The sequence below is a fragment of the Lemur catta genome, chromosome X (assembly GCF_020740605.2).
Source record: "Lemur catta isolate mLemCat1 chromosome X, mLemCat1.pri, whole genome shotgun sequence".
Taxonomy (NCBI): Eukaryota; Metazoa; Chordata; class Mammalia; order Primates; family Lemuridae; genus Lemur; species Lemur catta.
In genome coordinates this window covers 59,791,557-59,935,735 of record NC_059155.1, presented here as the reverse complement: position 1 = coordinate 59,935,735, position 144,179 = coordinate 59,791,557, and the positions used below count along the sequence as shown (strand labels likewise).

General features: G+C 38.7%; 3 protein-coding genes across 8 annotated transcripts in view; all 3 read left to right on the top strand.

The window, feature by feature from the left end:
* The first annotated feature begins 47,306 nt into the window (after positions 1-47,306).
* On the top strand, positions 47,307-119,407 carry JADE3 (jade family PHD finger 3). Of its 4 annotated transcripts, XM_045538531.1 has the most exons (11): positions 47,312-47,363; positions 48,159-48,238; positions 66,106-66,263; positions 89,008-89,198; positions 92,152-92,363; positions 97,933-98,100; positions 100,310-100,426; positions 112,300-112,770; positions 114,257-114,374; positions 114,854-114,927; positions 116,329-116,367. In XM_045538531.1, the coding sequence occupies exons 1-10, from the start codon at positions 47,318-47,320 to the stop codon at positions 114,916-114,918; spliced, it is 1,626 nt and encodes a 541-aa protein (XP_045394487.1). In that variant the 5' UTR covers positions 47,312-47,317; the 3' UTR covers positions 114,919-114,927; positions 116,329-116,367. The 4 variants fall into 4 exon arrangements, with proteins under 4 accessions (XP_045394485.1, XP_045394487.1, XP_045394486.1 ...); XM_045538529.1 differs by lacking the exon at positions 114,854-114,927 and having other exon boundaries at positions 47,307-47,363; positions 116,329-119,407; XM_045538530.1 differs by having other exon boundaries at positions 114,854-116,390.
* A 14,283-nt stretch (positions 119,408-133,690) lies between these two features.
* LOC123628651 (60S ribosomal protein L19) lies at positions 133,691-134,390 on the top strand. The gene has a single exon (XM_045538528.1). It carries the CDS (start codon positions 133,721-133,723, stop codon positions 134,309-134,311), a length of 591 nt encoding a protein of 196 aa, XP_045394484.1. The 5' UTR covers positions 133,691-133,720; the 3' UTR covers positions 134,312-134,390.
* Positions 134,391-139,733: 5,343 nt separating this feature from the next.
* RGN (regucalcin) overlaps positions 139,734-144,179 on the top strand; it is a 14,442-nt gene continuing 9,996 nt past the window's right edge. For 2 of the 3 annotated variants that reach the window (XM_045538527.1, XM_045538525.1), the window contains exons 1-3: positions 141,479-141,590; positions 141,821-142,001; positions 144,028-144,179. The exon at positions 144,028-144,179 is cut by the window's right edge and continues 31 nt beyond it. In XM_045538527.1, the coding sequence (XP_045394483.1) occupies positions 141,839-142,001; positions 144,028-144,179 (315 nt within the window). In that variant the 5' untranslated portion in view covers positions 141,479-141,590; positions 141,821-141,838. Of the gene's footprint in view, positions 139,815-141,478; positions 141,591-141,820; positions 142,002-144,027 lie in introns of those variants that run through there. The other variant, XM_045538526.1, reaches the window with a different exon arrangement.

Below are 144,179 nucleotides of genomic sequence, written 5' to 3'. Positions count from 1 at the left end.
ATATAAATTTTTTAAAACTAAGGTATAATTCAAAGCAATCCATCTATTTGATAAATGTGGCTAAATGTGTACGTAACATGTCACTGTTTGAAAAGAAATTTGGCCCTTTTAAAATAAACTTGCACATAATAGGCACTCAGTAATGTTACTTTCCTTCTTCCTTGCATGCAAATGCTTCATGATCACTCGTCAAGGCTGCTAAAGAAAGCATTCTTGTCCTAAGAGATAGTTCGATCTCCATCTCAGATGACTTCTAAGATCCTATGATTGGTTTAAAAGGTAAACAAATGACTGTCTTGGAATGCTTGTGTTAAGTACAAATATATAAGCACTACCGCAGTATTCTAAAAGGTGTCCCCCTAGGACCTTAATTTGACTTTCAAAGACTTAGACTCAGGTGCAAAATAAACCATTAGCCCTGTTAATAAAAATTACTTAAAAATAAGGAAAAGAGTATGACTGAATGTACTTAAATGTCATACTGGAGCATTAGCTGAGAAGCCCACCCAAGAATTATTTAGTTCTCTGGGGGATTGTATCTTTGGCTAATTGTTCACTAATGATTGGAACTAGACTTTTTCAAGTAACATGTTAACTTACAGATTTTTGTATGGTAGAGATGTAAAAATTTCTGTTTGGTGGAAGCAATAGTCCCAAAGATTACAGATTAACTTTCCTATAGGGCATAACCACTTTTCTATCTAATTTAGCAGTCTTATTCTATCATTCTTACTTTTAGTGCCTATATATACCAAGTCTCTCAGATATTCCTTGAATTAGCTTTACATCCTGCTGGTTCCCTCACTAATAAGTTAAATAAGTCTTTGACATGTGTTCAGTCTGTATTTGTATCAGTCATGCTTTTAATTTTGAAAATTGTATTTTCATACCCAAACATCCTACAACATTTCCTGTGGGTCATGCCCTATCCTGTACAAAGTCTCTGAAATCTTCTGATTGCTGGTTTTGATGCTGTATCAGCACCTTAAAATACCTTTGTGATCATGCTAGTACCTGAAGAGACCTTCACAGCATAAGATTGGATACTTCTGCAGGTACTCAAGAACACTACAGAAAGACATTCTGGAACTATTATCACAAAATGAGAAACTAATGTTCCTTTCTATCATGTTCTATAAGCCAAGAGGATGACATTAAAAACCTTTGTTTTACGAGATCCAGGGCAAACAGACTCACACAGGATCCTTTTTTCTTGTTAAACACTATTCCTATAATCTACTTTTGCTAGTAATGGCCATAAAATAACTATATTTGTAGCAATACAAATTGAAAAACTACGAGCTGCCTCAAAAATCTAATAACTTTGGCAAAATATACTGTAGCTTGTGATACAGCCTTTTCCCTAACAGGTTTTATCACTTTCCTTTTTATACTACTGAACAGCATAATCAAATCAACAAATTCAGCAAATGCCCAATGTGTTACAGGCACTATGTTTGGCCCTGTGCACCCCCACTATCCCTCACCCCAAGCAGGCTCCACTAGTACTCAATGTCAATCACTGATCATCCAGAACGAAAATGGAGAGCAGAGCTGAAATGGAGGGTTGCAGTCTGCCCTGTCAGCACCCAAAGGACTCAAAATGGAGTCAAGCTAAAAGAGTAGAAACAGGAAGAACAGATTAAAACATGGTTCACTTACTCTGGCATTTATAAATATTCTGAGTCAGCTTGACAACTTTATTGAAAGAAGCATAAAACAAATCTCTTACAATAAAATTTCAAACTCAGAAACAGTCCAGGTATGGTACCCATTCATACAAAAAGATCAAAGTGCCAACTTTCTATGCACCATAGGGAAGCCTCTGCAGAGGAAGTCTGAACCAAAGTTCTGAAATATTAGGGAGGGAGGAAAGGAGTGGGTTGAGAATATGGAACAGGAGGAGTGAAGGAAAAAAATTCGACCCACTTTTTTCCGGGTGATTATTTAAAAACAAAACAAAAAACCCTGTTCTTTAATGTTTCTCAATAAAGTGTTTTTGACAAAATAATCAGTTGGGCCACCTTCTGCCCTAGGATGTAGAGAGCTAGAAGGAGTGATGCTCCCATCCTTAAAATTAAAAAAAATAAGCCAGACTAATTTCAAATTCATGACTTTTATTGAACCCATCAGAGTAAGTATTTTGCCCAAGTATTTAGAGAAGTATTTTTTTAAGTATTTGCCCCATTTTTTAAATTGGGTTGTTTGTTTTCTTCCTGTTGAGTTCCTGAGAGTTTTTTTTTAATATTCTGGATAAAATTATTTGTTGGTTATGTGACTTATTAGCAAGTATTTTCTGTCTGTAGCTTGACTTTTCATTGTCTTAATGGTGCCATTCACCAAGCAAGGTTTTAATTTTAATAAAGTCCAATTTATCATTTTTAAAAAATGATTTTGCATCTGGACTCACATCTGAGAACACTTTGATTAACCCTAGGTCATGAAGATATTCTCATTTTCTTTTAAAAGTTCTGTGATTTTACATTTACATTTAGGTCTATTTTGAGTTAATCTTAGTAAATGGAATGAGATTTAGGTGGAGGTCTATTTTTGTGCATGTGGATGTCTTTAAATTGCTTTTTCACCTTTGTTGAAAATCAGTTGCTTATATTTATGTGGATCAGTTTCTGAACTCTCTTGTTCCATTGGTCTGTGTTTTTAATCACTTTGCCAGTACCATTGTCTTGATTACTGTAGCTTTATAATCTTAAATTTAGTGTGATTCCTCCAATTTCATTCATCTTTTTTTAAAAATTGTTTTTAGCTATTCTAGTTCTTTTGCTGTTCTTTATAAATTTTACAATTGGCTTGTCTATATCTACAAAAAACTCCAAAAAATTCGGATTTTTATTGGAATTAGGTTAAGTCTGATGATGAATATAATGAATTTTGGGAGAATCGACATCTTTAGTATGTTGAGTCTTCCATCACATGAATATATGTTTCTCCATTTATTTATATTTTCTTTGATTTCTTCCATCAGTGTTTTATAATTTTTGGCATACAGAGCCTATACATATTTTGTTAGATTTATACCTAAGTATTTCATTTCTTTGGAGCTATTGTAAATGACTTTTTAAATTTAGCTTCCAATTGTTCATTGCTGGTGTATGGAAATATGATTGATTTTTGCATTGACCTTATATCCTGCCACATTGCTAAACTAACTATTAGTTGTAGGAGTTTTGGGTTTTTTTTAATAGATTCCCTGAGATTTTCTAAATAAACAATCACGGTCTAGGAATAGGGATAATTTCATTTTTTAATTTGTATACCTTGTGTTTACTTTTTTTTTTTTACCCCTATACAGGCAGATACTTCTAGTATGATGTTGAATAGGAGACATGAGAAAGAACATTTCTTGTTTCACCTTTAAGTTCTTTATCAGGTTGAGTACGTTCCCTTCTATTCCTACTTTGCTGAGAGTTTCTATCATGAATGCATGCTGAATTTTGGCAAATGTTTTTTGTCTACATCAGTTGATGTCATGTGGTTTTTCTTTTCTTATACTTAATATAGTTGAGTACATTGATTAATTTTAGAACACTGAACCTGCCTTGCATTCCTAGCATAAACCCCAGTTGGTTGTATGATTTTTGTATATTGCTGTTAGATTTACTAATATTTTGTTAGGGATGTTTGCTTCTATGTTCATGAGGGAGATTGGTCTATAGTTTTCTTTTTATGCAACATATTTGTCTGGGTTTGGTATTAGAGCTTCATAAAGTGAGTTGGGAAGGATTCTTTCCAGCTTTCTGGAACAGATCTTGCAAAATTATTTTTTTAAAAGTTTGTTGAAATTTGTCAGTGAAACCATCTGAGCCTGGGCATTTGTTTTTAAAAAGGTTTTCATCTCTGCTTCTTAAAGGTGTTTTTTTTTTAAAAAAAAAAAAAAAGAGGTTTTAAAACTGTGAATTCAGTTTTTTCAGTAGTTATAGGAGTTTTCAGGTTATGTATTATTTCATCTTCAATTAGTTTTGGTAGTTTGTGGTTTTCAAGGAATTGATCCATTTTATTTAAGATGTCTAATTTATGTGTGTAGAGTTATTCATAGTATCTACTTATCCATTTAATATCTGAAGAACCTCTTTTATTCCTGATATTGGTAATTTGAGTATTCTCTGTATTTTTCTCAGTTGTGTTGGACATTTTTCAATTTTGTTGATCTTTTCAAAGAACCAACTTTTGGTTTTATTGATTTTTCTCTGTTTTTCTGTTTTCAGTTTCATTGATTTCTGCTTTAACTCCGTTATTTCCTAATTTGCTTGCTTTGGATTTATTTTGCTCTTCTTTTTCTAGTTCCCTGAGGTGGAAGTATAGATTATTGATTTGAGACCTTTATTTCCCCCTAAAGGAGCACTTAATCCTATAAATTTCCTTCTAAGTACTGTTTTAGCTGTAGCCCACAGATTGGGCTATGTTACATTTTTGTTTTACTTCAGTTCAGAATATTTTCTAATTTCACTTGAAAGTTTTTCTTTGATTCATGGATTATTTAAATGTGTGCTATCTAATATCCAAATGTTAGGAGATTTTTCTCTTATCTCTCTGTTGTTGATTTCGATTTTAATTCCTTTATGATCAAGGAACATACTCTTCATGATTTCAATTCTTTTATATTTGGGAAGGTTTGTTTTATGACCAGGATATGGTCTATCTTGTTGAAAGAATACATACAATCTGCTGTTTTGGGGTGGAATGTTCCATACATGTCAGCTAATTCTACTTGGTTGATGATGCTATTTAGTTCTTATACATTTTTCCTGATTTTCTGTCTACTAGTTAGTTCTATATATTAATTAGAGAGGAGTGTTGAAACCTCCAAGTGTAATTGGATTTTTCTATTTCTCATTTTAGGTCTTACAGTGTTTCCTTCACATATTTTTAAGTACTGTTGTTAGATGTTTGTTTACATATTTAGTACTGTTAAGTCTTTTGGGTGAGTTAACTCTTTTAGCATTATGTCACATCCCCCTGTATCCCTCTTTATCTTTATAATTTTCTTTGCTCTGAATTTTTTCTTTTGATCAGTGTTTGCACCATATATCTTTTTCATCCTTTCACTTTTCACCTACTTATATCATTATATTTGAAGTGATTTTCTCATAGATATCAATAGTATGTAGTTGGGTCATGTTTTTAAAGTCTATTCTGACAAACTCTGTCTTTTAATTGGCATGTTTAGACTATTACATTTAACGTAAAGTTATTGATATGCTTGTTTTAGGTCTATTGTTTTATTATTTCTTTTCTTTGTGCTGTTTTTACTTTTTTCCACTTTCCTGCCGCCTTTGGGATGATATAAACATTTTTAGTGCTATGTTTTAATTTGCCTCCTGTAATTTTTGAGTTTATCTTTTAGAATGGTTTTGTAGTTGTTCTAGGGCTTATAATATACATACTTAGCTTTGCGCAGTCTGCTTAGAATCAATATATTACCATTTCAAGAGGAATGCAGAAACCTTACCACCTTATATAACTCTTTACCTTCCTTTATGTTATAGTTGTCTTATATATTATATCTCTACCTATTGAAAATCCATCACATAGTTATCATTTTTGCTATCAGCCACCAAACATAAAGAACTCAAAGGCAGAATAGTCCATTATATTTACCCAAATATTTATCATTTATATTGCTGTTCTTTCATTCCTAATTAATGTCCTGAGCTTCCTTCCTGTGCCATCTACCAATTGTCTGAAGAACTTCCTCTTTTAGAGCAGGTCTGCTGGTTATAAATTCTCATTCCTGAAGGACATTTTTTGCTGGACATAGAATTCTATGTTGACACTTTTTGTTTCCAGCACTTCAAGCATGTTGTGCCACTTCCTTCTGACCTCCATGGTTTATGATAAAAAAAAAAAAACCACTGTCATTCTAATTGTCATAATTCCCATAAGGTAATGTTTTAGCTGCTGCTTTCAAGATTTCTTCCATTGTGTTATTTTTAGCAGTTTGATTTAGATATGTCTGGACATGGATTTCTTTGCGTTTTTTCTGTTTGGGGTTATTCACTGCTCAGGCTGTTGAAAGTATAAGTAGGCTAGATTCTATAATAGACTGGAATAATAATGATAAAAGATTACTTTTGAAAGAGGCTTTGCATCATAGGGACCTACACACAGAAATATAAATATTTGCTATATATCACAGGCAGAATTTAACATTAGTTTAGTAAATTATAGTTCTAACTCCCACTCTCTTTCAGTGATGTAGAAGATTGTTAGAAATGGATTAGAATAGAGGGAATCAAGCCCCAGAGAGGCTAAGTAAGTTTTGTAGCTTTACACACCTAGTCAGTTGCAGATCTAGTTTTCAAGTGTGATTTCCACTATAATAAATTGCTTTGTACTTATAGAATTTGGCCCTCCCACAAGCTGAAAATTTAACATGAGTTTATGGTGAGATGCTGGTTTGAAATGTCTACTTTTTATAAGGGAATGTTTGAAATTTTATTTATTTTTCTTTTGTAGCAGCCATTTCATCCCAATGAACTGAAATTTTCCATTCCTTCCTTGAGGCATCAAGTCTTAGTTAACAGGAGGAATTGGCAGACAGTGGCCTGCCAGCCAAATCTGGCCCTGTCTTCATACAGCCCACAAGCTAAGAATGGGTTTTTTCATTTTTAAATGGTTGGGGTAAAAAAGAATATTTCATGGCATGTAAAAATTATATGAAATTAAAACTGCATTGTCAACATCAAGAAAGACAGAGTCGTCCCCAACACATTTTATGAAGCCAACATAACTCTGATACCAAAATCAGGAAAGGACACAACAAAAAAAGAAAACTACAGACCAGTATCCCTTATGAATATAGATGCAGAAATTCTCAATAAAATCCTAGCAAATCGAATCCAGGTGCTTATCAAGAAAATAATCCATAAGGACCAAGTGGGCTTCATCCCAGAGATGCAGGGATGGTTCAACATACGCAAATCTATAAATGTAATACACCGCATAAATAGAAGCAAAAACAAAGACCATATGATCTTCTCAATAGACGCAGAAAAAGCATTTGATAAAATTCAACACCCTTTTATGATAAGAATGCTTAACAAAATGGGCATAGACAGGGCCTACCTAAAAATGATACAAGCCATATATGACAAACCCACAGCCAACATCATACTGAATGGGGAAAAATTGAAAGCATTCCCACTTAGAACTGGAACCAGACAAGGTTGCCTACTATCTCCACTTCTATTCAACATAGTACTGGAAGCCCTTGTGAGAGCAATCAGGCAAGGTAGCAGAATCAAGAGTGTCCAAATGGGGACAGAAGAGATCAAACCCTCACGCTTTGCTGATGATATGATATTATATCTAGAAAACCCCAAGGATTCAACCAAGAGACTCCTGGAACTGATAAATGAATTCAGTAAACTCTCAATATACAAAATCAATACACACAAATCAGAGGCATTCATATATGCCCATAATAGTCAAACTGAGAACCAAATCAAAGACTCAATACCCTTCACAATAGCAACAAAGAAAATAAAGTACCTAGGAATATATTTAACTAAGGAGGTAAAAGACCTCTACAGGGAGAACTATGAAACACTGAGGAAGGAAATCGCAGAGCACGTAAACAGGTGGAAAACCATACCATGCTCGTGGATTGGAAGAATCAATATTGTTAAAATGTCTATACTACCCAAAGTGATCTACAGATTCAATGCAGTCCCTATTAAATTACCAATGTCATTTTTCACAGATATAGAAAAAATAATTTTACGCTTTGTATGGAACCAGAGAAGACCCCATTTAGCAAAAGCAGTTTTAGGCAACAATAACAAAATGGGAGGTATTAATTTACCAGACTTCAAACTATGCTACAAGGCTGTGGTTATTAAATCAGCTGGTATTGGCACAAGAACAGGGACACAGACCCGTGGAACAGAACTGAGAATCCATATATAAAGCCATCCTCATATAGCCATCTAATCTTTGACAAAGCAGACAAAAACATACACTGGGGTAAAGAATCCTTATTCAATAAATGGTTCTGGGAAAACTGGATAGCCACATGTAGAAGACTGAAACAGGACCCACACCTTTCTCCTCTCACAAAAATCAAATCACGGTGGATAACAGACTTAAACTTAAGGTGCGAAACTATTAGAATTATAGAAGAAAATGTGGGAAAGACTCTTATAGACATTGGCCTAGGCAAAGAATTTATGAGGAAGACCCCAAAGGCAATCACAGCAACAACAAAAATAAATGGGACCTGATTAAATTAAAAAGCTTCTGCACAGCCAAAGAAACTCATGAGAGCAAACAGACAACCTACAGAATGGGAAAAAATTTTCACAGGCTACACATCCGATAAAGGACTGATAACTATAATCTATTTAGAACTCAGGAAAATCAGCAAGAAAAAACAAACAACCCTATCAAAAAGCGGGCAAAGAACATGAATAGAAATTTTTCAAAAGAAGACAGAAGAATGGCCAACAAACATATGAAAAAATGCTCAACATCTCTAATCATCAGGGAAATGCAAATCAAAACCACAATGAGATATCACTTAACTCCGGTGAGAATGGCCTTTATCAAAAAGTCCCAAAACAATAAATGTTGGCTTGGATGTGGAGAGACAGGAACACTCATACACTGCTGCTGGGACTGCAAACTAGTGCAACCTCTGTGGAAAGCAATATGGAGATACCTTAAAGAGATACAAGTAGACCTACCATTTGATCCAGCAATCCCATTATTGGGCATCTACCCAAAAGAACAAAAGACATTCTATAGCAGATACATCTGCACCCAAATATTTATAGCAGTACAATTCACAATTGCAAAGATGTGGAAACAACCCAAGAGCCCATCAATACATGAGTGAAGTAACAAAATGTGGTGTATGTATACCATGGAGTACTACTCAGCTATAAGAAATAATGGTGATATAGCACCTCTTATATTTTCCTGGATAGAGCTGGAACCCATTCTACTAAGTGAAGTATCCCAAGAATGGAAAAATAAGCACCACATGTACTCACCATCAAATTGGTTTCACTGATCATCACCTAGAAGCACATTTAGGGATAACATTGATCAGGTGTTGGGCAGATGGGTAGGGGGAGGGGATGGGTGTATACATACATAATGAGTGTGATGCACACTGTCTAGGGGATGGACACGCTTGAAGCTCTGACTCGGGGGTGGGGGACAAGGGAAATACACATAACCTAAACGTTTGTACCCCCATAATATGCTGAAATAAAAAAGAATAATAATAATAAAAACTGCAGTGTCCATAGTTTGCATATTATCCATGATTTCTTTTATGCTACAATGAAAGAGTTGAATATTTAGGACAGAGACCAAATGGCCTGCAAAACAAAAAATATTTACTGTCTAGCCCTTTACAGAAAAAGTTTTCTAACCCTTGGTTTAGAATAGTGTCCAGTGAATTGGATTAGAGTGTCAGTGATCTAAACTGTGTCAAAAGGGTAGCTAGGATTCAAACTTTGCTCTTGGAATAAGTATCCTAGATGTTAAAAAAAAAAGTAGAAAATAAGAGTTAACTGATTATAGTCCTAGTCTGATAATATGTATTAAATATTTTCAGTCCTGTAGCAATATTCCACATTATCTGTACTTTTAAAATTAGCCCTTCAGATCTGGAGAACTTGATTAGAGGAAAAGCCAGAACTATTTCTACCTAGTCATTTGAAAAAGATTGTCTTTTGGAGGCACTTGAGGCCCTAGTGTAAGGGATTTAAGAAGGCTTTCTTGGCTGGAGGAGATATAGGGCCTTATTTAAAATTCTGTGTTTTCCTAGTTATAAGTTGGGCTTTTTACAGGTCTAATTACCTAGTTGCCCTTCTATAGGCTTCTTTTGTGAGGGTGTTTCTCTGGCTAATGGACGGAAATGGCTGGTCACTTTTATTTATTTATTTAAGAGACAGGGTCTTGCTCTGTTGCCCAGGCTGGAGTACAGTGGTGCGATCATAGCTCACTGTAACCTTGAATTCCTGGGCTCAGGTGATGTCCCTGCCTCAGCCTCCCAAGTAGCTGGAACTACAGGTGTGTGCCACTACACTTGGCTAATTTTTTTTATTTTTTTGTAGAGATGGGGTCTTGCTATGTTGCCCAGGCTGGTCTTAAACTCCCAGCCTCAAGCAAACCTCCCATCTTGGCCTCCCAAAATGTTGGGATTACAGGTGTAAGCCACCATGCCTGGCCACCTGGTCACTTTTAAATGAAGAGGAAAGCCCAACTCTGACTAGGAGCCCAGCCTGCCATTGTCCCTCACCCTTAGAGAGGTCTTTCCTCTGGACCTGCAGACCTTCCTTGCCAGCTGGCATCAGAAGTCTGTTGAGATGTCCATAGCCTGTTGTTCCCAATCTCTTCCCTTTTTCTCCCCTTGGTCTCAAGGACCAAATGAGCAACATCTGTACTATCCATGAATTTAAAGATTTTTTTAGGCATGAGTAATTATCTGTTATTCATTGAAATTTAAGCGTCTTAAGTGAGTCACCTGAAAAACAACCTAGAAACAACCAATTGTAAATGCACAGTACACATGAATTTTTAGGGTAAAAATATCGTTCTCTTGATTTGGAAACTTACCTTTTAGGTGACAGAAAAACAAATTTCTCTTTATACTATGCATGCATATGTATGTTGTATAATACCCAGCTAAGGTTACTGGTGTCTATGCAAAGTGTCTTGGCTCTCTCATCCTCCTGCTGCAGCTGGGGCTCCTGGGGTGGTGGGAGCTGCTCATCAGCTTGTCTAGGTTTCTGTGAAGAGCCTCTCTCTTACTGGGATTCTGAGTTGAGATCTTGCAAGCTAGCTTAGCTGAGGGATGAACCTGAGTAATGCACTTCACATAATTTTCTGCATTACTCCTCCCTCACACCTTGGGCTATTGCCACTAGATCCAGTTGGTGAGCTGCCATCTTCTCTTGGGGAGATCTTCTTTGCCAGGAGACTCCTTGGTCCCTCAAGAATAGGGATTCCTGGTAGGATAGGCTGCTCCTAGGCACCCTGGCAGGTGAGAATCCCACTGGTGTGTTAATTTCCTTATGCTCAAGTGAGGCATATATGTGAGTTTATGTGCATATATTGATAATGTATGCCTCATGGTACACGTATTCCTGTTCCTCTGTCTCCATGAGGAGATTTCTAGAGCTGGTCAGCTGCTGTAGGAAGCTCAGAGCTTAATTTCTACCTTTACCTAGACTAGGCTATCTCCTGCATTTATCTGAGATGTTGGCATTAGTTTGGTCTTTATCCCTTTATCCCCCAAACATTCTGCCATGTACCACCTGTGCCCACTTCAGGGCCAAGTGGTTGTCCTACCTATCAATTGTTGTCACTTTGTAGAAATTGACTTTCATTCTTCTCAAACCTTTATTTACTTTTGTATCCTACTCCAAGAATTGTTATCCTCCTTTTTCTAGTTTCCTGAGTTAGAACTTAGATCATTCATTTGGGATTTCCGCTTTTTTTTTTTTTTTAAGAGATGGAGTCTCACTATGTTGCCCAGGCTGGTCTTGAACTCCTGAACTCAAGGTATCCTACTGCCCCAGCCTCCCAAATAGCTAGGATGACAGTTGCAAACCACTACACCCAGTTTCCTCTTTTCTAATGTAAGCATTACTGCTATATATTCCCTTCTCAGCTCTGCTTTAGCCGTGTTCCACAAATTTTGATAAGTTGTATTTTCATTTCAGTTCAGTGTATGTTTTTAGAGATGTGGTTTTACTGTATTGCCCAGGCTGGTCTCAAACTCCTGGCCTCATGTGATCCTCCTAACTTAGCCTCCCAAAGTGCTGGGATTATAGGCGTGAGCCACTGTGCCTGGCCAGGATCATGTTTCTTAACCCACTCTACCAATCTCTGTCTTTTCATTGGTTTATTTAGACGATTTACATTTGCTGACCCTTTGGATATTAATAAAACATCTATCCATAGAGTATATTTTCTAGACTCTTGTCTGTCTTCTTCATGACTGACTCTTTAAATGCGTGATATAATGGAAACCTTACTAGATGAAGAGTTAAAACTCCTAGGCCCTAGTCCTTCTTTTGCCATACAGTAAGTAGTTCTGTGACCTTGAGCAAATGATATCAACTAGTTCCATTAAAAAATGCTCACTGTGCTCCTGTTGGGTGCCAAGTATTGGGCCAGGTAATAGAGACATGAAGATAAGACATGACACACTCCTTGCCTTCCAGGAATTTAGAGTCCACTGGGAGACATGTGCATGTAATCAGATAATCAAAAGGGATAAGTATTGTGGTAGAGGTTAGTATTTTACCCACCTTGGCAGTGGTAGGGGAGGTTAACCAAAGCTTTTAATAAGAGGTGATGACTACACTTTTTAAACAACCAGTAGGGATTAACCAGGTAAAGAAGAAGGCAGGGGAAGAAAACTGATCATTTCTGAATTTTTGTTTCTTGTGATTAAGGAGAGGTTGACAGTCCAATCAAGAAAAAGTCCAGCTCTCCCACCCTACCTCCTACTGACATAAGCATTGTATAATCTAGATGTCCTCAGGTCTTGGTATCATGTGGATCCATTTATACTGAAATTTTGTGGTTCTTGGTTCTGCTGGCTCCTGCTGAACTTTCAGCCTCCAACAAAATTTTCATGGTTAAGTTTATAAATTATCATGGATATCTCACATGTCTTCATAAGTCGATATCAATTTTAGCCACCCTTCTGCTCCTGTGCAAATCATATATGCTTAAGGTAGGCAGTAAGGAAGGAGCCTGAATCATAGGCTTCAAAAGACTACCAAATTTACACTTGATTTTTGTCACATTTCTAATTCCTTTATTTACCCTGATAGTGTCTTTTGCATATTGGTAAGTTTTATAGTATTTATTTCCCTTTTCCTTACACCATGTTTGTATTTATTAATAATAATTAAAATCATTTTTTTTAAATTCTTCAACCACCTTAATCATTCTTACTCTTTTTTTGAGAATTTCTTCTCCATTGTCTATAGTTTTTCTATAACTGGATGAATACATGGTGGTACAGAGTACAGCAGCTACTGGGTAACCTCTTCTTGGTATTCACCTGTGACGATGCCCTTTAGAACAGGGCTGGCTTTGGAAAACATAGAGAATGATAAACAGTTGGAAAGCAGGACTTCAGAGTAGCAGGTAAAGGATTATGATCACTAACCTTGCAAAAGAGAAGATTAAAAGGGTGCTCCTTCAGTACTTGGGACATCCTAAACAAAAATTGGTAGTAGCCAGTTATAGTTATGAGTACCTAGAATAATATAAGGATTTTCTTGCTATGATGGGTTTAAGAAAACAAGGAATCATTCCTGAAAACTATTGAAGTGTTTAAATGGATCCCAAAGGGATATAGTAGAATTTCCTGGCTGGGCCTGAGAAAAAAAGTTCCATATTCTCCCTTTCGAGGGTTAAGGTAAATATAGAGGACTTAAGAGGCAGTAGACAGGATGGAGGGGATGTTCTTACATTATCACTCAGCCTTCCCATATAAGTAGTATGATGTAGTGGGTAGGTATAGCTTTGGGAGTCAGTCCATGAGTTCAAATCTCAGCTCCCTGAGGCTCTTCTGTATAAATGGATAATATCATGTGGCAGGTGTGAGTAAATGAACTAAAGTGTGTGAAGCATCTACCGAAACAAAATGTGCCCCCATGAATATAGTCCCCCTAGCTCTTCTTTATAGCCTGTCCCTATTTGCCTCCCCCAAACTCACTGCTTTTCACTTTCTCATACCACCCTGTAGTCTAATCATTCAGAATTACTTGCATTGTTTATTCATTTTATTTTGTTTTATCCATATTGTGCCTTTCCATACCATCATGTGTGTTATGCCATTCACCTTGGAGAATTCACCTTGGTCCAGGGTTTGTCTTCAACTTGGTAGGCTCTGAAACCCAATCTTGCTCATACTGAGTATGGACCCCTACTTGGGGATGGACTTGAGGTTACCTAGTTCTTGAGATCTAATCTATATAAGCCAGGATGACAATTTATTGATGTATAGTGAAAATTCAACAGTGATTGCATTTTTGTGTGGTGGAGCTACCTCAAACCAGATTGTAAGAGCCATTTGTGTGCATGGTTTTCAAACTCTATGATGAGTGACATCATCTTAGTAGTTTGAAATTGACCATGGTGGGAGCATTTACATCACACAAATCAGTGCTTTTTTCTCCCTCAGACAGTCTGATGGTAAACGTTTATCAGCACACCACTGATACTATCTTTTTGGGTGAGTTGTGTGGGAGACCAAGCCATCTTCACAAGATTACATTGCAAGTGTGGACTTGGAACAAGGAACTTTAGTGATGTGATTCTACTGTTTGATGTAATCAGCATGAGAGCTGCTTTTGGCCCTTTTCTGAAACTGCAGTATTCTTGTCCCTGAGCCCAGAGGGGTGAGAACTTGGGCAAGACTCTATCTCCTCTGGGCCATGCTTAGATAGAAACTTCTGACTGTGTGACTTTCCTTTTTTTTCTCCTTCAGACTGATCCACCTTTTATTTTCACAGTATTTTTCCTTCCTAAGTAGAATATAAAATATAATTATTTGTTTGTTTTTACTAAGTTATAGTCATATTCCAATCCTGCCTCCCTAAAATGAAATCAAACTCACTTCTGTATCCATGCCATTCTTAGATTACTTTGGTTGGAGTTTTGTGTATTGATGAGCTTTTTATTTCCCTATACAGGCAGTATCAGGGTTTGCCCCCTTAGATGTCTAGTCACATCTGAATGTGGATTTTACTACTTTATCCTTCAAAATAGACACCTGCACTCTGCTCGTCTCCAAGTCCTTGAGAGGTGCCATGCTGTTTGGTCCATGTCCTGATAACATGTCACTTCCAACATGGAGCCTACATGCCCTCTCTGGACATATTTAGTCACTATCTTTCCATGCTCCCAGGAAATTTAGAGCCTTCCTTTCTTCCTCTGTTACCTGGGGTTGTGGTAATTTGTTTTCCTCTCCTCTTTATCCCTCCACCAGAGTCCTGAGTGCCTGGAAATTACAGACCTTGCAGTTATATGTCCTTTTATCTGCAGTACTGACCATGGTGTCAGGCCTCTAAATTTGGAGTATGGATAAATTAATGAATAAGATTCTGTGAAATTAAAGTGATAGACAGGGGCCAACTTCTTTGATGCTAACTCAAGAAATTCTGCCTGTGGAAAGGATTCCTGTGTTGTCCTTGCAGTCGTTTTGTCCGCTCACTTTATTTGCAGCAGTTTTGACTTTTAAGAGTTCCTAGTCAAAGGAACTGACAACAAAGATGCAGGTTAAGTACTAAACATTATTGATAGTTCAGCAGACAAGAATGCAGAGAAGGATAAGGGGGTGGTGGTGGTACTAGTGAGCAAAGAGAGAAAAGCCTTAAATATATGTACATATAGCATAAAGAACAGAATTAAAAATATAAGTGGAAATATAATGTAGCTAAAGAAAAAGTGAACAAGGCATAAGTAAACAACTCTGTTAATAATCTCAAAGTGAACAAACCCATTTAACCAATGCCCAGGTCAAAAAAAAAAAAAAAAAACATTACAAGCACCTCAGAGTCCTTCTTCCTGAGTGCCCCTTCCTTCTAAGCCAGAGATGATCAAATCACCACTATCTTGAATTCTATTACTATACATTAATCTTGTTTTCACATTTTGTATAGATGAAGAATACCACACATACACACATCACAGTTTTTAAAAAATCTGCTATTAATGAACATTTCAAGGTTGTTTCCATTTTGGGGTTATTACATATAGTGTTTATCTGAACATTCTCATACATGTCTTTTGAGGAATACATGTGTACATTTCTGTTGACTATATAACTATGAGTGGAGTAGTTGGGTCATAGGGTATGCATATGTTAAGTTTTAGTAGATATTGCCAAACAGCTTTCCAAAGCCTTTATCCTAATTTACATTCTTAACCAGTATGCAAGAGGTACTTTGTCAACACTTTTATTATTGATGTTTTAAATTTTGGCCATTCTGATGGATAGTAGTGGTATGTCATTGTGGCTTTCTTATTTCTTTTCTTTTTAAAAAACAAGCTCTAGCAAATTTTATTAAAGAAAAAATTTGCGTGGTTTACTTTTCACCAGTTTGTTTTAGCATGCTTCTTGTAATGATATCAGAATCACCTGAATCAATGATAGCCCGTGTCCATAGTCTGTATTGTCATCTTTGTGGCCACTATCTTCCTGCCTTAGGTGCAAGATGGCTCTGAACCAAGAGCACCTGCCAACATGGCCAGGGAGTGAGAAAGAAAGTCTCTTATTTCTTTTTTATTGTGGTATAATTTACATACAGTAAAATGCAGACATTTTAAGAACACAGTTTGAGTTTTGACAAATATGTATACCCAATCAAGATATAAAACATTGCCCTACCCCTGAAAATACCGTCATGTCTCTTTTCAGTTGATCCCCTCCAATCTGAGGCAACCACTATTCTGATTTCTGTCACCAGAGAGTATAGTTTTTCCTGTTATTAAGCTTCGTGTAAATGAAGTCATACAGTATATCTTCTTGTGTCTGGCTTAGTTTTGGCTTATTTTGTTCAATATAGTGTTTTTGAGATTCATCCATGATGTCTTATATATCAGTAGTCTGTCCTATTTTATACTTACTATTTCATTGTGTGAATGTACCAAAATTTATATTGTTGATGGACACTTTAGGTTTTTGAAGTTATATTGTGGTTTTAATTTGTAGTTCTCTGATGACTAATACTATTAAAAATCTTTTCATAAGTCTATTGACATTTGAGTGCCCTCTTGTGAAGAGTCTGTTCAAGACTTTTATCATTTTTCTATTGGGTTGTCTGTCATCTTATTAATTGTTGGAGTTCTTTATTATAGCCTGTATTTGAGTCCATTCCAATCTGAGGCCTGAATTTTCATTCTCTTAAGAGTATCCTTTTCACACAAAAAACCTGTATAGGAATGTTCATTGCAACTTCATAATAACCAAAAACTGGAAATAACCCAAATGCCCTCCTGTGGGTAAATGGTTAAACTGTGGTACATGCATACAGTGTAATAAATGGAATGAACTATTGATACATGGAACAAGTTGGATGGATCTCAAGAGCATTATGCTAAATGAAAAAAAGCCAATCTCAAAAGTTTATATACTGTATGATTTCGTTTATATAACATTCTTAAAATGACAACTTTATTGGGGTGTAATTTACATACCACAGAATTAGCTTCAGTATATAATTCAGTGCTTTTTAATAAATTTACCAAGTTGTGCAACCATCTTCATAACCCAGTTTTAGAATATTTCCATTACTAATAAAATCCCTTGTGCCCATTTGCACTCTAAGTCACTCTACTTTCCTGTCACCAACCCTAAACAACTACTAATATACTCTCTGGCTCTGTAGATTAGCCTTTTGTGGCTATTACATATAGATAAAATAATATAATATATGGTTTTGTGTGTTTCCCTTTCATATAGCACGATGTTTTTGAGGTTTCTCAGTGATTGTAATATATATCAATAATTCATTCCTTTTTGTTCCTGAATGATATTCCATTATATGGATATACTACATTGTGATTATCCATTTTTCGGTGGATGGACATTTGGGATGTTTCCAGTTTTTGGTTCACATGAACAATGCTACGATGAGCATTCATGTACATATCCTTGTGTGGACATAAATTTTCATTTCTTTTGGGTAGATTTTTAGAAGTAGAATTTCTGGGTTATATGGTAAATTTTGTGTTTAACTTTTTAAATGAATTGCCAAATTGTTTTCCAAGGTGGCTGAACCATTTTATAGTCCCATCAGCAATTCCTGAAGAATGTAGCTTGTGTACTTGAAAATCATGTATATTTTGCTTGTCTTGGAAGGAATTTTTTGTAGATACCAGCTAAGTCAATTTTTCAATAGTCTTGTTTAAGTTTTCTATATTCTTGCTGATATTTCTAGTTCTATCTGTTATCAAAAGTGGGATGTTATGCATAAAATAACATATGACTGGACGTGGTGGCTCACACCTGTAATCCTAGCACTCTGGGAGGCTGAGATGGGAGGATTGAGCTCAGGAGCTCGAGACCAGCCTGAATAAGAGCAAGACCCTGTCTCTACTAAAAATAGAAAAATTAGCCAGGCGTCTTGGTGTGCACCTGTAGTCCCAGCTACTCAGGAGGCTGAGGCAGGAGGATCGCTTGAGCCCAGGAGTTTGAGGTTGCTGTGAGCTAGGCTGACACCATGGCACTCTACTCAGGGAAACAGAGTGAGACTCTGTCTCAAAATTAAAAAGAAAAAGAGTGGGATGTTAAACTCTATTAGTGTTGAATTGTCTATTTCTTCATTTCTTTTAGTGTTCAGCAATTTGATCATGATGTGTCTGGGTGTGGATTTCTTTGTATTTATTCTATTTGGTGTTCTCTTAGTGTCTTGGTAGTTTTCAACTATGTTTTCTTTAAAAAATTTTCAGCATCATATTTTTTCTTCTCTGTGTTAGATTCTAAGTACACAAATGATAGGTCCTTTATTGTTATCCTATAGATCCCTGAGCTTTGTTCTTTTTTTCCAATCCTTTTTTCTTTTTGTTAATTAAATTGGCTAGTTTATCTATCTTCAAGTTCACTGCTTCCTCTATTCTGCCATTGTGTTCTTTTAGTTAATTTTGGTTATTTTCCAGTTCTAAAATTTCCATTTGGTTATTATTTATATCTTCGCTTTACTTTGCTGATACTGTGTATTTTAACTTTCTTTCAAGAATGTTCAAGTTTAGTGATTGTTCATTTGAGCATTGTTTTAGAGGCAGAGTCTTGCTGTGTTGCCCAGGCTGGGCCCAAATGATCCTGCCAGCTCAGCATCCCAAGTAGCTGGAACTACAGGTGTATGCCACTGCTCCTGGCCATTGAAGCATTTTTATTAATAGCTGCTTAAAATCCTTGTTGGGTAATTTCAACATTTGTGCCATCTCATTGTTGGCATCTATTGTCTTTTCCCATGTGAGTTCACACCTTCATCGTTCTTTGTATACCAAGTAATTTTGAATTTTATGTTGGACATTTTGAATATTATGTGATGAGACTCTGGATCTTGTTTTAATCCAATAGAAAATGTTGATATATTTGTTTTAGCAGCAGTTGACCTGGTTAGGTTCAAACTGTAAGTTCCAGTTCACTTTCTGTGGGCTGTAGTTTGAGTATCAGTTCAGTATTCAATGGCATTGCAGTGCTATTCAGATCTGTCCTGTGTGGGCCACCCACTGGTCAGTCAGGGACCCAGGTGTTAACTCATTTCTCAAAGTCTTTGATATGCTTATTAGGATCAAATCCACATGTAAGCAGGTAGAAGTGATCCCAGGAGTTCATAAGCAACTTTATAGGTTTGCTTTCCTGAGTTCTTACCTCTTCTATATTTTCCTGGTACTTTCCAGTTCCCTAGGGCTTTCCTTTTTTGTCCTCTAGCAAGAGACCACCCGCTTTCACAATCCACTGCTTTCTGAGGCACAAGGAACAGGTGGACAGAGAGAGAGAGAGAAAGTAAGAAAAAACAATAAGATTTGGCTTTGACCTTTTGGAGCCATAGTTCCACCAAATGGAATGGAGCATTCCTCTCCCTTAGAGTTTTAGCTCCTATAGTCTTCCTATGCCAGTCACTTTTTCATTGCTGCTGCCACAGCCTCCACCATGGGATTTTTCTAGGCATGATAGAGGGGAGAAAAAGGAGAGAAAAACCCAGGGGATTTCCCTCCAGTTTCTCTGAGCTTTAGTAGTTCCCTTTTCCAAAAAAGCACCTTGAGCCAGAACATGTGCTCTAACCACAGTACTCACTTTCAAATTTCACTGTATTGAGTTTAGGCCAGTGAATACCAGAGGGAAAAAGATTGGTAAAGTCATTGCCAGTTCAGTTGTACCCTGCATTCTGGCATTATTTCTTGATTGCCTGCTGTTACATACTTTTAAGAGTTCTCTAATGGCTGACCATATATTCTTTAGAGATTTTATAGTTGCATTCAGTGGACAGAAAGTTGGGTATGTGTTTATTCTATCTTACCTGGAACCACAAGTCTTAAATGATATTTTAATGCTGCGGTACCCAACCCCCAGTCTGTGGCCCAGCCGGTACCGGTCCACGGCCTGATAGGAACCAGGCGGCTCAACACTTCCTGAGCTCTGTGCCCCCAGCCCCGTGGAAAAATTGTCTTCCATGAAAGTGGTCCTTGGTGCCAAAAAGGTTGGGGATTGCTGTTTTAATGGATGTTTTGGGTTGATTTCTCCCCCCAAAGTATTTACATCTCTGAAAATAATAGTTTCAGAGATGTACTGTTTGGTGTAGTTAGGTGGACAAAAGTTGCTAAGGGTAAGCAGAGGAGCTGCGCTATTGACTGAATACATAATGACCCCCTGAAAAACAGAGCCACTTTTCTGAAGGCATACGTGGTAATCTCATCCAGAAGCACAGTTCTTTGTCTTTGTGTAGCATATCATTGACCTTTTGTTTTCCTTGGCCCTGCCTCTGTGTCATAGTCTCTTGCTTCTGTCTTGCTGTTTTCCAGTAACCTTTGCCCCCCAGAACTTTATTCACCAACCCCTTTCTCCTCCCTCTCTTATTTGTCTCTGGTTTTCTCCACACACTCTCTCTCCTTCCTAACATTACAGTCTTGCATTTTATCACCAAACTCTATCTTCCAAGGATAAATGTACTGCTCTGTGACATTTTAGGATTTAAGTGCTTGCATTTGAAGGGTGGAGAAGTTGAGTAGGGGGTAGGGGGGATGAGAGGATCAGGTTTTGCTCATAGATTAGGGCCAGACCTGTGCCTCTGTAAGGCATTGTGGCGGTCTAGCCAGCTGCTTTTCCAACATGAGAACTTTTTCTCTGTCACAGTATTTCTGATGGGTAATGCAGCCAGGCCACATGAAGCCCCAGCACAGTCAGGAATGTGTCTAGAAAGAAGGTAATATTTAAACCACACTAACCTTATTAACTTGAGAATATATAAGAGCCTCATGGACTGTTTTTGGGTTGGTTTTGTTTGGTTTTAGTCTTAAAATTTAATAGAAGAAGCTACTGAATAATAGTTACTTTTATGCAAGTATTTCCTATTGTTATTGTGGTACAGAATCGCTGTAGGAAGGAAATCCTAAATGGGTGAAAACACATGGACAAAGCATGCTTTCAGTGTTTTGTTTTGAAAAGACAGGGTCTCACTCTGTTGCCCAGGCTAAAGTGCAGTGTTATCATCATAGCTCACTGCAGCCTCCAACTCCTGGACTCAAGCGATCCTCCTGCCTCAGCCTCCCGAGTAGCTGGGACTACAGGAGGGTACCACCACGCCTGGCTAATTTTTTCATTTTTTTGTGGCGATGAGATCTCGCTATTACCAGGCTGGTCTTGAACTCCTGGGCTCAAGTGATCCTTCTGCCTCAGGCTTTCAGTATTTTTATGGTAGAAACATGTATTCTTTAAAAGCCACAATGGGCTTCCCAGGTATCTGTTAAGATCTGTCATGTTCCAGGCATGCAAAGCTGCCTGAGTTCTTACCCCACTATCTTTATGCCAGACTGGCCCTCCTCATAGAAAGACATGTCAGTGATACTTGTTTTCTATTGCTAAGACTATTATTTTTTCTTTTGGCAGCAGCCAAAGCAACTAGTTTAAAAGAAAACACACTCATTATTCTTACTCTTCCATTTTACAAAGGAATGTTCATTTCAGTGGGATGTTTCTGTGGAGATCCCTTTAGCTGTGGAAGCAATTTGGCTTTGGTACTGGGAGAACAAATAATAAGTCACAGAAACAGTGATTAAATAGACAATAGTCCTCTGCTGATTTAATTATGTACATAAGGTTGAGCGAAGTGTGAGAATTAAAGCTAGCTTTATTCAAGGCCAGTGTAACTCTTGTGACCCCCTGCCTATAATAATTTTTAGGCCCAATTAAGAGAATTATTCCTTATTGATTTTGAAATATTCCTAGGCAACACAATTCAGGGCTGTATTGAATTCATCTTGTTGCATTATTTTTTTAAAGTTTGCCCTGGGATAACTGTGCTGTATTTCCCAGAGCCTATGAGCTCTAAACTGTGAAGTTCCAGTCCAAGGTTGATGGAACCTGAGAGTTGGAAGGACCTTGGAGATCACCAATCCAGATGCCTTCCCAGTGCAGAAATCTTCTCCACAGTATTTTGGCGGACAGGTGGTTGTCTGGCTCTTGACTGCTTTTTTCCCCAAAAGAATACATATTTTTCCTCCATACGTTTTTGAGGCTAGTCAAAAAACTTTGATAGGTGGTTCTTTATTCCCAATCCAAAATCTGCCTTCTAGGAACTCTCACCATTGTTCCTAGCTCTCCCCTCCGTAGCCAGAGAAAATTTCCTTTGTCCAAAATATTTAAAGCCATCCATCTATTTTCCTACTTCCCATTCCCCTTTCTCCTACCCATGGTCTTTTAGGCCAAAAAATTCCTGGTTCATTTAACAACTTCTTATTTCAAGGATTTTAATATAATGGAAAACTTCAAAGAATAATATAATGAACACTCCTATTCTCCACCAGCCAGAATTATCAACAATTAAGATTTTATCATATTTTACTTTTTCTTGAATAAAGGAATTAAAACGTTACAAAAATGATTATTTCCCCTCTGGTCATCTCTTCTAGTGTCATCCTTCTCTCTCCTCAGTTTCATACATATGTAAATATGTATAAACAATATATAGATTTGTTTTGTATCTATATTTTAATTTACATAAATGGTGGTATTATGAATGTGTCTATATGTTTTTCCACACAGCAAAATGTCTTAGATCTTTTCGTATGTTTTCTATTAATCTTTCCATACTATTAATATATATTTTATTAATCATTATATATAACATAATGATATTTTTGGCTGTCTGCCATTTGAGCATGTGGTAGGATTGTCATTCCTATCCTTTTTGAAGTTAGGTGTGGCTATGTGGCTTGCTTTGGTCAATGAAATGTCAGTAAAAGTAATGGGTACACTTCCAAATGGAAGCTTTAAAGGCCGGTATGAGATTTGCCACATTCTATTCCCCTTGCTGAGGGAGATGGAGCCTCTGACAGGTTGGGTTGAGAATAACAACCATAAGCTCTCCTGCCAACTCACTTTAAACATGTAGCATCAGGAATAAATAGACTTTGGTTGTGTTAAGCCACTCAGATTTTTTAGGTTCCTTTTGTTACCTTGGCAAACTTAGCCCATCTTGATTGTTATGTAGATCTACTTCATTGTTTTTAACTGTTGCAAAATATCCCAGAGTATGAATGAACCTTATTCTGTCTAGCCGTTCTATTGATGGAAGCCTAAGTACTTCCTGAATTTTACTTTTATAAACAATTCTGTATTGATCACTGTGCAAATTTGTGAGAGTTTCTCCAGGATATTTATCTGGAAATAGGATTGCTGGGTCATAGAATATGGACATTTTCAGTTTTACAAGATTTTTTCTTTGTTCTCTTAAGTGGCCATACCAATTAAATTCTCACCCTTTCAACTGTCATTTGTGTGACATGATCTCTAAACCTTTTTCTAATCTTGGTTCCCCTCTGGATTTTGGTCATCATTTATGATACTCAGATTGGAACATGGTTGTCCAGTTGTTGTCCAACTGAGGTAGACATTATGTTTCTGAATTCAGCCCAAGTTTAGTACCTGCATCACCCTCTGGTATTTGCTGACATCAAAAACTGAACTATCATCCTGTGTTTAGGAAGCAGTTTTTTTTTTTTTAATTGCAGTGACTTTACATATGTTCTAGTTAAATTTCATCCTGTTTTTATCATGTTAGCTTTTGAATTGTCCTCTTTCCTTTGATGAATGTTATCCCTCTTAGGGTCAATAACCCTAGGTTCATCTGTGTCAGTTATCAAAATTTTGATCAAGACAGGGCCAAAGGCATAGCTCTGTGTCCCACGACAAGACACCTTCCTTTAGGTTTATCTGTTTGCAGCCTGCATTCTTTATCTAAGCATCAGGAAAATCCTGTCAGTTGCCTCCACATATACTGTACCTATAAATAATTTTCTCAATATAGGAGTGAGTGGAACAGAAAGGAATCTGGAGTAAGTTGGGTATGTCATGTTTTCAGAGAGCCTGTGCTGGCTGCTAGTGACTACTTTCTTCTTTTTCTAGTGTATATCCAACCAATGCTTTATTAATCTGGTCTAGAATTTAGTTTGAAGTAAGATTCAAGCTTTTTATTGTAATGATTACATCTATATCTATACGCAGATATATAGATATCTCCTCCTTTGAACATAAGGGAGATTTTTGCCATTCTCCAGCCTTTTGGGAGGTCTGAGGTTTGGTTTCTGTGAGTTTCCATGAATAAGGTAGTTTTTAGGATAATGACCAGCCAGGATGCTTGTGCTCTACTCTTCAGTCAGGGCATCTTTTCTTCCTGCACCAGAACCAAACCTGTTCATAATTTAAAGAACTGTAAGGACTCCCTAGGCCACTAGCTTGGCTCATCACAAATTAGGCTTGCTGATGGTCTTTCTTTTATTCTTTGGGACCAACCACATGTCTAATTCCAGTTACTATTTTTATAAGGACTCTCAGGTACACATGTCAGAATCCCAACTTAAATTAGCCTAAAGAACAGAAACAAAGTTTACCAGTAAATGAAGCCCATGGGCTGCTGCCCTTAGGAATGGCAACATTCAGGCACTCTTTGGCAGACTATCTGCAACAGACATAGTGCCTCTTTCCCAATATTTCTGTCAAAACCCTTGGATGACTTGTTGATCTAGTCTGGGTCATGTGCATGAGACCCAGGAGGTGTTTATGTGTTAGGAAATGGGAGTGAGCCCTCATTTATTCTTCATTCATATATTTGATGAGTGCCCTCTATGTGCTGGGTACCGTGTTTTAGGCTCTGGGGTTATCACAGTGAACAACACAGGCATGGTCTCTGCCTTCTTAAAGTATAGAAGTGTAAAAATGGACAATGTGCTGACAGTGATAAAGGAGAAGTTACTGGTTCTAGAACGCAAATGACAGGGGTCCTCACCTATTCTGGGACAGATAAGAGAAGGCTACCCTGAGGAAGTTTTGTTTGTATTGAAATATGACATGAGCAGGAGTTAGCTATGTGAAGAATAGGGTAATGATGAACAGTACAGAGTAGGGGAGTTCTTTTCAAAGGAACATACTCCAGTCACTGAAAAGAGGCCAGCATGTTTGGACCCCAGAGACTGAAGGGGCAGAGAGGCACAGGTGGGGCTGGAAAAGTAAGTTGGCACCACCTCTGACAGAGCTGCATGGTTTGCAAGAGGTTTGGAAATCATACAAAGTTTAAACAGGGAATCAATCTGATTAATACCCTTGGTCCATGTGGGTAACTCACACTCACTTCCTGAGATACAGCTTAGTCTAGCTAATTAACTGATCAAGCTCACCTACCTGGTTGGGATTTAAATCTAGGCACACCACAATATCTGTCATGTGTCCAAACCTGGCTCAGGCATTGCCTCTCCCAGGAAGTGGTCCTCATTGCCCCTTCTTTCTTGCCACTGGTAGAGGGTGGATGTTCCTCCATTCCTGTTCCCTTAGTACCCTGCTCAGAACAGTTACAGTTTTGTTTATCCCATCCAGGTCTGGGCAGGACATGTAAATGCCCAGCCAAGCTAATGATTGGCGTCTATGCAACAAAAGTGTTATCATAGGAGGCCTAACTTTGAAAGGCCTGCTTACAAGGTTGGCCCTGGGCTGGCGTCTGGGAACTTGATTTTCAGGAGGGTTCCTGCCATTCCCAGAACTGATAAGGGTGGCCTATTGTGCCAGAACTTTATACGAGCAATGTGATGTATGCTGAATAACTGCTTTCTTTCTTGGAGTCTGACATTTTGGTATGTGCCAGTCAGAGTATGCCTGTGTGACCAGCCCCCAGTAAAAACCCAGGCACTGAATCTCTAATGGCCTTCCCCAGTAGACAACGTTTCACATGTGTTGTCACAACTTGTTGTTAGGGAAATTTAAGTGTATCCTGTGTATAGACTGAGAGGATTCTTGGAAGCTTGTGTCTTTGTGCCTTGTCTCCCCAGGACTGCATTTCATGAGCCTTTTCCTTTTGCTAGTTTTACTTTGTATGCTTTCACTGTAATAAATCATAGCCATGAGTATGACTGTATGCTGAATCCTGAGTCCTCCTAGTGAATCACAGAACCTGGGAGTAGTCTGGGGGACCCCTTACACAGCATTCTTGCAAAAACCATTGTTAAATATTAATATTTGTTCAATACTTATTTAAAGGAGAAAGTGAGCCTGGTGAGGAACCAGGGAAAAAAGAGGGACTCTCTGTTCATGGCACGGACTCTGAGCATTCAGATTTGGCCCTAAATTTGCACCTTCTGCTCTATTAAACCACAGTCCTTCTGGGTCCTAGAAGGGAGTCTGTGAGCGCTGGGGAGCAATGGAAGGGTTTTACACTGAGTATTATGATCAGATTTGTATTTTGGAAAGAATAAATGCCCAAGAATTGGAAAAATTTTTGAGGGGAGTTTGCTTTATCAGATTAAAACTTACTACAAAGCCACTGTAATAAAAGTAGTATGGTAATGGACTAGAAATTTGGTCTAACATCCAGATTTTTCAAATTCTGGCCCAAGCTCATTCATCAAATCTTTACTGAGTTCTTTGATGAGCCCTTTGAGACTGAATATGTGAGACTCAGTTCCTCCTTGGCTTTACTTCTGAGACAGGTCATGCAAAAACAAGCATCATTTATACTGTCCACAACAGAATGCCCAGAACTTTTTTTTAGATGTTTGTGATGCTATCAGCTGTTAAAGTAAGAATGTAGGGTTCTGAATTCGGAACCTGAGAAAAACAGTAAGTGAACAAAGAACTTTTTACCAGTCTCCTGTGAATTACTGATATTTCAAGTCACTGCATATTAATAGCTTAGGGGTAGTTTGGGCATTTTTAATTTTTACAGTTTTTCAGTTGGTAAAAAATGAAATATTCCTATTTCCATAATCTGCCACCATTGTTTTGCCTTTCTTTGTGTGTCAGGGATGGTATTTCCTAAGGGAAAACTTAATTAGACTGTGCAGTAATCTTGGGGAAATAGAGAAAGCTGGTTATGTAAACTACACTGGATGAAAGATCTTATAAAAAAACCTTTGAAGGAGGAAAACATCCTGTACTGAGGGAACTGAGGTGGGATGATGGAGTTTTGCTGTTCCTGTTTTGCATTTCTAACAGTAAGCTTGAAAGTACAGGATCTTCTGACCATTGAAGCTGAAATTATGTATGCAGTGTTTCTCATAAAATAACATTTACCATAAAAAAGACTGCATTTATACTTGAGTAATTCTAAAAATTTCTATGCAGAAAATTCTAAAAAAATGTTAATGCAAAAAACTTCACCAGCTAAAGACCCACACAAGCACACAAAAGCATTACATTGATTACATGTCTGTGTATTAGCCAATCCCTGAAATGTTGTCTCCGAAGGATTAAAATTGAGCCTCTGTTCTGAGCATGTGGTGTTGGCTGTGGCCTGGGAGAGTGCCAGTTAGTTGAAGCACCTGCGCCTCCTCACAGGATCCTGTTCTGGCTGCCCAGGAAGATGGAGGGGAACTGCCTCACCACTCCAGCCACACATGCAGGGCTAGGATTCCTGCCTGTGAGGCGTCTCCTGCTCTGACTGACAAGAGGCCCAGAGATGCAGCCAGATGGCTGCAAATCGAGGGCAGGGAAAGCAGAAGAAAATAGAATAAAATCAAGTACCTCCCCCCAAACAATGTCACCAAGCCCGTGCTGATAGTAATGATCAGAACACCTTTTTGTTAACAGTTTCCTCTTGCATTAAACAAAACTCTGGAATCCTAGGTATGGTGGCCTATTTGCAGTGTACAAATGGCACATGGGAAGAGGGTGCTCAGATCTGACCTAGAAATTTGAGATGTAGGTGGAGAGACCTAATAATACCCCACTGGGGACCCACAGGCCAATTACTTTGAATCTGGTAAGTGGAATAAAACTCCTAAAGGAAACTAGGTGTTTTGAACTAAGAAAAAAATGTATTTATAAGAGAGACTCTCATGTATTCCTTTCTTTAAGTCCTCAAAAGTTCATTGGAATTAAAGTTCTCTAGAGTATAAGAGGACTTTGGAGAAAAGAGAAGCAAAGGAGGGAGGCTTTTTTTTAATTTTTGTTCGTGAACAAAATCATGCAGTATATTAGATTGAACCATATGAAATTGCTAATATTCAAAACATCTTGACCTAAAACAATGGCAATTTCATATGGTTCAACCTATTATAAACTCATTTCAGCACACAGATGCTTTAAAAATATTCTCAGCTTATTGGGCTTAGCTTCATCAGAGGGGAAAAGTTCTCATGAATTCCTAGAGTCTTTATTCTTTATAATAATTTATGCCATATCCATCTTTTATCAAAATAGCATTTGTTTTTAACTGGGATGTTCTTGGGGGCAGAGAGAGAATCCCAAAGAAATCCAAAATCCCTAAAGTGTCTGTCTAAAATATAATGGCATTGTGATCCATGGTCTGTGTAGGCTGGAGTAGCCTGGAATTTTTAGTTCATTTCCAGCTTAGTATAATACCTGATTCAGTAGGTCTTCTTAGGCAGTCATTAGGCATGACTGCAAAGCAATTGCTTTTCCAACATTTTATAACTTCATCCTTGAAATACATGTTGGAAGTTAGCTACTTATTCCCTAGCTCAGAATGTTTTTGGAACTCTTCTTTTTGGAATTACCTTCAGAGCCATTTTATAAGCCACTTGTGGAATTAATTATTCACTTCATTCATTCAGTATTTACTTGAGTCATGTACAGTGTTGGGTACTTTATGGGGTACAGAGACAGATGACATAAGCATAGAGGGTGGTCCAGGGGAGGGGTGTGAACAGATGCATTTCTTAGACTGCAGCAGTCCCCAACCTTTTTGGCACCAGGGGCCATTTTCATGGAAGATAATTTTTCCACAGGCTGGGGAGGCGGGGATGGTTTCAGGATGATTCAAGCACATTACATTTATTGTGCACTTTGCTTTTATTATTTATTATTTTATTATCTATTATTATTACATTGTAATATATAATGAAATAATTACACAACTCACCATAGGTTGGGAACCCTTGCATTAGAGAAAGCACCAGGACATGTGAGTGGGGAGCAGTGAGAGGCTCAGTTTCATAGGAGAAGAGACTGTGCAAGGACAATAAAACTAGAAAGGTGAGCCATGGCCATATTGTAGAGTGCCTCAGATGCTGCTTTGCAAGCAGTAGGGAGCTATTGAAGTTTTTTGTGCATCTGGAGTTTTGACCTGCCAGCTAACAACAGTAGAACTGGAATTATAAATCAGCCTTTCAATTTGTTTTCCCAGCTTGTTTCTCACTAAAACTGGTTTCACACACCTCAATTGCATGTACACTTGAATGAACTTCGAATGACATTTGATTGTTTCCAAATATTAAATTCACTCTCTAAGGAAAAAATTGCCTCCATTGACCTTATTCAGAGAAATGTGATATATCAAGGAACAGAAGGCAAATCCAAATAAAAAATGTCCTAAGTATTTTGAAAGATTGCATTGGAATAAACATTTGCTGCTGCAGAGGGTCTCTTGGAAATCAGCCTATAACTGGATGTGAGTTCTGGTATATTTGTTTTTTAAAAATTACTTCATAGTTACATGTGTATAATTAATATTTTGAGTTGGTATCTGCCCTGCCTTTATTGGAGTACATTGAAGGGTAACACTGGTGCAAATAAAGAGGATTGGGATTATAACTAAAAAGAGTAGGGATTCTAATAGCAATGCTAAATTCTCATTAAAGAACTTAAAACTATTCAGGTGAGGTATTAAGGGTGCTGTGATATATTACTCTGACATTCTGGTTAACTAGTTAACTGCTAGTTGTAAATGCCCTTATCTGTCGTATGGGGAGGTACCTTATAGCTGTCTTGGCATCAGATAGGGTGAAAGACTTGCAGATAGAATGACATTTGCTATTTGTATGCCTTCTATTATAGCTTTCTTCCCTTGGGTCAGGTGCTTGAATGCTCTGTGATCTTGGCATTAGCTGGAGTGTCCTCAGTGGAGCCCAGCGGTAGTGCCTACTTTGGAGAATTAGGCAGTGTCTAAAGCGATTAAGTGTCGTAGGACTGAGATGTGTGATGAAATTTCCATTCTACAGTTAATCATTAAAAACTGCCTTCCAAATTCTATCAGTTAACTATTGCTACATAACTAGCCACTTCAAAAGTAGTGACTTAAAATAGTGATTCTTTACTTGGTTCATTCTGTGGGTTCATAATTTGGGCTAGGTTCATCTGAGCAGTTCTGCTGTTCTCAGCTGATCTCCCTTATGCCTATGGTCAACTGCAGGTCAGCAGGGATCCCTGCTTCTGAGGTTGGCTGGCTGTCAACTGGGGCAATGATAGAGGATAGGAGCACTGAGCTACCCATCTCATCCTACAGCAGGCTAGCCCAGACTTGTTCTCATGGTAGCTGGGCAGGTTTCTAAGAATGAGTAGAAACAGCATTGCCTCTTAAGGACTAGGCTTGGAACTGGCACACCATCACCCCTTACTCTATTCTATTGCTCTAAGCAAGTAACAAAGCCAGTTGAGATTCCAGGAGCTGCAAAGCCACTTTGAAAGGGCGTGAATAAAGAATTGAGAATTGGGGCCATTTTTACTGTCTGTCACACAAATACAGATTACTACTCTTTAAAGGCTACAGTTTACTCCTGTAACATTGAAAACACATGTGTTCTGCATGTTCAGAGTTAAAGACTGATCAGAAACAAATACGGAAGTATTAAAATTGTTCACATCAGGACCCTGATGACAGTCCTTTTGCAAAGCTGAATTTTTTTTAAACGTGGATGCTCTAATACCTGAATGTGTCTCACATGTGAAGTCAAAGTCATTAATTCTGGATCTTTGCTACAAAATATGAAGTTCATAAATGGAGGTTTAAAACGTGGCTGCAAATTTTTTGATACTCCTCCTATCAGGGGTGGTGCCTGTGTCTCCTTCCACTTAAATCTGGGTGAGCTTGTGACTACTTCAGTACAATATAGAATGTGACTTCTGAGGCTAAGTCATAAAAGGCAACTCAGCTTCTGCCTTGTTCATTGGAGTGTTCATACTAGGACCACTGAGCTGCCATCTAAGAAGTCTAACTACTTGAGGCTGCACATGCTGTAGAGGCCTTATGTAGGCACTCTGGAAATAGTCTCTGCTAAGACCAGCCATCCCAGTCAAAGGTGCCAGGTGAGTGAAGAATTTAAGAAGCTTCCAGATGATTCTAGCTGTTTGAGTCTTCTGAACTGAGGTCCTATACATTATAGAGTAGAAAAAAGCCATCCCTGCTGTGCCTTATCTGAATTCCTGGTCCACAGAATTCATGAGGTGATAAAGTGTGGTGATTTTATGCCACTAAATTTTGCAGCAGTTTGTTACACAACAATCAATTACTGGAACAGCATAAGTGAATGGGCATGGATGTATTCCAATAAAACTTTATTTATGGACACTGAAATGTGAATTTCACATAATTTTTACATGTCACAAAATACTCCTCTGATTTTTTCAATCATTTAAAAATATAAAAACCATTCTTAGCTTCCAGGCCATACCAAAAATAAGCAACATGCTAGATTTGGCCTATGGGCTGTAGTTTGTTGACCCTGATCTAAAAGATTGCATAGTACCTGTAAAATTTTAACCTAAGGGTTTCTGGTCAAGATGGCTCTTTAAACTCATATCTCCTTTCTAAACAAAGTGATAATATATAAAATAAAAAATTAGACATAACTGTGACCAAGAAAAGATAAATCTCTGGAACAGAAACAGATCAGACAATAAGTGGAGATTGTTAGTCATGGACCTCCAGTTACTGTTGTGCTGGACTCTTAGGTCCAGAAAAAGGTAGAGATGGCTGGGAATTGTATTTCTGTAGATAATGGGATTAAAACAGTCAGTGAATGGAGGAAATGATCCCTGACGGTGTGAAGTCAGGGATTGCCCATGAGCAGAGGCAGAAAAAGATGTTCCTTCTATTTATTCAGAGTGGCAGGCAGGAAAGCAGAGAGAGGCTTAAGGCCAGGGACAAATGTATTTCTGGCTCACTGTCTAAATCTATATTTTTGTCCATATTGGTGGGATGGGACTGAGAATCCTGGGATGAAGTGACTGTCGATGGAGAGGGTGAGTGAAGAGGGAGAGAGAGAAACTTTTTCCAAGCCTGCAAACTAAAATTTCAAAGTAGTGAGGAAACTCATCCACATTAGCAGCCAGGAAATAAAGTCACTCCCAATGAGAAGCATTTTAGAATGACTTTAAGATCTTCAAAGAGATAAAGGAAGAATAACATTCATTATAAGTTTTAAAAATCTAGCCCATACATGCTAAGAACTCATATTCTAGTTGAAGATTTTATAAGATATATATTAGTGGTTTAAAAATACTTTAAGGGCCAGGTATGGTGGCTCACACCTGTAATCCCAGCATTTTGGGAGGCTGAGGTGGGGGATGGGTGGGATCACTTGAGGCCAGGCATTCTAGACCAGCCTGAGTAAGAGTGAGACCCTGCCTCTATAAAAAAAAAAAGGTAGAAAAATTAGCTGGGCATGGTGACACACACCTGTAGTCCCAGCTACTTGGGAAGCTGAGACAGGAGGATCGCTTGAGCCTAGGAGTTTGAGGTTGCTGTGAGCTATGATGCCACTGCACTCTAGCCTGGGAGACAGAGCAAGACCTTGTCTCAAAAACAAAACAAAACAAAAAGACTTAGTGATGGTGCTATATACCAGCCACTTTGAGAGCATACTGCTGTTGGGATTGTCAAGGTATGGGTGACTCAGACAAGGGAGGCTTCCTAGAAGAGGTTTGCTGAGCCTTATAAGGTTGAGTTTTTATGTTTTAAAAATAAGGAAGCAAGACAAGGGCCTTCCTGGGAGAAGGGATGGTATGAATATATAAAGCCTAGGAGTGGGAACTACAGAGGTTTAGTGTTGTTTGAGCATAAAACTGGGACAGAGTGTGGTGAGGGATAAAGCTTCAGAAGTAGGTGTAGCTTGATTATGGAGGGCCATGTTGGTCTTGGTGAGAACCTTAATAAAGACCCTAGGAGCAAAGGGCAGCCACTGAAGTCATTCAGCAGTGAAGGTCCAATTTGTGTTTTATAGGTCTCTGGCAGTTGGGTGGAGGGTGAATTTGAGGACAAGATCAGGAGTCCTAAAGCCAGTTAGGAAACTGCTGTTTGGTTCTAGGTTTGAAGAAATGTAATAGATATGTCCTAAACTAAGAACTGAGATGGGAAAGGAACATTGATTTAGAAGATTATTTCAGAAGTTAACTTGCCGGGATTTACTGATTGATTGGATTTTCCGGGATGAAATAAAGGAAAGTTAAGAGAATTTTCTAAATTTTGTGACTGCATAGAGGAAGGTGCCAAGTGAGACCACTAGAAGGGAGGAAGAGCTAGTAGAGAAGAGAAAATAGTTGCCTCAATGTTGATCATCTTCCAGACTGATGTGTCTGGTTGGCAGGACTTTTCTTCTCCTTTTCTGTTCTCATTCTTCCTTCTTCCCTTCCCTTCTCTTCCTTTCCCCTTTTCCCTTTTCCCTTCCCTCCCTTTTCTCCTCTCTTTCTCTCTCAAGATCTGGACTGGGGGACCCTGTTCTGGGAGCCATAAGCTTGTGAGTAGGGCACTTCAGGGAATGACCCTCATCTACAAGATGGTTACAGGAAGAAAAATATGTTAGAGAGCAACACAGGGAACTTGAAAAAAGCTTTGAAAACCAAGCGAGTAGTTTCAAAAGGGAGGGAAAGAGTGATCAGCATGTCTAATGCAGCATACAGGTACTTAGAGATAAGGGTTGGGAAATATGCACAGGCTTTTCCAAGAACTCTGGTATGGTAGAAGCTGGTTGAGGAGAAACTGAGAGTAAGGAAGGCGACAAACAGACTACTTTTTGAGGAGTTTGCAAGAGAAGAGAAAGAAATTGAATATTATCAAGAGAAAAGTGACATAGAGTCAAGAGATGGTTTGGGGATAAAGGTAGAGATTTGAACCTGTTAACAGGTACAAATCCAGTATAAAGGCTGGATTCAGAAGTTAGAAAGGCCGATTTTTTTTTTTCTGTTCATAGAAAATCATTTGTTTAGATCTGTCTAGACATTAGAATGGATTGCTTTGTTAGTGAGCTCCTGGTCACTGGAGAAGTCAAGTAGATATTAGATGTTTTCTGGTCAACTGTGTAGAAAGATATATTGGTGAGTGCCTTCAGGAGTTTTAGCCTATGTTCAATTCCCAACAGTTTTCCCAAAGTTGCTTTAAGCATTATAAACTAATGAGTTATTCTGTGGACCTGCCTTGCCTGGCAGCTCTCCAGAGATTTGGGGAATCACTGGGCCAAGTTAATTTATTTGTCTTTGATCTTGAAGGATGAAATTAAACTGCAGATTCTCAGATAAGAAAATACTGAAGTTTAGGGTCCAGGAAAGTTTCATCACGATGAACAATCAACCATGCTGTGGGCTCACAGGTATTTTTGATGAGGTAGTCACTTTCCATATACTTACAGCAAAGATGAGTCTTTGTTTCAAAATTTTGAATTTTATTTTTTATCTGTCCATTTTTGTAAAACATTCTTACTCAGGATAATTAAAATAGCACTGGGGCCGGGCGCGGTGGCTCACGCCTGTAATCCTAGCACTCTGGGAGGCCGAGGCGGGTGGATCGCTCGAGGTCAGGAGTTCGAGACCAGCCTGAGCAAGAGCAAGACCTCGTCTCTACTAAAAATAGAAAGAAGTTATCTGGCCAACTAAAATATATATATAGAAAAAAATTAGCCGGGCATGGTGGCGCATGCCTGTAGTCCCAGCTACTCGGGAGGCGGAGGCAGTAGGATCTGCTTAAGCTAGGAGTTTCAGGTTGCTGTGAGCTAGGCTGATGCCATGGTACTCACTCTAGCCCGGGCAACAAAGTGAGACTCTGTCTCAAAAAAAAAAAAAAATAGCACTGGGATGATAGGAGAAATGGATAGAAAGGGGAAATGTGCTTCCTCTTCTCTGTGTTTCACATTCCTATCTGGATGTTTTTTAATTTACATGGAATTTTGGTTTTCTAGGGCCAAGAGGAGGTGCTTAGTTTCTGTCTACCCTCTCTAGTCCTCATCTTAGATCTTTTAGCAATCTCTTTGGTTAGCATTTAAAATGATTCAGGGGTAACTCTTGCTATTTTGTCTCAAATGACTCAAGCACTTATCTGTACCCAAATCTGGTTTCCTGGGGGTGCTGGAGCATGAACAGCATAAATGACTGAACTCAACTAATTCTCAGAAAGCCACATTTTAGTCAGTACTTTCCAGCTTTCTCACTCATTTCTTTTACAGAACAAGTGGTATAACTAATTGATTAGAGTTTTATTCCTTCTCAAGTTATACATTTTAAATTCTCTTAACCTTTTGGAATGCTAATAAGCAGTAAAATGACTAAAATACAGGCAGGGAAATTAGAAAATGCAAGTAGCAGGGAAATAGCTCCCCACTCCCAAAGAAAAACAAGGAACACTTTTGAGGAAAAATAGATACATCCTTGTTACCAACTGACTTGCCTTCTTATGGGCTCACAGATAGGCGGTCGGCCTCCCAATTACTCCCAGGCCTATAAGGTTTACCTATTTCTTAGCCTGTTTGTTTCCTTACTCTGGGACAGTGCAATAAGTGAAAATCTCAAGACAGCCATAGGTTGATTCTTTTTCTTTCTCAAATCAGTACTTTCCAGATATGTTAGGAACATTAATAAACTTCCCTTTTTATCATTTGCTTGTTTTTAACAGCCAATTTTTTAATTTAGATATAACTTTTTATTTTGAGATAAGAGATTTGGGGATAATAAATTTAGACCGGTGTTGCAAAAATAGTACTGAGAGCAAACTTCTCTATTCCAATTAAAAGTAATGATATAGGGAGTTTAAAAGTAAATGGATGGGAGAAGATACATCATACAAACACTAATCAAAAAAAAAACTGGAGTGGCTATACTAGCATCAGATAAATTAGACATCACAGAAGGGAAGATTACCAGGGACAAAAAGAAACACTACATGATACAAAAGGTCAATCAACCAAGAAGACACAACCTTAAATGTGTATGCACCAAATAACAGACCTTCAAAGTACGTAAAGCAAAATGCAACAGAACTGAATTGAGAAATAGACACATCCACAATTATAGTTGGGAACATCAATACCCTTCTTTCATTAATTGATAAAATCAGTAAATAGAAAATTAGTAAGGATATGTGTAGAAAAAATAATACCACCAGTCAACCACATTTAATTGACATTTGTAGAATGCTCCACCCAACAACAGAATAATAGAATTTTTCTCAAGTATACATGCAACATTCACCAAGATAGACTATATCCCAGGTCATAAAATAAACCTCAACAAATACAAAAGAATTTAAATCAGATAGAGTATATTCTCTGAAAATGGAATCAAAGTAGAAATCAGAAACAGAAAGACTACAGAAAAGTCTCCAAACACTTGGAAACTAAACAACACACTTCTCATTAATCTGAGTGAAGGAGGGAGTCTTAAGGGAAATTTTTAAAAATGCAGTGACGTGAATGCCTGAGTATAGATGAAAATACAGCATATCAAAATTTTGAGGATATAACTTAAATCGGTGCTAAGAGGGAAATTTATAGTGTGAAATGCTTATATGAGGAGAAGATGAAAGGTCTCAAATGAATAATCTAAGCTCCCACCTTAAGAAACTAGAAAAAGAAGAGCAAAATAAACCCAAAGCAAGCAGAAAAAGGGAAATAATAAAGAAAACGACAGAAGTCAATGTAATTGAAAACAAAAACAATAAAGGTAGACAATGAATCTAAAAGTTGGTTCCTTGAAAAGAGATTCTGACTTAATTGGTAATGGGTGCAGTTTGGGCACTGGGATTTTATAAATTCCCCATGTGATTCCCCTGTGTAATGGGGGTTGAGAAGCTCTTCTGGGGTGGCCAAATATATTTTCTTGGGATTTAACCTGCTGTTGGCATCTATCTGCCAGACCCTCTACCGAGGGAAATCTGTAGCCATTTCATTTTGCCTCATTTTTTGTTGCCCTCAAAGTCAGTACTGACTTTTATGTTAACTTCCATGTCTGATTGCTCCCTTGCCATGGGCATTGATATGACCGGTGAGCTTTAACAGCAACCCTCCTTCACTTCACACCCACACCTGTCTTGATTTTGAGATTAACTCTGAAACCCCCCCCCCATTGGTTTGTCACATATCATTGGTTACCAGTTTTAGGCTGTGATCACCCAAGCCACAGTGACAATGTGTCTGGTGCACCTGGTCCTGTGACCCTGGTTCTGAGGGAGCCAAAGGACTTGCTTGGTTTTTCAGTTTTTTCATTGTCTGTTCCCTTTCTGGTGGCCAGTACAATGCCTGCCCTCTATTAGCACAGTATTAACAGTTGGTGTGCAGTGGATTGGAACTTGCTCAGTAAGTTTGGGATTGTTTCTGTGTGTTTGACCTTATATGTGAGGCTTACATGCCTGTTATTGTTACTAAAACTTCATAAAGGTTATTTTTCTAATAAATTCTGATTACTTTAAATCACATAGGTGTTATTGTAAATGTATTAGGGGTACATGTGGGTAAATATTTCAATGTAGAAACAACTCACAACAACAGATAAGACATAATGGAAATCATTATTTTAAAAATTTGTTTGAGTCTATCTGGAAAAAGAATTATATATTTCATAGTAAAAGCAATTGTTGCTGATTTACTTTATTAAGGGGTCTTATCTGCAAATGGTATTTTATCTTAAAGGGATTTATGTTTTGTACATATATATCTTTTTATTCTTAAGATGCCAAGCCTACTTACTTATCTGGGTAGTTAGTTGAAATTTTTGAATATATGCACATAAATTAAAAAGAAAATACACTGCTAATTTTTTTAAATGCTATTGGAACTGAGGCTTTTTCTCCTGAAAAGGCATAAAGCAGATCTTAATTTGGAAAGGGCCAGAACCATTCATATTTGTTGAGTTAACATTACAGAATTGGCTACCCAGGCTAAAACCTTATTCTAATGAAATCTGTATCAACCAGACAGTAGGCTGAGAGATTGGGGACTGAGGTGGGTAGTGTTAGGAGAGTGATAATTCAATTGTATGCTTCCAATTTTCGATATTCTTTTTTTCATTAAAAGAAAGATTTCTTGTAATTTAGACCAAAAGTTAACAAACTGGCCTGGGAGCCAAATCTAGCTTGTCACTTGTATTGGTATGGCCTACAAGCCATGCAGTAACGGTTTTTATGTTTTTAAATGGTTGAAAAATAATTAAATGAAGAATAATATTTTGTGACATGAAAAGTATATGAAATTCAAATAATATGAAGTTTTATTGGAACAGAGCCATGCTCATTTGTTTAGGTACTGTCTATGGCTGCTTTCATGCTACAGTGGCAGATTTGAGTAATTACGACAGAGACCATATGGCCACAAAACCAAAAATATTTCCTATCTGGTCCTTTACAGAAAAAGTTTGCTGTCCCCAGGTTTAGACTCACTTCCCAACCTGGCCTTCTCATGCAAGGTGATTTCTACTCAAGGGGTTAGAAATTCTCGAATAATTTGTTAACAAGTCTGTATATTAAAGAGGGTAAGCCTGCTTCCTGGTGACAGGGATAATTGTGGCTGACATAGAAATACTTGTCTCAGTGGCAAGACCCTACCTAGGTAAATCTGTATTTTCTAATTTTCCTTTTCTTTTTTCTTGAATGCTTTTTGAGGGCTTTGGAAAAGAATTGACCTCTAGACTCCTCATCTGGTCACAAGGACTCCTGAGTTATATGATGTATTTTAATTTTTAAAAACAAGCTTTAGCTTCATTTAGAAAGTACAGAAACATTCATCTGCTACAACTTCTGATGTCTCTTATTTCAAAGATTTGTTGGGGGTGAGATAAAATAATAGGATATGTTCTTTTTCTTCTGATTATTTTTTTATTTACTCAGACTCTAGATAGAATTTTATGGCTTTAATTGCTGAACTGAGATGTGGTAGAAATAAAAGATATGCAAGGTGAACAGACTTGAAAGGGAGAGTTTTGTTTTGATGACATTGAAGCAGTAATAGACTGAATTATTTTGTAGAGGGGGGCAAATCCTGAATTAAGGCATAGGCACTTAAATGGTCTCACTGTGGAGAGAGTTAGTATTGTTTATCCTAAAGCAGAGGTAATCAGCTGAAGAAACATATTTTAGCATTCATGCCTTCTGTTTAAGTAAGTTTGGGAGGTTCTTTGCCCACATGGGTAGGAATTGACCCATAAGGATATAAGAAGTGTGCTGCTCCAGTCTGACCAGTGGACTAACTTGTATGTCTGTCTCTGATAATGGCTCTGAATGATATTTTCCAGAAAGCCTAAGGAAGCTGGATTTTCAGATATTTCTTTACTTGAGAATTACTTCCAAACACCGTCATGGATTTATCCTCTCTGATTTTATCTCAGTCCTTCTTGAACCTGTTTACATTTTCATTTTGTTCCACTTCTTGAACTGATGAGTTTTCTAAGTTCCCTAAGCATTGCTGAAAGTCCTGTTTTCTTTTTGATAAAATTGCCTTTAGATTTCAGGGAGTACCCCTTCGTTACTTAATTCTGTATGTAACTGGGTGAATAAGCTCAAGTTGATCATTTCTACACTTTTGATGCTTATCGATTTCTGCTTCATCCCTTTAGAGCGAGATTTCACAACCTTGGCACTGTTGACATTTTGGACCAGATAAGCCTGTACATTGATTGTAAGGGACTGTCCTGTACCTTGTAGGATGTTTAGCATCATCCCTCCTGGCCTCTACCCCCTAGATGCCAGTAACATCAATTACTGTGACAACCAATAAATATCTCTAGATATTACCAAATGTCCTCAGGGGAGGCAAAATTGCCTTCGGTTGAGAGCCACTGCTTAGACCTTTGGCTTTTCCAAAATGCAAAATTTGTGCTTTCTGGACTATCTTTATGATATGGAGAACGTCTCTATCCAGTTGATTATATTGTGCTTTTCTGGATTTCTTCCAGCTCTGTTTAATGTCCATCTTGAATGGCAATAACAGCAACTTTTATAGTTTCAGTGTTTCAGGTCAACTGCATCATTTGGGGGTCATGTGGGGCAGATACCTTGAAGATTTGCAGTACAACTGAGGTACTTTTTGCATGTATAGAGATGGATAGAAAGCAAAGGAGTGAATAATTGTAGGGGAGGATATCTGAGGAGTTTCATTGAGGCGATCCAATGAATGAGTAGGACCAGGTTAGGGAAAAATGGGCCGGTCAAGGTAAACAGGGGGAGGAATTATAGGCAGAAGGAAGAGCCCCGTGCAAAGGCCAACAAGATGAATGTGTTCACAGAATCACATGGGGCATACAATGTGCAGAACAACTGGGGGAGGTAGGGGAGCAACAGCTGGTGAGGCCTGACAGACTAGAGCCAAAAGAACACTGTGGGCCTTGCAGGCCATGCTCAGGAGGCTGGGCTTAGAAGGGGGCCGCATTCTTGACCTCTGGCTTTGGGGTCAACTTGGAGTGCTCATTGCCAATGTAACTTCCAGCTCTGCCCTCTGGTGGCCATGTGGCTCCAAGCATGTTTCTGAGGCCCAATTTCCTCATCTGTGAAATGGCTGCTGATGATATATGTATAAGACTGTTGTTATGATTAGAAATCATAAAGATCTAAAGATTTACCATCATGGAATTATTCTGCTGATATTTATTGGTCTCTGTCATTTTCCTACAGTAATCAAAACATCAGTGCTGTCACAGAAATGGGCAGATGGATCAATGGACTTTAACAGCCCAGACCCAGCAAGTAGCTTATTTTCTTTTCTAAAAATCATTGATGACTTATTTTCATATTTCCCAAGACTGGTGTTACTGATATTAGGTAATCTATTTCCTAGGCTCTTTACTGATAATACAATATTTTTTGTTTCCATCTATAATAAAAAATGGTTGTTAGTAATAGTTTAAAGAACATCAAATTTTGCAGAGTCTTAAAAAATTTCCCTCTGTCATGAATGGTTTGGTAACTCTAAAGAACAGACTATTATAGAAAATGGAGAAACTATTTTATCCAAACTACATAAGCCCAGAACTTCAGCTGAGAGGAAGACCCATCTCACAAGTCATCTTAGGTCCTCTGAACCTCTCAGGTGAGGGGAGAGGGTCCATGCTCAGTTGGCTTTCTTCACTGAGAGTTTTAGAGAATAAAAGTATTTCTTCTATGGTAAATGTTGCCCTTGATCCCATCATGAGTCATCAATATGGAGGCTGTATTCAGTAGATACAGAAGTTTTCTATTGCTACTCTTCTAGATACCACCTAAACAGTTCTCATTGGTAAAATGTTACAGTAATTTTTAAAAGTTGTTTTAGCTTTATCAAGGTATAATTTACACACTATAAAATTCATTCGTTTTAAAGTATACAGTTCTGTGGGTTTTGGTATATTTACAAAGTTGTACAACCATCACCACCATCCAATTTTAGAACATTTCCGTCACCCCAAAAAGAAAGTGCTATCCCCGTTTGCTGTCAGTCCTCATTCTCACCCCAAATCCTAGTTGACCACCAATAGATTATAGATTTGTCTATTATGGACATTTTGTGTAAATGCAATCATACAATAAGCGGTCTTGTATGTGTGACTTCTTTCACGGAGCATATGTTTTTGCTAAGTGTTTTTTAACCTGTTTTATATTTGCTTTACATGTTGTAGCATGTATCAGTGATTTGTTCCTTTTTATTGCTGAGTGGCATTCTATAGTATGAATGTACCACAGATTGATTGACCATTGATCTGTTGAAGGACATCTTGGTTGTTTCCAGTTTGCGCTATTGTGAATAAAGCTGCTATAAACGTTTGTATAAACGTAAATTTTTATCTCTCTGGGATAAATGCCCAGGAGTGCAATTGCTGGGTCTTAGTCGCATGTTTAATGTTTTAAGAAATGAACAAATTATTTTGTAGAGTAGCTGTACCATTTTACATTCCCTCCAGCAATGTGAGTGATATAGCTTCTCCACATCTTCTCCAGCGTTTGGTATTTTCACCATCTTTTATTTTAGCCATTCTAATAAATACGTAGTGATATCTTATTGTGGTTTTAATTTGAATTTCCCTAATGGCTAATGATGTTGAATATCTTTTCACAGCTTATTTGCCATTTGTGTTCCTTTTTGGTGAAATGTCTGTTCATTATTAATTAGGTCATTTGTTTCCTTACTATTGAGTTTTGAGAGTTCTTTACACATTCTGAATATAAATTCATTGTCAGATAAGTGTTTTATAATAAATATTACGTGTGTGATATGTGTAAATATTTTGTCCCATTCTGTAGCTTTTTTCTTTTTCTTTTTTTTTTTTTTTTTTGCATCTTCTTAACAGGGGCTTTCTTACAGCAAAAGTTTTTGTTTGTTTGGTTTTTGGTTTTTTAAAAAATATAAATAGAGAGTTTATTTGGGCCAACCTGGGACTACAACCTGGGAACGTAGATTTAAGTTGCCCTGAATATATACTGCCCAGAGCAAACATTTTTAATTTTGATGAAGTCACATTTTTCTTTGCCAAACCATGCTTTGGGTATCAATTCTAAGAACTCTTTGCCTAGCCCTAGATCTTGAAGATTTTCTCTTGTGATTTTTCTAACTGTTTTATAGTTTTACATTTTACATTTAAGCCTGTAGTCCATTTTGAGTTAAATTTTGTGTAAGGTGGGAGACTTATGTTGAGGTTTATTTTCTATTTTTGCTTATTTCTCTAGCACCATTTGTTGACAAGGCTATCTTTCCTTCATTTAATTTTTTACTTTTGTCAAAAAATATGCTGGGCATATTTGTGTGGGAGTATATTTACTTTTAATGAGGCAAAAATATATTAGGTTGTGGTAGGCAGAATAATGAGCCTCCAAAGATGTCCATGTCCTAATCCCTCCCTAGAAGCTATGGATATGCTAGGTTACATGGCAAAGGGGACTTACGGCTGCTAATCAACTGACTTTAAAATAGGGATATTATCCTGGGTTATACAGGTAGGCCCTGTGTAATCACAGGTGTCCTTAAAAGTGGAAAAGGGAAGCAGAAGAGAAGGGACAGAGAATGATATGTGATGACAGAAGCAGGATCAGATCAGAGAGATGCATTGTTGCTAGCGTTGAAGATGGAGGAAGATGGCCAAGATCCAGGAAGTGTGAATATCCTCTAGCAGCTGTAATAGGCAAGGAAATGGATTCTCCCCTAGAGCCTCCAAAAAGGAATGCAGCCCTGCTGACATCTTGATTTTATCTCAGTGAGACCTATGTCAGACTTCTGACCCGCTAAACTGTAAGGTAATAAATTTGTATGATTTTAAGCCATTGCAACTCTGGTAATTTGTTGCTTCAATTTTAGAAAAGCTCCCAATAATGATAGTTAGGATTTTAAATGTTTGGGCATCCCATTTATCTGGAAAGTTTATATATATGGAACATCCCTATGATATCAGACAAAAGAAGTGCTGCTCTAGGTAGATTTGTGCATTCAATAGGGAATAGTTAGAAAATATTACTTTTATTTCTGTTTAAGTTTCTACATTCATTGTGACTTTAAATTACACATTAGTTTTTCATAGGAAGTATTTTGTTGTTGCTGCTATTATTGTTGTTTTTGTTTGCATTTCAGAAGGGTATTTTAATGTCTTAAGTTTTGCACCAAGATGCCAAATGTAGCCGCAACACACGTTTATGTAATGGGAGGCTAACATTCTATTTAAAGAAATATTCAATTGACTTTGACAATAGAACAAATAGAAGCTTAGTTAATGATCCTGATACTTGTACTCTTATTAGTTTTACTGCTTTATTAGTTTTAAATGACAGCTTTATTGAAATATAATTCATATACCATACAGTTCACCCACTTAAGTATATAATTCAATTATAATATATTCACAAATATATATAATCACCAGAGAGCACTTTGAATATGTTGTCCCACTGTCTTCTAACTTCCATTGTTTCCAATGAGAAGTTAGCTCTCAATCTTATTTGGGCTCTCTTGTAAGTGATGAGTTGTTTTTTTCCCCTGCTGCTTTCAAGATTTTCTCTTTGTCTTTGGCTTTCAGCAATTTTACTATGATGTATCTGTTTGTGGATTTCTTTGCATTTATCCTGCATGGAGTTCATTGACATATAAATTAATGTTTTTTGGTAAATTTGGGAATTTTTTCTATTTTTTTTTCTGCTCCTTTTCTCTCTTCTCCTTCCCATACTCCCATTATGTATATGTTGGTGGACTTAATGGTGTCCTACATTGCTCTGAGGCTCTGTTCATTTTTCTTCATCTTTTTTCTATTCTTTGGCTTCTATTGACCTATTTCAAGTTCACTAGTTCTTTTTTCTGCCAGTTCAGACCTACTGTCCAGGCCCTTTAGTGAATTTTTCATTTCAATTATTATAGTTTTCAACACCAGAATTTCCATTTGTTCTTTTTTATAGTTTCTATTTCTTTATTGATATTCTCTATTTGACAAGATATTGTCATCATACCATTTTTCTTTAATTGTGGTTTTCTTTAGTTCTTTAAACATATTTATATGGCTAATTTGAAGACTTTGCCTATTAAATCTGATATCTGGCTGCTCTCATAGGCAATTTCTGTTGCTTGTTTTTTTGCTAGTGTATGAGTTATAATTTCCTGTTTCTTTGCATATCTCATAATTTTTTGTTGGAAACTGGGCACCTTAGATGAATATATTGTAGCAACTCTGGGTACTCTTCCATCCCCCAGGGCTCTTTATTGTTATTTGCTTGTTTACTTCTTTAGTGACTGGCTGGATTATTTTATTGAAGTCTATTTACTCAACCAGCCTTCCCCCATCCTGCAATATGAAGCCTCTGATGTTTCTCCTCAGGGGCACAACCTTGGATATGCCCACAGTCACCCTGGAATGGCAGTAGTTGTGGCAGGGCTCTCTTTGGCTGTCTCTTTCCCTGACCACACCCAACTGTTAAGGTCCACTAATTGCTGGCTGATTGCTCTGTATTTTATAACATCCTAGGGCATAAATTGCTCCACAAACTGATCCAGTCAAATTAAGGCTCCTCTAAAAGGATAGTTCCTGAGATCAGTGTTTGAGATTTCTTTTGACCCTGGGAGACTCCTCCCTGCTCTTTTTCTCTGGTTCTCTCTGGCATATTAGCCAGCGTAGGCTTGAACTTCTCTATACTCAGTTGCAAGTGAAGTCACTTCCATTGGGAGAGAGAATTGGAGCCCTCTATTCTATGCCCTGCCTCTCTCCCTGGGAAATCTCTGAGCCACAGTTCTGGTGTAGAGGATGGGGACAATAGTGAGCTTCCTTCTGTGTGGCAGCCTCAGGTCTCCCTGCTTTGCCTCTACTGGTGTAGAACCCCCACTTATGAGCTGGGGCCAGCACAGTCAAGGCCTCAGTATTCTTGGTGGTACCAAGCCCAGGGTATAGCCTCCATCCCATTGAGTGGGGACTGGGTAGAAGAAGGGAGGAGCCCCTACCTCCTAGCCACACTTGCCTGGAACTTAGCCTCAGTACCAGGTAGCTGGGGGCAGGAGTTGCTGATGTCCTGCTCCTCCTTGGAAGAAAGACTTGCAACTGGGGGCTCAGGGAGAGGGAGCTCTGTGTTCTTGGCTGTACCAGTCTGGCATGAGATCTGTATTGGGAGGGGAGATGGAGGGAATGGGTCTAGGTCCAAATACCATAGACTCCCACTCTACTTACTATATTTTAGTAAATTTTCTTGAATAAATGCTTCTTCATTTGCTGTATACCTTTAGGACTATTTCCAGATACTATAAATGGTGAGCTGTTTTTTAATTGAAATAATTTTCACCTTTTTACTGGGTAGTAGATCTATGGAGCTCCTGACACTATCATGCCAAAAGTGGAACTCTGGGCTGGGCGTGGTGGCTCATGCCTGTAATCCTAGCACTCTGGGAGGCCGAGGCGGGAGGATCGCTTGAGGTCAGGAGTTCGAGACCAGCCTCAGCAAGAGTGAGACCCCGTCTCTACTAAAAATAGAAAGAAATTATCTGGCCAACTAAAAATATATATAGAAAAGAATTAGCTGGGCATGGTGGCGCATGCCTGTAGTCCCAGCTACTCGGGAGGCTGAGGCAGTGGGATCGCTTAAGCCCAGGAGTTTGAGATTGCTGTGAGCTAGGCTGATGCCACGGCATTCACTCTAGCCCAGGCAACAAAGCGAGACTTTGTCTCAAAAAAAAAAAAAAGTGGCACTCTGTAAGCTTTTTAACATATAATTTTGTTGTTATTCATAATTGCTCAGAGTGGCCCTGTACTTGGATTTCTACCTCCTCAGTAGATTGCAAGTGGCTTAAAGGCAGTACCCTTGACCTTTATTCCTTATGAAATCATGATAGCCCCTAGTAGCATTTTTGTATTTTGTGGCACATAAAAGAATGTCAGTCACTATGTTACTGTCATTTCTAGTTTGCATTTTTAGTACTTCCTTTATAACTTGAAGTGTGTTTAACTGTGTCTTCCTTTTTTCTTACACTCTAGTGGCTATTGTGTTCCCAGAAGGGTGATGCCTCCTTTTTATCTGTCATTGGCCACACTCAGTGAATAACACTTCAGCCATTAGAAGTTTTAGTCCAAAGCATTATTCACTTTTCACAATACAGGAGCTTTCTATAACATTTCTTACAGTGTATATATAGTTAGCATTTTAGATTAGGCTGCTTATTTGGGATATGGGGACAAGGAGGGAGTGAAAGGGAAAAAGGGCAGGCAGAAAAGCAGTGTAGTTCTGCTCAAAGGTGGGACATGCCTCACTTGTTCTTTTTTCAGCCAACCATGTCCCATGCCTTTCAACCTTGGTCATTGACGGTGCTGCCCTCACAATTGATTTTTTTCCTTTCCTGCTCCTTCCTTATTGGGGATCCCTGGCTGGTGATGGCCCTGTGGCTGCCTCTCTTTTTTGGTGGACAGTGGACACGTGGCCACACCTGAGGCTCCAGTCAGTGTTGTACCACTCGTCCTCTGTGGCTTGGGCTTCCTCCTAAGGCTATATAGACTCGCCCAATCTTTGACACGATTTGTATTGCAGGATTTGGTTACTGTAGGTCATTTGAGAATATTCTTGAAAGAAATCATTTGATTTGAGTGATTTGCCTACTGCTACTTCTGGGATCTGTGGGACAGTGTTGACTGCCTTCTGAGATGGGTGCATGCTGACTGTTTTATTCAGTGTTGTTCTATTTCCCAGGATGCTCCAGGATGAAACGCCACAGGCACCTCAGCACCAGTGACAGTTCAGATGAGAGTGAGTAGAACCAGCTGGCAGCTGGTAACCTTTGTATCTATACCCCTTGAAGATTTCTTCTTTGACTTGAGGATAAGCCATTTCATGCTTCCTTCGATGGTTAAAAAATAATGTTTCTGGGAAGGAAAGCTCAGGGTATCATTTTTCTTACTCATTTAAATTTCATTAGAGATAGATAAATTAGGTGGAAGAATTGGTTTTGTGGGGCATATAACATTTTGTTTTTCACCTTTCATTTACCTAAACAACAAAATCTAAATCTAGTAATGCTTTAACAGACCTTCTCTAGAAAGGAAGAAAAGTATGACAGCATAAATTATAGGCCCTGATTCTAATTGTAGCTCAAGTACTAAATGTTTGACCATGGGTCAATTATCATTTATAAAAGTCAGTAACCTTATTAACAATAGCCTTTGGGGAAGTGCTGAAGCATACACAGATTACTTGCTCCACATTTTTAGTTTTTCCAGTTGTTTTTGCAGATATTTTTTCTCCAGGTGGAAGATGAATTGTGTTATTCCAAAACATTATGAGGCGTGATTACACCAAATCGGATCTTCTCAGCCTTAGCATTGTTGAACCTTTTGCATTCTGGGACATCACCTATAAATGTCATTAAACTCCATTATGAGGCTCTCTTGGGTGCAGTTTGACTGTTTTCTTCAGTGGTATGAGATCTCTGTGGTCTTCTCCATCATATCTTTCATATTATCTTGGATGACATTTAGTTTTATGACATTTAATTATATTAGTGGGTAATATATCTCAATATTTTTTTCTAATTATCTTTTGCAGATCCTTCTACTTCTTTTACTTCTGGCCCAACATATAGGGTCAAGTCAAAAATTCGACATGAACACAAGAAACCTGCTGAGGTGAGATTAGATATTCAATTATTAGACTTATGCTATAGTTTGGATGTTTATTGCCCCAAACTTCATGTTGAAATTTGATCTCAATGTTGGAGGTGGGGACCTAAGGATCATGGGGATGTATCCCTCATGAATAGATTAATGCCCTCCTGGGGGGTGGTTAGTGAGTTCTCACTCTATTAGTTCCCAGGAGCGCTGGTTGTTAAAAAGAACCTGGCACATTCCCTCCCTGAACACACACACACAGACTTTCTCTTTCTCACTCTCTCTCTCTCTCTCTCTCTCTTTCTCTCTCTCTCTCTCTCTCTCTCTCTCTCTCTCTCTCTCTCTCTCTCTCTCTCTCTCTCTCTCTCTCTCAGTTTCTCTGTTGCCACGTGATCTCTGCACACATCAGTTCCCTTTTGCCTTCCACTATGAGTGGAAGCAGCTTGAGGTCCTTAACAGAAGCCCAATCTTGAATCTTCCAGCAAGCAGAGGCATGAGGTAAATAAACCTCTTCTCTTTAAAAATTACCCAGCCTCAAGTATTCCTTTATAGCAACACTAACTGGACTAAGACAACTGTAAAAAAATAGATAACTGCCTCCTGCCTACATACCAACAATACCCAGAATTTAAAGAAGATATGAAGAGTAAATATGTGCCAATGGATAGGCTTGTTTTCTGATGAATTTGTTTTCCAAAAAAGATGCCATTTTCTTTTCCCTTTAGGAGAACAACAATCTTCACACTGTGATTTCATTTTGGTAATGACACTTAAGTGACTGGCTTTAGAATATTCTTCCCTTAACCAGGAAGTCAAACAGAGCCTGACATAGGGGATTGGGAAGGACCCAGAGATTTCCTGGGCTATGATTGGAAGTAGCTAAGTTGGCAGGTGGGAGATAGTCCAGGAAGAGATAGGTGAGGAGGTTGTAGATGGAGAAGAGAAGGACTAGGTTAGAGATCATCTGAGCTGTGGGCTGTGATGGGTCCTCACAGCCTTTGGAGTACTGCTGGCCCAAGAAGAATGGATCTCTCCTTGTGAAGCTGGTTGCCTTCTGCCCCAAGGGCAGCAAAGTGCCAGAGTTGCACTTGGACTTGGTAATGGTTTAGTGGATCCTACAGACTTTCCTCTGTGATAATTCAATGATGGGATACTAACTTTATGCATCTTCACTTCTATGAGTAGACTTCCTTAGCTGTAAAGGAAAAGAGAATGTATTGGTTATCTATTGCTGCATTACAAATTCTTACAAAATTAATGGTTTAAAGCAGCACACATTTATTATCTCAATTTCTGTGGGTCAGGAGTCTGGGCAGGGCATGACATGACATGACGAGGTTCTCTGTTCAGGGTCTTTTAAGGCTGCAATCACTGTACTGACTGGGGATGTCTTCTCATTTGGAGGTTCAACTAGGGAAGAATTTGCTTTCAAGCTCATTCAGATTGATGGCAGAATTCATCTCCTTGGAGTTAAAGGACTGAGTTCCTGTGTTCTTGCTGACTTTTGGTAGAGAGCCACTCTTAAATTCCTTGCCACATGGCCTTCTCCATAGGTCCTTTCACAACATAGTAGCTTACTTTTTTAGAGCCAGGAGAGGGGGAGTCTTTCCCTGCAGCTTGCTAAAGTGGAGTCTTATATGACAAAATATAGTCAACCCCATTATGTTTGCCATATAACATGACCTAATCAAGGGAGTGACATCCCATCATATTTGCCATATTATATTGTTCAGAACCAAGTCACAGGTTCCACCTGCCCTTGTAGAAAGGGAGTGACTCATTGGGGATTACCAGAGAGCATTTCTCCCTTTATCAGAAAGTCACTTTTCATTTCCTTCTTTTGCCATGGCTCTTTCTGGGCACAGTAGAATATCAGAGTGTATTTATGTGTTTTTCATACAGAAAAAGTTAGGGAATATAAATGCACATAAAGAGGAATGGAAAGAATTTTCCATCTATCCAAAGGAGACTTTGACTATGAAATGGTGAGAATGAAACCTTGGTACCTACCCCTTTAGGAGGACGACTGGTCCTAGGATATAAAGCGATTTGAGGGCTTTGGGTCTTGAGGCCTATTGCCTCCGGTCAGTGGGAATAGTAGTCTTTTGATGCAAGGGATAGGGACCTGGGCTACTGGAAGCAAACTTTTTTTCATATATACTTCACATTCTGTTATAAAAGGGAGAACCTGGTGATACTGTAGGACAGAACTAGCCTTGGCATTAGAAGAGCTTCATTCTATGTTCTGCTTTGCTGGCCTGTTTCATCTCTCTGAAATAATTTGTTTTGTTACCATAATATGGACATTATCATACTTACCTCTCATAACTACCATTTATTGAAGTTTTATGCACCAAAGCTTTACATTAGATATTAATAATTTGTTTCCCAAACTTTAGCAATTACAAAACTATCTGTGGAAGCTTATCAAAAATACTAATTAAGACTCACCCCACCCTGTGACATTAGTAAATTAATATTTCCAAGGAAGGTTCCTGGGCTCTGTTTTTAAAAAGTGACTCAGGTGATTTTTATTATCAAGCACATTGGGGAAATAATATACTCTCGTTTCATTCCCCCAATAGCACTATAAAATAGATACTTTTATGTTCTGTTTGCAGGTGATGAGGTTCAGAGAAGTTAAGTTACTTGCCCAGGGTCATAAAAATAAGAGCAAAGTTGAAATTCAAGTTTTTATTCACCCAGAATCCTGTTTTATTAACCAGTATGTTAATAGATCACACAATCTGGGTTTGTGTGATACATGTCTTATGATTAGATGGAATTTATAGTTTGGGGGAAGAGTAAAACAGAGATGAAATGCCCTTTTCATCACATTTTTATTTTAGTTTTTTAGAGAAAGGGTCATCCAGACTAGAGTGTGGCGGCACGATTTAGCTCACTGCAGCTTTGAAATTCTGGGCTCGAGCGATCCTCCCACCTCAGCTTCCCAAGTAGCTGGGACTACAGGCATGCACTACCACACCAGCTAATTTTTTTTTTTCAGTTTTTAGGGACAGAATCTCACTGTGTTGCTCAGGCTGGTCTCGAACTCCTGGCCACAAGCGATCCTCCAACCTCAGCCTCTCAAATCTCTGGGATCACAGGCATGAGCCACTGTGTCCGACTCCTTCTCATCACATTATATTATGGGGCTTATCATTTGGCTAAGATAATATTTATGAGGTTTCTCCGTTGTAAAGTTACTATTTTTCCCTTTTCCTATTCTTTTCTTTTGAAAACAAGTCACTAAGCCTGGCCTACCATTAAAGGTGTGATGTTGGTCAGGGATTAAGCTTCCACCTCCTAAAAGAAAGCATTAGTTGTTAACATATTATTTCATAATATTCTGTAAGGAAAATTGTCTCTTTGCCTCCATTTTAAAAGTTATTTATGTCAATATGGACTCATGTTTATTTGATACTTTGGATTATAATCTAATACTGCATAATTTATTGTATTCAAATTGTTCTGTAAATCAGTGAAATCATCTCTATTAGTTTTCTCTTTTCAATTCCATTGATTTATGCTCTTATTTTTATTATTCTCTTCCTTCTTCTTGCTTTGGGTTATTTTATGCTTTTTCTAGATTCTTGAGGTGGGTGCTTAAGCTGTTAATTTGAGATTTTTCTTTTTTCTAATGTAAGAATTTTAATGCTATAAATTTCCCTTTAAACACTGTTTTAGCTACATCCCATTAATTTTGATATGTTTATTTTCATTTATTTTTGTGTATTTTTTTATTTCCCTTAAGACAACTTCTTTGACCCATGGGTTATTTAGAAGTGTGTTGTTTCATTCCCAAGTGTTTGGAGACTTTCCTGCTATCTTTCCATTATTGATTTCTAGTTTGTGTCCACTTTTGTCAGAGAACATAGTCTATATGATTTCAGTTCTTTTGCATTTGTCAAGATTGGTTTCATGGCCCAGGATATGGTTTATCTTGGTGAATGTTCCATGAGCACTTGAAAAAACATCTGTACAGTTGTCTTGGTATCTGTGGGGATTGGTTTAAGAATGCCCCCAGGGATACCAAAATCCATAGATACTCAAGTCCCTTATATAAAATGGTGTGGTATTTGCATATGACCTATGTACATCCTCCCATATATTTTAAATCATCTTTAGGTTACTTATAATACCTAATACAATGTAAATGCTATGTAAATAGTTGTAATATTGTATTTTTTCCCTAATATTTTATATCCATGGTTCCTTGAACGAGTGGATATGGAGAGCTTACTGTATTCTGCTATTATGGAATTGGATTTGTTGATCAGGTTCTTCTGTTTCCTCACTGATTTTGTACCTAGTAGTTTTAGCAATTGTTCAGAGAGGACAGTAGAAGGCTCCAACTGTAGTTGTGGATTTGTCTATTTCTCTTCCCAGTTCTGTCAGTTTTGCTTTAAGTATTTTGAAGCTCTTTTGTTAGGTGCATACATATTAGGATTGCTATGTCTGCTTGGCAAATTGACCCTTTTATCATAATATAGTGTCCCTCTTTGTCTTTGATAATTTTATTTGCTCTCAAATCTATACTATTTAATATTAATATAGTTTCTCAGTTCCTTTTGATTCATGTTTGTATGGTTTACTTTTTCCATCTTTCTACCTTCAATCTATATATATGATTATATTTGAAGTGAGTTTCTCATCAATGATATATAGTTAGGTCATTTTTCAAAATTTACTCTGTCAATCTCTATATTCTAATTGGTGTAGTTAAACCATTTATTGAATATAACTTTTGGTATGATTTGGCTTGGGTCTGCCATTTTATGGTTTGTTTTCTATTTGTTCCCTCTGGGGTTTTGTTGTTGTTTCTCTGTTTTATTTTCTATTTTTCTGTGGGTTACTTGAACAGTTTTTTGAATTCTATGTTGATTTATCTGTACTAATTTTGAGTGTATATCTTTGTATAGATTTTTAGTGGTTGTTCTTGGTATTATCTTTTACATACATAACTTAGTCTACTGATCTCTACATTTTACCACTTAGAGTGAAGCATAGAATCCTTACCACCACTTCTGTATTTTTATTCCTTGCCACCTTTATAATTGTCTTAAATATTTTCTCTATATATGTTGAGAACCACAGTAGACAATGTTATAATAGTTGCCTCAACCATCAAACTTTATTTAGAAAACTCAAGAGAAGGATAGTCTATTTACTCATATTTGTTCTCTTCTTTCTTTTTTCCTGATGTTCCAATTTTTCTTTTTTGTTCATTTTTTTCTGTTTGAAGAACTTCTTTTAGGCATTCTTATAGGGTAGATCTGCTGATGATAACGTCTTCGTTTTCCTTCATCTGCAAATGTCTTGATTTCACCTTCATTCCTGAAGGATATTTTCACTTGATAGAGAATTCTGGTTTGCTAGCACTTTTCTTTCAGCACTTGAAAAATGTTGTACTACTTCCTGCTGGTCTCCATGGTTTCTAATAAAAATTCTTCTCTCCTTCAGGTAGTTGTTACCCTCTAATCAGTTGTTTCTTTCCCAGTTGCTTTCAAGATTTTTCTTTGTTTTTACTTTTTAAAAGTTAGATTATGATGTACCTGGGCATAGATTTCTTTTGGTTTATCCTGTCTGGGGTCTGGTCAGCGTCTTTAATCTGTAGATTTATATCTTCCATCAAGTTTGGGAAATTTTCAGCCATTATTTCTTCAAATATTTTTTCAGCTCTTCCTTTTTCCTCTCCTTTTGGGACTTCAGGTACATGAATGTTACATCTTTTGTTATTTTCCCACAGGTGTCTCAGGCTTCTTTTTTTTTCAGTCTGTATTCTTTTTGTCAGTCAGATTGAGAAATTTCTCTTGTTCACTGGTTCTTTTCTTCTACTGGTTAATTCCATTCTTCTCTTGAGCCTATCATATATGAGTTATTGTAGTAATTGTATAATTCCATTCTAAAATTTCCATTTGGTTATTCTTTATGGCCTCTCTTTCTTTGATCAGACTATTTTTTTGTTTTAAAAGTGTTTGTAATTTCTTGTTGAAACGTTTTTATTGTAGATGCTTTAAAATCCTTGTCAGATAATTCTAACATCTTTGTGATCTCAGTGTTGGTGCCTGTTGATTGTCTCTTCTCATTCCCGGTTCTTAGTATGATGAGTGATTTTCTATCGTATCTTGAACATTTTTGGTATTGTGAAACACTGAGTCTTATTTAAATCTTCTGTTTTAGCAGTCCTCTGCTATAACTGGGCCAGTGTGGAAGAGAGTGCTGCCTCTTTACCACTGGTTGCAGAATTCCTAGGCTCTATCCTAGCTCTCTTATCTCTTTGGGAAGTGAGGGTAGGGAGTTTCATTACTATTTGGTAGAGGTAGAAATCCCCACCTTGTTGCCTCCACTCATAGTAGGGAATGTGGTGGCGGTAAGGGGTACCACATTACTGATGGGCAATGGTAACAGCCCAGACTTCTACCCAGTCTCGGCTAACACCATGTAGAGGAGGAGGGGTGCCTCATTGCTGGGTGGGAGTGGACATCAAGGACTCTCAAGTGGTGTCTATGGATACAATAATCACCCTTTTAAAAAAAACATTTTTAACATCTTTTATGAAATATAATTCTCATAGCATATAATTCACCCCTTTAGAGTGTATAATTCATTGGGATTTAGTATATTCAGAGTTGTGTAACCATTACCACAATCTAAATTTAGAACATTTTCATCACCCCAGAAGGAAACCCCCTACCCATTAGCAGTTAGTTACTCCCCAGTCTCCCTACCCCTAACCCCTGGCAACCACTAATCTGTTTTCCATCTCTGTGGGTTTGCCTATTCTGAACATTTCATATAAATGGAATCACACAATATGTGGCCTTTTGTGTCTGGCATCTTTCTCTAAGCATAATGTTTTCAAGGTTCATCCATGTTGTAGCACATATCAGTACTTTGTTTTTATGACTGAATGATAATGCATTGTATGAATATACCACATTTTGTTTATCCATTCATCAGTTGATGGACTTCTGGAGTGTTTTCACTTTGGGGATATTTATGAGTAATTTTATGAACATTCATATACAACTTTTTATATGGACATATGTTTTCATTTGTCTCAAGTATACACTCAGGAGTGAAATTGTTGGGTCAGATTAACTCTATTTAACTATTTAAGGGACTGCCAGGCTGTTTTCCAAAGTGGCTTTGTCATTTTTCTGTCCCACCAGCAATATATTAGGGTGTTTGAAACTTGTTATTGCTGTAGGCACCAGAGACTTGAAATCCCTCTAGTGACCTTGTTTTTATCTCCTCTCTTGGCTTAGGGTCTTTTTGTGGTTGTCCTCAGAGAAATTCTGAGTCTTGTAGCTCTCCCAGCTATTAGCCACTGTTATTATCACTGAAGCTTTAGCATGGTTGTAGGATATAAGGAAGGGGCAGCATTCTCTAATCCTCTAATTAATTCTTAGTCTTTTGAGTGCATAGTGGTCCTGTGTGTGGGGATGGGGGAGGTGGTCTTCACAGCTAGAACCTTTTTGCCTCTGCCCTCTATTCCCTTATCTTCCTGCAGCAGGTATCGTGTGATGTTCTCAGCCTTTGTCATTGAATTTCTGCCTCCTATAGATTAAGGCTTTTTGTCCCTTAGGTAACACACAGAGGCTGAGGTTGAGTGCTTTTCCCTTCCCTAGCAATAGTGAAATTACACCATTGCCCTCACTTGATATTAGTCCCCTGCAGATGAAGCCTTTTGTTCAGTAAGGAAACCAGGGCCCTAAGCACCAGGGACCTAGAGAGCACCACTCGGGGAGCTTTCTACAGGTTCCCTGCCCCGCTTCTTCCCTGTGTGAGCCTAGTTGGGTTCCTGAAGAAAAGGATGGGAACCCCTGTGACTGTAGCCCCCAGGAACTTCATACTCTCATAATAGTCCCCACTTGGCTTCCCAATGATTCATCGAAATTTCTAGTTTAATGTTCCTACTGTGGCTTCTGCCCCAGGTAAGCAAATGCTCTGTCCTGTGTCTCCCTGCAGGTGCCTCTCTCTCTTTGAGTTGGCCATTTGTCCTGTGACTCATTTCTCTGACGGGTTCATGAAAAATTGTTAATTTGCTGCCTGTCCTGCCTTTTTCTTCTTGTAAAGATGGGAATTTCTTTTTTCTGACTCTCTGCAGGTCTGAGATGAAACCAGAAGTCTTGAGCCTTATGTTTTTACTGGGAGTTAGTCATTGATGTGCAATTTAAATTATCCTTTTTACAGGGTCTTAATTGGCTGTATTAATAAATAGATATTTTCTTTGATATTTAGTACATCAGTGAGATTCCTGTGCATGTCTCCCTCTGATTTATCTTCTGGAGAAAAATTTCCTAGGGGTATATGAATCACATGTAAGGTTCAGAGGCTTTGTGTTCAGTTAGAGTGTATTAAAAAGTGTTCCATTCTTTCTCAAAAGCCAGGATATTTTCACCTAATATTAGTCTGGTCTGTAAAACATATCAACCTATCTTAAAGGATTGACTGCATATCATCTGTAGGCCTGGCATCTCATTTATTATCATCCAAGACTTTCATAGCAACAGAGTGAAAGCTCATGTATTTTAATTCAGTGAAGAATACTACATATCCTCAAGTGGAGCCTGTTTATATCATCTTACCTATATTTCTCTCTCACTTTTTTTTTTGTAGAGACAGGGTCTTACCCTGTCACTGAGGCTGGAATGCAGTGGCATTGATCATAGCTCACTACAGCCTCGAACACCTGGAAGCAAGCGATCCTCCCACCTCAGCCTCCTAAGTAGCTGGAAATACAGGCATATATCACCATGCCCAGCTAAATTTTTATAATTTTTTTTGTAGAGATGGGGTCTTGCTATGTTACTCAGGCTGGTTTTAAACTCCTGGCCTCAAACAATTTTCCCACCTCAGCCTCCCAAAGTGTTGGATTACAGGCATGAGCCACCGCACCTGGCCAATGTACCTATATTTCTAACAAGCTTAGTTATTTGGTTTTCTGACTCACAACAGATAAAAAACACTAAGCTGTAAATGCACAGTTATTGCACAAAAAGGGACTTTGAGGGAAGGGAGAATAACTTGCAAAGCAAACCTCAAATGTCATTTCTTGAGTGAAAATTGCCCAGATCTCCATGTGAGACTCAATTGCTCCGCCTCCTCTATCACCAGGTTACATAAATCTCTGTTTGGTATAGGGTAAGGGGCATAATACAGCTTACCTAAGCAACTCAAAAGTACATTGTTTTATGGTAATTGATGTTCCAATTGGTGTCAGCCTATCACCATCAAAAATGTTCTGTTTATTCTGTATAAGAAACATGAGAATTATTTTAAATTATTTGAAAAATATTTCCATAGGTTTCAAAGTTTTAAATTTAGAAACTGAATAACCTTCGATTTGTTGGAAAAATCAACATAGAATACAATGTCTTAACAATATGGGGTACCTTTGTTATCATATAAGAACAGACTTTACTCTTTGCTAGGTTTTCTCTGCTTTAAGTGGTTGATAACCTGAAAATCTTTTTTTGCCTTAAGATTGTACAATTATACTTAATCCCTTTTGATTAAATATAGTTATCAGTTTGCAGCTGTTTTGTGCTTTTAGGGTGACATATCAGTTTGTGGTCAGTTTTGTATAGTTTCAGATTTCAGTGAATATGAGTGAAAATTGATCAATCTCTGCTTTATTCACGTGGACCAGACAGTGTTTCCCTTTGTGTCATACAGGAAGTAAATGTTTTGGCTTTTCATATGAAAAATGTCACACAAATGTTCAGACTAGCCGTGCTTTAAGAAACTGCCAACTGAGAAATGGTAATGAGAATAATAAAAGCCAGAGTTGTCCATGAAGGGCATTGTCATTTTGTGGCTCTGGCAGGTTAAGCATTGATGTTCTAATTGAATTCATAGTGAGGCCTCCTTTGTTTCTGCAAGCATCTAAGAGGCCAGATGTACACACAGTGTTGGACTTGGCATAGCTTCTGGACTGTATGTTAGCCTGTGAATCTCCTCTTTGACCATAAATGAGCAGTTATCTGGTAAGTACAAAGCCTTTTTGTTTCAGGAATTTGGGGAGAAACTACCAGTGCATATAAAATAGGCTCACTATTAAGAATTTGTAAAACTTCTCAACTTCATTACCTAGAAAGATCAGTGTCAACATCCAAATCCTTCATTCATGATTTTTAATTTAGCAGCAAATGACCATGGTTTATTTTGTGATGTTTCTGCATTACCTTTTGGCCTCTGGAATGTTGGGTTAAAGTTCTTGATGGAGCTCTCCCTTGGGAACTCTGTTTTTGGGAGCCAAAGCATGTACATTTTAACTGAGCCATGAACTCACATCTCTCCTACCTCATCAATAATTACTTTATGGATTAGATAGAAGATCTTAGCTATATACTTCTTTCTGCTTTTAGAAGGAAAGCCACGACTGTGATGATGATAAAATAACTACATCTAGCATTTATTTAACAGTTACTATGAGACCAATACCATGCTAAGCCCTTTACACACGTTCACCCATTTAATGCTTACTTACAACCACCCCTATGAGGTGAGTGTTATCCCCACTTTACACATGATTGGGTACCTTGCCAAAAGCTACTAAGGGGTGAAACCATTACTCCAATCTAGGTATTCTGTCCCAGAACTCATAGTCCTTTCTTTAACAATTTTTAATTATATAAATTATTTGCTTAGTTCAAACTTTAAACTGTAAAACAAAATACATTCAGAGAGATCCAGCTTTTGTCTCTCTTCCCTCTCTGTTTTCTCCCCCTTCTGCGGAGTTAACCATTATTTTAAGTTTTTGGTTTATCCTTTTGTTTCTTTATGAAAATATATACAAATGTGTGTGTATGTGTGTGCCACTGTATGTGCATAAAATTCACATCACTAATCAGGATATGCTGTAGCTATCTTGTTTGTATTCAGTTTAAAAACCTTAAAAATTCTTTTTCTTATCAGGAGCAGGTTCGTGAGACTAGTTTAGTAAATATATTTTATATCACTTTGCAGATATTTGCTTGAGTGCTAAACTTACATTCCCATCCCCTCTTCAACATTTTATATTCTGCCTCATGCTTGAGATGTTTGACTTCTGTAGCAAGATAAGGCAGACACTCACACTCTGCCTTGAGTAAAAATGCTTCTCCAGAAAACTTGGATCTGATGCTGTTTAATTTGGCTAGTTTGTAAAATTGAAATCAGGCTTGTCATATGTCTGCTGTTTTTCTCTAAAGGGGAAGGGAAAATTATAATAGTCACTGGATTTAGCTTTCATTTGCTTAATAAAAACAGGTATAAGTTGGTTGGTGTTCAGTTCAAGTTTCCCAGACTTCACAGAGTGCCTCTTTTTTGGAGGTTTCAGTATTTCTGAAGCCATAGACAAGGACCACATTTCATTGGCCTCTGCTTTTATACCGCTTTGTTTTGTCTAGAGACTTCAAGTTACTCTTCTGTTTGGTAAACATGTATATTAGTTTCCTAGGGCTGCTGTAACAAATTACCACAAAGTAGGTAGCTTAAAACAATAGGAATTTATTCCCTCACAGTTCTGGAGGCCAGAAGTCCAAAATCAGCCAGTCTGTACTCCCTCCAGAAGTTTTAGGGAAGATTCTGTTCTTTGCCTCTTCCAGCCTTTGATATGTGGACATATCTAATCTCTGCTTCCATGGTCACACTGCCTCCTTCTCTTCTGTTTCAAATCTTCCTCTGCCTTTCTCTTGTAAGGACACTTGTCATTGGATTTAGGGCTCAACTGGATGTTCCAGAATGATCTCCTCATCTGAATGTCCTTAACTTAATTACATCTGCAAAGACTCTTTTTCCAAATAAGGTAATATCCACAGTTTCTGGGAATTAGGATATGGACATTATCTTTGGGGGGGGTCACCATTTAACCCACTATAATATGTTTCTAGGCTTAGATAGACCAGATTGTCTGTTCTTATATAGAACAGATTTCATAAGCAGTTATAGCTTGTGCTATGTGATTAGATGGTATGGCATTATTAAGCTCAAAGCATGATTTTGCAATCTATTTTGTAAAGATTTCCCATAGTATAGTGGTTACCATGTTCGCCTCACAGAAAAGAGTATCACTTGGAAAATAATGAAATACTTCAGGATACTGATAAATCCTTAGCTCTAGCATTCTTTCCAGATCTAAGGTAGGATTTCCCACAGCACTTCCCTTCCCAAAGACAGTAGTTTGGCACAATTGTAAATTGCCACCACTGCTTAACCGCTGGCTCATTAAAGGCACTCTAGTAATTTATAGAAATGGATCAGCATGTTAAGCAAAATGGTAATTCAGTGTCTCCCACTAGTCACTCAGAACACTGAGCTCTGTGCAAAACACATTAAACGGATATGTCTATGATCCCTTCTTACCCACTTACACAAAGTATTGTGTAATAAACCACCAGTTTTTGTTTTCTGTGGACTTAGCTTTTTCCCTGTGCAGCACCCAATTAACTTTAATTGGCCAGGATTCTTGGTAGGAAGGTCATTTTGTTGCTACCTGGCCAACCAGCATGTTTAAGGTAGATTTCTTTTCCTAATTTGCTCAGGTCATATTATTAACTCTAAATCTTCTGTAAGTGAAACCAACAAGCATTTATAGAGTTGTCCCTGCAAAGTAGCAAATGGAATGAGCCCTTATTCATTTAAATGGCATCATTTGATTATATGATTATTTAGTCCTACACTCTGAAAAGTGATGTCAGTTTAAACACAACTGCACCCACTGAGAATTAATTGCTTTATTAGATCATGCTTTGTGCCTTTACTTTCATGTTATATAGAACTTGGACAGTGTTTCTCGTCAGAGAACCTTTATGAGCATTAAAGGCTAAAATGTTTGCTTGATAGCATCTGCCTCTGATCTTCTGGAAATGTGGACACATTTATCTTCCACCTGCAATTGGTTGTTTGATTTTTTTTCAGGTCTATATCTTGGTGAGATATAGACCAAGGTATGTACGCTTTTATGTGAAAGTGTTCCCTCATTGGTTATATTACTAGACCTTCATTGCTGATATCATTGCCAGATTAGCTTAAGAACTCATGATATACTTTTATGTTTTTGAAAAGGCAGAATCACAAAGCTCAGGCTGCCACAACCATTTAAGTCATGTTTCCAGGCTGCTGAACACATTTCTGTGCCTCTTTTTACTCAGGGGCCTGTTGAACCAGAGGATAATATAAGTCCAAGTTGTAGCTGTACCCGTAGCATCATCCCTTACCTCTGACATTTGAACTTTCCACACAGCTAGGGATGGGGTTTGAGACCTCACTGAGTTCCACAGTATTCATATCATTCTTATCCCCCTCTCCCTTAAGGGAGTTCACTGATAGTGATAAAAACTGATAAACCAAATAGTAAAAGGTTAATAGAATGAGATTAAGGGCATTTTTAAAAGTTGTAAGTACAAAGGATAACAACTGGAATAAAACCACAAACCTTCCTAAATTAAAAAGTATATATATAAATAGGCCCAGTGTGGAGGCTCATCCCTCTAATCCCAGCACTTTGGGAAGCCAAGGCAAGAGGATCACTTGAGGCCAGGAGTTCAAGACCAGCCTGTGCAACATAGTGAGACCCCATCTATACAAAAAATTTTAAAAATAGCTGGGCATGGTGGCATGCGCCTGTAGTCCCAGCTACTCCAGAGGCTGAGGTGGCAGGATCACTTGAGCCCAGGAGTTCAAGGCTGCGGTGAGCAGTGATTGTACAACTGCACTCCAGCATAGGCAACAGAGCAAAACCCATCTAAAAAAAAAGTATATGTATAAATAAAAGAGTAAAGAATACACATCTGGTAGAGAAAGAAACATAGAAAATATAGCATAATACATATAATTATAAAATATGACAGAGTTGAGACCAAGCATATGAATCTTACCAGTAAATATGAATGGCATTTGAATTTTCCACATAGCTAAGGCTTATTACAGAAAAAGATTGTCATTTTGGCTCACAAAACAAGATTCAACTATATTCTGTATATAAGAGCATACCTAAAGCACCTATTCAGAAAGGCTAAAAATAAGGAAATGGACAAAGGTAGACCAGGAAAATGGAAATTAAAACAGCTCAGGGGTAGTGATCCTGATATCAGATGAGGTAGAATTAAAGCCCCAAAGACAAAGGAGGAGACTTTTTAATGCTAAAATCTATAATTCACCATGAAGATATACTTACAAATATTTATGCACTGAATAACACAGCAACCATGTTTATAAAGCAAAAGCTATAGGAGATGCGAGGAGATACAGATAGAAACACACTAATCATAGGAGACTTTAAAATACCTCTCACAGTCTTAGATTAAGTGAACAAAAAATATGAGATCGATCTAAACAGTAAAGTACATCTGATGAATAGCTATCAAAATCTATACCTTGACATTACAGATAATAGACAATAGGCCAGGCGTGGTGACTCACGCCTGTAATCCTAGCACTTTGGGAGGCCAACATGGGAGCATTGCTTGAGGCGAGGAGTTTGAGACCAGCCTGGGCAACATAGCGAGACCTGATCTCTCCAAAAAAATTTTTAAAAATTAGTTGAGCGTGGTGGTACATGCCTGTAATCCTAGCTACTCAAGAAGCTGAGGCAAGAGGATCACTTGAGCCCAAGAGTTGGAGGCTACAGTGAGCTATGATCAGGCTGCCGCACTCCAGTCTGGGCAACTGAGTGAGACCCTGTCTCTTAAAAAAAACAAAATAGACAATGCACCTTCTTCTTCGAATTACTTGGTACATACACAAAATATGATCAAATACTAAATCACAAAGAAAACATAAGTAGTTTCCATTAAGTAGAAATAAACAATACTCTGATCACAATGCAGTAAAATCAGAAATTACTAACAAAAACAAAGATTCTTCCACATCTAAATTTAAAAACTTTCTGTTAAACAATTCTTGGGTAAAAAGGGGAAATACAAACTGAATTGTAGATTTTTAAAAATAATGAAAATGAAAGCATCACATCTCAGACACTTGTTCAATATTGTAAGTTGTGTGATAAAAAGGAGACAAGCATTGTTCAACCTACTTTTCTTTTTTAAGAGATAGAATCTCGCTATGTTGCCCAGGCTGGTATTGAACTCCTGGGCTCAAGTGATCCTCTTGCGTAGCTGGGACTACAGGCATGCACTACCATGCCCAACTGACTTTTTTTTATTTTCTGTAGAGAAAGAGTCACACTGTGGTGCCCAGGCTAGTCTCGAACTCCTGTCCTCAAGCAATCCTCCTGCCTCGGCCTCCCAGAGTGCTGGGAGTATAGGAATGAGCCACTGTACATGGCCCTCATTAATTATTAAAATTGCTTTTCATGGTTTCAGCATGCATTATCATTTTTATGGTCCCATACTGCTGTGCAAAGTGGGACTGCCTGTATTTTGTGGCCTCTGCAAATAAATTTGAAAACCTAAATAAGATTAATAATTTCCTATGGAAATACTATTACTAAAAAAGACCCCGTAAAGAGATTCGTTTCCATAGAAGAAGTACAGAAAATTATTAAGGAACTATTTCACCCAAAAAAGACCAGGTCCAGATGGTTTCACAGGTACCAGATACTCCCAGTAATTTTCAGATTATTCTAGAACCTTGGAAAGGAAGGAAAATGTCTTAATTCCTTTTATGAAGCATGTATAACACTGATACTAAACCTGATCAAGATAATAGAAAACTACAGATCAATATCATTCATGAATATGATAGAAAAATATTAAATAAAATATTAGAAAACAGAATACCATACCATACTAAGAGAATATACATCATGACCAAGTGACGTTCATCCTAGAAATATATTTGTTTCAGTGTTATGAAATGTAATAATATACCATGTATTAATGTATCTAAGGAAAAATTCTATTTTTCCATATACACTGAAGAAACTTTTAACAGAATTTAACACCCAGTCATGATAAAAACATTAAAGAAAATAGCAACTGTAAGATATTTTCTTAGCATTATAAAATGTAAATATCTTAGTCCTAAACCTAGTATCTTATTTAATGGGGAAACATTTTCCCCATTAAATTTCCACTAATTTCAGGAAGAAAACAGACATACCCACTATCTCCATTACTATTCAGAATACTGGTAGACGTATTAGCCAATGCAATTGAACAAGATAAACCATTTAGAGATATAAGACTTGGTAAAGAAGATGCAAAACTGTTTGCAAGATGATATGGTACTGTATCTTGAAAACTGTAGAAAAATTGGTGATAAAACTAACCCAAGCAATAAAAGAATCCAGTAAGGTAGTAGGTTATGAAGTTAACATATAAAATCAATAGTTTTTATAACCAGTTAGAGGACATAATCATACTTGGGCCATGTTGTAGTATTAGAAATTAAGGAATTGTTCAAAAAAGGATGTGACTATCAAAAGAGCACAGGCATCAACCTGAAAGAGCTCCCAGTGGCCAAAGGTAGAGGAATTTGAGCAATAAAATAAATGACAGTAATACTGAATTATAACCCAAAGAATAAAATCGATATCCATAAGTCTATAATGATACAAATAAAGAATGGAATAAATAAATGGGGGAGAAGAGACATATTTTTATAGAAGAATCTCCATTAATAATCGTAGAAGAAATTAAGAAAATAGAAAATCACCATTAAAACACCACAGTAAAAATTGTTGTAGGCAGGATATCCACCAGTTGACATTAGTATTAGTTCATGACAGTTTGAGGAGAAACAGAATATTTTTATAGTCTCCAAGTATCTCCTCCAAGACATTTTATTACAAAGGGAAATATATTAATAGTAACCTAACAGTGGAGAAAACCAGCAAAACACTACCTGAACCAAATGATCAAGTTTAATATTGCCACTAATAAGACATCAATATTATACATCCATGATAAAATGGAATGAGAAGGGCATAGCATCATTTCTGTGGTATTCCTGTCAAAAAAATGCATAGCCTTAATCTAATCATGAGAAAACATCAGGCAAGCCCAAATAGGAGGGGACATAGTACAAAATACATGACAAATACCACACACACACACACACACACAGATGTGTGTGTGTGTGTGTGTGTGTGTGTGTGTGTGTGTGTGGAGACACGTTCTCACTATGTTACCCAAACTGGTCTCAAACTGCTGGCCTCAAGCGATCCTCCTAAAGTGCTGGGATTGCAGGCATGAGCCACTGCACCCAGCAGAATACATGGCAAGTATTTTTCTAAAGTTCCAAGGTCATAAGAGACAAGGAAAGACAGAAACTGTGACAGATTAGAGGATGCTAAGGAAACATGACAATGAAATTGCAATATGGGATCCTGGACTGAATTCTGCAACAGAAGGACATTAGGGGAAAAACTAGTAAAATTTGAATATAGTCTGTAGATTAGTTAATAGTATTATAGCAATGTTAATTTCCTGGTTTAGGTAATTGTACTCTGGTTATGTAATATGTTAACATTAGAGGAAACTAAGTCAAGGGTATATGGGAACTCTGTACTATTTTAGTAACTTTTGTGTAAATCTAAAATTATTTCTAAGCAAATAATTTAAAAATGAGGTGATGACCAAATAAACAATTATAAGTTATCAGTGGACTTTTGTTGCTTAATTTAAGAGAGTTAAGGATTATTTGTTTTATACAAATTTTTTAGTAAGCCGTATTATTGATTTAAATTCAAGGAGCCCAAGGAAATAATTCAGGAAGGACTCCTTTACCCTTTATTAAATCCAGAATAAACTGGCTTCCCTGTTAGTACTTCAGACCTTTCCAAATAGGAGTTGATCTGGCCATTTAGGAAGTTAGAGATGTTTCTCTTTTTGGATGTGGAGAGTGGGTAGGGATACTCTTTTAAAAAGAACATTAAATGATATTAGTTCCATAGTGATGGTCTTCTTAAGTTATGTGCATTATCTTCCCAGGTATTCCGGAAGGACCTCATCAGTGCCATGAAAATTCCAGATTCTCACCACATTAATCCTGACAGCTATTACCTCTTTACTGATACATGGAAGGAAGAATGGGAAAAGGGAGTCCAAGTACCAGGCAGTCCAGATTCTCTCCCACAGCCTTCTGTCAGGTACTTGCATGCTTGTGTCTTTGACTTAAGAGTGAATATTCTCATGGTTATCTGTGTGCTGCTTGGGGAGAAACTTAAAATGGCTAATTATACATTTATAATACAAAGTCACATACTATGTTTACCAGTTCATTCAGATCAGTGGCAGATTATACTAGACTTTGATAGATTAGTAATTAAAGCCAAGCTCATTTATTTAGGGATATTTTGTGCCATTTATAGGATGAAAACATTTGAAGGCCAATGTGAAATTATGTTAAGGTTTTGTGACCAGGATTTCCAAGTCTGACTCAACAATCAATAACATTTATTAGTCTTCAAAGAGAAACAGAACATTAATTGTATAACACCTGTCTCTGTCTGTTTTCTGTTGTTAGAATACCTGAGACTAGATAATTTATAAAGAAAAGAAGTTGATTTGGCTCACAGTTCTGGAGGCTGGGAAGTCCACAGGCATGGTGGCAGCTTCTGGCAGGAGCTTTTGTATTGTGTCATAACATGGTGGAAGAGTGAAAGAGCAAGCAAGTGCATGCTAAATAGACTGCAAGAACAAGCAGAGCTTACTTTTATAATTACCCACTCTCGCAAGAACTGTTATTCACTCCTACAAGAACTAACTCATTCCCACAGGAACTAATCCCTACTGTAATAGGATTAATCAATTAATGAGGACTCAGCTCTCAAGACCCAGTCACCTGTTAAAGGCCCCACCTCCCAACACTGCTACATTGGGAACTAAGGTTCCAACACATGAACTTTTGGGGCACACATTAAAACCATAGCAACATGCATGAGAAGTTGCTTCAGTGTAATAGGGGCCTCATAGTGATGGTATCTGTAAATGGAGGGTCAAAAACATACAGAGTTTGTAAAATTTATAAACCCAAATGAGAGGAGATTTCTGGAATAGTTGAGTTGACTATAAACACATGGCCTTCATTTACAAAGATTTGTGAAGAAAGTTGAAGTAGGAAAATGCTTTAGTTTTGAGGAAAGAGAAGAGGACTTTTCTGCCAGAGAAAGTATTAAGTTCAGCTCCTCAAGAATAGTAACTGGTTTTGGAAGCCTTTTTCTTACTGGTCTTTGTGTTCCCAGTGCTGTACACAAAGGCTGACATGAAATGAAATGTTTAGTATAAGTCTGAGTGAATGAAGGAAGGAATGAATAGAATGTGGAGTGCCAAATAAAGGGGCTGGTGGGACCTGCCGGTTACTATGAGAAATTGTAGATCTCATTGTATATCCATTTCTACTACATGTTAGGTTCTTAAAGGGCAGAGATACTATCCTTGAATTCTCTGCTCCTAGCACCAGGTTATTAGGACCTAGTCATGCTCCAGTAATTGCTGAATCATTTCTAGAAACCCAAGCCCAGGCTGTCCCACCCACAGAGGCTGTCCATACTCTGCTAAGGAAAGCTCCACAGCCTTGCTCAATACGTGTTCTGAGCCTTACAAGCTCATCATCAACACCATCTCCTGCCTCCTAAAAATTAGAACAGCATCATGAGTGAACGCAGGAGTCAGGCATTTTCATATCCTTGCTGTCAGTATTTTTATAAAACTGTAGCAGACCTGGTACTGAGCTGACCCACCACCATTCCATTGATACTCCAAGGATTATTAAGAGTAACTAACATCTTGACTTTGGTCTTGTTGATAAGTCTGTGTCAATTGTCTACTCATTGGAGGTGATTTTAATCTTTCAGGTTAAGTGGAAAATGTCTAGTGTACAACTTTAAAAATAGTATCTATCTGATGAGTGAGCCATAGATATATAGGGTAGCAAGAATGGAGCAGTAGTTTAGGAATAGTATGTTTAAGGGGCTAAAACAGCTTGTTCTCAAATTGAGAGATGTGTACTTCCTAATTAATATGAGGCCTCAGTGCTCTAATTTGTCCTGAGAGTTTGGAATACTCAACCATTTCCAGTGCTGTGAATTTTTGCTAAAATCTCCTCTGTTTCCCATAGTTCTTTGCCTATTGTATAAAACTCTTAATTGAAAAAGTCAGAATATTAAATTATTGCTCATATTAAATTTCTTAATTAAATCCTGAACCGGTTGCTCTTGGTAGGTACAATGTATTGTTTTCTATTTTTTAGAAGGCACCAATAAGAATCATACTGTAGTATATAGCCTTTCCTATGAAACAGTGATTCTCAAATTTTAGGGTGTATCAGAATCATCTGGAAGGCTTATTAAAACGGATTTCTTATCCCTGCCCCTAGAGCTTTTGATTCAGTAGATCTGAGGTGTGAGGCCTGAGAATTTGCATTTCTAACAACTCCCCACACAATGCTCATGATACTAGTCTGAGGATGACACTTTGAGAACAATTGTTATGGAATATTTTTATTGTATTTCCTGAATTTAATGGAAATCTCCATGTTTTTGTCAACTTCCTTGGATTTCTCTTTTGGCTTTCAATATGAATCAACCAATATGGGAGGCTCAAGTGATTTAGGATTGACACTTTATGTTTGGAATACCTAATCTTCTCATCTGAAACTGCTTATTTCATCTACCCTTAGGTATCATCATTTCACATGGGTCAAATTGTGTCTTGTGCTTTTTCCTTTTTGGATTTTGTAGGCCACCTTAAAAATTAAATCTTTGTGATATGATGTGATATTGGAGCATTGATGAAGAATTAGTTTTTATATCCTTCATCAAATTTTCAAAATCAAAGGCATTCAATTAACATTTTTAGGTACTGTATAAATGCAAGCTTATTTATTTAGCCCCATGGTATGAAGTTATTCTCAGACTGGCCTTTTGCCTAGGGCCTGGTCTTGAGATTTTTTGACAAAGCTTCTTATTTGCCATCCATATATCTTTGTGAAATGTGTCTTCACAAAAAAGAAAGAAAATAAATAAAAGAAAAAAGAAATGTATCTTCATGTCTTTTGCCCATTTTTTAATTGGATTCTTGGGTTTTTTTATTATTGAGTATTAAGAATTATTTATATATTTGAGATATGAATTTATTGTCAAATATGTGGTTTGCAAATATTTTCTCCCAGTTTATTATAGACTGTCTTTTCACCCTGTTGACAGGATCATTCACAAAGTAAGTTTGTGATTTTGATGAGGTTCAATTTATTGATTTTTTTTTTCTTTTGGATCATGCTTTTAAGGTCAGGTCATTGTCTGTAAACCCCTCACCAGCCCTATGTCCCAAAGATATTCTCCTGTGTTTTCTTTAAGTTATATAGTTTTAAATTTTACATTTAAATGCACGTTCCATTTTGAATTAATTTTGTATAAGATGTAAGATCTAGGTCAAGGTTCAAAATCAGGTAAGTTGATTCCTCCCACTTTATTCTTTTTTCAAAATTGCTGTGGCTATTCCAGTTTCTTTGTCTTTCCCTACAAATTTTACAATAAGCTTGTCTATATATACAAAAAAAATCTTACTGGATTTTCATAGGAGTTGCATTAAACCTATATATCATTTGAGGAAAGTTGACATCTTTACTATGTTGAGCCTTCCAATTTTCCATTTATTTAGATCTTCTTTGATTTCTTTCATCAATATTATGTAGTTTTCTGTAAGATGTTTAGTAATCAATGAAAATAAATAAAATTTTAAAAAATATTATGTTGTTTTCAGCAAACAAGTCCTGTACTTGTTTTGCTCAATTTATACTTAAGTGTTAAATTTTTTGAGCAATTGCTAATTGTATTGTATTTATAATTTTGGTTCCTATGTGTTCATTCTCAGTACATACAAATATAATCAATTTTTGTATGTTGATCTTATATTACTGCAACCTTGCTGAGTTACTTAGTTCTGATAGGTTTTTTTTTTTAAGATTCCCTGGGATTTTTTCTTTTATATTTTATTTTATTTTATTTTTATTATTTTTTTTCTAGACACAGTCTCGCTCTTTTCCTCCTGGCTAGAGTGCAGTGGCATGAACCTAGCTCACAGCAACCTCAAACTCCTGGGCTCAGGTGATCCTCCTGCCTCAGCCTCCTGAGTAGCTGGGACTACAGGTGCATGCCAGCACACCTGGCTAAGTTTTTCTAATTTCAGTAGAGACAGAGTCTCACTCTTGCTCAGGCTGGTCTCAAATTTCTGACCTCAAGCGATCCTCCCACCTCAGCCTCCCAGAGTGCTAGGATTACAGGTGTGAACCAACCATGCTCAGCTAGGATTTTCTTTTTTTAAGGCCATCATATCACCTGCAAATAAGGAAGGTTTTATTTCTTCCTTTCCAACTGTTGACCTTGTATTTCTTTTCTTGCCTTATTGCAATGACCAAAACTTCTAGCAATGTGTTGAATAGCAGTGGTGAAAGCAGACATCCTTGCCTTGTTCCCAATCTTAAGGGGAAAGCATTCAGTCTTTCTTTCAATATTAAGTATAATGTTAACTGTAGGATTTTGTAGATGTTCTTTATCAAGGTGAGGAAGTTTGTTGTAGTTTTTATCATGAATGTGTATTGAATTTTGTCAAATACTTTTTCTGTGTCAAATGATATGATTATGTGGTTTTTTTGTCTTTAGCCTGTTAGTACTGTGGATTATATTGATTGATTTTTGAATATTGAACTAGCCTTGCATTGTTGGAATAAACCCCCAAAGTATTAGCTTGGGCTGCCATAACAAAATGTCACAGGCTAGATGGCTTAAATGACAGAGATTTATTTCTCAAAGTTCTAGAGGCTGAAAGTCCCAGATCAGGGTCCAGCAGGGTTCAGTTTCTAGTGAGGGCTCTCTTCCTTGCTTGCTGCCTTCTCACTGTGTGCTCACATGGCCTTTCCGTGGTACATGTGCAGAGAGAGATCTTCCTCTTCATATGAGGCCACCAGTCCTATTGGATTAGAGTCCCACCCTTATGACCTCATTTAACCTTAATTACCCCATATAGGCCCTATCTCCAAATATAGTCACATTGGGGGGTTAGAGATTCAACACAGGAATTGGGGGGAACAATTCAGTCCCTAGCACCCAGTTGGTCGGGGTTTATAATTTTTTTTTAAGAGACAGGGTCTTATACTGTTGCCCAGGCTGGAGTGCAGTGGAGCAATTATAGCTTACTGGAACCTCAACTTCCTGAGCTCAAACAATCCTCCAGCTTCAGCCTCCCAAGTAGCTAGGAACACAGGCATGTGCCACCACACCTGGTTATTATTTTTTTTTGGTAGAGACAGGATCTTGCTGTGTTGCCCAGGCTAGTCTTGAACTCCTAGCCTCAAACAGCCTCCTGCCTCAGCCTCCCAAAGTGCTAAGATTACAGACATGAGCCACTGTGCCTGGCCTATAATTTTTATATACTACTTGATTTTATTTGCTAATATCTTGTTAAGAAATTTTATTCTTTTTTTTTTTTTGAGACAGAGTCTCACTTTGTTGCCCAGGCTAGAGTGAGTGCCGTGGCGTCAGCCTAGCTCACAGCAACCTCAAACTCCTGGGCTTAAGTCATCCTACTGCCTCAGCCTCCCGAGTAGCTGGGACTACAGGCATGCGCCACCATGCCCGGCTAATTTTTTCTATATATATTTTTAGTTGTCCAGATAATTTTTATTTCTAGTTTTAGTAGAGACGAGGTCTCGCTCAGGCTGGTCTCAAACTCCTGACCTCGAGCGATCCACCCACCTCGGCCTCCCAGAGGGCTAGGATTACAGGCGTGAGCCACCATGCCCGGCCAAGAATTTTTATCTTTGCGGGGAGTTAGCTACACTCCCCATAAAAGTTCGGGTCCCTCAGACAGGGGTCATCACAAAGGATGAGAAAATAGTAGGAAACAGAAATAAAAATAATACACAGAGCCAAAGATATAGTTTATAAAGATTTATGAAGATAGATAAAGCTGGGTGCCCGGAAGGTTACATCTCTTCCCACAGAAATGCAACCAAGACTGAAGTTTTACACAGATACTTATAGCACAGATATAGGTTTTCGGTTGCCAAGGGTAATGGGATTTACATAATAATAGGTAGTTTGGTTTAGGGTCAAAGTCTTCTAAAAGGCTACTACAGATCCTTCGACTAACTCTATCTAGGTGAACAATGAGTTATAAAATCTTCTCAGGGCAAACTTCTAAGTTTTATGATAAGGCTATTACTTTAGCAAAAACAGAGACATCGTGGCTCTGGTTATTGTGTATTAGAACAGAGATTTCAGAGGTCAAGCATGAGCTGTCTCTTATGCTATTTACTTTAACCTCATGGTTCCGTCTGGGCCCCGCTCAGGCAGCATATCTTATGATCAGCTCTCATCTCCGGTAGCCTGTCTTTGTTGATCAGCTCTGGAATCCTGTGGCTCTAGGCAAGACCTGCTTTGTCTTTCAAAACAGGTGAGAGCCATAGGCCCAGATAGCAGCGTTGCCTTGGAAAGCAGCTGCTACTGACCATTGAGATGCCCTCCTGAGGCGAGGCAGCGTTTGATATGCGAACTAACATGTTTACATTTTCCTTTAGGGCAAAGCCTTGCAAGACTTCTGAAATCATACCTGTCTCTAAAAATATATGGGGCATTTCTATAAATCAATATTTCTTAGGCTCAATGTATCTAGAGGCCTAGTGCGATGGCTCATGCCTATAATCCTAGCACTCTGGGAAGCCGAGGCAGGAGGATTGCTTGAGCTCAGGAGTTCAAGACCAGCATGAGGAAGAGTGAGACCCCGTCTCTACTAAAAATAGAAAGAAATTAGCCAAATAACTAAAAATAGAAAAAATTAGCCGGGCATGCTAGCGCTTGCCTGTAGTCCCAGCTTCCCGGGAGGCTGAGGCAGGAGGATCGCTTGAGCCCAGGAGTTTGAGGTTGCTGTGAGCTAGGCTGATGCCACGGCACTCTAGCCCAGGCAAGAGAGTGAGACTCTGTCTCAAAAAAAAAAAAAAAGAATTTTTATCTCCATGTTCCTGAAGAATATTGACCTATAGTTTTCTCATGATATTTTTATCTGGTGTTATATCAGGGTGATACTGGCTTCATAAAATTAGTTGGGAAGTATCCCCTCCTCTTCTGTTTTTTGGAAGAGACTGTGTAGAATTGGGGTTAATACTTATTTAAACAGTTGATAGAATTCTTCAGTGAAACACTCTGGGCCTGGAGGCTTATCTTTTAGGAGTTTCTTGACTATAAATTTAATTTCTTTAAACTAGGACTTCTACAACCACCTGGCAGTAACAAGGCAATGTCTCCCACCCCCACCCTGATTTCCAGCCAGAGTAGTGTTATAGAAAGCTGGCCAAAACCAAAGGTTTAAATAAGATTCAGAGTCTCATAACATAATACGCTAAATGTCCAGGTTTCTATAAAAAAATTCACTAATCAAGAGTCAGGAAGATCTCAACTTGATCAAAGACAATAAACAGATGCCAACTTCAGGATGACAGAGATATTAGAATTGTCTGACAATGATTTTAAAACAGCTATCATAAAAATGCTTCATTGAGCAATTATGAACACACTTGAAATAAGTGGAAAAATAGTATCCCTCTTTCATTCCTGATACTGGCAATTTTTATCTTATATCCTTTTTTCTTGCTATAGGTTGGTCAATTTTATTGATCATTTCGCAGAACCATCTTTCTTTTTCAGTATTTTTCTATTATTTTTCTGTTTTAATCTCATTGATTTCTGCTTTTTACTATTTTTTTATCCTTCTGCTTACTTTGGGTTTATTTTGCTCTTGTTTTCGAGTTTCTTGTGTTGGGAGCTTAGCTTTATTGATTTAAAATTTTTCCTATTTTCTAATGTAAGCATGTAGTGCTGTACATTTTTCTCTCAGCACTGCTTTAGCTGTGTCTCACAAATTTTGACACGTTGTATTTTCATTTTTCATTCTCTTAAATATATTTTTACTATGCTTGAGACTTCATCTTTCACCCATAGATTATCTAAGAAGTATGGTTTTTAGTTTCCAAGTGTTTGGAAGTTGTCTTATTATCTTTCTGTTATTGATTTCTAGTTTTGATTCCTTTGTGATCAGAGAATATGCTGTATAATTCTAATTCATTTAAATTTGTTGAGGCTTATTTTATGCCTCAACCAGGATATGGTCTATCATGGTACATGTTCCATGGGTGCTTAAAAATAATGTATATGCTGCTATTGTTTGGTGGAGTGTTCCATGAATGTCAATTAAATTGATCCTGTTAGTTGATGGTGTTGAGTTCTTCCGTATCCTTGATGATTTTCTGTTTGTTGGTTCTGTCAGTTACTAAGAGAGGTTGAAGCCTCTAATTGTAATTATGGATTTGTCTATTTCTCCTTTGAGTTTCATCCGGTTTTGCTTCACATCTTTTAGAGCACTGTTGTTTGGTGCACAGTGTTGGAGTACATACATTTAGGATTGCTATGTCTTCTTGGTGAAGTGACACTTTTATCATTACATAATGTTCGTCTTCATCTCTGCTAATTTTCTTTACTGTGAAGTCTGCTTCATCTGATATTAATGTCACTTCTGCTTTCTTTTGAGTAATGTTTGTGTCATATATCTTTCTCCATTATTTTACTTTCAACCTATTTGTATCCTTATATTTTAAGTATGTTTCTTTTAGACAGTATATATTTGGATCATGTTTTTAAATCCACTTTACCAGTCTGTCTCTTAATTGGTTTATAGAACTTAAATTTAATGTGATCATTGATATGTTAGGGCTTAAGTCTGCCATTTTATTTTTGTGTGTGTATGTATGTTCATTCTCTGTTTTCTTTTTCCTACCTTCCTGGAGGTTACCTGAACAAACTACCAAACTCACCCAGTATGAAAATAGATAATTTGAATAGCCTTGTAACTATTAATAAAATTGAATTTGTAATTAAAAACTTCCCCTAAAAATACCTCCAGGCCCAGATGGTTTCACTAGAGAATTCTACCAAACATTTAAAGAAATAGAAAGTGATATTGCTGGAAGAGAAATTTGAATCAAAGTTGAATGGGAATGGAATTATAGAAGAAACAACTAACCATGGGAATATGGACACACTACTGCCATTTGAGAGGCTCTATATTTGCAGCCAAAAGAACTTAGTGAAGGCAAACTTATAGATGTAAATGAATAAAGTGGTTGTGATGAAAAGAATGAAGATGTCCCAGAAGAAGAGCTGCCAGCAAAAACCTGCACATTAAAACAACTCTTGGAAATATTTTTCAACATTGAAAGAACACAGGATAAAATGTTGGAAACTGATCCAAACTTAGACAATTTGCCAAGGGATAGAAAAGGTGCTTGCTCCATGTTATAAGTTATGCAATGAAAAGGAGTCAAGTGCTGTACTCTTGATAAGTTTTTACAAATGAATAAATGTGTTTAATTCTTAATGTTTCTAATGTTTCAAATTGCAGTATATTAAATACATACTTGTTTTTTATTTCTCTCTATATTTATAGCTAATAGTAAGAGAGCTTTTAAGTTTTGACAAAATTTTTAAAGATCACTTGAATAATCATAATTTTCCCTATTGATTATTAAAATTGCTTTTCATGGTTTCAGCTTGCACAGTCATTTTTTACAGTACCATACCACCATGCAAAGCAAGGACTACTTGTAATCTTTAGTTACAGAAAGCAGATCAGTGGTTTTGTGAGAGGGGACAAGGAAACAGGAGAGCACAAGGAAACTTTTGAGTGTAATAGATGCATTATCTTGGTTGTAGTGCTGGTTGCACATATGTGTGTGTATATACATATATGTGTCATAACATATTAACTAATTTATATATTTAAAAATATATACAGTTTGTTGCATGTCAATTATACGTCTATAATGTTAATAAAAGTGTCATATATACATTATTAATATATATGTATGAACAATCATCACTATTTGTGTGTATAGATGGGTAAGAAAATGTAATAATGGGCACATGAAAGCACAACAGTGTGTAATTAGAAGAGAAAAGGAAGAAAGACAACAAGATATGACTATAAGCTACCTAAGGGCAGAACCCCTACTGTTCAAATAGTAGGTTTTCTTTTTTTTTTTTCTTTTCTTTCATGATAACATATCATGGAAAATAGTAGGTTTTCAATAAACATTTATTATTGTAAGGAGAATAGGACAAAAGGAAGCAAAGACATAGGTAAGAAAAACACAGATGAGAATAGGAGGGAAAGGGCATAAAAACAAGGAGATTAGGGAATAACAACAAATAGGAACAACTGAACCTTCCATTTTTACCACTTGCCTTCCTTATACTGAAAGTAAAAATATTTTTTCACTTTGTCGAGTACTTGATAACGTTTAAGGTAAGTAAACATACTTTACAACTAACAAGTGATTTTTTTTTTTTTTTTGAGACAGAGTCTTGCTTTGTCACCCGGGCTAGAGTGAGTGCCGTGCCATCAGCCTAGCTCGCAGCAACCTCAAACTCCTGGGCTTAAGCGATCCTACTGCCTCAGCCTCCCGAGTAGCTGGGACTACAGGCATGTGCCACCATGCCCGGCTAATTTTTTCTATATAGATTTTTAGCTGTCCAAATCATTTCTTTCTATTTTTGGTAGAGACGGGGTCTCACTCTTGCTCAGGCTGGTCTTGAACTCCTGACCTCGAGCGATCCACCCGCCTCGGCCTCCCAGAGTGCTAGGATTACAGGCGTGAGCCACCGTGCCCGGCCAACAAGTGATGTTTTAAATCAAAATAGGAAAGTGAGAGGTAGAGGAATTTTACTAAGTTCCTCAGATCAAGTTCCAAATTTGTCACATGACCACTATAGCCTTCCATAAATGTGCAGCTTGCTTTTTTCAGAGTTTTAAAAATTGAGATATAATTCACCTACTGTAAATTTTTTTTTACCAAGATAGAATTCACATAACATAACATTCACCCTTTTAAATTATATGGTGTTTTTTAGTATATTCACAGAGTTATACAACCATCACTACTATGTAATTCCAGAACATTTTCATCACCCCAGAAAAGAAATCCTGCATCTGTTAGTGGTTACTACTCATTTTCCCCCTCCCTGATCCCCTGTATTAGTCTGCTAGGGCTACCATAACAAAATACCACAGACTGGATAGCTTAAAGAACAAAAATTTATTTTCTCTCAGTTCTGGAGCCTAAAAGTCCAATATCAAGGTGCTGTCGTGGTTGGTGTCTGGTGAAGCCTCTCCTCCTGGTGTGTAAACAGCCACCTTCTCACTGTGTCCTCACATGGCCTTTTCTGTGTGCAGGCACATGGTAATGGTGGTGGGGAATCTCTGGTGTCTCTTCTCTTCTTATAAGGACACCAACCCTATGGGATTAAGGTCCCATTCTTATGATCTCACTTAACCTTTATTATCTCCTTATAAGCCCTATCCCCAAATATAGTCACATTGTGGGTTAGGACTTCCAACATATGGATTTGAGGAGGGCCAATTCGGTGCATAATACCTCTAATATACTTTCCATTTATATAGATCTGCCCGTTCTGGACATTTGATATAAATGGAATCATACAAGCAATGTGTATCCTTTTGAATCTGACTTCTTTTACTTAGCGTGTTTTGGAAATTTATTCATGTTACATATATCAGTATTTCATGACTTTTTATGGCTGTTATGGATATACCACATTTTATTAATCCATTCATCAGGTGATGAACATTTGGGTTGTTTCTATGTTTTAGCTATTATGAAAAATGCTGCTGTGAACATTCTCATACAGGTTTTAGAGTGGACTATGTTTTCATTCCTCTTGGGTACATACCTAGGAATATAATTGTTGGGTCATATGGTAACTATCTTTAACATTTTAAGGGACTGTCAAACTGCTTTTTGTAGCATCTGCAACATTATACATTCCTATCAGAAAGGTATGAGAGTTCCATTTTCTTCACATCCTCACCAATACTTGTTATTGTCTGTCTTTTTGTTACAGCGGTCCTAGTGAGTATAAAGTATATCTCATTGTGATTTTGATTTGCATTTGCCTAATAGATAATGGGAGAAGTCTTTATGTGATCAGAAAATACAAGACTGATCTTTTTTTTTTTTTTTTTTTTTTTTTTTTTTTTTTTTTTTTTTGAGACAGAGTCTCACTTTTGTTGCCCGGGCTAGAGTGAGTGCCGTGGCATCAGACTAGCTCATAGCAACCTCAGACTCCTGGGCTTAAGCGATCCTACTGCCTCAGCCTCCCGAGTAGCTGGGACTACAGGCATGAGCCACCATGCCCGGCTAATTTTTTTTTTTTTTTGTATATATATTTTTAGTTGGCCAGATAATTTCTTTCTATTTTTAGTAGAGACGGGGTCTCACTCTTGCTCAGGCTGGTCTCGAACTCCTGACCTCGAGCGATCCACCCGCCTCGGCCTCCCAGAGCTAGGATTACAGGCGTGAGCCACCGCGCCCGGCCAAGACTGATCTTTTTTTCTCTTCCTATGAAATGCTGCTGTTCAAACAGCCGGAGTGAATTGTCTCAGTTCACTTCTTTAAGTCTCATCACATTCACTTGAGTATGTATGTCCTCGGCTGCTAAAAATCTGTTTGGGAAAAAACTTAAACCATGTTTTTTTTTCCTTCATCTGCTTTTACTCCACAACAATCATCAGCACAAAAGACTTCTGTGACCAAATGTGGAGGGTTTTCCCTACACACCAAGAAGCAGACACCAGCTGGGTGTCCTCTAATTCAATTCCAACACTATCTACCTGAAGATAGATCAGATCCCACAGGGTGAGGGCTCAGTCCCCAAAACTGCGCCCCCCAGACACCATCGTGAGTTCAGGCCTCCGGAACTTCTGACCAACTGGCTTCAAGTTGGGGTTCCCATGACCCCCTCTTTGGATTCTATTAACTTATTGGAGCAGCTCACAGAACTCACTTATGTTTACTGGTTTGTTATAAAGAATATTACAAAGGATATAGACAAAGAGATGTATAGGGCAAGGTATAGGGAAAGCAGTGTGGAGCTTCCATGTCCTGCCTGGGCATGCCACCCTCCAGGAACCCCCCCATGTTCAGCTATCTGGAACCCTATCCTCTTGGGTTTTTATGAAGGCTTCAATACCTTCATTACATAGGCATGATTGATGAAACTATTGGCCATTGGTGGTCAACTTAATCTTCAGCCTCTCTTCTCTGGAGGTTGGGGATGGGTCTGAAAGTACCACCTCTCTAATCTTGCCTCAGTCTTCCAGTGACCAGACCTGTCCTGAAACTATCAGTCAGTATTAGCATACAAAAAAACAGCACTTAGGAGATTCCAAGGATTTTAGAAGTTGTATGCCATGAAATAGGATGAAACCAAATATGTATTTCACAATATCACACTGACCCTTTAGTGAACAGGGCAACAAAGTTCCCTGACCAGCAATGTTCTAGAATTTCCCATTTTTTATATACTGCATCCATACACACCTGATATGTATGGCTTCTTTGGAGAAATTATTCAGATCCTTTGCCCATTTTTAAAATTGAGTTGCCTTTTTATTGTTGAGTTGTAAGAGTTCTTTACATATTCTGGACACAAGTCTCTTATCAGAAATATGATTTGCAAATATTTTCTCCCATTCCATTGATTGTCTTTTTACGTTCCTAATGGTGTCCTTTGAAACAAAAAAACGTTGGTTTGTTTTGTTGTTGTTGTTGTTGTTTTTGAGACACAGTCTCGCTCTGTTGCTGGAGCTAAAGTGCCGTGGCGTTAACCTAGCTCACAGCAACCTCAAACTCCTGGGCTCAAGCAATCCTTCTGCCTCAGCCTCCCGAGTAGCTGGGACTACAGGCATGTGCCACCATGCCCAGCTAATTTTTTCTGTATATTTTTAGTTGTCCAGCTAATTTCTTTCTATTTTTAGTAGAGATGGGGTCTCGCGCTTGCTCACGCTGGTCTCAAACTCCTGAGCTCAACTGATCCATCTTCCTCAGCCTCCCAGAGTGCTAGGATTACAGGCATGAGCCACTGCGCCCAGCCCCCAAAATAACGTTTTTAATTTTGATGAAGTCCAGTTTAGATATAGTTTTTCCTGTGGTTTCTAGTTTTGTCCTTTTGATGTCTTTTCTAAGAAATATATAAGAAACATTGCCTAAACAAAGGTCATGAAATTTTAAACCTATATTTTCTTCTAAGAATTTTATAGTTTTATATCTTACATTTAGGTCTTTGATCCATTTGAGTTAATTTTTGTAGATGATGTGAGGTATTAGGAGTCCAACTTTGTTCTTTTACATGTGGATGTCTACTAGTCCCAGCACCATTTGTTGAGCAGCTTCCTTTGTGAAAGTGATAAACAGTGTATCCCAAACCCTACCTACCCCTGGTTCCATGTATTCATTATAAACCAGGCTGCTATGGAAGAAAGCATAGTTATTGAATCAGCAAGAAATCCTACTTCTATGTTTTGAAATCTCAGTTCTTTTCATTTAAATCCCCTCTTTCACAAATCTACTAAGGTGACTTTTTAAAAGTTTTTCCTACTTTGAGATGCTAATTTCTCTACTTTATGCTTCACTCTGTCCAAATATGAGGAGACTTCAAAAAGTTCATGGAAAATAGAATTAAAAGATAAAAATAAAAAATATAAACTTTATTTCTCAATATAAGCTCCAACAAGTTCAACACATTTTAAAGCAATGATAGATAACCAGCCACTTAGTCCATCCCTAAAGAACTGAGGGCCCTGGAAATTTAACCATGTCAGCTCAGTCTTTTTAACGTTATTAATTGAAGAAAAATGGATGCCCTTTAGAGATTTTTTGAGATTAAGAAACAAAAAGAAGCCATAAGGAGCCAAATTGGGACTATAAAGTGGATGCCTAATCAATCATTTCTTCTAATGTAACTGCAATGTAAGTGTTCCATAACAACACCTTGCAATAATTACTTTTAGATTCAAAACTAATGTCTCACCTTCAGTGATCATGTATTACTATGTTATTAATAATTGTTCAATTGTAAAAATTATTCCTGCCTTCCAAATTTTAAAAATTATAAATCAGAGTGCATTAGAAGCATGATGACATTCCTTAATTCTTTGCTAAATGTTTTTAATAAAGAATGTTATATCAGTTTATAATAGTATGTGAAAAGTATCAGAATATAAAAACAAAATCTTTGAATATGTTATTTTGGGTTGGCTCCCCTTATTAGTTTTAGTAAAATTAAAACCCAGTTGTTTAGTTATTTTATTTTCTACTGATGTAAGCCTCCACTTCTATGGAGAAAATATTCAAAAACATAAGTCTGTTAGAGAAATTTAAAAATGAATTTAATGTAATATTAATACAATAGTTATTTAAGTTAAAACATACTTGAAAATACTGGGAAATAATTGTTTATATATTAGGATAGGCCAATTGTTATAACAAACATCCCCCAAAAGTCTCAGCGTCTTAATACGATGAAGTCTTTATTTCTTGTACATGTCTTCACCCAATGTGGGTTTGGGATGTGGATCCCCTTTGCCCCACACAGTCATTCAGGGACACAAGGTGTTTTTATGAGTGGTGACTTTTATCTACTAGGTCCTTTTCCATTCTCTTCTCTACCCTCGAAATTCTGACTCCAGTCAGCAAGAAAAGAAAAGACAGAGTGTGGAGGGTTATGCAGTTGGCTTTTGGGGAGCTAGGCATTGAGGTGGCTTATCTTACCCACATGTCGTTAGCCAGAACTCACTCATATGGCCCACCTAACTGCAAAGGAAGGTGGGGAATGCAGTCTTGCTCTGTGCCCAGGTGGAAATGGAAACAGAGTTTGATTTACATGTAGAATTTCTCTCTGCAACTCTTTGATAGTGGCATTACAAACTCAAAGCTACATGAGCATAAGAACCTTATTTTTTATTTACCACTGTAACCCTGTAGCAGATGCTATGATCTGCACTACCCAGATTTCTATATAATCTTAAGATCTCTCTACCTGGTCTGTCAGCAGGATAGTTTGACTTTTTGCAGGCAGCTCAGGGCTCTGAGAATCAATGTTCTAAGAGATAAGAAGTGGAAGCTGCTAGTCTCAAGCCTGGGCTCAAAAACTGGCACAGTATTACTTCCACTGGGAAATAGATCCTATTTCTCAACAAAAGAAGTGTCGAAGGATTTGTGGTTATCTTCAATCCACTAAAGTAGTGATATTTCTAATGTTTGTATTTGAGTTACATGTCTTTTTTTCCCCCCCAGAAACAGGGTCTTGCTAAGTTGCCCAGGCTGGACTTAAGTCCTGGGCCCAAACGATCCTCCCACCTCAGCCTTCTGAGTAGCTGGGACTACAGGTGTGCACCACTGTGCCCAGCTTGAGTTACTTGTCTTATTGCTTATAGACAGATTAATCAGTCAGCTACAGAAACTTAAATATTAATAAAACTAAAGTACACACCTCCTTTTTATTTATTACCTAATTTACAAGGTTGTCAAGATGCTTTAACATTTTATTTCCTAATGGGCTTAGAGAAGTAATTTTGGATGTATATAAACTAATTGACCTGATCTTTGGGTGCTAGAATTACTTTACTCATGCTATAGTACGGAAAAAGGGTGTTGTGGGGGAGCTACACGAGAGTAGGTGGAGAAAATCCTTTCAGAATCTTTGTTCTGGCTTTCTGACTAGGTTTTCCCTTCTGTCTCACGGTCCTTTCTGTAGTTACCCTCTGTTGGTTTAGTGTAGTGTGTGCATGTGGTAAGGGGAAGGGTACAGAGATTACAGAACCAGCTTGCACTGTAAGTTATAGCTGCTTAGGTAAGTATTGACTACTACTACAAGGAATTTTTTGGAAATAAATTCAACAAATAAAGATATTGTTAACCCCATTACATGTCTCTAGGTAGACCATGGATGATTTTGACACTAGTCAATAATAATCAACAAGCTCCAGATAGTATTTTTTAGGTTTTCATTTGTATATTTTAATCAGTTTCTCTTGCAGTAAGATTCCAATGGAAGGAAAGCAGTGCTTCATTTTTGGTTGAAAGTAAACATACATTATAAGTTGTATGATACACATTGATTGATGATGTATTTACCATGTGTGTGAGAGTATGTATATTTTTTGAATTATAGATGAACTATTGACTTATAAAAACAAAAATAATCAAAATATAAAACAGTAACTGTAGAGTACATATGCTTATACACATATGTATATGTAAATGAGATCGTTCTGTAACTTGCTTTTTTCACTTGATATATACTTCTATGTCACTAATAAAACTGAAATAGGAAATTATTATATATAGGTAGGCCCGTCTTTTCCCCTTGGAATGTAAACTCTGGACTTAACTGGCTATGGAGAGCAGTATTTCCGCACTAAACTCCAGACTCAAATATACAATTTTCGATTCAGCATTTCCACTTGGATGTCCAGTAAATATCTCAGACTAAAAATGTCCCAAACTGAGCTACTGATCTTCCCAAACCAGTTCTACCTGTAGTTTTCCAGGTCTAGCTGATAGAAAATCCATCCTTCCAATGTGTCTTTTCAGGTTTTCAACCCAAAATCCATAGCATCATCTTTGATTCTTCATTGTCTTATACCCATATTCAGTATAACAGGAGTGCCTCTTGATTGCACTTTCAAAATATATCCAGATTTCATATAGTAAGACAAAAGAAGAACATCCCTAATGGTAAGTGGGAACACGAGCCTGCCTCCCACTCCACTGCTGTATTTGGTCATCTAGGCCTCTCCTACCTCCCCCTACTCTCCTTACTCCACTCTTCCCACACTTCCTTTTCCATTTGCTTTGAATTATGAGAATTTAGTAAGGAGCACAATGTACAGGCCACTTTCATACACATGTTTATCTTATTTAATGTTTAAAGCAGTCCTTTGGCAGTTGTTCCACTTACTATTACTAATAGTAAACTGCCCCCAAACATAGAAGCTTAGAGCAACAGTGTTACCATTCTCATGGATTCTATGGGTCAGGAAATCAAGACAGGACACAGAGGGGATGGCTTGTCTCTGCTGCACAATGTCTAGGGCCTCATCTAGGAAGACTCAAAGCTAGGGGCTGGGATGATCTGAAGACTTATTCACAAGTATGTCTAATAGCCCGTCTCTGAAAACCTAAACATCATCAGACTTTTTACAGACTTCAGGCACAGGGCTCCAAATGCATGTGTTCCTGCAAACCAGGTGAAGGCTGTATTCCATTTTATGACTCAGTCTTGCAGTTCTCATAGCATCACTTCTGTTGGTTAAAACCATCACAAGCCCTCAAGGGGAGGGTTTGAAATAGACTTAATCAGTTGATGAGGGAGTAACAAAGTCACATTATAGAAGAGCATGTGGGATTTGGAAAATGCCATCTGCCACAGAGTTTATCATTTTCATAGATGAGCTATGGAGGTTTGGAAAGAAGTGGTCATCCCAGAGTGGCAAGATTAACAAGGGGCATCTTGGGAAACTACTCCTAGAGATATTATTACAAGTGACTAGTAGCCAGTTAGTTTTTAAGGCATTTTATTTCAAGCCTTTAAAAAATCTGAGATTGTATTTATTTGTGCAGTTTCTACAGCGTTCACAAATGATTCTAATACACTCATTAGGAAATATAGCATAGTCTCTACCTGCCGAAGAGTCACTGGACAGTCAGTGTGCACAAGACTCTGGAAGAGGCCCTAGTTCAGGTTAGAGTGATGGCGATTTCCTTTTTATTGCCTCCTCAGTAGGACAGCAGTGTCCACATGGGCCACAGATAGTGGTGTTCTGGCCTTTCTATGGAGCTAAGCAGATTTAGTTGTGGGTCCTTTCACCAAAGGCCAGTCATCCAAAAGTTATTACAACATTCATTTACACTCAAGCATCCAAATTGAAAGCTGCATTTGCCTCATCCTAACAAAATTACTCATACCTGTAGGCTTGTGAACTTTTGCTGATTTGGTCAGTAGTCTGGGGACCATTCAAAGAGTGTCTCTATACCTAGTACATAATGGCCAAAAAAGAAAATCATCCAGGGATAATCCTGGGATTTCCTCTAACTGTAGCAACATTATATATACTTGCAGATATTAAAGCTATGTTTTTTTAAAAATCCCAAAAAGGTATTTTTTTTTACTAATTCTCATAGACTTTCCCCTCTATTGTTATAAATACAATAATTTCTCCTTGCGAATTTACATGAACTTCACCTTTTACCCATGTGTTTCCTTGCATTTGGTATTACTGTTTCAGTATATATTTTTTTTATTGTCAGGCTCAGTCCTTAGCTTCAGACCTTTAGTTCAAGATACATATGGAAAGTTGAGTGAGATGACATCACCATCATTATCGTAAAATTTGCATTGAATTATAATATCCACACAGGAAAGTATATAAAGCATAACTGTGCAGCTCAAGGAATTTTCACAAATTAAATATACTCATTTAACTGCCACCCATATCAAGAAATAGAAATATTACCAACACCCTGGAAGCCCTCCTTCTGCTCCCTACCAGTAACTGACCTTCCTCACCCTAGGTAATAGTTTTGCCAGTTTTTGAACTTTTATAAATAGAATCCTACAGCATAGCATACATTCATTTGAGACTGGATTGTTTTGTTTATCATTATGATCGTGTGATCCATCCATGCTGCTACATGTAGTAGTTCATTTTCACTTATGTGTCATTTTATTGTGTTTCTATGCCACATTTTATTTATGCATTCTGCTCTGTGTACATATTTGGGTTGTTTCCAGTTTTCAACTATTATAAAAATGCTGACATGAGCATTTTGATTCATCTTTTGGTATGCATGTGTGGACATTTTTGTTAAGTACATACCTAGGAGTGGATTTGTTAGGTCATAGGGTACATATATGTTCAGTCATAATACCTGCTGCCAAAGTGGTTATACCTACCCATTCACACTCCCACCAGCAGAGTATGAGAGGTCTATTTGCTCTTTCTTACCAACACTTAGTATTTTCAACTTTTGGTAAGTCTTTTTAAGTTTAGCCATTCTGGTACATAATTGTGATTTCAGTTTTCATTTCTGTGATAGCTAATGAGGTTAAGAAACTTTCAAAAGTTTATTTGTGGCCCGGCACAGTGGCTCACACCTATAATACTAGCACTTTGAGAGGCTGAGGCGGGAGGATCACTTGAGGCCAGGAGTTCAAGACCAGCCTGGGCAGCATAGCAAGACCCCCTCTCTACAAAAAATAGAAAAATTAGCCAGGCATGGTGGTGTACTCCTGTAGTCCCAGCTACTCAGGAGGCTGAGGCAGGAGGATCGCTTCAGCCCAGGAGTTGGAGATTGCGGTGAGCTATCATGATGCCATGACACTGTAGCTCAGGCAATAGAGCAAGACCTTGTCTCAAAAAAATAATAATAATAATTGAAAAAAAAGTTTATTTGCCATCTGGATAGCTTATTTGTGAAGTGTCTATTTAAATTTTTTTGCCAATTTTTAAATTGATTATCTTTTTCTAATTAATTTGTAAGTTTATTATATATAATAGATGTAAGTCCCTTGTTGTCTGTATGTAATTACAAGTATTTCAGTCTTTTTTTTCCTTTTTCAGAGGCAGAGTGTTGCTCTGTCACCTAGGCTGGAGTGCAGTGGCACAATCATAGCTCACTGCAGCCTCAAACTCCTGGGCTCAAGCGAAGAGATCCTCCTGCCTTAGCCTCCCGTGTGGCTAGGACTACAGGCACAGGCAACCACACCAGACTAATTTTTTTATTTTTTGTAGCGACAGGATCTCACTACATTGCCCAGGCTGGCTTCAAACTCCTGGCCTCAAGCGATCCTCCCGCTTCCGCCTCCCAAAGTGCTGGGATTACAGGCTTGAGGCACAGTAACCAGCCCTTTTTACTCTCTTAATTGTGTCTTTTTTTTTCTGGAATATTCAGAATATTATGGGGGTGCAAACGTTTTGGTTACACGAATTGCTTTTGTACAGTTTGAGTCAAAGTTGTAAGTGTGTCTGTCACCCATATAGTATGTATTGTACCTGTTAGGTGAGAATTTACCCATCCCCTACTCCCCCCCCACCTGCTTGATTTCCATTGAATTGTGTCTTTTGATAAGCATAAGTTCTAGTTTAGTTTTTCAGTCTCTTCCTTTATGGTTAATGGCTTTTGTGTCTTATTTAAAATATGTTTGCCTACCCTAAGATCATAAATATATACTTCTCTGTTTTCTTCCAGAAGCTTAATAAACATATTAGTTTAATTCAAGAACGTTTATAGTCTATCTTGTTGCATGTAGAATTTGAGGCAATTGAGATGAATAGTTAGCAAAATAGTCTTCTTTTTAGAAAAAGATGACTCTTTAAAGAAAAATGGATATTCTATAATTACCCTGTAGGCCATGCAACAAAGAAATAGCATATTTAATCTCGTAGTCTCCGCAGAATTCATATGTATGTCCTGCCCTTTTCAGTTGGGTTTGTTTCCGTTGGAAGCAGGCTTCTAGAAGTTCCTAAACTTTTAGCTTCAATTAATATTTGAGGTTTCTACATTTTTCTTCAAATATTTGTTGCCTTTGGCTTTAAAAACTACATATGGTAGGAAAATTTAAATGTGCAAATGTATGTAGTTATTAACTTTATTCAAGTTATATTATTTGGAATCATAGGCTCTTGGAATAATGCTTAGGAGGAAATACTCTCTTCATTTATAGGGTGAACTATGCCTACATATATCTACATGTATTCATAGGAATATGTTTATGAATCCTTCTGTATATATAATGACTCTAGTAAAGAAACTAGCTCCAGAAGACTTCTAGAGAAATAACTTTCATTATTTTATGTGTATAGATAATGTACATATGTGTATCTATTTCTTTCCCTGTTTTTTTTTTTTTTTTTAGATGGCCTACCCTGTTCTTTAAAATTAACAGGGAATAATAATCTGGATTGTCTCCTGGTTAAATTCTCTGATGCTTCATGCAGTATTTAAACCATTAGTTGTAGGATCAGTTGTTGGCATGAAAAACTTATTTCTTCCTTTGCTTGGTGTCCTTGCCTTGGGCTTTTGGGTTTTAGGAGGGGTGAGGTGAAGTATAGATTTGCCTTGGGCCTGCTAGAGAAGTTAATACAAGAGTGGAAATCTTTAATCCCATCATGTTACCTGGGCTCAGATTTATGGTTGCTGTTATGTATGGTTGGGAAATGCCATGAGTGTGTATAACTCCATGGCCTCTTGGCTTTAACTCATTTGAATATTGAAAATAATAAGGAATATAACAATAATAACAATGACATTATTAAGCATCTGTTAATATTTTTACTATTCCCCATGCCAAACACTTTATTTTTTTCATATAATTGTCATAATAGTCCTACAAGTTTGGTATTATGTTTATCATAATTTATGATTATTATCCCTACTTTTTAGCTAAGAAAACTGAACCTTATATAAATTAAGTAATTGCCCAGGATCACTACACTAATGAATGACAGAAAAAAAACAGGCCTGTGTGTATAAAGCCTGTACTCTTACCACCATCCAGTATTGTCTCCATGGTAGAAAATCATTAATTTCACTGGACTACATCTTTGGTATAGGATATGGGTGTGCCTTTGTAAAGATATCTCCCCCTCCCAAGTTTCCCCTTCTAAATAAACTTGGTGGCCATTGCACCAAGAACACACTAATGCAGCAACATTTTATTAGAATGAATGGTAGTAAAGACCCAGGATCCACAAAGGTGAATGAAGACTATTGTTTGTCAGTGAGTTCACAGCAGATGCCAGAACAATTTGTAGAATCATTTGCTTTCTAGAAAGGGATCTGCCAGACCTCCCAGAGGGCAAAGCAAGATATTTATCCAGCATCCAACTCCACTGTATGGCCTGAGTGCTGTTGGGCCCATCCAGTCAGTGCTTGGAATCTGTCATTTGTTGATTGTTACCAATGTCTTTCTCTTGCTTTTCTAGGATTATAGCCGAGAAGGTAAAGGAGGCTCTGTTTATTCAGCCCCGAAAGTACATCAGCTGTTCCAGCCCAGAGACCACAGAGCCTGGCTACATCAATGTCATGGAGATGGCATCATCTGTGTGCCGCTACGACCTAGATGACATGGATATCTTCTGGCTTCAGGAACTCAATGAAGACCTTGCAGAAATGGGTACGTTCTTTTCTCACAAGTAAGTTATGCCTTGGCTTAACTTGACTCACAATTTTTTTAAGGTTGTCAGGACCCTTTAACTTGCTTTCATTTTGTTGCTTCCTTTCTTTTCTGGCCTTTTTATTTATTTTTCTCTTTGATCTTATCTTCATGAAGTATTTCTTCAAATGCATAAATATGTTGAAATAGAGCAATAACATTTAAATCTGACCTTTTCTTTCCTCATTCACAGTAAATAGCACAAATCAGGGATGGCATGCAGGTTTCACGAGGTTGTTTCCCAATTCTGAGTGTGAGAATGGTCATGACCAATTGGACTTATGGTTGAGAAGGAATTTGAAGCCAATTCCTGGCTCAATCCTGAAAAGCATTCTGATCAGTGAGCAGGGCCAAAGGTAGAGGCCCCTCTGCCAGGGGGGTTGGAGAAAAGCTCTAGCTTCAGCATTGGGCAGTACCACCACAACTGACCAGTTGCTGTGCCAGTACCCTTTAATGAAGGACTTATAATTTTGCTGCCTGGAAAAAGAAGAATGGCAGGCCTACGGCAAAACAGCCCTAAAGCTGTTCTTAGCTACTTCCAGTGAGTTCTAGAGTTGTCACACAGTTTTCAAAAAAGAAAATAAAATGAAGCAAAAACAAACAAACAAAAATCTTGGAAGTATACGTAATAATTTTAAGTAAATGTGTGCTATGCAGTACCATACAAGTAAGGCTGGAAAATGCAAGGCTGAAAGGAAACTCACTTTATACTTACACACAGCTCTAGTTCACCTGTCTTCAGTCTAAGCAGTGTTCAGGTCCAAGTTTTCCCGTGGAACTGTGGGTGTTTTGTAATTTTCCATATGAGATATGGTGAAGGATACATTTGATTTCATTTTTGTTTGAATCACATTTGTTCATTGTTAGTACAAGGATCAGTGGTTTTTCTTTTCTTCCCTGCCCCTTCTTTTTTCTTTCTTTCTTTGAAGGCTGGTATGTGAATGCACATGAATAAAAAATTAAAATTTTATTAAATCCAGTTTGGCATGGCGATGGTGTTTATTCTGCCGGTAACCAATACTTATTCCTTGATTTTTCAGTCTTTGTTTTATGTCTTCTCTTGCTCTGCCCACTAAGAGGAGAGGAGGGTGGTCAATTTAGGATGGGAACCACAAAGAGAAGAGAATAAAAGACTGACAGAAAGAAGGTCAAAGTATGAGGGACACAGTTGTATTTATGATGCATATAGTATCTATAGACATTGCAATCATTACAATGCTGCCTTTGTCATGAAACTACCTTATAATGAGGTCCCTTTGGTATTTTGCAATTACTTCCCTTTGGATGAGTTGTTAAATAAACTTTTTATTTTGGAATAGTTTGATTTACAGAAAAGTTGCACAGTTAGTGCAGAGAGTTCCCATAAACGGCTCATGCAGTTTCAGTACCCATAATGTTAACATCTTACTTTACCATGGTACATTTATCAAAACTAAGAAACCAACACAGGTACATTACTATTAACTAAATGTCGGACTTTACTGGAATTTCACTTATGACGGTTTTCTGTTCCAGGATACCCCATTGCATTTAGGCTTGGGAGAGTTTTAAAAGAGGATTGCCTTATCTCAAGTTTTTCTTTAGAGTGAATGATATTGTAGTGAGGTTTCTAAGAGCTTAAAATAAACTTTGGTTCAGATTAAGGAATTTTTAAATTGAGTGTTTACTGCATACTAGGCATATAAGCTATGTACAAACATTATCTCAGTCTCACAAGTCAATGAACTTCATTTTATTATTCTTATTTTATAGTAAGAATACTAAGCTCTAAAGAGGATAAGTAACTTGCCAGAGTTTACGTAGCTAATAGGTGAAATTGGAATTTGAATCCAAGTTCTCTTTTAACCAGACACTATACTCCTTTACTCAAAAAAAAAAATGTGACATTTGTCTTGGCTGGAAAAATGAAACATAAGGCCTGGGTAGTTTTTGGTTTCATGAGTAGCCACAACATTAAAATGGTAGTTTATGTAGTATTCCGAAGTTTCTTAGGGCATCTTATATTACAACTGAAGTAGAATACTTGAGTAAATTTGTTTTGGATCACTTGAGGATTATTCCTGAGTTTACAAGCTGTTAGAATAAATACATATGTGCTATCACAAAATCATTAGTCCTCCCAAGTAAAAAAATGTTTAATTGTTACCAGCGTCGGCCATATGAATCTTTTAGTTGGGTTATTAAGTGTGGAAGGCTAAGAGAAAATAAAAGTATGGAAGGAAAAAGGAATCAAGAAGCAAAAAAGGTAATTTCAGAATTGAAGGTAGATGCTTGTGAATGCTAACAGGTTTATATTGTATTATAGTTTGCCACTGAAAAATATTATTGGATTTTTTTAAAAGTCAGGTTTGAAAAAAATATTTTATATATATAATCACATACACATAATACCTAGAATTCTCTTTTATGGCATAATACATTTTCATATGAAAATTTTCTTATGTAGCCATTAGATGTGCTCATTGAAGCTAATTTGCTAATAATGAAATTATTATTTATGTCCAAGTAGTTATGTGATTTTAATTATTTTATTATGCTACAGAATAAAGTGTTCAAAATGATAAAGCTTGATGACAGTCCTCCCACAGTGGGAATAAGAAAAAATGGAGAGAGATTTGGGAGGAGACTGGCTAGGATTCAGACAGAAAATTGAAAGGGTCAATAATATATCTTCTAAGGAATATGGTGAAATGTATTAATATTTCTCCTTTCATGTGTCAAACACTAATATATGATTATAGGTAAATGTAAGAGTAGCCATAGTAAAAGATTTTTTGAAATCTGGTTGTCACAGACAAGGAAGAGATGGTTTTATCCTTCAGAATCCCACCCACCCCTGCACTGGGCTCACAGTAGATGATTTGGGAATGACAGCTGACTGATGGGTTGATTGATTGTTTATATTTCTGTGCAGGTTGTGAGCCAGTTGATGAGAATCTTATGGAAAAGACAATAGAAGTCCTGGAACGCCATTGCCATGAAAATATGAACCATGCTATTAAGACAGAGGAAGGGCTAGGCATAGAATATGATGAAGATGTGATCTGTGATGTGTGCCGGTCTCCAGACAGTGAAGAAGGGAATGATATGGTATTCTGTGATAAGTGTAACGTCTGTGTGCATCAGGTTAGTGAGAGTGGAGACTGCCACCTCCCCACGGTCAGCCTTTCTGAAGTTCAGTAATGATCTCCAGTACCCATATCTGGGTAGCAGCTTGCATTTAAGAGTGAAAATAAAGATTTGGCCTTGCTGTTCTTCAGTATTTCCTCTAAAAACTGTACTTCTTATGATCTCCACGATGACTTACCTGCTAACTTACCCCAGAGGGCTAAACCCAGGTCTTTATTGTGTTACTTCATGCCCAGACGATTGGGATTGCCTTGTTCAGTTTCCCCAGGGAGTCTCCTTGCTTCCTGCCTTGCGGGTGGGGGGTGGGCAGGGTCTTTCTGCTGCCTTCAAATCTCTGTGGAACCATCAGATTATAGCCATGGCCAGTAATCTTGGTGAGTTTACACTTCTATAGATGGAAGTCTGTATTCCTTATTCTGATACCCAAGGCCCTCCTCCATCCCCCAAATATATGGCTCCCAGGAAGCTAGGTCCACCCTACTTTTTTTTTAATTTTTAATTTTTTCTATTTTTTATGTCAACATATTATGGGGGTACAAATGTTTAGGTTACGTATTTTGCCTTTGCCCCACCCGAGTCAGAGCTTCAAGCATGTCCATCCCCCAGACAGTGTGCGCTGCACCCATTAGGTGTGTATATACCCATCCCCTCCTCCCCCCTCCCATCTGCCCAACCCCCAATGAATGTTATTGCTATATGTGCACTTAAGTGTTGATCAGTTAATACCAATTTGATGATAAGTACATGGTCCACCCTACTTTTAAAGATCACAGAATTTTAGGACTGTAAAGGACTATTTAACTCCTCAATTTTACACAAATACCAGAAGAGGTGAAGTGACTTTATCCAAGCCAGTTATTTGTCATTCTTTCCTCACTACTGCCTTTTTAATTAATAATAATGATGATGATATCAAGCCTCTTTAGCTCTTTCACCCATAAGCTCTATGCTCCAACAAAATAAGGTTACTCAAGGTGCAGTGATAAATATTCCTGACACTGTCCTAGCTCCATGTTTCAGCCACACCCCAATTTATAAATGTCTTCTCCCACCTCCAGCTATCAAAAATCTACATATCTTCCAAGGTCTAGTTCAGATCCTTTCTTGAACTCCGCTACTCTTCTGGACCTGTTGTATGTTTTATTCATTTCATTAATTTATCTAGCAAATAGGTACAGTACTCCATGGGCCAGGATGTGGTGCATGCTGAGGGTGCAGTTGGTGATGAAGAGGCAGACATAGTCTCTGTTCCCAGGCTGATCATAGTCTGATGTAGGGACTATAAGGAAACTGCCAATTTAGCATAGTATGCCAAGTATTTTTGTAGATGTAAGTCCAAGCTGCTATGGAAATGCATAGGAGGGATGGACATAGGAGGTCAGGGACAACTTCCAGGAGGTGGCATCCAAGCTGCATCTTAATGGCCAAAAGGAGATGTCAGGTAAACCAGCAATGTGTGTTCAGGCAGAGGAGAACATGTTCAGAAGGGGTATTGAGAGTAGGCAAAGTATGTCAGAGGCAACTCTGAGTGCTTCAGAATTGTAGCATGGTCGGGTAGAGTAGGGAAGGCATGGAGAATGAGAGTAGAGAGGGAGACAAGGGACGTGTGTGAAGGACCTTCTGACAAACTAAGGAACTTCTATTTTGTCCCATCAACACTGAAGGATATGATTTGTATTTTAGATCATTCTGGCTACAAAATGACTAAAATGATCAGAATAGATAACATAGGAGATAGAGAGAAACTAGGGCTTAAGACTGTTTTAATTCCTTGGGTCATCTAATCTAACACTCTATATGTAGTCTATATGTATATCTATATCTAACACTCGATACTCAGAATTATTCAGTGACCAACTGGGTCTTTTTCTTCATTTACCTATGTCCTTTAAAATAGTGAATTTTGAAAATGTATCTTCACTCTACCAATTATTGGCATTTATATCACACCTTCAGTGAGACCAGAAAATCTTTGCCATTTAAGTATGAACTTAAGTATCTGATGATACAGGTCCACAGTTCCTTCTCTGCAATTCCGAAATTGGAAAGCTCTGAAAACTGCACATCTTTGCTGAAGTTTCGTACCAGAACTGATCTGGGGACAACACCAGAACTCACCCGATATGAGACCATTTGTAGTCCTTATCCATTTTGTGTAAATACTCATATATTTTGTTAAAGAAATATTGATGTATTTGGTTATATGGTATTGCCCCTGGTCCTACTGGGGAATTAGATAGTATACAATGTATATACTGTATTACTTTCCTAAGATCTGAACAATTGGATTTCCTAATGTTTCTCATTCTAGGTGCTTCAGATAAATGATTGTGGATCTGTAGTAGGCTTGAAGGGAATAATGAAAATGTCATCTGTATATATTTTCTATATTTGTCCTTTATAGTTAGGACAAAATATTAAGGAATTATTTTCAGGTTGTTTGACTAACAAAATTAAGTGTAGCATAATAATTTTCCCCAAAGGTGTTTTATTTGTTTTGAAAACACATCCAATAATGACTATAAATGATACTGCTTCCTCATATAGAGATGACAATAACAAGTGACCAGGCCTTGCAGAACGTAAATTGGTATGTATTAAAGCTGGGACATTGGTACCATATAAAGTTTCATATCAAAGATTTTTCCAAAGTGAGTATATTCACTTGGATTCCAAGAGATACTTAGGTTAGAGCTCCCTCTGTTGACTGAAAAGTGACTTAAAATTATTTGGAAAATTTGGTTTACTGTTTTACAGAATGGGGACATTTGACATTTGAATTTATTAAACATGATTTTTCTTCCTTACTGCCACCATATTATGTTCAGTGTTTGTTCCTCAGGAGAAGTGTACGTAGTAGACTTTAGATTTTAACAATGAACTTAAAATTTTTTTCTCTAAAAAAATGTGAACATTATTCGAAAGGCTGGAGCAGGAAGGTTGCTTGAGCCTATGAGTTTGAGCCTTCAGTGAGCTCTGATTGTGCCATTGCACTGCATTCTGGATGACAGAGCAAGACCCCATCTCTAAAAGAAAAAAATTTTAATGTGAAAGTTAGGGCATTCCAAGCCTCTTTATGTATATCTATTTTCTGCTTCTTAGCCCAAATATTGAACAATCAGATTAAGACCTGTATCAATGTACCTGAAGGTATATTCGCTTGTAGTTTTTATATCTGTCATGTATATCATACTTGTCACTATGTTTGTTAACCCCCTGAAATTATATGTAAAGCATATGTCAGTGCATGTGTGCAATTTTCTCAAGAAAGTCTACAGGCTTCATCATTTCGTGGTCCAGAAAAAGTTGAGAACCACTGCTATGAAATACAAGCTTCTGTGTTCTTATAACTCCAAATAAGTGTACAAAAGGCTCAGTAAATGGTGTTCTGCCCAATTGAATGGCCAAGAGATAAAGGATAATTCTAGAGCCAGCCAGTGGCCTCTCTTCTGCCAGTCTGAAAGAGGTTCTATTTTAGGGAGGAAGCTTGCTTTTATTAACTAGCAAAGATTCTGGGCCTCAGAGAAAGAAGAGCTTCAAAGATTGGGAACCTTGTACCCGCTAAATATATTTAAATTTAAAAATATAAAAAGATTAGGAACCTTATAAAATGATGCCTTACTGTCATGAGAGCAGCATAGTTGGAATCCAGCTTCAGTTTTTGAGAGTAATTTTTTCCACCAAATGACCTACTTGAGCTCAGCTTAGGGGGCATTCCAGGTAAATTGATGATAAAAGCTCTACCCCAGTGACATTACAATCTCACTGAGGAGATGAAACACAACAACTAAAGTAGAGAAAAGGAATACATGGTGTTGACTATATACTTCTTGAGGGAAATTGCATGGAGTGGAAGACAGGAGTCAGGCAATAGGGCAGACACAAGTAGATACAGTGACCTGAGCAGGGTTCTTGGAGAGGCCTGGAGTTTGAGCCATGTCTGGAAAGATGAGAAAGGTCTGACTATGCAAAGAGGAGTTGACCATGGAAATTGCTTAGACAGACATATGGACATGAGAATTAAAATGGCGAGTTATGAAGAAAACCAGGGGGCCTGCCTGTCCAAGTCAGGGGCTTGTATTTGAGTGTGATGGGGCATGAGAGCAGACAGTGAGATGTGAGTAACAGCAGGCTTTAGATAAAGGGCCAGCAAACTTTTTCTTTGAAGGGCTAGATACAGTCTCTTTACATATTCTTCTTCCTTCTTACAACCCTTTAAAAATGTGAAAACCGTTCTTCACTTGTTGGCTTTATAAAACAGGCCTCATACAACAGCCCAGCCCCTCGTTTAGGCGGAGGTGGGAAAGGTGAGGGCAAAAGGAATCTTTGGAGAGTTTGCCAATGTGCAATGGTATGAATTCTTTGTTTTAGTGAGAAGAATTTGGTAACTAAATAGAGGAAGGGTTGAAGGTATGACGGGGGAGGAAGAAAATTTAGAAGTAAGTCAATCCGGGCATGGTATGATGAGAACTTAGAGCAGTTGTGATGGGGATGGAGAGGAAGGTTAAGAGTCTCAGGGTCGCTCTATAGGGAGGAATAGTGAGCACCAGAGACAGCAGATGGGAGAAAGTGAGTAATACAAGTCCACAAATTTGGATCTGGAAGATGAGAGGCATGGTGTTGATGTGGAAAGAAGGAGTTTAGAAAAGGAGCAGGTGGAGGGGAGGGCAGATGTAATGATAACAGTTATAACTGGAATCTGAGCTGAAAATGAAATCTCCTGGGGCTGGCAGAGATTTTGAAGCTGCCATGTTGAGTCAGTCAGTGGTAGAGGGTGTGCCAGCCAGGCCATATGGGGAGACAAGTGTCCCCCAGGTCTAGTCTGTAGTAAAGTAGAGCAGTAAGGAAGAAAAGATGAGGAAAATTGGGGATAGTGAAGTTTCCCAAACTAATCTCCCACTTCCCCCAGTAATTCATTTATTTCTTTTCCAACTTCATTCTATAAAGGATTTGAAGCAGCTTCCAGAACTCATTATGGATTATTGTGATTAGTATAATATTCTATTCATGGTTCATTCACAAGTCCCTTTTTCTTCGACCCAAGCAAATAATTGCTGTGATTTGTTGAGTGCTTTTTATGTGCCAGGCACTATTAGGCTCTTTATAAACATGAGTTAATTTGCTCCTCAGAATTTTAATTCTGTTTATTTTCTAACACTTTTTTTCTTGATCACAATGGTATATGACATGTAGAAGTTGTTCAGTAAGTGTTTGATTGACTAGTTATAATACATAATCATTGAAGAAGCTTTAGAAAACAGAGGAAAAAGGAAAAAATGCTATAAAACATTTTACTCAGATAACAGTTGGGCTAGCCTTTGGCTATATCTCCTTCTAGTCTTATTCTGTCATCCTTAAAGTCACTTGTGGACAGACATGCTGATCTTAGGACAGATGCTGGAAGTTGCTTTTTTGAGTATTTTTTAAATTAATCCTGGATATAAGCTTGTTCATCTTTATTTACCATCCCAAAAGCAGAGGGTGCTCTGTGACTGTGTGTCAGAACAGACATCGACCCTGGTAAGAAGGTGCTGACCACTCTCCCCTCTCCTCCTCGTGCCTCCAGGCCTGCTATGGCATCGTCAAAGTCCCAGAAGGCAGCTGGATGTGTCGTTCCTGTGTCCTGGGCGTTCATCCAGAATGTCTGTTATGTCCAAAGAAAGGTGGAGCCATGAAGACCACCAGGACAGGAACTAAATGGGCTCATGTCAGCTGTGCCCTGTGGATTCCAGAGGTAAGAATTCATCCAGGCCTACAAGGCCATTTGCTCTGGGGTGCCCCCATTCCCTACAATGTTCAGATTAACTCAGGCTTAGCATGGAGATGCTTCGTGCTTACTCATGTTCCTGAGGTAATGCTTCTGCTTGAGCTACCTTAGATTCCTTCTTGGATGCAAGTGTACATGTAAGCCCATGCTGATTGATTTATAGTGGTACTCCCAGTGGTATTTGATAAATTTGTATGAGAAGAGGGGCACAAAAGACCAGAGTATGAGCAGCAGACTTTTTTAAGGTAAAACTTACCTTAAAATGCCAAATCTTAAGTGTAGAGTTTTGTGAATTTTTACACATGTATGTATCTGTAATCACAACTCAGACCAAGACATGGAACACCCCAGAAATAACAGAGTACCCCAGAAGGATCCATTATACCCACTTTCTAGTCCCTATCCCCCAAGAATAACCACCATTTTGATTTCTATCGCTATAGATCAGTTTTGTCTGTTTTTGAACTTCATATAAATGGAATCATACAGTATATACTCTTTTCGGTCTGGCTAGCACTTCATATTGTGGTGTGTATCAATAGTTCATTCCTTTTTATTGCTGACTAGTATTCCACTATATGGATATACAATGGTTTATTTATCCATTCTCCTTTGAAGCTCTTTTATGAGCTTAGACTCACCATTTGCCTAATACCTTTATTCATAACTCTATTATCTAACTCATTGTCTCACGTGGTCCTTCAGTTGCTGGTATTTCCTGAAGGGCTATATGTACACTAAATTAAAACAGGGCTTCCAGACATTTCTTTTCCTTACATCTTATGGCTGCCTTTCTTTTTCTTTAGCTGTTGGGATATCCCACTCACATCCTCTCTTCCCAACCCCTATCCAAGCCAGCAAATCTGTTAGGCATTTAACTGCATGACAAGAGAGACTTCAGAATTCAGTAATGGAGAGCCAATAATACTCTATCATCAGTTCAACTCTGTGAGCTTGAGTATCATATGGTAACTACCCTGGAACTAATGTTAACAAGATTAAAGCCAGGAAAATTTAAAGGAGAATGAACTGCTCACAGAGTTGAACTAAAAGTTCTAGATACATACTTTTGTACTCTTATGGCTATAGACATCAGTATTTTTAAAAAAATATTTGAATAGTAGCTTCTTTTTCTTACTAAGAACATTCAGGCATGTAAAGTGAATTCTCAGGTTTCTGGCTTGAAAGTGACTGGTTTCCAGCAGCAAATCCCCCAGCTAATAGAGCAGGCTCTCTTAGCTTATAAAAGTCTGAAACATGACTCAGGAAGAGTTCCTTAAAAAGTAAAATAAGCTTTCTCAGCTATTGGCATTCTATTATGGTTTCTAGTACCTTTTGTACTATTCAAGATCTCTCTGTTGGTTTCCTGATGTGGGCAGAACTTGTACTAGTTTGACCATCCTTATTTGACAGTTCTTCACTTTTTGAAGTTATCGCTCTCTTAAATTCATATGTATCTTTGTAAAAAAAAAATGAAAACACTTTTTACCAGCAGTTGGTTTGACCCCTTATTTTCATATGGAAAAGAATTTTTCCATCTTTTTTTAAAGCATCTCTTTCCTTTCAACACTCTCCCAAAGACTAATTTCACTTTGAGGCTACTTTTGCTGAGGGAGTAGGGTAAGCTAATGATAGTTGTGTGGTTTTAGAGACTTTGTTTTAAAACTGTTGTCATCCTCATCCTTTCTATTTACATGCTGCAATCTCTTCATTACATAAATTTACTGCTACAATATCATAATTCCTTTGCAAACCAAATGGAAAGACTTGTCCTTGCCTCTGTTTTTCATCCTTAGCTGATGAAATGAAACAAGGCATGTGGCATCATCTCTAACATAACAACAGGTGCTAGATTTTGTGAATTGTAATCCCTTTCCTTAGCTTTCTTTGGTTCCTAAATGTAGATATCTTTGATTCATTAAGGTAACCATACCTAGTCTACACTCCTTCCCTCTCATCCCCTATATGAATCATTTACATTACTAGAAATGATTAAAGGACTGAGCAGTAGATAGAGACAGATTTTATTTATTCTCAGTTCCATATTAACCTTAAGAGACATGGCTTACCTCGTTGTTTTGATGTTCTGAGCTTCATGTAACATCATTTGTCGTTTGTGACAGGTACTTTTGGAATGCCTTGGTGCCTCTCCCTTATGTTGGTGTTTTATTTGTAGGTCAGCATTGCTTGTCCTGAGAGGATGGAACCGATCACAAAGATCTCCCACATCCCGCCCAGTCGGTGGGCCTTAGTCTGCAGCTTGTGCAAGTTGAAGACGGGGGCTTGTATTCAGGTAAGTCCTGATGAGAAGTGGTAGAGTGGGCTAACACCAAATTGGCCAGACTTACCCTCCCAGTGAGTGTCCTGTTAACCAAAAGGTCACAGAGAAGGCTGCCCACTGACTCCTAGGGCTCTGCCATTATACAAATCTCTTTTTTTTATGTTGCTTCTGGACCATTCAGCTTATTCTTTTCCATATTCATAGTGGTAGTTAATCTTCATCCTTTGCTGTCAGGTCTGACGAATTAAGTGAATTCTGAAGCTAGGTGATACCATCCTGGATGGAAAGAAACTTTAAAACAACCAGGCCCATGTTCTTGTGTGGCTCACTCACTAACTGTAGATGGACTTGAGTTGCAGGATGATTTGATGGATAGCCCTGTTGCTGAGCTGAGTGAGCATTTTGGTAGGAAAAGATGCATTTGAATGGATAAATTCTGGTGGATAGTTTTGAAAGTCATTCTCATTAGCGTATGTCTTTGTGTATAGTAGTGCAAGTAAAGTTTTCTGAGACATCTAGGGCACAGGAATTCAGCTGCTTGAAGTAGTAGTAGCTGATAGCAGCAGTTGGGGGAGGGGAATGTGGATGGGACTTGGAAAAGCCATTTACCGCCAGCAAAGACACAAAGGTTGACCCTTTGTAATCTCACTTTCCATAATGTTATTTTACTTTCTATTCCAAATGTAATAAGGTGGCTCTGCTGGCAAGAGGGAAGGAAGGGCTAACCTTCCACTACTTAGACCTCCTGCATATGAGCTGCAGGCTGGTTGGAGTTAAATTTGCCTGTCGACCTTCTTTGCAGACAAGGGGCCATATAAAGGCATAGTGTAGGGACAGTGACTCTAGGTGTTTTGTGAGGTTCCTTGCTGTCTGGCATGACAGTATGTTCCAGGCACATCTTGCAGATTTCTTGCTCCAGATTGGAATCAGCCACTGCTCCAAGGAGCCCTGGTTCTTATACTGGGAAGTGATATTTAAAGTACACACAATCTAGACCCCCCCAAAGGCCCTTTTAATTTTTTAAATTCATTTTTACATCTGACAAAATTGGATACGTCCTCTTGCTTGTTTTTAACATTTTTGATTGATTTTATTTAACTAAAGCACTTTAGCAATTATAAAGAAAAAAATTTTAAAGGAGAACTATTCCCATGGGGTCTACTACCTAGGACATTGCCTGTTTGTTTATCTAACTTCTCTCCTGGTTGCTCTCCATATGTGAGCCCCTTGAGGGCCAAGATTGTGTATCATTCTTCTGTGAATTTCCCCTGGCACAAAGTAGAGTGCCTGCCCATTCATTGTTAGTGTTCAGTTAGTGTTTATTGAATAAATACATCCATATTTTATCATACCATAGATTAGTTTGTGATATATATTTCCCCCACTAAAAATAAAATATTTTTCAAGTTTTCATAATTATTATTTAGTCATTTTATAATAGCATATCAAATTTGTATCCAGTAATTTGCTTATTTTCCTTATTGGGATAGTTGCATTTTCCTCCTACTTTTGCTGTTTTGAAGGATGATGTTTACAATGGCTAGTAATTGACAACAGCACTGTGTGAGAGAAAACATTGGCCTTGACCTTAACAGCCCTGGGCTTACATTACAGCCCTGAATTACCACATTTTGCCTCTACTATAGTTATTTATCTGTGAGTTTCATCTGTCCTAGGAAACTGTAAGCTCAGACTATTTCATCCTTATATCCCCTACACCCTGATGTGGTAGATAGACAGTAAATATTAGGTTGATGGATGGATGATGGATGGACAGATGGATAGATGAAACGTTCTGGAAGAGGTTTCTCATTTGCAGGGCAATGGTTCTTATTTTCATTACTTAGAATTCAAAGTCTTTGTTTTATAAAGATCTTACCAAGTTGAGATTCTTAAAATTTTGATAAGTAATTACAGGCTGGGTATGGTGGCTCACACCTATAAATTCCAGCACTTTGGGAGGCCAAGGTAGGAGGATCACTTGAGCCCAGGAGTTTGAGACCAGCCTGGGCAACATAGTGAAACCACATCTCTACAAATTTTTTTAAAAGGGAATTATATTTCAACAAATATTTATGCCTAATTGTGTGTCAGGCTTTGGGTCTGTGAATGAACCAACAAAGAACCTTTGTGCCATTGAGCTTATGTTTAGTTGGGAGAAATAAATAATAAATAATAGTAAACAACACATTAGAAGATGCTAAGTGCTACGGAAATGAAAAATATGGTGTACAGTAAGAAGATAGGGAATGTGGGGTAGGGGACATGAGTTATAAGTTTTTTTATTTGTTAATTATTTATTTATCAAGAGAAACTATTCTATAGCCCTATATTCATGTTTCATAGTTCAGGAATACAGGTCAGTGATAAACTTCTATGTAATTCAACCCAAAGAAATTCTTTATGTTCCAAAATCACTTTGCGCTCTGAAAGATACTAGTTTTGCTCATCTCCTCAAAAGTGTTCGTGGAATTATAATTTCTGTAGAAATCTGCGTATGCCTTCTTTCTTGGTTCAACCACAGCAAACTTTAGAGAGCTGCAACCTCCAGGATTACAGTGAATGCTCCAACAATATGAAATCACAGGCACCTGGCCAGAAGGCTGTGCATCTGAGGTTTCCTCAGAGCACTGAAAGCCATGGTAGTTATTGTCCTTGATAGATATGTCAGCCTCAACACCAGGATCCTTCCTTGCTGATGGAGAAATGGACTTGAGTTACAAGTTTAAATAGAGTAGTCAGGGTAGGACTCATTGGAAAGGTGACATGTGAGCAAAGACTTGAAGGCAAGAGAAAGAGCTATGCAGATGTTTAGGATAAAAGTGTAGGCAGAGGGAACAGCCAATGCAAAGGTCCTGAGACAGGAGTGTGTCTGGCCTGTTCAAGCAACAGGAAAGAAGTCAGTGAGACCAGAATGGAGTGTATGGGAAGATAAGATCAAAGACATTACACAAGGCCGTGATTGATTAGGACAGGGGTTGGCAAATTTTTTTCTATAAATGACCAGATAGTAAATATTTGTGATAAATATTGATTTTGTGGGCTGTGTAGTCTCTCTCGCAGCTATTCAATACTACCTTTGTAACATGAAGGCAAGCCACAGATGATACTTAACAAATGAACATAGCTGTATTCCAATAAAATTTTATAGACTCAAATTTAATTTTATATAATTTTTACATATCACAAAATACTCTTTTGATTTTTTCCACCATTTAAAAATACAAAACCATTCTTAGCTCCCATTCTTAGCTAGTGAGCCACAGAAAAACAAATGGCCAGCTGCATTTGGTCTGCAGGCCATAGTTTACCAGCCCCGTGATAAGGGTTTCTAGGGCCCTTATAGTATCTTTGCTTTTTACTCTGAGTTTAAGGGGGAAAGCATTGGCAGGTTTTGAACAAACAAGGTACATGATTTGACTTATGTTTTTAAGGCATCATTCCATGGAATGAAAATAATCTGGAAGCTAGGGTACTGTGGGGGGTAAAGATGAAACAAGATTGCCCATGTACCAATAATCATTGAAACTGGATGATGGGTATATAGGGTTTATTATAGTATTCTCTCTGCTATTATATAGGTTTTTAAATTTACATAGTAAAAGGTTAAAAGCAAACCCAAAAAGTGGCACACTTTTCTATTCAGAAAAGACTGTGAGGATGGAAGGTTAGAAACAAGAAAAGCAATTAGGCTCTTACAGTAATCTATAAGACAGATGGTGGTGGCTTTTACCAGAGTGGTAGCCCTGGAGGTAGTTGGTTGGATTCTGTATTGGTATTAAAGGTGGAGCCAACAGGATTTACTACAGATCAGTTATGGGATGTGAGAGAAAGATAGGAGTTGAGGATGACTCCAGGATTTGGGCCCAAACAATGGAAAGGGTGAAGTTTGAATAAACTGAATAGAGAAAACTGTAGATAGATTCAGGCCAGGTGCAGTGGCTCGTACCTATAATCCCATCTACTCAGGAGACTGAGGCAGGGGGATCGCTTGAGTCCAGGAATTTGAGGCTACAGTGCACTATGATCATGCCACTGTACTCCAGCCTGGGCGGCAGAGCAAGACCCCATCTCTAATTAATTAAACAGATTTCAGAAGATCATTAATTCTGTTTTGGACATTTAAGTTTGAGTGTCTATCAGATATCCTAGTGGAAATGTCAAATTGGCAGTTGCTTCCTTGAGTCTGGAGTTTGGGAGGAAGTTTTGGACTGAAGACATAAATTTAGATGTCATTGGCATATAGATAGCTTTAAAGCATGAACTGGGTAAGATCACCAAGTGAGCAAGCATAGATAGAGGGGAGAACAGTACCAAGGACTGGGCCTTTGCATTCCAAAATTAAGAAGTCAAGGAGAGCAGGAAGAAATAGCATAAGCCACCAGGGAGACAGGTGGAAAACCAAGAGAGTGTGGTAGCCTGGAAACCAAGGGAAGAAAGCATTTTAAGAAGGAAAGATCAATAATGTAAAAATGCTGCTAACCTAAGAGGAGGACTACAGATTGACCCCTGAATTTAGTGGTGTGATTACTGGTGATCTGGATGAGCAGTTTAGGTAGAGTGGTGATTGTAAAAGTTACATTGCCAAAGGTCAGGGCAAAGAAAGGGGTAGGACAGTCTGGAAAAGTCTAGTAAAGAGGTCTCTAAGATGGAAGGAATAACAAGTATGTGCGTATTCATTACCATATAGAGCATAACAGTATGCATACAAAGGCAATGATGATCCAGTGGAGAGGAAAAGCTGCTGGAGCAAGGTTTTCAGCAGGTGAAAGAGGATGGAGTGAAGAGTGAAGGGATGGCTTTAGACAAGAGCACAGATAGTTATTCCTGGGAAACAGGCTTGAAGGCACAGCGTGTGGGTGCAGTTTTAGGTATGTATGCTGGTGGGAATCTGCAGATGTTCTTTGATTGTTTTAATTTCCTCAGTGAGGTAGCAAGCAGGACCATCAGCTGAGAGTGAGGATGTGAGTGAGGTCCAGAGGTTTGAAGAGAGAAGAGGTGTGAAGTAGTTTTCTGGATTGGCAAGGATAAAATCTAACACCTGCAGGTTTGGGGTCTAGACTAGGCAATTTCTACAGCCTCCATATCTGGAAGCTAGAACCTTTCTCCTGAGCATGAAGGCTTCTGATAATCCTGGAGCAGATCCTAAAGTCTGGTTTTATATCAGGTTCCCCAGGCAGCTCTGGATTTTGCCTAGACCCTGGACACAGTCCCTCTAACTGCCAGCTTTCCAGAATTCCTGTAGAGTCCCTCTGTATCTTATGTTCAAGCCCCATTCAACCTATGTCCAGATGTGTTAGGCCTTCCCTGAGAATAAGGAACAGTGGTTAAGAATATGACTTTTGTGACATTTTGAGCTGGATGATTAAAAAACATATATATATGGTTTTTGGAGCCAGACTTCTGGGATTCAAATCCTAATTCTGTCTCTTGCTAGTTACATGACTTGGGGAAGTTACATAACATATCTGTGCCTCAGTTTCCACATCTATAAATGGTGATAATAGTAGTACCTACTTAAAGTGGTAAAGAACTTAGCACAGTGCCTAATAGTAAATACTCAGTATGTTAGTGGTACTAGTAATAGCACTTTTGGTATTGTTCATATTATCATTTCCTATAGTCAGTCCAACTTTGCTAATGGAAAGCTCACACATTCATTCAGCCAAACTGAGTAGAATCATCAAGCATTTGGGGCTTGGGTAGGTGCCTGTTTTAATAGTAAAGGAATGAGGGCCTGTCTGAAGTCACATATGGAAGTCAGGATCAATTGATAGGCCACCATGAGTTTACAGTTAGGCTAAGATAAGTTTGACTATGATGGAAGTGAACTTTTTTAAAACAAATGAAAATCTTTAGCAAGTGGGTAAATGATCAGTAAGCAAGTACATCTGCTCAGTGACTATTAAAAGTGATTGATACTAGTGGGAAAAAATGAAATGTTGAGATAAAAGTGCACACACACTCCCCAAAAGAAAGAAAGTGCCTTAATATTTTTCTCATGTATTTCAAATTTTATTTATCTGTACAGATTGCTCTTATTCTAAGGCATTTCTGGTCCCTGCCTTCAGGATCTTATAATCTGTTAAGGGAGTCTAGATATAAACATGGGAAAAGTTAAATAACACTGCAGTGACATCTCCTCTCAGAGCCTTAGGGATGAGAGACCAGAAAGGCTGGCAGTCACTGTTTCTGTTGGAGTTTAAATACACAGTAGCTGAAGTGAGTTTTGTAGGCTGGCTTAGACCATTTATGACATTGTTTCTGTGACCAAGTTTTGAGCAAATTGCTCTGACATCATCCATTTGTCTATTCACAGATTATTGGGGGTTATGGGCAACCAAATGGATGTTGTCCTGCACAGCAGGACAAGGACTGCTAAGGACAGATCCACCATGACTTTGGTGTTCCAGGCAGGAGTTATCTGCTCTTGAGGAGGACACATTGTTTTCTATTTGAAGACAGAAAAATATTTCTTTAAAGAGCAAAGGCACGTTTTAATTCCTAAATCAGCCTCTGGTGTTCTTTTTCAAGATTTGTATTTCAAGATTTGAAAAGACATGTTTTAATTCCTAGATCAGTCTCTGGTGGTCTTTTTCAAGATTTCTATTCTGCCACCTTATCTGATCCAATTTCCATCCCACAAAAACTCTCCTTACAAATGTGGATGTGTAAGCGTAACCTTTTCCCTCTAATGAAAATATTTTGTAAATTCTTTTCTATAATTTCTGAAATATATATAGAAAATTATTTTCTCCCTTTAAATAAACCACAATGAGATGCCTACCACTTCATAACCACTAGAGTGGCAATAATAATAAAGGCAAACAATGACAATTCTTGGAAAAGATGTGGAGAAATTGGAACCCTCATGCATTGCTGGTGGAAATATAAAATGGTACAACTGCTGTGAAAAACAGTTTGGCAGTTCCTCAAAATGCTAAACATAGTTACCTTATGAATCAGCAATTCCACCCCTAAGTATATACCTGCAGTTGGAGAGGTCTCCAAGACCACCCTCAGGTTCAATAATTCATTGGAAGGACTCACAGAACTCAGAAGAACCATTATACTCACAGTTATGGTTTATTACAGTGAAAAGTTACATATTTAAAATCAGCCAAGGAAAGAAGCGCATAGGACATGGTCCAGGAGAGACCAAACATGGAGCTTCCAGTTATCCCCTGCCAGCAGAATCAGTGCTTATTTCTCCCAGCAACAATGTGTAATAATAAATAGAGTATTGCCAACCAGGAAAGCTCACCCTTGGTGTTCAGAAATTTTATTAAGGATTGGCCATATAGACACAGCTAACCATCCATGTGGCTGACCTTACTCTTGGGTCCCTCCAGAGGTCAGGCTGATATCACATGGCCCAAAGGTTACACCATAAATCACATTGTTAGCATAGACTATCTGACTTGGCTCAAGGCCCCCAGGTAAACAAAGATACTCTTATCAGGCAGTACATTCCCAGGGCTTAAAGGTTATCTCTCAGGAGCTGAGGACAAAGGGCCAAACCTTTCTCTGGACAAGGTTAATCCTTTACTCTGAAAAATACCCAAGAGAAATAAAAACATATATCCACACAAAAACTTCTACCTGAATTGTCATATCAGCATTATTTCACAATAGCCAAAAAATAGAAACAACCCAATGTCTATCAACTGATGAAATGGGGTATATCCGTACAATGGAATATTTTTGGGCCATAAAAAGGAGTGAACTTATAATACATGCTACAACATGGATGAACCTTAAAAACAAGCTAAATGAAAGAAGCCAGACTCAAATGATCACATATTGTATGATTCCACTTATATGAAATATCCAGAATGGGCAAATCTATAGAGATAGAAAGTAGGTTAGTGGTTGCTTGGGTTTGGGAACAGAGAATGCCTATGAATAGGCACGAGATTTCTTCCTTGGGGGTGATGAAAATTTTCTGAAATAATTAGGTAGCAGCAATGGTTGCACAACTCTGTAAATATGTTGGAAACCATTGAAACACTTTAAAACTGGTAAATTGTATGATATGCAAAATATGTCTCCATAAAGCTGGTTTTTTGTGGGTGTTATTTCAGTAAACGGATGTGATGACCGCACTGTAATGCATGTAGTGAAGTGTCTAAAGACACATGTGTATAACCCTGGCCAACCACCCAGGCGAAAAAGGATGTTGCAGCCAGCTGGAAAAAGGCCAGTTCTTTTCTGCTTAATGGCTCAGAGAGGCTGTATTTAGATTGGATGGGAGTGAAAAGACTTCATGATGTGAAGGAGTCCACTAGGCTTTTTCTGACCCCCTTTGTACGGAAACACCCAGGATACTCTCTCTGGTTCCTATCTTACTGGGGCTGTCCCTCACAGAAACACAAAACAGAAATGGCTTTTACACAGTAAGGCCAATGTGCTTCTGAGTCTTCACACTAGACCAGAGGGACAGACCTTGGAGGGCTCCCAAAGCATAGAATGGCTGCTCTCAACACTATGACAATGCCTATCACTCTGGAGTCTTTCTCACAGACAAAGTAAAAACATCACAAAAATATAACTACACACAAAAATAAAGCTGTATATTTTTAAGCATATTAAGAAACATATAACATATACTTTTATACATCAACAATCTATTAGAAATGTTACAAAATGAATATATATTTTATATGTAAATATATTTAAATAGATATATATATACAATAAGGTGGAGTGCTATTTTCCCGTCTAAGGTGGTTTTCCCTAGCCAGGCAAGAGGAAATCATCTATATACATATGAAGGGAGGGGAGGAATAGCACACACGTAAATATATATGCATAATATATTTTGCATTGAAAAGATACATAATTCTGATATATACATACATGGATATTTTAAAAATATGAACAGTAATAAAATAAAAATGTATATTTGAAAGACCCATATAAAAGATGTTTGTAAAAGTACTACTTGCTACAATGAGAACAGTGTTATCTCAGTTAAAATTTTTTTAATTTTAAATTTTTTAAAATAAAATTTTTTTTAAATGGACATAATACCTCCCCTATCACCTAAGTGGTTACAGTAGAAATAAATGAGAGAAAAAAGGCATTTTGTTTAATAGAATGTGTCAGGGATGAGTTTTAGAAAAAAGGAAATAAATATTTGATTAGCTCTAAAACTTGGTTGGCACTTTCTCTTCTTCCCCTCCTCCCTCCCTCCCTTCTTCCTTCTTTTTCTTCTTCACTTGATATTTTTTTATTTTTTGGTGGACAATATAAGGGATCATTAGTCAAGCTTTATCTTTTATATTGTGATCTGTATTGCTACATTGTAATTATATATATTTATGGGGTATAATTTGATGTTTATATATATATATGTTCTATAATGATCAAATGAGGGTATTTAGCCTACCCATCACCTCATACATTTATCATTTCTTTGTGGTGAGAATATTCAAAAGTCTCTTTTCTAGCTATTTGTAAAATGCAATAATACCTTACTGTTAACCATTGTCACCCTACTGTGCAATAGAACACCAGAACTTATTTCTCCTATTTAAATGTAACTTTGTACCCATTGACCAGCATTTGGTGGTGACCAAAGTATATAGACCTCCAGCCATAAATATCACAGAATTATCTTTTTTGAAACTAGATGGATTTTATGGCAGAGTCTCCAAAGAGACATTCACTTTTTCAGACAAGTACCCAATTCTTATCTGCACATTATCTTTTATTTTGAGTAATTTATGTTTGTTTATGTTTATTTCTCTTCGTTCTATAAATTTAACCTGAGATGATCTGTTTTTAGTTTCCTATTAGTAGCAGTTTTATGTCACACATTCTTCCCCTTGAATAGAAAATCCTTTTGCTTTTTCTTCCCGTATTTTTGGCAGTTATTAAACAGCAAAAGGCCACTATGCTCAAGATGTTTAATCTTTTGCTAAAGAAACCTTTTGCTACTTGTTTTTTAAAGGCCTGGATAGTTTCTTAGCCAAGTGATAACACAAGGTATTCAGATAAAAGTACATCTTAGGCTTTCATCATCCTCATTTTCATGAGGCTTGTCAAATAACATGGAAGTTTTAAAGAAGGATACAGCTTTCAGTGTAATATAACAGACTTTTCCAATAGAGCTGTCCAAAGCTGGGGTGGGTCGGTCTTAGGAGGTTTTTAGCAACTTATCAGTGGAAGAATTCAGTAAGTAGCTAGATTACCACTTAATTGGAAAGTGGAGAGGGGTGTGTGGAGGGCAGGGCACTATAGAGGAAGTTCAAGCAATAATAACTGTGAGGCTGGATTAGATCATCTTAGAATTATATTCTATCCCTGGAATTCTTTATCATGTGCAATTAGTTTAAATGGAATCTTCTCCATTAAAGCTTTGAGGGTTGCCAGTATTCTCTTAGATGTTGAACTTCTCAGTCTTTTTTTTTTTTTTTTTCCAAAAATTTTACGGGGGTACAAACGTTTAGGTTACATATATTGCATTTGCAGTGCCCAAGTCAGAGCTACAAGTGTGCCCATCCCAGACTGTGCACACTGCACCCATTAGGCATATGTTTACCCATCCCCTCCTCCCCCCTCCCACCTGCCTGATCCCCGATGAATGTTACTTCCATATGTGCACATAAGTGTTGATCAGTTAGTACCAATTTGATGGTGAGTATATGTGGTACTTGTTTTTCCATTCTTGGGATACTTCACTTAGTAGAATGGGCTCCAGCTCTATCCAGGATAATACAAGAGGTGCTAGATCACCATTGTTTTTTTGTGGCTGAGTAGAACTCTATGGTATACATATACCACATTTCATTAATCCACTCATGTATTGATGGGCACTTGGGTTGAATTTCTCAGTCTTAAGGAGACCTGTCAGGCTTTTTATCCTTTCTGTCTTTATTCATATCCAATGTCATTCTCTATTTTTAATTATCAAAAACCTAACAAGTAACTGAGCAGTCTGCCTTCCAGATGCAACTTCCAAAAGAGTTGAGACTTGGCTTTAACCATGAGAGTTCCAACTAGCATTCATGGACCAGGTTCTTCCTGCTTTGTCTCCCTATGAATCATCAGTGCATGCTACATAGTAATAATAAATGTGTTAAATCTATGAATGAAAGGCAGAGTATTATAAACTTAATTTCAGATTTTCTATAACTGTACTGTCCAATAGAACTTTCCACAGCAATGGAAATGTTTTATATCTATGCTGTCCAGTATGGTTGAAATGTGACTAATGTGACTGAGGAGCAAAATTTTTAATTGTATGTACTTTTAATTAATTTGAATTTAAATAGCAACTCATAGCTAGTTGGCTATCATGTTAGACAGCTCAGCTCTATAAGAATAATTTCAAGAAGTTAGGTTACTTAGATATTGCAATTCCCATGGCCTTTTTAAAATCAGTAAGTGCTCTGGCAATAATATTGACTTTGTTTTTTCTTTCATTTGTTCAGAAGCATTTTCTGAACAACTGCTTGTTGATGGCAATGCAAAATGAATGACACAGCTTCTGTCTTTGATCTATGGCCAGGGGCTTGACAGTTATTATACTGATAGGTACAATGTGAAAAGAAGCATATGGGATAATGTGGGGGACACACAGAAGAGACCACATGACTGTTTAAGGGAATGAAAGATGGCTTCTCAGAAAAACTGACATTTGAATGCTTGAGCTGAAACCTTAAAGGGGGAGTTGGAATATTTTTTGCCTCTGTTTTTGCTATTTTCTGTAAGAACAGGTTTCCTGGGTTACTGATAATGCATCTGTCATGATCAGTTGAGAACCAAATTTCTCCCTGTCTTTCCTTTGCTTCCTACAAGCTCTCAATTTTGATCAAGAGACATGGGTCTCTCCCTTTCCCCCCTACCCTGCCACCTTGACACATCTTTTCTTCCTGCAGTGTTCGGTAAAAAGCTGCATCACTGCCTTCCACGTCACCTGTGCCTTTGAGCACAACCTAGAGATGAAGACTGTTCTAGATGAGGGAGATCAAGTGAAGTTCAAGTCATACTGCCTCAAGCATAGCCAAAGCAGGCAGAAATTTGGGGAGGCTGAGTACCCCCACCCCAGGGCTACAGAGCAGAGCCAGGCCAAAAGTGAGAAAACCAGCCTGCGGGCACAGAAACTTCAGGAGCTGGAGGAGGAGTTCTATTCCTTGGTACAAGTGGAAGATGTGGCCACAGAGCTGGGGCTGCCCATGCTAGTTGTGGACTTTATCTATAACTACTGGAAACTGAAGCGGAAAAGCAACTTCAATAAGCCATTACTTCCTCCAAAGGAGGATGAAGAAAATGGGCTGGTGCAGCCAAAAGAGGAAAACATTCACACTCGCATGAGAATGTTTATGCACCTACGGCAGGACCTGGAGAGGGTAAGGTGACCAGCTGTGACTAGTATGTAAGTCTCGGTCTGCGTAGAAATGGAGGTCCCATTTCCAGTTTTAAAATGGTCAGTTCATTATAGTGTGGGCTTTCTGTGTCCTTGCTTATCTTCTGATTTCACTGTGGCCCCAGATGTTGGGCTCTGTTTAAATTTTGACAGGCACATTCAGGGGATTGGAGAGACCTCAGTGATGTTCTCTGTGAACTTTAAATTTGAAATATATTCTCATTTGGTTTACTTTTTATTCACTGTTGAGCCTAAATTGGCTCATCTATATTTTACTGACACATTTATGAGACTGGGGGCTGAAGAAAGAGTGAATTTTGTTCAGGCAAGCACTAGATCAGGGTTTCTCAAACTCTGCACTATTGACATTTTAGACTGGATGGTTTGTTGTAGGGGGCTGTCCTTTGTTGTGGGGACATCGTAAGATGTTTAGCAGCATCCCTGGCCTCTACCCACTAGATGCCAGTATCACCCCCGCAACACATACTCAGTGTGACAAACAAAAATGTCTCCAAATTACCAAATGCCCTCTGAGGATCAAAATCGTCCCTGGTTGAGAGCCACTCCACCACATAATTCAGTGTAACTCATGATGTATTTATCAATTATCTATTAAATTAGGTGCTGCAAGAGTTCAAAGATAAGTTAGGCCCTGTGTTTACCCTAGAGAATTTCATAATTGAATATAATTATAGAAATGGCTTGATTTGTTTCTCTGCTACCAAAATTTGAAAGGCAACTAATAGATTTGGCTCAGTTTTTAAAATTTAGGACATACATATATAAGCACCTATTGTCATTGCTATTATTGCCAACGCTGTTCTAAGCATTTGATAAATATTAACTCACTTAATCCTAATATGCCCATGAAAAAATACTATTATTATCATCATCATCCCTATTTACAGATGAACAAATTAGGGTACAGAAAAGTTAAGTAACTTTCCCAGATGGGTAGTATGAGAGAGTGAGGATTTCACCCTTGTGGCTGTAGAAACTTGGTTGAGCTCAAAAGTATGAGCAAAAAAGCCACTTCCAGTCTTCCCGGCAGACCTTTATTCTGCTGGTGCAGCACTCATTAGAAAATTGTACTGGGTACAGTATTGTCATCATTTGTACTCAGGGATGTAAAGGGAAGGCTGAATTGTTAAACCATCGTTCAGTCTTCTCAACCTGGCTGTGCAAATAAATACCAAGCCTATGACACTGCAGGGTGAGAAGGTTTCAGGAGGCAGCTTTGGAACATTTTGCTTGTGCTGCTGATTAATATGGGAACCATAATCCCACAATTAATCATGCTGCATGGATTCCTGTGGAGTGGCTTTCATTCTGCAGCTCTTGGGTTTTGTCTTCTCTTTTCACCCTCCCCCACCCCACCTAACTTCAGGTGTCTTCCGTTTCGCCAAACAATTTCAATTGTCAGGTTTACTTAACATGATGTCTTTATTTGCTGGGGATTGGGCTTTCAGGTCCGAAATCTGTGCTACATGATAAGCAGGCGAGAGAAGCTGAAACTGTCACATAACAAAATACAGGAACAGATCTTCAATATGCAAGTCCAGCTTGCTAACCAAGAAATTGCTGCAGGTAACCTGTACGTTAAAAATGTCCTAACAAATATATAGATACTGGTTGCATCCTATTTTAACAATTTAATTTTTATGTCAGTTGTTCCGCTTAAAAATCTTTAAAAATTCTTGTCGAATATCTCGTTCACTCTAGTCCAATCCTGATGTAACCATGGCCTACTTCACTGTCAACTAATGAGGCAAGAAATCCCAGAGTGGGGTGGGGGGAGTTGCAGATCTAGGGCAGATAACGTATGTCCAAGACAGAAATTCGAGGCCATTAGTTGGAGCCATGAAATTATTCTATAATTATTGAATTCATTTAGAAATCAATAGAATAGAATCTAACCCCAATTTCCAGAAAATATTTAATTCCAGGATTACTCATGTTAACAATAGTCTAAAAGAGGTCTTTAGCCATAAGTTAGAAGATCTGCGTTCTTATCTTTTCATTTATTCACTAATATTTCTTGAACATCTACTGTGGACTAAGAACAGAGCTAGAAGACGAAGCAGTCAGTAAGACAGAATCCCCACCACAGGGCACACTGCCCCATTGCTGAGTGAGACAGGTGAGCATTATTATAGTAACCTAAACATGGGACGCTTGGCTGGAATGATGACAATTACATTCGGTGACACTTATAACCTACCTCCCTGTGCCTCATTTAACACAAGGGTCAGTGGCAGAGCCTGAACAACTAGGGGTCACTGGGCAGGGGGTGTGCAGAATCATCTCCTGCCAAGGGCCAGCCATAGAGCAAGAGAGATACTCAAGAAATGAGGTGTCACATCATGAGTCATAGCAGAGTGGTATAGCAGGAGGCAGCAGAGCTGCTCAGCCACAAGGGCAACAGTGACAGGCAAAACAAAGAGAACCAAAGGACATCAGGGAAAGCCCCCACATGCCCAGGAAATTGGCTCCTACCCATGCACCTTCTGATTGGTAGGAGTGAGCCTCATTACAGCTTGCAGCATCAGAAGGTGGCAACCCCTGGCAGAGATGGGTTGGGGATCCCTGGGGAACAAATGCTGCCCATTGGGGCACATAAGATCTGTACTCTCTATATCTCATTTTTGTGAGGCTACAGAAGATGATAATGGGCAAAGGTCAAGTCCCTATGCAAGGAGGAATTGTTTGGTAGTGCCTTTTTAATTTCAGAGCACTCAAAATAACAGAGGAAGACCTGTTATAATTGTGATTATAGGGTAACATAACTGGGTAATTGATTGCTAATACTCCCCAGGCCAAGCCCATAGCTGGCCATTGGCAGGAATTATTGTGATTCTTTTCTGCTGGCCTTACCACTACAAAATCTCCCACCTCCGTAATGGTCATTGTAGTCGGGAAATTATTCTAGGTTAAGGATATAAAATTTGCAGGAACCACCCACTACCACTTCTAATGCCAAGTTCAAACAGCATACATACTCTTCATCCTCCAAAACCTGTGTCTACATTTCTGAGGGTTTGCATTTGACTTGCTTTAGGAAGGCCAGGAAAGATTGGAGGAGGATGTCTGAAATGTATCTGTTTAAGGATAAAGCCCCTAGATGTGTGTACATGCGCACGTGCACACACACACACATGCACACACACACATGCGTGCACACACAAATAGGGAGACCCTGTTCTAGACCATTACTACTGACATTCTTTTCAGAAATGGAAGGGGCAAAGATGGGGATGCAGGAGACAACACACTAGTCTTTGTGATCATTTTGCAGACCAAGAGAGCAGAGGTGGGGAGCCATATAGCAAACAGTGGCATTGCTAAGTTTTTCATCTTTTGCACTCTTGGCCCCAACCTCTAGTTCACCTCATTCCAACTGTTACACCACGATGTACATACATATCAAAGCCAGATGCTTATTAAACATTTGGAAGAGTGGGTGTGTGAACTCACTCTGCCATAAACACATATGCCATTATTTAAATCAGTTGTTAAAATGAGTCTTTCTTTTTGATCTCAGGACTTCCTTTGACAAGTGTACTAGAAAACTCATTGTTTTACCCACCACCAAGAATTACCTTAAAGTTAAAAATGCCCAGATCAACCCAGGAAGACTGCAGAAAGAACTCCACAGAGACTGATCACCAACCCCACTCTCCTGACAGCGACTCCCCTGTTCATAGTATAAGGAGCATGCTCCAGGTGCCTCAGGAGCCTCTAGAAATGAGACTGAAATCATATCAGAGATATCCACTAGAGAGCAAGAATAACTGTTTGCTGGCCAGTCTCAGCCATTCCAGAAGTGAAGCAAAGGATTCCAGTCCTTCTTGGAGAACCCCGTCTTCAGAGTTCTATCATGGGCAGTCACTGGGAAAGCCTCTGGTCCTTCAGGCCGCCCTCCATGGACAGTCTTCCATTGGGAATGGGAAAAGTCAGCCTAACTCAAAGTTTGCCAAATCCAATGGCCTGGAGGGCAGCTGGTCTGAGAATGTCATCCAAAAAGACGGCTCAAATGAGATGTTCTGTGATCAGGAGTCCATGCTAAGCTCACAATTGGCCAGTGAGGGCAGCTTTAGAAAATCCACCATAGAACATTTTGGCAGATCCTTTAAAGAGGCCACCAACCGGTGGGTGAGGACCACAGAGGACCTTCAATGCTGTGTGAAACCAACTAAGAATATGAACCCCAAAGAGCAGTTGTGGGGTAGGCAGCTTCTCAGGCGGTCTGCAGGGAGAGCTCCATATCAGGAAAATGATGGGTATTGCCCAGATTTGGAGCTGAGTGATTCAGAAGTAGAAAGTGATGGGAATAAAGAAAAGGTCAGGATAAGGAGAGAGAGCTCAGACAGGGAAAATCCTCCCCATGACTCTAGACGGGACTGCCACACTAAAAGCAAGCCACACCCCCTTTCCCACAGCTCAATGCAAAGGTGATCAGAAACTCCCAAGGATAACCCAAACTTTGCCTTTGCCCCATATATTGGGGAAAACCGATACACCAAAAGGATTCTAGCATATGTAAGGAGGAATTTCAGTGAAAAGAATGAAATTTTTCCACACTAAATCGGCTTGCAGTCTTTTAAAAGGTTTCAAGTCTACTTTTTACAAACATGTTACAGGAATTGCAGATTGTCCAGAGGTTTGTCAGACGCTATTTGGAGCAGCTGGGCCCAGAGTATTTACTCAGTAAATATTTTGAGTCAGCTTTCCAGTTATAATAACACATTGATAAGTGTATGTATTAAGAGTCCTTGCGTTGTTAACAGATTTGCAAGAGACCATGATTATCAGACACTAAAACTACTTACCTTTTGAAGCTACGGCATGTGACTCCCAGAGCTCCTGTCTGTAGGAAGTTTCTAACTCCACTGGTATCTATAAACCTTCAGGGGAGAGACCGGGAGAGCGACATCTCAGATACTGTCAAACTCACTACCCTCTTCCTTTGCTCTGCACAAGGTCGAGTTCCTTTCACAGTATCTTAACTTACTGAGTCAATACTCCTAATGCTCATAATTGTCCAGTGCCTGTTCCTAGACTTGCCTGTTAGGGACACACTCGTAACTGTTTTACCCAGCTAACAAGCATAAAAGGCTAACTTGTGGATAGTGTTTACAAAAGTACTACTTCTAAGGAAAATGCTCTGATTCTCCCTGTCTAGGCGTTTGTGAAGGATTCCAGAGCCTTTCCCAAAGTGAGACCATTTATGGGGTATTTGTACCAGGTCAGGGTTTTGTGTTGTTGTTTTCAAATAAGTTTGACTAAAATAGGTTTGACTGACAGTTTTTGTATACCTGCTTTAATGTTTATAAAATTTTTATTGAGGTATAATTAAAATATAGTGAAATGCACAGAGGTTAAGTATTCTTACCTGCTTTAATTTTGAAACAGATTTTTATTGTCAAACAGAATTTGAAAGCATGTGTTTAACACATGGATATAATTTAGCTTTGTATCAACTTTGAATCTGAGGTAATTTCCCAAACAAAAAGGCTGGAGCCATTTTTCAGAAGTTGCTTATACCTTATTCCCAAACTATCAGCCTTGATGATTTTCTGAGAGGAAGAGAATAATTACATTGGGGAGGGATAAAAAACATGTCTGCTTCCCATTTAAAGAAGGGAGAAATGTTGCAGGTTTAAAAATGTGAAACAGACTGTAATTATCAGCTCTCATTTCTTCTTAGCCTTAAATTAACATTCTCTCTCTGCTAGTTTGGGAAAAGTATAGTGGTAATTTTCAAACAAAAGAGGTCATTTTCAATTTTTAAAGTTTCTTACTGGTGAAACACCCCAGCTGTAGTAGGTGCCAGTCAGTCAAGGCAGAGGCCTTCTATCAGTATGGAAAATTCAGCAGTTTTCCTCTCCCCCACTTTTGTTCTGGTGCCCTTGTTAATGGTTTCTTTTGCTTTTTGCTTTCTCCTTTTCTGAAAACTTTTGTATTTTGCCTCTCCTTTGGGTACATCTTCAAAATGCTGCTTTTGTGCCTACGTACATGTGTGAACATGCCATAGCATGTGGGGTAGGTGTCTTATATTTTGTTTGAATGGAAAAAACTGTAAATTGTCCAGAATAAGGAAGAGAAATTCCCCTATTTATGTATTAGGTTTCTGTGCTTTTTCTTTGAATTCTTCTGGAGTACTTCTTAATTTGATACCTTCATGGTAATGACATTATATGGAGCTATGTTGTAAATTCGTTATGTCAGAGGCCAGTGCAGTAGCCTGTGTCCTTTCATGCCTTTCAATTCTGAGTGAGTGGGAGGAAAAGCAAACATCAAAACCGTGCTTCAGCCAAATTTTATATGTAATGCCATTGGGAAAGTATTGTCTAAAATATCATTCCAGTCAGGGAAATAAAGTTGTAATATTTTTACAGGATTTTCCTAGGTAAATGAAGGAGCCTTCAATTGTGTAAATTTCAATTGCCCCAAAATGTATTTGCTACATTTTGTTGTTGTTTGAAGTATTACCTCTTAACCTTCTTTGTTAATTTTTTTCATTTTGTCTTATATAGTCCAGTTTTCCAAGATAAACTCAGTCTTTTTTCAAATGTCACCTTTTTACCAATACTTTTTAATTAAATTATGAAAACTGCTAACTACTGTCAGTGTGGTAATTTTTTATTTTGGTACATTGGTTTTAGAAAATTGTAGGTATGTTCCTTTTATATTTAAAAAATCATATTCACAGTTTATAGCAGCACAATTCACAATTGCAAAGATGTGGAAACAACCCAAGTGCCCATCAATACATGAGTGGATTAATAAAATGTGATATATGTGTACCATGGAGTTCTATTCAGCCACAAAAAACAATGGTGATCTAGCACCTCTTGTATTATCCTGGATAGATCTGGAACCCATTCTACTAAGTGAAGTGTATCCCAAGAATGGAAAAACAAGCACCACATGTACTCACCATCCAATTGGTATTAACTGATCAACACTTAAGTTCACACATAGTAATAACATTCATCGGGGGTCCAGCAGGTGGGAGGAGGGAGGAGGGGGTGGATATGTACACACCTAATTGGTGCAATGCGCACCATCTGGGGGATGGACACGCTTGAAGCTCTGACTCGGGTGGGGCAAGGGCAATATATGTAACCTAAACACTTGTACCTCCATAATATGCTGAAATAAATAAAAATAATCATATTCACAAAACAAATAAATGGTGTGGGAAGAGGGAGGAGGAGGTGGAGGAGGAATTGAATGTTCAGAAGCACAGATTCATGGTTCATGTCAATACCCGGGGCCAAAGAGAACTCTGGATACTTGGACTCTACCCAGAAATCATGATTTCATCAGGCTAGCAAGATAAAGACCTTAGGATCATCATAAAAAATCTCCAGGTAAATGGGTCCTATCTAAAGTGACAAGGTTCAGAAGGCTTAGATCAGGCATCACTTAAAATATGTATTCTTTACAATATTCATTCTATTTGGAGTCGTGAATATATTAATGTCATAGGGGTTATGTGGTGTCATGGGGGGACTTTGAGTGCATTGTAAACATTTTCATGATGAGAAATGTGCTTGCCAAAGGTCATTGGGTAAATCTGTAGTGAAGAAAGGTAAAAGGCGGTTGTTTTTCTCAGTCTCTCCCCCTCTCCCCTGTTAATGGACAACTGTTTTGATCTGGTAAATCGTTAGGTAAAATGCTGGAGAACTGAAACTATAAATATACCCGATTATAGCCAACAAAAGCTATCGGGTTTATACTAATGTGTACGTTTCCAGTGGGAGGTGAACCTTTGTCTTTGTGTTAAAGCAACTTTTAAACTCAGAAAATAAACCAGAGGATGCACAGTCCTGGGTTTTTTCCCCTACAGGACTTTAAAATCCTCAGCGTGCTTGCTGACCCTTAAGATTTAAGGAAAAGTACATGATAGGAGTAAAAACTTATTTACCACTGTATAACTTTCATGTGATATTTTCCAAAACATGTATCTTATTTATAACAAATTTTATTAGATTTTCACAACCTTAATTCAACTATTTTCAAATTTTTTAGAAAGCAGCAGTTTTGTATTGATTTTTTAAAAAGTAACTTTTAGGCTGAGCACAGTGGCTCATGCCTGTAATAGTAGCACTTCGAAAGACTGAGGCAGGAGGATTGCTTGAGGCCAGGAGTTCAAGGCCAGCCTGGTCAACATAGTGAAACCCCGTCTCTGCAAAGAAATAATAATAATAAAGATAAAAGTAACTTTTAGTTTATAAAGATCCACCCTGAAGCTGTCACTCCTATGCCAGGAGCTTTGTAACATTCAGTCTGGCACTGTTAAAGAAGGCTTCTGTGAATTCAGTTGATTTTACTTCATGGGTTGGAACAAATTATGTGAACTGAAGACATGAGGATAATTGTCTTTGAAATGAGTCAGGGTTAGGAAGGCTCAAGTCCCAGACTGGTGCCCCCTACTCTGTCCAGTCACTGATGAGTTCTTTGACCTGATGCTCCCTAAATACATTAATCATCTTGATAAACTCAGAGCATCCATCATTTCTCATTTTGTTAAGGTGGATTTGAGTGTGAACATTCCAGCCTCAAGGCCTGAATATACCCCCATGCCTTAAATTTCCTTCCCCTACCCTCACTACTCCTGCTTACCTTCTCGTTTTCATGTATTATAACTGAATAGCAAGTTATAAACAAGATGGAATTGAGCTATTCAAGCTATACTCATTACAGCAAATTATCTGAATTTGGAGAACCTTTGCACAACTGTCTTTCGCTCTACCATTGCTTGCTAAAGTATTGCCGTGATGCAATGAAACTGCTTTCGTAAACCACACGTGGAAACAGGTCTCATTATTTTATAGTCATTTCTCACATGATGAGAAAACTTCATTCTAAGAATTGCTGAAATTTTGAAAATTATAATCTCATTGAATTAATTACTTCAGCCTTATAACAGAAAGACACTTCAGGTTGGACCATTACCTTTTAGAAAAAAACATTACTTATTCCTGCTTAAGATAAACCTGGCATATGTGCCAGGGTTCTGGTAAACAGACTTTTCCTGTTTTCACCCTAGCTTTTCCTCTTCCACTTTCCAAAACAGGATCTCTGGTTAATTCTTCTGCCTCCTCCCAGCTTCGCAAACAGAGGTGGCCATAGGGGTAAAACCAACAACAGTGTTCACAAGGCTGTTGGCTATGTGCAGTACTGTGGCCACTCAGTGTTTTCAGTCATACTTGCCCACAGGGATAACAATGAACAAGATCACACCAGGCTGCCTGCATGTTTTGGGCAGAATTTATGCCGGTATCTTGTCCCTCAGTCCTCAAAGATGGACTGAGAATTACATAGGCAAAGACCAGACTAAAGGTCAGTTTCAAGACAGCTACTTAGGTCCCCTAAGGAAGCCAACCAAGACCAAAACCCTTGGTAGGATAAGCCAGAAAACTTGTTTGGGACTAGTCAAGTCTTCAAATATTAATAATAAATGCAACAATATTCATCAAGTCCTTACTCTGTGTAAGGCCTTTTGCTAAGCCTTTTGCATGAGACTACCTTATATTTAGTTCTCACAGCAACCATATGAAAATGATACTATTAGCTCCATTTGACATATGTGAAAATTGAGGCCAAATGGTTAAGACAGTTGTTCAAGGCCCTACAGCTAGTATACAGGAGGGTCAGGAGTAGAACCTGTGATGTTGCCTCTACAGCTCATATTTTTGGTCACTCTGCTTGGCTCCGATGCCCAAAGCCCCCTCTCTAAGCATTCTTACTCCATTTCTTCCTGAAGAAAGCAGCCTGAGTTGGGATTTAGTCATATGGATTCTGTACCATTTGATCCCTTGCCATGTTGGACAGAGCTAATTGGATCAAAATTAGTCATCTAACATGAAGGCAAACTACTTTAGAGGCTCACATCCAAAGTGTAAGATAATTCACACAAATCTGGACAAGACAGGCCTCACAGTAAATCTGGGACCTGGTGGACTTGCCTTCTCCATAGCTAGTCTAACCTGTAAATGAGTATAGCAGGCTAAATAATGGCTCCCTAAAGATTGTCCACATCCTAATCCCCAGAGCTGAATGTTACCTTGCATAATAAAAGGGGCTTAGCATATATAGTTAAAATTAAGGGCCTTGGGATGAGGAGGTTATCCTGTATTGTCTAGGGGGTGCTCAACCAATATGATCACAAAGGTACTTATAAGAGGGAGTCAGGAGAATCTGAGTCAGTAGCAGGAGATATGACAATGGAAGCAAGAGATTGGAGTAATGCAAACAAGAGTCATGAACCAAGGAATGCAGGCAGCCTCTAGAAACTTAAAAAGGCAAGGAAACTCTCCACTGAAGTTTCCAGAATGAACTTAGCCCTGCCTATTTTAGACTTTTGACCTCTAGAACTATAAGAGAACAAATTTGTGTTGTTTTAAGCCATTAAATTTGTGGCAATTTGTTATACCAGAAATAGAAAACTAATACACTGGGCATAGAGCAAGTGCTCCTTACCCTTTCAGGGAAGTGTTCCTTGTTCCCAATGGGCCTGTCTGTGCTATGATACTCAAGTTGGTCCTGTACTTTCACTCTTAATTGAACACTTTCATGAAATGGAAAACAAGTGTTTTTTTTCAATCAGTAAAATCCTCCCCTGTAAAAATTAGTTTTCTCTTTCAATGCCCCCCACACTTTTTCCAAGGTAGCCTTTGGTACTTCTTAGGTAGCCTCAGATAATCCTCTGTGGGCCTGTTTGATCCACTGTGGCTGAATCTGGCAGTGCCTGAGGAGTTGCCATAGGTTTGTGTGTCCTTGTTGTCTGAAAAACTGCCCTGGGGAAGTAGAATTAATTCCTGACTATTACTCCAGAGGGGAGGTGATAGAAGGCATGAGTGGCTCATTATTATGAGTTATCATGCTCTAGTTATCAGAGCCTCCTACAAGGAAGTGAGTGACCTGAAGAGTTGAGTTTTTGAAGATCCCAAGTATCTAAAAAGAGCTTGGGGATTAAAGAATGCAACTCTGTGCCACCTACAAAAAGCCCACTTTAAATGTAAATACACAGATAGGTTAAAAGTAAGAGGATGGGAAAAGGTATACCATGCTAACACTAATCAAAAGAAATCTGGAGTGGCTATATTAATATCATACAAGGGTAAATTCATCAAGAGGACATAACAATCTTAATGTTTATGCACTTAATAACATAGCTTCAAAATACATTAAGCAAAAACTGAATAGAACTGCAAGGAGAGCTAGACAAAGCCACAATTATAGGTTATGTCTATAGTTAATAGAACAAATACACAGAAAATCAGTAAAAATATAGATTTGAACACCTAGATTTAATTGACATTTACCACTCTACCCAACAACTGCAGAATACACATCCTTTTCAAATGCACATGGAACGTTTATCAAGATAGACCATATTCTGGGCCATTTATTAAACAAGTCTTAATAAATTTGAAGGATTCAAGTCAAAGTATATTCTTTGACCACAGTGGAATGAAATTAGAAATCAATAACAGAAACATCTCTGAAAAATCCAATTATTTGAAACTAGCACATGAGTCAAAAAAGAACTCAAAAAGGAAATTAGAAAGTATTTTGAACTGAATGAAAAAAACATTGGCATGGCAATGTTTTTGGGGGATGGCACTAAAGCAGTACCTTGGCAGTACCTCTATAGCACTAAATGCCTATATTAGAAAAGAAGGGTCTCAAATCAATGACCTCACTTTCCACCTTTAGAAATTCAAAATAAAAAAGGAAATGAAATCCAAAGTAAGTAAAAATAAAGGAAATAATAAAGGTCAGAGCTGAAATCAGTGACATAGAAAAGAGAAAATCATTGAAACCAAAAGCTGGTTCTCTGAGAAAATCAAATAAAATTCATAAACCTCCAGTGAGACTGATCAAGGAAAAAAGAAAAAAGCCAAATTACCAGTATCGGAAATAAGAGAGATGACATTGTTACAGATTCTACAGATATTAAAGAGATAATAAGGGAATATTATGAACAACCTTATCCCAGTAAATTCAAAACAAAGATGAAATGGGTGGGGAGTGGTGGCTCACACCTATAATCCCACCTCTTTGGCGGGCCAAGGTGGGAGAATAGCTTGAGGCCAGGAGTTCGAGACCAGCCTGGGCAACATAGCAAGACCGTCTCTACAAAAACATTTAAAAATTATCCGGGTATGCTGGCACGCACCTGTAGTCCCAGCTACTCAGGAGGCTGAGGCAGAAGGATCACTTGAGCCCAGGAATTTGAGGTTACAGTGAGCTATTATCAGGCCACTGCACTCCAGCCAGGGTGACAGAGTGAGACCCTGTCTCTACAGAAAAAAAAGAAAGAAAGAAAAAAAAAAAAAAAGAAATGAGCAAATTCCTTTAAAGACACTACCAAAGTTCATCCAAGAAAAAACAGGTAACCTGAATAGCTCTTTGTTATTAAATAAATTGAATTTCCAGTTAAAAACTTTCTTATGAGGAAAACTCCAGGCCCAGATGACTTCACTGGTAAATTCTAACAAACTTTTTTTTTTTTTTTTTGAGACAGAGTCTCACTCTGTTGCTCGGGCTAGAGTGCCATGGCATTAGCCTAGCTCACAGCAACCTCAAACTCCTGGGCTCAAGCGATCCTCCTGCCTCAGCCTCCTGAGTAGCTGGGACTAGCATGCGCCACCATGCCCAGCTATTTTTTTCTATTTTTAGTTGTTTCACTAATTTCTTTCTATTTATAGTAGAGACAGGGTCTTGCTCTTGCCCAGGCTGGTCTCGAACTGCTGAGCTCAAGCAGTCCTCTTGCCTCAGCCTCCCAGGGTACTAGGATAACAGGCATGAGCCACAGCACCCGGCCTCTAACAAACTTTTAAGGAACAAATGATATTAATTCTACACAAACTCTTCCAAAAAATTTGAATAGGAGAATACCTCTCAACTCATTCCATGAAGCCAGCATTACCCTGATACCAGACAAATACATAAGAAAACTATAGACCAATATTCTTCATAAAAATAGATGCAAAAGTTCTTAACAAAAGCTTAGTAAACTGAATCCAACAATATATCAAAAGATACAGGTGTCTTTTTGATAAAATGACTTCTTTTCCTTTGGGTAGATATGCAGTAGTGGGATTGCTGGGTCAAATCATTAAGTCTACATTTATTTCTTTGAGGAATCATCATACTCGAATGTGTATAGCAGCACAATTCACAATCGCAAAGATGTGGAATCAACCTAAGTGCCCATCAGTTCATGAGTGGATTAAGAAAATGTGGTGTGTTTGTATACACACACACACACACACACACACACACACACACACACACATACCATGGAGTACTACTCAGCCATAAAAAGGACTGAAATAATGTCTTTTGCAGCAACTTGGATAGAAATGGAGACCATTATCCTAAGCGAAGTATCTCAGGAATGGAAAAACAAACACCACCTCTACTCTCTAATAATTGGGAGCTAATCAATGGGCACACACAGGCACAAAGATGTGTAAAGGTCATTGGAAATCAAGACAGGGGGAGGGAGAAGGAGAGGGGGGGTAAAAACTTACCTGTCGGGTACAATGAACACTATTCAGGTGATGGGCACACTAAAAGGCCCAACTTAAGCATTATAAAAAGTATCCATATAACAAAAACATTTGTACCCCCTTAATATTTTCAAATTTTAAAAAATATAATAATACATCATGACCAAGTGAGATTTATCCCAGAAATTCAAGATAGAATTAACATTTGAAAATCAACCAATGTAATTCATCATGCCTCAATAGATACATTGAGGTATGTATCTATTACACTACTGATAATAGCACTACTGATAATAGTGCTTCAGCAAACTAAAAATAGAAGGGAATTTCCAAAAACCTGATAAAGGACATCTACAAAAAACCTATAGTTAATATTATTAATATATTTAATGGTGAAAGACTTAATGCTTTCCCTCCAAGATCAGGAAGAAGACAACGATGTCCACACTCACCACTTCTCTTTAACATTATACTAGAATTTCTAGCCAGAGCAATAAAATAAGAAAAAGAAATGAAAGCCATCCTGATTGGAAAGGAAAAAATATAACACTCTTTATTCACAGATGACCAAATGACATGACTTGTCTGTGTAGAAAATCAAATGAAGGCCGGGTGCAGTGGCTCACGCCTATAATCCTAGCACTCTGGGAGGCCAAGGCAGAAGGATCCCTTGAGCTCAGGAGTTCGAGACCAGCATGAGCAAGAGTGAAACCCTGTCTATACCAAAAATAGAAAAACATTAGCCAGGCATGGTGGCTCGTGCCTGTAGTCCCAGCTACTCGGGAGGCTGAGGCAGGAGGATTTCCTGAGCCCAGGAGTTTGAGGTTGCTGTGACCAAGGCTGACGCCACAGCACTCTAGCCCAGGCAAGAGAGTGAGACTCTGTCTCAAATAAATAAATAAATAAATAAATTCTAAAATTCATATGAAAATGCAAAGGACCTAGAGTAGGCAAAACCACATGGAACAAGAAGAATGTAGTTAAAGTACTGACACTACCAGATTGCAAGCTAGAGTAGTCAAAATAGTGTGGTAAATTTAATATCTGGCCACTGAATAGTGGTGTTGGTGTAAAGACAGACAAATGTTTAATAGATCAAGGGAACAGAATAGAATTCAGAAATAAACCCACATATATATGGGCAACTGATTTTTGACAAAGGTGCAAAAGGCAATTCAGCAAAAAGAGGATCATCTTCAGCAATCCTCTCCCCAGAAAGTGTGCTGGAACAATTGTATATCCATATGTAAAAAATAAAACTGAATTTTGATCCAGACCTCACACATTATATAAAACTAATTAAAAAATGGATCAAAGACTTAAATTTAAAACCTAAATCTAGCCCCGCACGGTGGCTCACACCTGTAATCCTAGCACTCTGGGAGGCCGAGGTGGGAGGATCACTTGAGGTCAGGAGTTCCAGACCAGACTGAGCAAGAGCGAGACCCTGTCTCTATGAAAAATGGAAAAACGTAGCCAGGCATGGTGGCACGTGCCTGTAGTCCCAGCTACTGAGGAGGCTGAGGCAGGAGAATCACTTGAGCCCAGGAGTTTGAGGTTGCAGTGAGCTATGATGATGCCACAGCACTATAGCCGGGGTGACAGAGTGAGAGAGACTCTGTCTCAATAAATAAGTAAATAAATAAATCCCAAAACTATAAAGCTTCTAGATGAAAACAAAGAAAACCTTTAGGGCCTTAAGTTAGGCAAAGATTTCTTAGATATGACACCAAAAGCACTTTCCGTAAAAGAACATATTGGTAAATTGGGCTTCATCAAAATTAAAAACCACTGCTTTTAGAAAGATGCCTTTAATAGAATGAAAAGAGAAACCACAGACTGGGAGAGAAGAATTTCAAAATAGTTATGCTGAGCCAGAGAAAACAGAGTACATACTGTATAATTATAATTCCATGCACATAAAAATCCAGAAAATGAAAACTAATATAGAGTGAGAGAAAGCAGATCGGTGGTTGCCTGGGGGTTAGGATCAGGGAGGGGCAAGAGGAAACTTTTGGGGGTGACAGATACATTCATTATCTTGATGGTGGTGATAGTTTCAGATATGTATACACATGTCAAAACAAATCAAATTATACTCTTTAAATATGTACAGTTTATTGTATGTCTATTATACATACATCAATAAAGCTATTAAAATCTTAAAAAGACTTCATCCTCAGTTATGTGTTTGTGTCCCTAAGAACTGCTTTAAGTTTCATTGGGACAACAAACTGTCTGAAAAAGAAATCAAGAAAACAATCTCACTTACAATAGCATCAAAAATAAATTAATAAAATACTTAGAAATAAATTTAACCAAGGAGGCAAAAAAAGATTTTTACACTGAAAACTATAAAACTTTGATGAAAGAAATTGAAGAAGACACAAATAAATAGAAAGATATCCCATGTTCATGGATTGGAAGAATTAATATTGTTAAAATGTCCATACTACGCAAAACAATCTACAGATTTAATGCAATCTCTATCAAAATACCAATGGCATTTTCCCCATAAGTAAAAAAACAATCCTAAAATTCCTATGGAACCGCAATAGACACTGAATAGCCGAAACAACCTTGAACAAACAGAACAAAGCTGGCGGCATCATACTACCTGATTTCAAAATATACTACTAAGCTATAGTAATTGAAATAACATGGTACTGGCATAAAAGTAGACACATAGACCAATGGAATAAAATATAAAGCCCAGAAATAAATCCACACACTTGTGGTCAATCGTTCTTTGACAAAGATGCAATGAACACACAATGAGAAAAGGATAGTCTCTTCAATAAATGGTGCTGGGAAAACTGGAAATCCACATGCAGAAGAATGAAATTAGACCCTTATTTCACACCATACACAGCAATCAACTCAAAATGGATAAAGGATTTAAATATAAGACCTAAAACTGTTAAACTACTAGAAGGAAACATAAGGAAAATACTTCTTGGCATTGGTCTAGGCAATGATATTTTGGAAATGACCCCAAAGGTGCAGGCAACAAAAGCAAAAACAGACAAATAGGATTGCAGCAAAGTAAAAAGCTTTTGCACAGCAAAGGAAGCAATGAACAGAGTGAAGAGACAAGCAGTGGAATGGGAGAAAATATTTGCAAGCCACACATCTGACAAGGGATTAATATCCAGAATATATAGGGAACTCAATAGCAAGAAAACAACCCAACTAAAAAATGAGCAAAGGACCTGAATAGACATTTCTCAAAAGAAGATATACAAATGGTCAACAGATGTATGAAAAAATGCTCAATATCACTAATCATTAGGTAAATGCAAATTAAAACCACAATGAGATATCACCTCACACCTGTTAGAATGGCTATTATCAAAAAGATAGGCCAGGCGCGGTGGCTCATGCCTGTAATCCTAGCACTCTGGGAGGCCGAGGTGGGAGGATTGCTCGAGGTCAGGAGTTTAAAACCAGCCTGAGCAAGACCGAGACCCCATCTCTACTAAAAATAGAAAGAAATGATCCGGACAGCTAAAAATATATAGAAAAAATTAGCCAGGCATGGTGGCACATGCCTGTAGTCCCAGCTGCTTGGGAGGCTGAGGCAGGAGGATCGCTTGAGCCCAGGAGTTTGAGGTTGCTGTGAGCTAGGCTGACGCCACCGCACTCTAGCCCGGGCAACAGAGTGAGACTGTCTCAAAAAAAAAAAAAGATAAAAGATGGCAAGTGTTGGCAGGGATGTGGAAAAAAGGGAACCCTTTTCACACTCTTGGTGGGAATGTAAATTAGCACAGCCATTTACTGAAAACAATGGAAGTTCCTCAAAAAAATTAAAAATAGAACTGCCACATCATCGAAGCAATCCCACTTCTGGGTATGTATCCAAAGGAAATGAAACCAGTGTGCCAAAGAGGTATCTGCACTTCGATGTTCATTGCAGCGTTACTCACAATGGCCAAGAGATGGAATCAGCCTAAATGTCAATTTATGGATGAGTGGATAAAAAAATGTGAGATATACATCTATATACACAATATGGAATACTATAGTATTCAGCTTTTAAAAAGGAAAGAAATCCCGTCATTTGTGACAACATGGATGAACCTGGAGGACATTATGCTAAGTGAAATAAGCCAGGCACAGAAGGACAAATACTGCGTGATGTCATTTATACGTGGAAAACAAAGAAGCTGAACTCATAGAAGCGGAGAGTAGAATGTTCATTTCCAGAGGGTGAAGGGGAGGGAGAGTGGGGAGATGTTGGCCAAAGAGTACAAAGTTTTAGTTAGGATGAACAAGTTCTGGAGATCTACTGCACAACATTGTTACTATAGTTAATGTATCTCATACTCCACCCGGCTCACAGCACCACAACACACACACACACACACACACACACACACACACACACACAAATAGTGTATTGCATACTTGAAAATTGCTAAGAAAGTAGATCTTAAATGCTTTCAACCACACAAAAAAATGTGTGAGGTGATTGATATGTTATTTAGCTTGATTATAGTAAACATTTCACAATATATACATATATCAAAACATTTGCTAGGCACAGTGGGTTGTGCCTATAATCCCAGGTATGCAGGAGGATTGCTTGAGGCCATGAGTTCGAGACCACGCCAGGCAACGTAAGGAGACCTCGTCTCTTAAAAAAAAAAAAAATCACACTACATACTGTAAATATATATAATTTTTTCTCTCTTTCTCTTCCAATATATACAATTTTTGTTTGTCAATTATACTTCAATAAGTCTGGAGAAAGATAAAATAAACAAAATTTTTTGAAAGGTTTCATCGACCCAGAATGAGGAGGTTTTATGCAGCCTCTGATAGCTAATGGTTGTTGGCCTTCAGCCAGGTTCCAGAGACACAAAGTTGCACAAACAGCATCCACACAGCCCACAGAAGTTCTCCTGGGGTCTTCTCAGTCTAAAACTGCAACTCTCTATACCAAACACCTGCTTCCTTCATTTTTCCCTACTATCGTGTTCTCTACACATTGCAATTTCTCTAGGGTCAATTTAAAATTACAGTGGACACATTGGGGAACTTTTGAGGTGAAAAAGATTGTTCATTTAAGAGGAACCTTAGAACAAAGACAAGGCTGGGTGCAGTGGCTCACACCTGTAATCCTAGCACTCTGGGAGACTGAGATGGGAGGATCGTTTGAGCTCAGGAGTTTGAGACCAGCCTGAGCAAGAGCGAGACACCCCCCGCCCCCGTCTCTACTAAAAGTAGAAAAAAATTAGCTGGACAACTAAAAATATATATAGAAAAAATTAGCCGGGCATGGTGGCGCATGCCTGTAGTCCCAGCTACTCGGGAGGCTGAGGCAGGAGGATCGCTTGAGCCCAGGAGTTGGAGGTTGCTGTGAGCTAGGCTGACGCCACGGCACTCACTCTAGCCCGGGCAACAAAGCGAGACTCTGTCTCAAAAAAAAAAAAAAAAAAAAAGAACAAAGAAGGGAGAAATTCTCATTTAGAAGATTATTTGGTTTTGTCTAAAAGGGAAATTCTGGGTTTCTTTTTTTTTTTTTTTTTGGTAACATAGGAGACTCCCCCCCTTTGTTTCCATATTTCAAGGATTAATGAGTGGTAACTTTAAAATTCTTTAGATTGATAAAATTGTCAAGGACCCAACTTACTATCTAAGCCAGTTGTAATCTATCTCCCTCCCCCAGCCCAGTGTGTTTGTCAAAATGTTTTTTTTTATGTCTGTATATTCTTCCCTGTCCCTCAAGAAGGAACATAATTAGCCTTTTACGAGGATAATGTCATATTTGTCTGAAGCTGACTCCCTCGAAATTTTTGTTTGTTTGTTTTCCTCTCTTTTATCCCCTTGGGAAACTTTAAAAATTAACTTATCAAAAAAACATTCAGTTGTTATGTGTATACTGTAGGAATATCTAGTCCAGATAAACTGTCAAAAGTGTCTAAAAGAAGGAAAGAAAAGGTTGTTCAACTGTGTTTCTTTTCAGGGACACTGACGAGTGTATTTACATAATAAATAGCCTTTGTTATAGTCATGAGAAAATAAGAAAAGAACTTCTTGTCAAGATAAAGAAGAGCTTTTCATATGACTGGGCGTCTTTCAAAATTAGTTTACCATTTAACAATGTCAGCACAATATTTGGGTTTGTAGAAAATCAGGGTTAAATTATTTAAACCTTATAAATTTCCTACACTTGTTTTGATGAGTTAAGTTACCACTGTTTTCATAACTTCATGTATATTTAAATATATATATATATGTGAACAACTAAATGGAATAATAACAGATGTCTTTTTAAAAGGTTTAATTTTATGAATTCTTAAAATTGCCACAAATCATAAGGATTTAGTGTGGTAGCTAATATTGAAATTTCCAGATCCTAACTAAATTTAAGATCTTATAAAAAAGATTAAGTTCATTAATAATCTTTGGACCGGTTAGAAACTGATGGTTTCTAAGTAAGAAACAGATAGAAAACACTGAACACTGAACATAATTTTTTTCTTTTTTTTATTAATTCCCACGAGTTGGAGATAGACGAACATAATTTTTATTATAATTTCCGACAATGGCACTGTTTTTATCAATCATCAATTCATGAAAAGTCCAGGAAACAAATGGAATCCTTAAACCACAATCATGAAAGCTCTCAGAAACCCCTTGCACATCCATAGTCTAAAGTATTACCATTATGCTTGATAGCAGTAAGATCTGTCCCCTCTCGGATCCACAAATTATCTCCTTCTGAGATAATGACAGGTTTTCCCCTGCATTTGGAAAGTATTTCCAATCCTAGACTCCACCCTCTTACAAGCCCATGACTAATTACCACTGCAGGGGACTCCTACACTACCTCTAGCTTCATCACCAACAGGTGCAAGCTGCATTTTCAAAACACCCACCTAAGCAGCCTCTGCAGGATCTCAGACCTGGGAGTTTGGTTTTTTGAAAAGACATCAAAGGAAAACTGGCCTTGAGCCTCAATGGAAAAAACCTTATCAGGAACTGCTAGCAACTCACACAGCAATGAAACTCCAAGGCACTGAGGTTAAGTTCACGTTTCCCGACTTCAAAGCTATACATCACTTTATCCTGACTACTGGATATCCATTCCCTTGGGACACTTTAAACTGAGAATTCTTAGGAACCTTCCAGAAACTGCTGACGGCAGACGTGGACAGCTTCAGCCCAAGGTTAATTTTCTGGCTCTTCCTCGGACCTTTTCTCTCCCTTCACACGACCACTCATCTCGCCTGTTGTCGTACTTGACATTCTCCAGTAACTGCCTAAAAGACTTCTCAGTATGTTCTCCCTATCTTCATCCTGTGGCTTTTGACCCCCTTATAGTCTCGTCTCACTTAAGAAAAAAAAAAAAAAAAAAAAAAAGCTCGCCTTCCTTTCGCTAGTGCGGCCGGAGCCATGAGTATGCTCAGGCTTCAGAAGAGGCTTGCCTCTAGTGTCCTCCGCTGTGGCAAAAAGAAGGTCTGGTTGGACCCCAATGAGACTAATGAAATCGCCAATGCCAACTCTCGTCAGCAGATCCGGAAGCTGATCAAAGATGGGCTGATCATCCGCAAGCCTGTGACTGTCCATTCTCGAGCTAGATGCCGGAAAAACACCTTGGCCCGCCGGAAGGGCAGGCATATGGGCATAGGTAAGCGAAAGGGTACCGCCAATGCCCGAATGCCTGAGAAGGTAACCTGGATGAGGAGGATGAGGATTCTGCGGCGGCTACTGAGAAGATACCGTGAGTCTAAGAAGATTGACCGCCACATGTATCACAGCCTGTACCTGAAGGTGAAGGGGAATGTGTTCAAAAACAAGCGGATTCTCATGGAACACATCCACAAGCTAAAGGCAGACAAGGCCCGCAAGAAGCTCCTGGCTGACCAGGCTGAGGCCCGCAGATCTAAGACCAAGGAAGCACGCAAGCGCCGTGAAGAGCGCCTCCAGGCCAAGAAGGAGGAGATCATCAAGACTCTGTCCAAAGAGGAAGAGACCAAGAAGTAAAACTCCCCCCTCTTGTCTGTACATAGTGGCCTGGGTCATAACATGTGAATCATTTGAATAAAATGAGCTTTGTCTGCTTGCCTGTCTGTTGCTTGCAAAAAAAAAAAAAAAAAAAAAAAAAAAGCTCTCTGATGGGATTTTCTCAGACCATAGCTACTGCTCTGAATGTGACTGTTTGCTGACAAAAATCTAATGGTTCTTCCTTAAACACTTTGGAAGGTACATTTCCTATTGTAGGCCCCTTTCTGGTCCTTAAGTTTCCCTGGCATCGTTAATCCCAAACTTTGGTCTCATAAAAATTGTTCTTTCACCTCAGGCCAGTAGAATTCTCCCACTGAAGTCATCACAATCTGATTGGCGAAACCCAGCCCATGAGGAATGGGAGCTAATGTTGGGGCAATGCCTGGCTTACAATACTTTGTTCTCTTCAGAGACACTCCAGCCTGCTTTTCAGGAACTGTTGAACACTCAAGGCATCTGTCCATTTCAGGGAACATATAATTAGCTCATGTGAAATGATACTTACCCTCCCAATAGAGTCTGTGCCCCAGTAGAGTGCCATTTCTTATGTGAACATTAGACTTACATCCGCTTGCCACACACTAACTTATCCGGTATATTTGGGGGAATTGTTAGAGACTTTCAGATACTTAAAATGACCACCTCTCCTGTTGATCATGTTTTGCTGAAGAGGCAGGCACAGGCTAATTTGGATAACTCCTAGGAAAGATAACTGACTCTATTTATGCATGCTCTGTCAGCCACAGTTCCCATGACGGTGAAAAGGTGGTCCAAACCTTGTCTCTGACCCTAGCAGATGCCATAAGTGACACGACTTCTGCTCTAGAAGACCCACTCCCCCCTGCAAAAAAAAAAAAACAGGTAAAATTCCTTAGCCAGTGTTGTCATGAGTAAGCTCATAATCCTTGATTTCCTCTGGCTTGCCAAGGGGGAGTTTATGCTTTAGCAAACACTTCTTGCTACACCTCCAGAAACACTACAGGTCAAAGAGTCTTTGATGAGGCTAAAAAAAAAAAAAACACCTCTATCTCCACAAAAGATAAGGTGAGCTTTGGGACATGTTCCTATTGTCTCGTCATGGAGGCTCCTGACTTCAGAGTCTGTTATAAGGACTAATCATCATCTTGTTTCTGGTAATTGCCTGTGTTGCATTTGGCCAATGTATCCTGTCCAGAGTCTTAAATGCCACTGCATAGCCATTGTCACACCAGAGGATTCAACAACCCACCCTGCAACAAAAGGAGCAGAGGAGACTAACCCTAGTCCTACTACAGACAACTTTCTTGGAGCTATCTCCAAACCAACAAAATCTTGGTAATGGGGAAGATAAGAATCAATGGCATGACTTCACCTGACCTTGGATAAAGGGGAGAGTGAGGAGCCAGGCATGGTGGCACACACCTGTAATCCCAGCTAATCGGGAGGCTGAGGCAGGAAGATCGCTTATGCCCAGGAGTTGGGAGTGAGCTATGATCACACCACTGCACTCCAGCCTGGGCAACAGGGTGAGACCCCGTCTCTTAAAAAGAAAAGGAGAGGAGTGAGAAACAGCTGAACATGAACAATTTCAGAGATCACCAACATCAGACAGTGCTCCTCTGTGATCACGTTGGATCAAGACAAAAACAAGACCCATCATAGACATTGTTCAGATCACAAAAATGACCAAACATCACCCTATCCTGGCTCATAGAGTGAGTGCTGCTTCTTTATCAATCGCTCCATTCTCTTCGTCTTCTAGATAAGAATTAAAATACCCAATCATAGAATTACCCCTACTTCCTGACTGAATCCAATCCTTAGACTCTCCCCAGAATCCCCTAGTACAAGGCCAAATCCCACAATCGGTTCTAACACTGCATTCCCGAGATATCCACGGTTCTCCACGGCGTGTGTTCTCCTCATTGCAAGGAGTCAATGAACCCAGATTTGTTCAACTGGAGGTGATCTTTGAGTGAAGGGCATTTGTCTCATAATGAAAGATCCAGGATGTACCCTCAGAGAGCTCATAATGTAGCAGGGGAGACAGGTAAACCAACGGTTCTCAGTTAGTGTGATGCGTAGTGTAATCGACAGGATATATAAGAGCAATAGGTCAGAGAGCCAGGTGGGTCAATGTCTCCTTCCTGGTGCAGAAGACATTCAGCTGACTCTTAGGTAAGAATTAGCCCAATGCAGAGGTAGGGCTTGCATTATCAGTTGGAGAAAAGTGTTCTAGGCAGAGGGAATAGCAAGTTCAAAGGCAAGAAGCAGAGTATGTGGCTAGAACATGACAGAAGTCAAGAAGGGACTACCAGCAAGCTTGAAGGGCCCTGCATGCTCTTGGGGTCCACCGTGGGGTGCTATGACTAGGTTGTATTTTATAAAGATTCAATAGCCACATATTGTGATCAAAGTTAACAAATCTACATTGCTTGCCTCCAGAGGCTGAGGATACAGCATCACTTTTGCAGTATTGCCAAAAAAGAAATAACCTGAATTAGCCATGAGGAAAAATCAAATAATCCCAAATCCTACATTTTGAGCTGCCAAAATGTCAATGTCTTGAAACAAAGAAAGGCTGAGGAGCTGTTCCAGATGAAAGGGCGCTAAATGTAATGCTTTACCCTGGACTGGATTTGGAAACACAATACTTTTTTTCCTTTTGGTATAAAGGACATTAGTGGGACAATTAGTGAAATGCAATTAGATAATACTGTATCAATGTTAATTACCCAATTTTGATAATTGTGCTGTGGTTATAGAAGAGAATGCCCTTGTCCTTGCTTTCAGGAAATGCACACTGAAGTATGGTATTTAGAGGTAAAGGAACATCACGTTCGCAACTTACAAACTGGTCAGAAAAAAAATTACATGTGTAAATGAGAGAAAAAAAGGATAAATAAAGCAAATGTGGTAAACTGTTAACATTTGGAGAAGCTGGGTGAAGAGTAATGATGAATTCTTTTTTTTTTTTTCTTTTTTCTTTCTTTTTTTTTTTTTTTTGAGACAGGGTCTCTCTCTGTTGTCCAGGCTAGAGTTCAATAGCCAGATCACAGCTCACTGCAGCCTCAAACTCCTGGGCTCAAGCGGTCCTCCTGCCTCAGCCTCCCAAAGTGCTGGGATGACAGACATGAGCCACTGCACCCGGCCTCTTTATATTATTTTTGCAACTTTTCTGTAAGACTGAATTTCTTTCTAAATAAAGGTATCCCTCCCTGCAAAAAAAAAAAAAAAAGAAAGAAAGAAAGAAACCATATAGTTGAAAACCTCTACGTGTCAGCACTGTGGTGGGATGGGGGACGTGAGGGTAATAAGACGCATGCCCTGCCCTGCAGGACTCACGATCTAGCAGGTCATCTTGGCAGCAGAACCAAAATAACCAACGAGGTGAGACATGGCTTTCAGGAGGATGACAACAGTGTGGGCAAAGAAATGAGGAAGGCCTGAATGAATTAAGGCAGTGCCAACATGGTCAGAAGAACATTAAAGGGACAATTCTATGATCTGGTGACTAACTGAACTTGAGTTAGGAAGCAAGAGGAGTCTAGTGAGGTGTCAGAGCTCCTTGCACAGTCCATTGGTTGCACCATGGTCCCATTCACCAAGACAGAGTGCTTTGGAGGTTGAGGGAGAATAATTTGATTGGTTTTGGACAGTTCAGTTGAACTGCTGAGGAGAGGGTTGGATCTATAGGCCTGTAGCCCTGGGGAGGGATCTGGGCTGAGATACAGGTTAGAGAGCCATCAGCATTGAGGAAGAAGCGGCAGCCATGGGACAAAAGAGACTTCTTAGAGAGAGGGTGCAACTGAGCCCAACATCTGGGGGTTGAAATCTCACTCTTTGCCCCACCCAAGAAGGTGTACTTCCAGTTCTTATGCTTCTACTGATGATTTGGGCTATCTGCTAGAGTTTTCCCAGCTGCACGTGTGGCTTTGGGAGTCTCCTCACTTTGTAGACTTGTGTTTTCCCATCTGCAAGTGGGGACATGGGAGAGTAGTTGTGTCAAGCACATCCCAGGGTGAAGGGAAACTGAGGCCCTAAGTGCAAGTTATTCTAAGTTAACTAACCTTAAACTTTGAGCTGAGGTTGCTCCAACCATGTCCTGCTTGCCTTGGGTTCTCCTGTGCCTTTGCATATTGATTTTTGGCCCTTCCTCTTTGGTGCATGAAAGGGTATTTGGAATGACAAAATAATTGTCATGTGAGTGTACTAAGGGGTTTTAGGACAGTCGGGAATGCAAGGAATGGGACACTAGATTGAGAGATATAAATGAAAAGGTGATACAGACCCTGGATTCCATACATCCAATAAAATGCACAGATCTCAAGTGCACCCCTGGGTGATTTCTGACAGTACCTGCACCTGTGCAACTCGAACCTCCGTCAGGACACAGAGCATTTCCATCACCCCAGAAAGTTCCCTCACTGCCCTTGGCAGTTACTCCCTGCCCCCATCCCCCAGGGGCAAATACCTCCCTCCTTTACTTTTTTATTTTTTCTTTCTTTCTTTCTTTCTTTTTAGATGCCTCTTCCCAGAAGAACCTCCCTTATTTTTTTTTTTCTTGAGACACAGTCTCGCTGTGTTGCCCGGGTAGAGTGAGTGCCGTGGCGTCAGCCTAGCTCACAGCAACCTCAAACTCCTGGGCTTAAGTGATCCTCCTGCCTCAGCCTCCCGAGTAGCTGGGACTACAGGCATGCGCCACCATGCCCGGCTAATTTTTTCTATATATATTCTTAGGTGGCCAGATAATTTGTTTCTATTTTTAGTAGAGACGGGGGTCTCACTCTTGCTCAGGCTGGTCTCGAACTCCTGACCTCGAGCGATCCACCCGCCTCGGCCTCCCAGAGTGCTAGGATTACAGGTGTGAGCCACCGTGCCGGCCCTCCCTTACTTTTTAAAAACGTATTTTAAACTTGTGGGTTATTTAGAGAAAGTCAGGATGGTCAGATGGCAGGACCAGACCCATTTAGGCTCTAAGGGGAGAAAGAAGCTGAGTGGGGTTTAGGATCGTTTATTCAGTATGATTTGAAAATCAAATCAAATGAAGCCTTTCCTCTTCCCCCACCGAGAACATTTTGCAAGAAAGAGATGGCTTCCAGCCATCAGGGTCCTGTCCACCGGGGTTAGGGTGGAGTTGTTTAACCGCATTGTTCTTTCCTTTTTAACCTGTTTGTGTCTCAGAACCCCATCCCAATCTCTCTGTTAGGCATTTTAACAACTATTTTTGGTTTAAGTAAGAGATAAACTCTAGATCATCGGTCCAAACTCCAAAGCTGAGGTTCACTGTGCCCCAAGCCTCGACCCACCATCCCTGCCCCTGCCCGGGGTGGCTTTGCAAGATCCTTCCGGCCCCAGGAGAGGAGAGGGCCGCAACGTGGGCGGGGTGCCAGTGGGTCCCAGGCCCGGGCCATCCACCTGCCAAGCCACGTGTCCCGGGCGGGGCTTGTCCCCCGGCGCTCGGCTGCCTGACCTTCGAGCCGCGAGAGAAGTCCCCAGCCCGGTGAGTGCCCCGGTCAGGTCGGCCTCCCCGCCCCCTCCCTGGAGAGGAAAGGCCCGTGATAGCAGAGCACGACCCGCTCGCTCCGCCGGGGCTCGCGATCAGGGGCGGCCAGAAGGAGGCTGAATGGCCCCTCCGCAACCTGGGACCAGCAGCCCGCTTGGCGGGGCTGGCTGTGCGCCCTAGTCAGAGGCCCGCTCTGGGGACGGGAACGAGGCGGGCTCAACCTCCAGCTTCCCAGTGCCTCGCGGTCGCTGTCGCCATCTGCCGAGGCCGCAGCGGCGCTACCAGATCGCGAGGAGGCCCCTCACTCACATACGTACTCCGGGAGCAGCCGGGACGCCAAGGCGCCCCGTCCCCACTCCCCTAGTGCCCTAGCAGAAATGGGACATTTGGCAGCCCCCGGCTTGCACAACGGAGCGTGGGGTTAAAAGTCCCTATTGCAAAAGTCGCACTTCTGATCTTGGGCCTTATCTAAGATTGATAGCACCAAGGCCTTTGGAGTCTGAGCCCGGTTTTAGCAGCGGCTGAACATTCCAAATGCCCTGGGAAGTCAGTATTTGAAACTGGTTTGAGCCGTGTGTGTTTTTTTTTACGTGGTTTGTTGAAAGAAATATTAAACCAAAGATTATTTTCCTTCCCCCCCCCCATTCATTCGACCACCCATGTGTGGGAATCACTTGCTTCAAAGCAGATACACGGGATTCCCAGGCAGAAGGACGGGGATGGGAGCAGTTTTTATCTTCGCTGGAAACCTGCCCGCTTAGGGCGCAGTTTGGGAAAGAGAAAGGCGGCTTTTGAAAGTCGCCTGTCTTTCCTCTCTCACGTGGGATTCTTATCTGATCCTTTTCTCCTTTTCTGATCATTGTTCTTGTTCTTGGAGTTCACTGGTCATAGTCTCTGGCCTAAAGTCCCAGCATAAAATGTTCCTAGCCCTCAGAGTTCTAGACTCCTTGCCAAACTGGCGTGGTGCCAGCCCTAGGAAGCAAGAAATCGCGCAGGGACCCAGCCCGGATCTCTTCCTCCGCCTCTTCCACTGGCTCAGTTTGAAAATGGACGATAGTTCTAATTCAGCGTATTGTCACCCATGAGCATAGGTCTACAAATGCAGTTCAAACAAATCAACCACACGCAGAATGAAATAAATAAATAATAAAATAAAAACGCAGTTCAGAAAAATGCACATGAGGGCGGGGCACGGTGCCTTACACCTGTCATCCTAGCACTCTAGGAGGCCGAGGCGGGAGGATTGCTTGAGCGCTGGAGTTAGAGACCAGCCTGAGCAAAAGTGAGACCCCGTCTTTAGTAAAAATATAAAAAATTAGCCAGGCATCGTCATAGCACGCGCCTGTAGTCTCAGCTACTGGGGAGGCTGAAGCAGGAGGATCACTTGAGCCCAGGAGTTTGAGGCTGCTGTGAGCTATGATGACACCAGGGCAGCACTCTAGCCCAGGCGACAGAGCGAGACTTGAAAGAGAGAGAAAGAAAGATGAGGAAGGCCCTGGCCTCCAAACTGAACTGTCAGAGAAGGGAATTAACAACACCGACAGTTGGGACAGGGGTGTGGCAGGAGAAAGCACCTGCAGACACCCAGAGAGGCCACCAATGGGAGAGCTGCACGCCTCCTGACCCGCCTTGGGGCCAAGGGTGCCGGCATAAAGGGCAGCCCTGCACTGTCCCAGCAGCCAGCTCTCTGAGGGTCACTAGCGCCAAGGTGTGGAGGTCAAAGTGTCGGCTTTTCTTTCCTTTTTAAAGAAAGCTTGGGGGAAAAAGTCACCGGTAAGTTGACTGAGGATGTCTCACGTTCTCTCCTAGCTGCTGTTCCTTCTTTTGCATGCATGTCTCTTCCTGCCACGCTGCATGTCTTGTTCTGATTTCGGGAAAGTGTGTTCAGCCTTTCCAGTTCTAATCAAGTCGTCTGTCCCGAGATCTTGCCAGGGCCTTAAGGCAGGTGTTTTACTGAATTTGCTCCTGGCGATTACATTTCATTTTATCTCTGCTACTTTCAGTAGCCCTCCCTCGTGACAATGGCTTCCATCAAGATTGAGTGTGTCTTGCGGGAGAACTGCCGGTGTGGGGAGTCTCCCGTATGGGAGGAAGCGTCCAACACTCTGCTCTTCGTAGACATTCCTGCAAGAAAGATTTGCCGATGGAATCCGCTCACCAAGCAAGTGCAGCGAGTGACCGTGGGTAAGGATCTTTGCAGTCAGCCGCCTTTTCCCAGGGGAGGGGTATCTGTCATTCCTGGGGGCCCTTCTTGTTGAACCATACTGAATATGCTTTGAAACGTTGGGAATTGTCATGCTCTCTGTGTGCACACTCCATGTCCTCCCAGTCTGACCCATGAGTAAGTTCTGGGTGGTCAGTATTTTCCTCTTCCTCTTGGAGTGAGAGGCAACATTGCCAGTTTTATCAGGATGCCAAGGCACTGCAGTGTCTGTCTTTCCTGAACACCTTCAGATAACAGCCTGGAAAGTTACAGACCTGTTGTCTGCCTTGGGTCAGGCCAAGACCTTAATTTGCAAAAATAATAATAATAATAATGGGTATCTCCCTTCTTTGATCATAAAGAAGAGTTTTTGGACTTAAAAGCATCAACCAGGACTATCTTTGTCCATTGCACACAACAGGATTCATGGCAGAATTTCATGTGTGTGTGAGTGCAGTTCCCTTTATGGCCCTATGAGTTCCAGAGAAGGAGTTTATCACTTTAGGTGGCCCAAGGGAAGCTTGACATGATTGGGGAGAAAAAGTTTCTTGTTTTCATTGTGCTTATGGGAAAAAATACCAGGAATTCCTGTAACCTAGGGACTCTCTCTTTCTCCACGTAGAACTGGGGACCTCAAACTTTTTTTAATGAGAGGGAACAGCTTTTTTTTTTTTTTTAGACAGTCTTGTTCTTGTCTCGCTGGGCTAGACCGCAGTGGCATCATCATAGCTCACAGCAGCCTCAAACTCCGGGGCTCAAGCGATCCTCCTGCTTTAGCCTCCTGAGTAGCTGGGACTACAGGCGCACTACCACACCTGGCTAATTTTTCTATTTTTAGTAGAGACAGGGTCTCATTCTTGCTCAGGCTAGTCTCGAACTCCTGACCTCAAGCGATCCTCCCACCTCGGCCTCCCAGAGTGCTAGGATTACAGGTGTGAGCCACCTCGCCCCACCGGGAAAAGCTTTTTAATTCACCCAGAAATATTACTGTGGCTGGAGGCAAAGTCACTGTGATCTCTGAGGGCAGAGCTGGGATGGGAACCCATTGCCTTCCCTAGTCTGTTTCTCAGCCCCTAATCCACAAATCCCCCCCCCACCCAACCATGGAAAGGGCTTGTGGTGTGAGCAGTAGCTTAGGGAGCTACCAGGAGAAGTCTCAGGCTGCAGGTTGGGATCTCTGATGAGAGTGTGAGCCTCCGAATAATGTCCTGCACCTTCCCTGGAACCCTCCGTGGCTCAAATCAACCTGGGAGCAGGGTTTGAGCTAAGAGCTGCTCCTAGAGCTCCCATCGCTTTGCACTGAATAGGTGGTTAGGAAAAGTTTTCCAAACCAGTTCTGATCAATTTATTTCCTGTGACTGCTCACCACGGTAATCAATCTCTCCACTTAAAAAAAAAAAGTTTTCTTATAACCCAGGAAACCTAAAATTTGAAAATACAAAATATACAATGAAGAGATGTGACTGTACTGTCACTGCATCTATATTTCTATCTATTTATTAGTTTTACCATGCTTACTTCCAAAAAGGATTTGAGAAACAATTTTCAATTAAATACATATAATATAGGGCCCCTTAAAAAAGACAAGGCCTGTACTGGAGGAGGAGAGAGATGTCACAAAACCTAGTTGCTGTAACTAAACACAGTTTGTGTCTCTGAATTTTCCTGGAGGTCAGGCAAAATTGAGCATCACTTGCTCTGTGACTGTCCTGGTGCCCCTACATTAGGAACCCCTCCTGTGAACTTGATGTGGCAACTGCCCAGATGTCTTGTGGCTGCTGTGGTTTGACTCCTCTGCTTCTCCCACTAGACTAGAAGCTCCCAGCGGAGTTGGGTTTTATTCTTTCTATCCTTGCTGTCCAGGATAGCACAAAGAGTTTGTGCTCAACAAATATACTCAGTCACGGAGCCTTCCCTACTCAACAGAAGGAAGAGAATGAGCCCAGCTCTTTTGACAATGGCCACTGGGTCGCTGCTGCCTTCTAACTGCTGCTTTTGCCTCTACAGATGCCCCAGTGAGCTCTGTGGCCCTTCGCCAGTCAGGAGGCTATGTCGCCACCACGGGAACAAAGTTCTGCACTTTGAACTGGGAAGATGGATCGATAGCTGCCCTGGCCACAGTGGATAAAGACAAGAAAAACAATCGATTCAATGACGGG

What these genes read in the sequence shown, in the direction of transcription:
- LOC123628651 (XM_045538528.1), top strand. Translation starts at nt 133,721, where the DNA reads ATGAGTATGCTCAGGCTTCAGAAGAGGCTTGCCTCTAGTGTCCTCCGC.
- JADE3 (XM_045538529.1), top strand. Translation starts at nt 47,318, where the DNA reads ATGAAACGCCACAGGCACCTCAGCACCAGTGACAGTTCAGATGAGA. An exon ending in AACACAAGAAACCTGCTGAG is followed by an intron (nt 48,239 to 66,105) that starts GTGAGATTAGAT and finishes TTATCTTCCCAG; the next exon opens with GTATTCCGGAAGGACCTCAT. An exon ending in TGAAGACCTTGCAGAAATGG is followed by an intron (nt 89,199 to 92,151) that starts GTACGTTCTTTT and finishes ATTTCTGTGCAG; the next exon opens with GTTGTGAGCCAGTTGATGAG.